Here is a 144,179-nt window from a genome sequence, read left to right as displayed (position 1 = left end):
CGTAAGAAAAGTAAAATAGTTAAACTAAAAAAAAGCACTCTTCTGTATATTGTACAACTTTGTAATTACATTTAAACCTGATTTTAGAATTCGTAATTTGTAAATCAACTATCCATAATTACCCCACAAAATTCGCTAATCAAAACACTTTCTAAATTTTTTTGCTAAGATGCTTAATTATTTAAATAATTAACAGATTTTTAAAGTTATATATATATATATATATATATTAAATTTTTCTATTTATTATATTATACCAATAAAGTCTTTAACATGTCAAAATTTCTATGACTATTTTTATCTTTCAAATTTAAAATTTAAAATTTTTACTATTTTATTATTATTTTATTTTTTAACATATATTTTATTGTAAAAATAATAAAATTTAGTATTATTATGTAATAGTTGTAATAATTATTATACTTATTATAGTATTTATTTTAATAATATAAAATTTTTATATTTAAACAAGTCATAGATTTTTACCATATTTATTATTACCATTTAAAATCACATTTAATTTTTTTAGAAATATTTATAATTAACTTTTTATGAATATGCCACATGTTTCAATAGAAAATAACATGGCACGGCTTCATAAAATTCTGCCATGTAAAATCTCATGGAAAAATTTGACATTTTTTATCATATCATAATACATATAAAAGTGCGAAAGAAGAGGGGGGACAGACAAAATTTACTAAAACATCTTGACTAAATATTTAATTAATTGTATTAATAAGTAATATTAATAATTCATGGAATATATATCTAATTTTAGAAGTCAAACTCTATTAGAAGTTTCAATATCAATTATATTATATATATAATTATCTTTTTTAATTGTTTTATACTGCTAATTTCTCTTATAAACTTTTAATATTAATAATTCATTAATTATATATCTAATTCTAGAAGTCCAACTCTATTAGAAGTTTAATATCAATTATATTAATATCTATAATTATCTTTTTTTAATTATTTTATATTTCTGGTTTCTTTTATAAACTTTTGGACAAATATTAGAGCATGATTTTAGTAATCTTAGGTAATATTTATGGATTTACATTTTGAACGTTCATTACTTTCTTTTTTAATTTCATATTCCCACGTATGAAACTAAAAAAAATAATTAATTTACACATAACTAATTAATTAGGGATGCTAAAAATTAGTTTGGCAAGTCATCTTAGTGGGGTGCTTAAATTGTTTATGTAGGGTAAAATTTTTTTTTAATTAGATAACTGATATTTTTGAATTAAATTTTTTAAAATTATGCATAGCTATATATAGAAATAAAACAAGTATAATTGACAAGTTCAATATCTATAAATTATGTATAATCTACATGAATAAAAAAATTAATAATTAATATGATATATGAAAGTATAAAGAGGGATTAGGAAAGGGATAAATAAATTCAGTAAAATTTTTGTGCCAATATTTTTATAATAATGAGTTAATTCAGTAATTGTGGATCGTGGTTTCAGGCGTGCATCTAAGTGTCTCTAGCGACTATGGTACTATAAGACTTTTCAACCTAATAGGAACATGCTAACTAATCATAAAGACTAGTGCATATATGGGAATGGCCACCCAGATAATTTTCCGGGACACTTTTACTAATTTGAGTAACATATTAGATTCCATAAGGAAGCTTTGCCACATCCATAAATAAATTCATAGGCCAACTTTCTTATTTGTGTATTTTAGCCTTTAATTTTATTATTTAACAAACTATTCTCTATAAATGCAGTATAATATCTCTACACATCAAGCACTACAACATATGAAGTCCACCTAAGTCTACCCATTTTAGGTTTAGCCCAATTCTCAATTATATTGTTATCCTAAATTAACTATTCAATTACGCACAAAAAAGACTACATAGTCTAGTCAAATTACAAATTATGCTTTAATTACCAGGTTTTTAACCTAAATGAGCTACATCTTACATGCTAAGACTTGATTTAGTGATCCTCTTGTAGGTGAATTGATTAATTAATTAAATATGGCAAAGTCCACTAAGTCTAATTGGATTTTAATTTAAGTTCAAACTTTACTAATATGTCAATCTAATAGACTACAACTTCCATGCCAAAGTCCAAGTTTTAAGACCTAAGTCTAGATATCCAATTTTAGTTAACAATCATAGAGCAGTTATTTGCCATTATTAAAATAAAGTAAAAAAATAAAATAAATAAAGCAGTATATCTAACTATTACAATCATTCTTACAACTAATAAAACTTTAAGAAAAATGACTAAACTAAGTTACAATATACAGAAATTGCATAAAAATCCGAAAATAGAGACCAAATTGGTGTAGAGCCAATTGACTTAGTGCAGAGCCGTATCAGCACTGCACAACGCTGATCAGCTCTAGGACTTGGTAACGACTAGTTTTGTATCTTTTCTCCATCCTCCTTTGTCCAGAAGCCAATTTAATATGCACAAGAGATAAAAACATAATTAAAACTCAAAAAATGAAGTAAGAATTATAAATAAATCAAATTAAGTTAAAAATTATAAAAAATAATACAAACCTTAGAAAATAAAAAAACTGATAGAAGGCAAATAAAACTTCACATGGCAGATCCTAAATTTCATTCATGCAACCCTAGAAATTCATATGATCATATAATCAAAAGAATAAATCTAACATATCATCTTAATTATTCCAATCATTAGATTCAAAATTCAATAGAAAATATATTATCAGATTCAAAACCCAAAATGTTCTTATTATCATATTCACAGCCCAGCATGCATAAGCATTACAGAAACATATAAAACTATTGAGAATCCTAGATTTGATCACATAAATCATATAAAACATTTGAAGTCAATCCTAAAATATTTCTAAAACATAAAATGAAAGAATCAATTTTGTGAAGATAGGAATGCTGATGATATTGGATTTGGAATCCTTCAGGTTGTCACTGTTGAATATTGATTTTTAAGTTTCTAGAGATGATGAGGTGGTGAAATGAAAGATTGGTTGAGAATCTAGTGCTACTTAGATTTGGAAAATCTTAATATCATTCAAAAAATAAAGTTTCCATATCTTAATTCTTACTTAGTGACTTTTTTTTTTATTCTTTAAAACTCATTATGCTTTTTGAACGTCTGTCAATTCACCTAGATTGCTAGTAATCTGTGCTTAATGATGTAGCTAGTGCTAGACCTAGGATATTATATTCTATTTATAGTAGTAGGATTAGGAAACCCTAGACAAGCAGATAAATACTTAATTATTTAAATCAAAAATTGAATTGATTATCTTTTTTTTATCATATTAATGGATTATAAATATAATCCCATATATCCCGTGGATCTATTCAAATCAAATAGTATTAACGGTAATTGGTCAAGTAAATATTTTTAATTTTTTTAATAAATAAAAATATTTATAGAATTAGAAAATCTTTAACTAAAATTTTAAGTCTATTAGTTCTTTCATCTCATTTTGATACTTTTTTATCGATCTCAAAATATATTTTATCTTTTAATTATTAATGTAATAGCTAATTATCAAATATATGTTTCATTAGTTATCCCAAATGATAGTAACAAAGTATGTATTGGAGTATGATTTATTTAATTCAAACAAATGTGTAATAAGAATATTTTAGAAAAAAATTGATATAAAATTAATGATATTGACTTAAAATTTATATTTAATAATTTATGTGTAAATAAGAGTGGCCTATCAAATGGAGATAAAGGAAACATTATTTTATTAATTGTTTATTTTAATAGATTTGTTATTTGCTAATGTTAGTCTAAGTGCATTATCATATGGTTTAATACCTTATTTAGATATTAACAAATTGAAAATTTGATCTAATGATCTTCCAAGTGTTAATGTTGTAGAATAATTCAAGTATAGTTACTTTAAAATCACGACCGCACCAAGATGGCGCGTCCACGAAAGGCAACATTTTCATGAAATAAATTTCAAGTCTATAAAAGCTCAAATTATGACTGCACCACAATAGGTGCGACCACGAAAAGCAGAAATCTCAAGGCAGAATAAAATGGCTTGAAAAAGCTCAGAATCGCGACCGCACCATAAGTGGGAGCTCTGTTTGAAGTAACCATTAAAAATCACCAACGGTAATATTGGAGAGCCGCTAATGCCATGTCACTACATCAGATAGCCATTGAGGCATTTTAAGATTCGCGACCCCGAAGCAAGAACTGTGACCGCAATTTCACAGTCTGACAAGTGTATTTAATGCACCGTCTTAAAACAAACTGTGGAAGATTTTGGGATACTTATGTAACATCATTTTAATATTTTTAGGCGATAAAAACCACATTAAATAGCCATTAATAATTGATCAATAACCTCCCAAAGTCTATACTAGTGTGCATTCAATATTTCTCATTCTTGCAATCAATTTCTTAAGTCTTGGTTGTTGTAAGAGCTTGAATGCTCTTGTAAGGTTTGAGTATTAGCCTAAATACTTGGATAAGGTTTAAGGATTGGCCAAGGAAAAATTCTTATAAAGGTTGTGTATTAGCCATTAAAACACAAAGTGTAAAGTTTAGTGTGAGCCCTAAAACACCAAGTTGGGAGTGAGCTTGAAAAACTCCATTTTGTAAAGATTGATAGTATAGTGAATTTTCAATTGTGAATTAGAGAGTGAACATGGAGTTTGTTAACACTTGAACCTTTATAACTCCTTATGTCTTATTCTCTATACTCTTTTAATTTTTCTCAAACTAAATTTTTTATTTTCCAACATTCTCTATTCACCAATTCAACCCCCTTCTTGGGTTAAAAAGGCAAACAAGTGGTATCAGAGCAATGTACTATTCATCAAGCTTAAGTGCAATAGTGAAATATCAAGATGGCCAATGAATGTATCCACCTCCTTAGACCATACTTCGATGGGTCTAATTATGCCTATTGGAAGTACAAGATGGAAATTTAAATGGACAAGATATGGTGGATATATGAGATTGTATGAGAAAGGAGTGGAAACCCCCAACCAAATAAGAAGATGGCATAGACATCCTTCTTGATAGAGATGAGTGGGTGGATGCTCAAAGAAAGGTAAACAGGAAGAATAAAAGAGCTAATGATCATCTCCTCAGCTCACTCTCTAGAGAGGAATACAAAACATTTCAACATCTTCCAACTGCCTATAAGATATGGAAGACCTTAGAGAACTGCCATGAGGGCACAAGACAAGTTAAATCCAAGAAGATCTAACTATTTGTGAACTCTTCAAACTGAAGCAAAATGAGAGCATCACCGACATGACCAAATGGCTTCTCACCATTATCAATAATCTTCAAAAATTGCGCAAGCACTACGAGCTTGTTGACATCAACAACAAGATTCTAAAGGCTCTTCCACTTAAGGACTATAGTTTGAAAGTGGCAAGTAGAGAAGAAGCCGATGAGGACTTTGGGAAGGTGTCTACAGATGAACTTACTTATGAGATGACTCTTAAGAAAGAGGAAGAGCAAGAAAAGGAGAGGGAGACAAAAAGGAAACCCTTAGCTATCAAAAGCTCCACCAAACCTCGAGAGAGTGAGAGCTCTAATGGATCCGAATCAAGTGAAGATGAAGATGAAGATCTTGCAATAGTTTCGAAGAAGGTCAATAAGATCATGAGGAATAGAAGAAAAAAAAAGAGGCCATTCAAGAAGTCATTCTCAAGCTTCAACAAAACTCAAACCTCAAAAAAGCAAGGAAAAGAAGAGTGATCCCGCTTGTTACATATGTGAGAAGCAAGGGCACATCAAGGCCGATTGCTTCAAGAGCAAAAATAAAAAAAAATTTGAGAAGAAAAAGGAGAAGAAAAGAGCCTTTAAAGCCACATGGAATGACATTTCATCAAGTGAAGATGAAGATGAGGAAGTGGCCAATTTATTCTTCGTGGCACAAAAAGATGCACCAAGTGAGGTATGTTCTACATCTCACTCGTGCGATGACCATCAGTGTGAAAATTATTTGCATTCCATGGATGAAGATGATTTGCTTGAAGTAATGAATTTAAAATATAAAAAATATCGCTTAAAGATGAATGTTTATAAAGAAAAATGCTTCAAATTTTGAACAAGATTTAAATAATCTTTAAAAGAAAATTTCTATATTAACTCTTTCAAATGATCACCTTAAGAAATTTCTGAATAAGCTTTCATTCCAAACTATCTCGCTAAAATCTCTTTCACAGGAGAATGATTTCCTAAAGGTGGAGGTTGAAAAATTGAGAAGCCTCATCTCAAAATTTGGTACATTTAAATATAAATATAGATAGAACTCGTGTTGTTCATATTTTCAAAATTATTTTTAAATTTAATATCTTATATTTTGAGAAGTGAATGAATAATTCTATATATATAATTTCTTAAATATTATTTTTTAGAAATCCTATTAATACAGAAGAGAAATAGAATTTCAATACTAATATGTATCATAATTACCCCTATATTAAGGCCAATTACCTTATGTTATTACAAGCCGATGAGTCAAATTTTTAATGATTTTATTAAATTTTATTTTGTGAAATTTAGTAAAATTATTAAAAATGATATTTAGATTTTGTAGTAATTGTAAATGTTGAAAAAAGTAAGATTTATGAGATACATAATGAATTAGAAAATAATATCTAACATATGTTGATATTTAAAAGTCATACAATATTTGTAAGAGTCATATAACATGTAAAAGATCGTGAATAAATGATAAATTTATATATCTATATTAATTTTTGAGATATAAAAATTGTTTTGATATATTTTAAAATATAAAATTTTATGTGTATTTATTTTTGATAAATGATTTTTTAATTTACGTGTAATTGTATGATTTTTCTATTAATTTATTAATTAATAACTTACATCTTTAATTAAACAATGATTCTAATCATAAAAATAGTATTTTAAGTTCGATATTATATTAACTAATAAATAGGTGTTTTAATTAGACAATAATTTTCATTCTAGAAAATAAAATTTCAAGTAATATTTTTAATATTATATTAACTAATAAGTTAGTTTTTTAATTATATAATAATTTATAATCTTAAAAAATTAATAATACCAACTAAATTTATAATATTAATTTATATAATATTAAGAATCAATTAATAGATATTTTTAACATAATTTCTATATTATTATACTAATAAAGTTCTTTTTGAAACCAATAAAATATTAAAATATTAAGAAATTAAAAATGAGATTTAAAATTATTTAATTCATTAGTATTATTTTAAATATTATATATAATTATAAATGTTAAAATTTTTATTAAATTTTATTTATAAACTCAATTTATATTAATATTTATAATTAAAATATTTATAACAGTTGTGCAGGAGTTAATCATTAAATGCTAAAGAATATGGATATTAAGATATCCAAATTTGGCCGAGTTATCCACTACCTTATTCCCCTCTCTAAATATATGAGAAAGTCTAAAACTCATCTGGTGCATATAAGAAAGACACTTAGTCCAATGAAGCCTGAGCTGCCAAGGAACGGACGTTGATATTGTTTTGAAGAGCTCAAATACATACAAAGAATCACACTCTAAGCATAAGTTATGCCAACCCCTCTCCACGTATCGCTGCTGTAAGCTCCGCAACATAAGCAAAACTGAATGCAAAGCAACCACGAGCAAACCCCCTAGTGTTTTGAAATATATCACCGGCGCCTGACAGGTTAAATGCCCCGCTAGTACAAAATCTTACCACTTATATCCATTTGGTACTAAATCTTTAATTTGTTTCTTTTTGGTACCCCTCCTATTATTTCTGTTAATTTTGCTGGTACCAATGAGAAATCTAGCAGTTATTTGCTGATGTGGCTGCCGGATTTACAAAATGCCACAGACCTGTTGCCATATGTGTTGCTGACTTCTTTATTTTATCCTAATCAACAAATAAATAACCCTATTGAATATCGGCATGAACTGAATTAGCTGCCAAATCCAAATCCCACCCAGCTTTTCTCATCGACTCAATTAAAATCTTAATAAATTTGTGTGTAGCTCTACAATTATCTTTTAACACAGAATCAAAAACAATAGCAGATCGGCGGAATTAGTAATACTTCGAGTATGAGAGGAACTGTTTGTTATGTTGCTCATGAGTATGGAGGCGGTGGTCTCTTATTAGATAAGTCTGATGTTTATAATTTTGGAGTTCTTTTGTTAGTTCTTATTACTGGTAGGCGTCCACTTCAGGTTACTAGTTCTCCAATGTCTGAGTTTCAGCGTGCCAATCTTATACACTGGGCTCGTCATCTTGCCCGTGCAGGAAAGCTTCTTGATTTGGTTAATCAGTCTGTACAGTGTTTGGATCGAGATCAAGCTCTGTTATGCATTATTGTTGCTATTCTCTATTTACAGAAGTCCCCTACTCGCCAGCCTTGTATGAAGAAGGTCGTTGGAATGCTTATTGTTGCTTCCAGCTGATGAGGATGAAGATGATGATGAGCGGTTACTGCTGCGATTGATTAAAACAGAGATGGAGAAGAGCAGTGAACAGCGGTTGCCGCTGCCTATGCCGATCTACAGAGATGAAGAAGAGATTTGATTTTGTTTTAAGAGATTAGGGTTATTTATTTGCTAACTAGGATAAAATAAAGGAGTCAGCAACACATGTGGCAACAGGTCTGTGGTATTTTATAAATCCGCCAGCCACATCATCAAATAACTGTGGGAATCCTCATTGGTACCGGTGGAAGTAACAAAAATAATAGGAGGGGTACCAAAAAGAAACAAATTGAAAGTTTGGTACCAAATGGATATAAGTGGCTAAGGTTTGGCACCAGCGGGGCATTTAACCCGTGCCTAACATACACAGAGCTCTCATGGCAGACCCATATGTGTTTAGTATGGTCTAGCGAGCAGGTGAAGGTCGCCACACCATACTGAGAATAACCGGAGCTTTACCATCTATTCCTTATACATTCAACAATTTCAGTAGGTGCAGCTCCATTGCAGAGTTGAACATGGTGCCATATCTAAAGAAATCACATGACTTTATACTTCTCCATAGCTGCCGCAACAATTGAAAAAGATTCACCTTCTCCCTTTCGAAAATAGCAGCGTCAAAAGTGGACCAAAGAATCCAAACTGTATCGACAAAAGCTGAAACCATAAGGCAGGCACTTGAGAATTGAATATATGCTTCATGACATCGGGTAGAAGATCTGAAAAAGAACCAGATGGCACTAACAGTTGATCAAATAGAGAAGCAAGCGCTTTCCAAACTGAAGATCCCATCGTCCATCCTTAATAAAGCCGAAACATTATCCACCATCTCCTTTTAGCTTTTTGTTTCAACACCAAGCTGACTAGTCACACTAGGATCAATCCATTTATCTGTTCATAAATTTAACAAACTATGCTCCCCAATAAGCTAAGTGGTATTATCATAAAAATATAAAAAGTAGCTTTAATAGAGCTCCAAGTTGATGAATTAAATGGAGTATCTCGAGGGATACTTGACTTATGCAGAAAGCACTTGCATAAGAGGTTAATAAGAAAATCCTTCTTGGAGATATAGCTCCAAGCAAGCTTACTAAGCATGACTGAATTCAAAGTTGCTAAATGCTTCAATCCCAAACCAACTTCTCTTAGCGGCAATAATAAGTACTCCAAGGAATCGTAACCAATATTCTTTTATCAACTGAGCCTATCCATAGGATGTTTCAAATCATTTTCTCCAAATGCCTCATAAGAGACAATGGCCATTTATAAACAACAAATGAGTAAAAGAATGAGCTTGTTAACACAGATTTAATAAAAATTAACCTCCTTACCAATATAATTAATAGAGAAAATATATGATAGTAATATAGATTTGTAAACAAAAAAATATGATAGTAATATAGAGATAAAATTTTTATACAACTAGAATACTAAAAGAGTATATAAAAAAAATTGTTTAAAAAATAATAGAATATATCTTTCTCTTCATCTGTAAAAATATTAATCTAGGAAGGACTCAGAATAGTTCAGGTGTTTGTCTTCATGTTGTGGGTAGTGGTTTTAGGCGCGCACCTAAGTGTATATAGCGACTAACGACACTGTAAGGCTTTTCAACCTAATTGGAAACTTGCTAACTAGTCATTGAGACTAGCGTGCAGATGGGAGTCGCCATCCGGGTATTCACCGGAATACTTTTACTAATGACTGATGTTTCTCAGATTCCATAAGGAAGCTTACGCCATAAAACACAGAGATGGATTCAGAAGCCAACTTTCTTATTTTTGTATATTGGTTTTTAATTTTATTTTTAATAATTGATTCCCTATAAACACAAGTAGTTCATACACAGGTATACCAAAAAACACACATAATTTACCTAGGTCTGGCCCATTTTATTAAAGCCCGACACATACTCGAAGTTATTAACCTAACTTATTAATTAATTATGTACAAGTCCACTTGGTCTAGCCTAATTACAAGTTATACTTTAAATTCCCATCTTTAGGCTTAACGAACTACTTATTATGACAAGGCCCGTTTTATGTGAACCTAATTCTAATAAAGCCCAATCCTAACTAGGACATACTAAAGCCCACTAAGTCTATTTCAGTTTTAGGATTTAAGCCTAATTAATATTGTTTAGCCTATTGAACTACAATGTTCATGTTGTGTCCAATTTTAACCCTAATTCTATGTGGCCTGTTTTAATTAATCAATCACATAATACATATTTAATCATACAGTAAGTAGAAATAAATAAAATAAGATGTATGAAATAAACCTAACTATTACAACTCGCCTACAACTAAAACTGTAAAGAAAAAGACCTAAGAATCTAATATAGTATACAAAATATATTAAAACTCGACAAAAAGCCAAAATTGAGACAAAATGTTGCATAGCCGTCGACATTAGGCATAGAGCCGATCGACTCTAGGGTTTCCAAGTAGATTTTTTGATTCTCAATTATTTTTCACATCCCAGAGCCGATTTTCACATGCACAAAGAGTAAAAATCAATTAGACATGAATGAAATAAAATAAAAATAAAATAGAAATCATAGAAAATAATCGATTAAATTAGAAGCCCTAAAACTAAATGCAAAGTCCTAGAAATTAAAAGAACAGTAAGCAAAGATATTAGATTAATCATACAATTATAATATATATATTTAATTACTGAATCATATTGAAAATATAAATCTAGTCATTAATCTTATACATATGTCTAATTAGATCAAAATCCTAATATTGGTAAAAAAATCTTAGTGTTCTTATTATCAGATTTCAAAACCCAATTAACTATTAATATGCAAATCCATAAGAAACCCTAATCTAATGCTATTAATCATAAAAATAATAACAATAACAATAACCTAATTATGTTTCTAAAAAACCCTAAAAAATATATTAAAAAACTAGTTTAGGATGATGATGGATGCATGTTTGGAGGAACTCTTAGGTTGTCACTATAGTTGATGATTCAACGAGTCTCAAGTGATGAAGATGCAGTTGAATTGAAAACAGGTTGGGAATCTAATGCTGGAGTGATGTTAAGAAAACTTCTATCCATTGAAAAAGGGTTTCTAGAAAAGGAGGTTCTTTCTTGAGTATGCCTTCTTTTCTAATGACTCAGATCTTTTGCCTAATGATGAATGACAAATTTTTCTCTCAAATTAGCTTTTGTTTCTTTTTTTTCCCCTATTCTTGTCTCTATTAACTCTTGTTGTCTCTCTTAGTCTTTTTTCCTCCTTAAAATCCTATATACCTCTTTATATTTATAGAGGTAGGGTTTCAAAGGAAATCCTAAAGGAAAAAATTAATCTCCATTATTTTAAAAAATAAATTGATAAATATTCAAATTTAAATTTTTAATTTTAAATAATTGTCATTAAAAATCCATGATTGTAATAAAAAAAACTTCTAGAATCTGTATCTGGATGTAAAATCGTCAAGAAAAAACGATGTCGAAGTAAAAAAATCTTAATCCACAATATGTAGAGCTGATTGGCTCTACATAAGGAAAGTTTAAGAAAAAACTTATAATTAGGTCCCTGAATTTTTAAAATTTCTTGTTTTGACCTCCAAAATCTATTTTTCTTGACAATTGAGTCTAAATTAATTTTTAAAAAGGTAATTTTGATTGGTTTAACCTCAACCGTAATCTCGGATTCGCCCGTTCTTTGTCTCTCAAGACCAAGAAGGCAGTAAGTTTCATCACAGGATTTCCGTAATTCCTTCAAAATCTAAATCTGGTAAAGGGGTGCTGACACATGTCCAACTGTAAGAAATAAAACATGAATGGGTAATCATATTCTTAATTAAAAATCTATCTTTTTCCTTGTTCTTTTTTCCTTTCTATGTATGTACTTAAATATTTTCATTAGAAGATCATAATGATCCAATGATACCTTCAATCACCATGATTATAAACTACGATAATAAAATCCTAACTAAAACATGTTCTATTACAACCTTTTAAAAATTTATCTATACTTCTGTTATATTATAGATAAAACCTTTCTACAATGATACTTTAAATAAGAATAATCTCTACATAGTTATAAAATATTTCAGTCTTAATTTGGACCAGTTATAAATAATAATAAACTCTGTTTTGTAATCATTTATAAATTTTTTAAGTCCCGTGTTAGGCAAATATTCCTAATATAATAATATTTGTATATATCTTAAAAAAAATATATATTATGCTAAATATTTGGTCTTATTTTATTATTATTTTATCTCTTCAATCTCATTTGTATAATATGATAAGATATTAATATATTTGAAAATGCAGAATAGACGTCCAAGAGGGGGGATGGGGGTTGAATTGGACTTCTCAAGGTTTTCTACCTTAGGTACCTTACTAGTTTATCAACCACTTATAAGATAGTTCTGCAAGAGTTCTATTGTGAGCTTAAAACTCACTGCACAGATATTTAACTAAGCTAGAAAAGCTTCCTGTTAGATACATACAGCAGGAAGCCAACTATTTCAACTGATACCTCAATTGCCGTAACTTGTAAACTCTTGTAGGTTATATGAGTGAGAGGATGCAAGGAGAAAGATATTTGATGTTCCTTTTAAAAAACAATTAGATGTCTAAGCAGTAAATTCTCATATTTAATATGTAATAGAAAACTAACAAAGCATGTATCGGTATCAGATATCTAATGAATTACAAGTTAATAGGGATCAATAAAAAGATTTATCCTAGTTTAGTACTAAGACCTACATTCAGTCCTTAAGGATTGCACCTTAAGATTGTCTCCACTATTTGACTATATTAATGGCTAGAGATCAAGCCTTACAAGGTTCTGATGCTAAGATACCTTATACAGTTTGAAATATCTTCTCATTGACTAACTTACAGAAGTTGTTAGGCTTCTATCAACCTTGCACTTACTTTCTTAGGTGCAAATGGATCTCTCATAGACTTTTAGAGGGAGGCTATGGCACCATGCAAACCACAAGCTTTAACACAAGGTGCTTAGTAACCTTACAAAAGATTTTCTCTTTTGGAAGTAATAAATATAAATAAACATAATTTCTATATGGACTAGATGCAATTTTAATGCAAGAGAAACTGATTTTGAAAGATCATAAACTGATTTATAAAGTAAATGCTATTCTTCCTTATTGATTTAGCAGGTGAAGCCTTTATTTATAGGATAACAAAAAGTACCTATTAGAGAAATTTCTTAAAAAGTTTAGATATATACACAAAGAAATTTTTTTAAAATTTGCTTTAAAGACTTTACAGCTGCTGATTTAGACATATGATAGACTTTATAACTTTTTGTCAATAATTAGTAGGAAGTTGTCAGAAAAAGCCTGTCGCTATGATAGAAAAATAAAGTTAATAGTGTGAGGTTGTTTCTACTTCATCTAATAGAAACTAGCCATTTGGACACGTGAAGAATATTTAAGTATGTGAAAAATGATGTGTCAGACTAGATAACAGATATATACATTAAAGGTATCTAATGGATGTTTAATCTAAAACAGATATCTCAAAAATGTGATATTAAAAAAATAAGAAATTTTACTTTCTAAATCACTTTAAGAGAATCAAAATATATCTTTTCATGATTTAGAATTAGAAGAAGATTTAAAATTTTACGATGTGCAAGTAAATCATTTTGAAAAAGCAACTTAATCTATTTAACAAGATATCTAAGACACACACTTTCCTAAATGGAGATTGATGATACATAGATTCTATTTGGGGCGTCTGTTGTTGCCTTTAATTCAGGTAGATGTTTGATGAGACTTTCAAATTTGCTAGTTATCTTATCATATCCATTATGTACTTGCATTATTAGATGTCCATACACAGTATAAAAACATGCAAAATTTTATTATCATCAAGATCTAGATTATTAGCTTCTTAGGGCTAACAATCTTTCCCGTGTTAATGATTATAAAATACACTATTTGAAAAGTATGATACTCTTCAAATTATTCATAATTTTCACACAGTAGAAGTCTAATTGTGTAGTTAGATGTATGCTCTTGTAAGTTAGGTAGCTGAAGATAAATATATGCATCCAATATCAACATTTAAACACATTTATAAAATTTATGCAAGATAAAACAACTAGTACTACACTAGCAGTGGATTGAAAAAACTTATTCAAATTGTTCTAAGGCATGCTCCTCCTGAGCATATGCCTATTCGTGTTCCTGAATAGAAACTCAGGATAGCTCCCCTTAAGCGTATCCAACAATCCAATATGCATAGATATTTCCCCTTTTTTGTCATCAATAAAAAGAAGGATACTTAGCATTCATAAACAAAGATTATTCAAATTGTCAAAAGTTTTTAAAAGACTTTGAGATAGAAGAAGAGAAGATGGAGTACTAGACGTCAAAGTATGGGCTTAGGCAGATTTATGCTTTCTTTTCCTTCTTAGTGGTCTTAAAGACCTTTGCTGCTCATGGCACCCTTCTCTTCTACTCGTTCCTCTGCAAGCTTGACCATCTCAAGCTTGATCTTCTTTAACCTGTCTCTTTTCATTAGTGGAGCTGACTGGATTCTCGCTTTCAGATGCTTTTCCTTTTCTTTTCTTTTCAATGTGGAAGGAGATGCTTGAAGCAATTGAAGGACTTAAGCGCCTCTCATCATCAAATTTCTCATTGGTGCTGGACGTCTGACTTTTTGTTCCCTCAACTGATTCCTCTTGAGCATCTAACGATTGCTTAATGGGCTCCCCTTTGACCTTTTTAAGTATTTCTTTTCCTACTAAGTCTTGCTCCTCTATTCTAGCCAAAAGTCCTCATTCTAGTCAATCAATTCTTCTTTTCTCTCTTCTTCAGATGCCTCAGCCTTTTCTTCAGATTTTTCCTTCTCACCTGTAGTTTTCTCTTTCTCAGGTTCCTCATTCTCTTTACTGTTGTTATTAGACCTCTCATCCACTAAACTTAGATGTCACTTTGCTCTGGTCTTCCTCTTCCTTATCTCACCTGTTCATATGAGAGTTTCCCATTGTGTTTCAATTATTTCAACCTCATCATTTTTTCTGTACTTACTGTTGTTAATAGTGAGTTTTCCAAAGACATCACTTGATTTAAATTATGTTCCATCTTTAAGAGGAACACCAAAGTGTTTAAACAACAACGTGAGGCACATGCTGTAAGGCATTCCATTAGTTGGGTTCAAATTTGTCGTTACGTTTAATAACAGATAAGGAAGGTTTAATTTCAATTTCTTAGCTATGCCACATGATCTTTAAATCTAGTTTAGTGACATAATCTAAGCTACTCATCCTTGGAATAAAACATTAAGTAATGAACTTGTGCAACATTTTTCCATGAAGACTATACTCAATAAAGAATTCTTTACTAGGGGTTAGTTGATTGGCCCTCGGTTCTTGAATGAGTCCCTTCTTGTCATATCCTGGAACATCTTTATCGCTGGTATGTTCAGTGATTTTTGCTCTTTCTACTGGTAAACCCAGAACATTTCCTAAAGAGTTGGTGTGATTTCCTTTAGCTCGCCATTAATATTCACCCAAACCAGCTCATTTGTCACTTTTGTGATTGATCTGTAGAACTCAAGTGTAAGCTCCTTATAAAATTTCTCTTTGATCTGAATAAATGAAACCCAGCCTTGAAACTTAAACCACTCCTTGAACTTCATAGACTTATCACCAAATATCTTCCAATCAAAAATCCTAGGTTGCACCATCTTATAGTTGTCTATATGGATGGAGATCTCAGGAGCTTAGGATTTCTTTCATGTTTTGGTTTGTCTCGTTGAGGTAGTGGACGTGCTAGAGTCTTTTGCTTTTCTAGCCATGTGTATGAGATGAGTGAAGAAGGAGGGCTTTCCTTGTTTAGCACAGAGAAAGATCGAAGGACTTTGAGATATGTGAGAGCGCGAAGTAGGGATTTTGAAATATAGAGCTTGAAAGAGAGAAATCGAGATAACTAAATATTGAATAGATGAAGGTTGTTTTTTTCTTTTTGAAATGGAGATGGGGATAGGAGTCTCAAATACCCAACAGTTACTCCTATTTCAAATTCAATTCTTGATAACTGTTCCTCTTCTATCATTCATCCACTCTCCCATATTTGTGTTAGTTTCTTTATCTTCCCTAGTCTCATCAAGTCTCTTTCTATGCTTTTTACTCAACCATCAAATCATACTTTCTTTCCTTTTCTTCATGTTTTATAAGCCAAATATAAGGAATCTTTTCTTTATTTGTAAAATAAATTTTCAATATAGATTTTGTGCACATGATGAAAAATAAATTTTTTTGGATTTAATATCTTTAAAATAATTTATGAATAATACTTTAAAATAAATGAACAATAAAGGTAATGTGAGGGGATCACATTAAAATGAGTATTAAAATAAAATGATTATGTATCTAAAAGTATATGACAAGTGGCATAGTTAGATTATCATTAGAGAGCAAATTAGATATAACTTAGCTGAATTGAATACCCATACCTAGGGTTCTAATTTTGCAAAATTGATCTTTACAAGAGGCTTAGTTAAGATCTCTGCCAGTTGCTCATCTGATGGGACAAATTCTAATTAGATGTGTCCCTTTTGAACATGATCTCTGCTTAAATGATGTCTTGCTTCAATATGCTTGGTTCTTAAATGCTATACAAGATTTGTTGAGAGGTTGATAGTGCTGGTGTTGTCATGTCGAATTGGTATCTATTTCAAGCTCACCCTGCATATCCTTAGAATATCGCTTACAAAGAAAATCATTAGTAGAACCAAATACAATATCATCTACATATATTTGAATAATGAGCAAATCATTTGATTTTGATTTTATAAACAAGGTGGTGTCATTTTCTCCTCTAGAAAAGCCCTTTTCTTATAGAAATTCATTTAGCCTTTCACACCAAGCCTTTGGGGCTTGTTTTAAACCATAGAGAGCCTTTGTATGTTTAAAAACATGATTAGGCATCTCATAGTTTTCAAAACCAGGTGGTTATTCAATATAGACTTCTTGATTTAGATATACATTTAGGAATACGCTTCTTAAATCCATTTGGTAAAGTTTAAAGCCTTTAAAACACGCGACAGTACATAAAAGTCTAATAGCTTCAAGTCTAGCTTTAGGAGCAAAAGTCTCATCAAAACTAATACCTTTTTCTTAGTTGTACCTCTAGGCGACTAAACTAGCTTTATTTCTAATACATTACCTTGCTCGTCTAATTTATTTCTGAATACCCACTTAGCTCTAGTGACTGATTGCTTCTTTGGTTTAGATATCAACTCTGAAACCTGATTTTGTTCAAACTGATCTAGCTCTTCTTGCATAGCATATATCCAATTTTCATCAATTCGAGTCTCATCACAAGACTTTGGTTCAATTTGTGAAACAAATGCCATATTTTTATGTAGGCGTCTATATTCTGCTCTAGTCATTCTTCCATGTGATGGACTATATAATATATTATCACTGGATGATATCGATGATACCTCCAAGCTCTTAGAAGATTTGATGTTTGTTGAATAGAGATGTCTGCAGGAGCTGAATTGGACATCTTAGTTTTATCGTTAGATGTCTCCCATCATTGTAGGCATCATCTCTTTCTTCTACATTTTCTTCCTGGACATTTGCTCCTTTTCACCATCTTTTCTTTCTTCCTCATCTAAATCTGCATCTTTATAATTTCTTCCTATAACATGTTAGATTCATAAAAAAGATAACATGCATTTGTCAATAATTAGAGTATAATTATTGAATACTCTATATGCTTTGCTTGATATTGAATACTTAGGAAATATTTCCTTGTTTGATTTTGAGTCAAACTTTTTGAGGTAATCATTCTTGTTATTCAGTATGTGTTAAAGACTTGATAGGCTATTTGTGTAGCTACAATCTAAGGCAGTGAACCTATCGATATAGTCTAGCACTAATGGCGAGTATCAAGGTCGTATCCCCTAGGGAATGGGTGAACCTAAAGCTACTACTGTACTAAGTGTTATCTAACCTTAAGCAATTGGTGAAAGGTCAACTTAAACTGTAAACTAGAAATGATGAAATGCAAAAGTAAAATGCCAAACAAATTATAAAGATAATGAAGCAAACACAGGAAGACAGCAAACCCAAAGAGGACCTATTTGCGATGGAATTACTAAAGGTGATTATCTTGATCACCAAATTGATTACCCGTGCCTGAATCATAGAATGAACTCGGATCCTCTCTCAAGCTCACCGATTTCCTAACTTTGAAAACTAAACGTTGGAATCTCTGCCTAACAATTAATCTCAGAACAACATTAAGATTTGATTCAAGTTTATTAAGAGTTGTTAATTCTTAATCTAACTAGCCAATTAACCTTATCTCTAAGTGTTATTAACCAGTTCTTGCTCAATTAAGTTCCAATTATTTAACGAATTTCTGAATACCAATTAAACAATCCAAGCAACATTCAACTCAACGTCTCAAGTAAAATGAAACAAACTTTTATTACTGTAAAGCAAGAAGGATTACAAATTGGAAATTTAATAATCAAACAAATAAAAAACAATCCATCAACAATAAGAACACTAATGAGTTCGTTAGCTCTAGCTAGTCATACACACACAAAAATAACTAGAAGAAAAGAAAAATAGAAATGAAGTTGGAACATGTACACCCTTCTCTCGAATCAAAGTGGACAACGCCAAAATTAGATTGAATGGTTCAGAATCCGTCTCCTCGATCTCTCAAAACAAGCTTGAATCTCCTGAAATCCATCCTTCAATATATGAAAATGGTCTCTCAAGGTCAGTCAAAAAGTCTAGAAAGCAGAAGGTCATGCGCGCGTAAGAATCTCGGAATCAGAATGCCGAACCCTTTTCTCAAAAACTAAACTCATACATATAGGAAATGTGTGCACAGGCTGTGGCCATGGGCCATGTAACTTGCACAGGCGTCCACTGGCTTCAAAAAGCGTCGTACTCCTGGAGAAATGACTATGTTGCCCTCGCTTGAGCATGGGCCGTGCTCGAGAATGAAATCCACTCAGCAGTCTTGTTTAGGCCTTGAAGTCCTTCGGTTTTGTCTCCAGAGATGATGCTGAGAGTCCAAATAACCTAAAAACATAAATAGATACCCAATGTGTGAATCTAGCATAAAAATGACTCCAATACATGCATAAACATGAATAAATGAAGTATAAATACATGTATAGAATGCAACACATCAAAATTACCCCACAATTAAACTTTTGCTTGTCCTCAAGCAATCAATAATCCAATCCAAAAGCAAACATAATAATGTTCATCCAAAATCATGCAAATAGTCAGCTCTCAACAATACCCAAACATCACAAAATAATTTCATTAGTAAATTAAGTCAAGAAGCTTTAGCAAATAGAAAATGCTGTAAGTACAAAATGATAAACAATCCAAACTAAAAATTTGAGAATCAATGCCTCGCATGGGGTCACTCAAAACACTCAAGTGTATGAAGGTGTAAATCAATCCCTCATTGCAAGTATACAAGATCCTGTTTACCATAAGCTTGCTCATAAATTCGATCTCCACCACTGCGAACAATCAATAACCATGATCAAAGAGTCTTAAGCAAGGTTGTAATAAGGCTTAGGTAAGGGTAGGAAGAATATGGTGAAGTAGGCTAAAGTTGCTGGAAAGTTATGCAAGTAAATAATGAATTCCCTAGGATCAAATGCTAAACAAATGGAAGAAAAATATTCACTAAGTTCTCAATAATGAGGAATGATGCTCAACTAAAGATCAAAAGCAAAGAATAAAGAATAAAGAATCATTTTTATTATTTATTTATTTTTATTTTTATTTTTTTATATATATGGTAACAACTAAAAGAATGTTGTAGTAATCAAAATAATGATACTATTTTGGATTGAAGAGAGTATCCAAAAAGTTAAGAACTTAGTGAAAATGAACAAATGAACTGATGCAGTTTGATCCTGAAAAAGAAAAAGCAAATACTTACACATCTCCCAGCAACATGGGTAAAGAGAATGGAAAATGATCAGAAAGGTAAAATGAGTGTAACAAGTGTAATAATGAAAGAAAAAGGCTTAAGGCTAAAAAATGGTTAACTAGGGGAATATAAGGTCAGGCTTTTGGCAAAATAGTGTAAATCCTAGTTGCCCAAATCATTTCATGGTAATCAAAAGTTCATGTAGTCTTAACAAGCATCACAGAACAAGTTCTAGAAACAAAAATCAAGCATACCGCACACTTAACAAGAAAATAAATAGCAAAAGTATAATGGATGCTCACAATTGGTTCAAATCTTATCATTTGAGTATGGCTAAATTGCAAAGGATTCTCAAAAATTTCGTTTAAATCATCAATCAAATCATAAAGCAGCAGCATTAATGAAGTTCTAAACTAAAGCAAAATAAATCGAGAAACCAAAGAGAAACACCGGTTTAACCCGGTCGAGCTGATGCTATAGATACCATCAATTGCTTTCCTTTTACAAAATAACAGAAGAACAAAATAACGTCGACTCATAAACCAAATCATCAACTACTCAAATTGAACAAAGCTTAAAATAGAGTATCTATAATAAAATAACTACCCAAACATTAAAATATGCACTCCACTACTATAAGGTTCACAATGAAGCTCGGTACCTGAAAATAACGAGGTTACCCACCCACACTTGAAGAAAACACTGTCCTCAGTGTGAAATAGGGGGGTACCCCATACTTGAGTAGCAAAATAAGCAAAAAGTAATGTTCAAGAAAATAAAGAACTAACATCTATCATGAAAATAAAGAAATAAAAGTCATAAATCAAAAATAGTATGAACAACTAAGTCAAATGGAATAAAGCATAAGAAAGAGGTAACCCTCTATATACTACCTTGATCATCATGTCTGAACTCCGGAGTAAAAATGGGAACATCCTCTAACTGGGGCGATGGTGCTGGTGCAGATGTGGATGGGACATCTGTAGCAAGAATAGCTGGAACTGGAGCAACCTAGGCTGTGCTAACTGTAGGGTGACTAGTGTCCATCATCGAAGCATCTCTAAACGTCTCCCAAAGGCTATTAATATCAAACGGTGATTTTGAATCCTGAGATGTATGGAAAGTCTGATCTCCTACATGAGATGCTAACAACTGGGACATCTGGTGGGTAATATCCTACAAAGAATGACGAAAAGAAGTAAACTCCTCTCTAGTCTCCTGGCGAAAAGCTGCCAAGTCATCCCTATGCAGTTGTAACTCATGTGCCTGAGTCTAAAGCTGCTGTCGTTGAGCCCGGGAAACATCTTTGAATTCTGTTTGAAACTGCTGAAATGCCTCCCAATGCTGAGGTATCTGGGTAGCCATATGCTCCATCTTGCTAGCAATGGGAGGAGGTGCTATAGAAGAAGAAGCTCTTGCAGTCAGCCTGAAAAACACTAAAGGACCTGGTAACTCTGTCGGCTTAAGGGTCGGTCTGGTAGGTGGCATCGGAGGCTCCTCAGTGTCCTCTTCATCCTCCTCAGCATAATCATCATCTTGCTGTGCTGCAGGCTGCCCTCCTAACTGTTCAGCTGCCATAGGACTAGTCAAATGATACTCAACTCCTGTTAATGTTTGTATTCGGGTCACTATCCTCATATTGTACATCTGCTAGATGCCAGTGGCTAACATAGTCCCTATGTCTGTCATCCCTGCAATCACTGGTAGAGTCACAAGGCCAAGGTTTCTTGCTAACTTTGTCACATAAGGCCCAAAATAAATGTGTGCCTTCCTTGCCGCTCGCTGAATACCATCCATTAAAGTAGCTATCACAGACCCCAAATCTAGTTGAGATCGATGATGTATGTGCCATAAAAGAGCTACTTCCACCTGGTTGAGACATGCCTAACTCTTTGCTCTACCTGAGATAGTGTGAGCCAAGATGTTATGGCGGTATCTCAAACTATCTCAAGCACAAGAGGCCTTGGTCTTACTAGAGATAAATGGCCACCTGACCGCTCGAATATCCTCCCAGTAACTATCATAGTCTGTCCCAAGGTGGCGGATAGCCTCTGTATACTTATCTGACTGTGTCTCCTCAACTGTCCAAATGCCTAAAGCTACTCTGAACTCAGCAATTGACATGGCAAAAGAGTGGCCAGTCAGTTGGAATGTGATGGTGCCTAGGGCAGTGTAATCCTGGAGATGCGACTGGAGCCAGAAAGTGCTGAAGAACTCTTGAGTAATCTCCTTGTATGTGGTCTCTTTGATTTCAAAAAATCTGCGCCATGGAAGTGTCTCTAAAAGGGAAGACACCTCATCAAACAATCTGACATCTCTCAATGCCTGCCAGTCCACACATCTCCTTGTACCCAGTGTCTTGCTCCTGACTATTCTGAATCTGTCTATTTGCAAAGTGTTGGTGAAGGTCAGAAATCTATGTCTGGGTGGTGCTGGTAGTCGCAGTCGAGCTCTAGGTTGATCTGCAACTCTAGGTGCTGGAGGTGCCTGTGAAAGTGGCTGCTGATCATGCTGCTCAGAGGATGACGTGTCTGTTCTTGCCCTTTTTCTTATAGTGCGAGAGGGGTTGTGTCAGCATTGTTGATCCTCTGCTATTTTACCTGATAGAAATTAAAGTTTAGCATCGAGCATTCATAATCATTCAATGCAAGTAAATGAATTAAGCAACAAATAGATTGAGACGAAATCTCGACAGCTTAACGGGTAAGGTTGGGTGCCAGAAAACTTGGGGTAAGATACCCAAGCCTCTAAAACCTGCAAGGGATAGAAAATAGGATGCCCAATGACATTGGCAGCAACAATTCACAGCAAAAGAATATCAATAAACCAGCAGCATACAACATACAGAATATTAATAGTCCCTATAGTTCATAAATTTAAACCCAGCAATAAACCCTATAATCCAACATGCAGAAAAATGAAATCAAAAGTAGAATCAAGCTAAGTAAAATCTATACTAAGAATTTCAGAATTCAAAAATGGAGTAAAAAGCAAAAGCGAAAGAATGATAATAAAATTAAAACTAAAAATACCTAGATAAAATTGAAATAAAATGCAAAGGAAAAAAACAAAGAATCAATGAAATAGAACAGAAAAAAAGAACAGATTTAAAAAGATAAAAACACAATTAAAAATGAAAGGAATATGGGAAAAAGACTTACTTAGATCGTGATAGCAATGAAAATAAAGAAAGAAAAATCCTGATTCAGAGAGATAAGGAGATAATGGAAAGCCAAAAAGAGCAAAAATGGAAGAATGACCGAAAGGGCGTGTAGCGCATATGTGGGTGCACGGGTTGTGCAAGTTGCACGGGCCGTGCCCCCGATCGTGCACCAACATTTTCTCGCGCGTCGATCCTATTTCTAGCTCTGAAACTCTCCGAAAACCTATAGAAAATGAAATACGCGATCCAAGGCATCCCAAATATGCAAAATCAACCCAAAAATAACCAACAAAGGAAAAAGTTATGAATCAAACTGAATAAACTAACACTAAACAGTTAAAGAAAATGAAAATGAATAGAGTAAAAATCAACTAAGTAAATAGAAATGCTTCTTTTTGTTCTCGAGTCGTATAGCTGGACTCTGAAATGGATCATCCTTGTAAATACAGAACCATGTCAACTCGCTGCTCAATCTCCAACGAGTTTCCATGATACAATTTGAGCCTATGTCCATTAACCTTAAAATAACCCTTCTCAGGATGATAAAGCTCGACTGTGCCATGTGGGAAAATCAGCTAATGCACCACTAATAGGCAAATCACCAATAATGCAGGGAACAGTAAAATTCCCCGGATCTCTCATTTTGAGTGGCAGCTTGTTCTGAAGAATAGCTGAACACTTCTCATTCAGAGTCACTAGTCCCAAATCCTCTAGCTTCCTTTGTTACTCAAAATTTCCTTTAAGAACTTGGCATACTTCGGCATCTACGAAATAGCTTCAACAAAAGGTAGGTTAATACGTAGTTGTCTAAACAAGTCAAGAAACTTACCAAACTGCTTATTAACCTTATCCTGCTTAAGTTGAGCAGTGTAGGGGACTGGTGGCTGGTACTCTCTTATAGGGCTCTTCTGCCTGTCTTCCACCTTCTCTACTTCTATCGCCTCAGGCTCTAGCTCCTTCCTAGCTGGCTTATCCTGCATGGAAACATCATCATCATCAGCTAATGGTAAAGAGCTAGATAACTGCTTACTTGATCACAAGATGATAGCCTTGCAATGCTCCCTCGGGTTTGACTTTGTAGTGCTAGAGAGCGCTCCTTGTTGGCTCTCAAACAACATCTTAAAAATCTGCCCAATTTGACTTTTCAAGTTCTGAATAGATGCCTGTTGATTTCTAAGAGCACTGTCGGTCTGCTGGAACCTCGTCTCAGTAGATGTGACAAACTTTATCATCAGCTCCTCTAAGTTAGATTTCTTCTTGGTTGGTGGAGGAAGCTGTGATGGTCTAGCTTCATGTGGTGGTCACGATCTCTGAAGCCCTGGTGGAGCTTGGGAGTTGTTATTTCTCCAACTAAAATTTGGATGATTACGCCACCTTGGGTTGTAAGTGTTACTATACAAGTTCCCTTGCTGCCTCGGGCCATTGCCTATATAATCTACCTGCTCAAAGTCAGTGGATAAAACAGAAGAGGAAGAAGGAATAAAAGTACTAGCAAATAAACCTCTAATATTACAGTTCGTACTGAAATGCATGCCACCGCAAAACTCACAGCTGCTCTGAGCTGCATGTGCTGCCATCTGGAGCTGGTCGATCTTCTTAGCCAATAGCTCCACCTGAGCTACTAAGGCTGTTGTAGAATCTAACTGATTGACCACTCCCTGCCTCACTGGTCGGTTCCTAGAAGACTACCACTGGTAATTGTTCATGGCCATCTCCTCTACCCAGTTCTGAGCCTGCTCGGGCATCTTATGGTTCAGCATCCCTCCTGCTGTTGCGTCAACCATCTATCTAGCAGCAAGGTTTAAACCACTGTAAAATGTTTAAACCTGCATCAAGACTGGTAGACCGTGGTGTAGACAGCATCTCAACAAGTCCTCACTTTAGCACCAAAGAACAACCTCTCCTAGGCATCATACATGCTATCGTCTTCCATCTGCACAAAAGAAGAAATGTCATTCCTCATTTTAGTAGTCTTAGCTGGAGGAGAGTACTTGTAAAGAAATTTCTCAGCCAAAGAATTCCAAGTAGTGATGGTGTTTGGTGGAAGGGACTGCATCCATCTCTTTGCTCTATCCCTCAAAGAAAATGGAAACGACCTCACCCGAATGACATCATCAGTAGTTCCATTTATCTTGAAGGTATCACATATCTCCAAGAAATTAGCAATGTGAGCGTTAGGATTCTCGCTCGGCAACCCTCAAAACTGAACACTATTCTAAACCATCTGAATCAGTTCGGCTTGATTTCAAAGTTATTAGCTGCCACTTGCGGTCTAAGCATACTCGTCTATGTCCTAACCAATGATGGTCTAGCAAACTCGTACATCGTTCTGTTGGCGTCTGCTGTAACATTTCCATTTTGATTCTCCATCCCTACTAGTCTATCAACAAGTATCTCAGCCTTAATCTCCTCCTCTACCGATTGCATACGCTTTCTCAAAAGTCAGAGGGATCGCTCTAGATCAGACAAAGGCTCTACAAGATTAGAGCTAGAGCTTCTAGTCATAAACTACCTAAAATGGAAATCATAACCAACAAGGAATGAATAAATGAAATACAAATAAAAAGAATAAAATATACAGAAAATAAAGAATGAAAGAATAATGGCTAAATTAACACAGGTATAATTCACTTTAGTTCACCATTACAAAGTTACCCGGCAATGGTGCTAAAGACTTGATAAGCTATTTGTGTAGCTACAATCTAAGGCAGTGAACCTATCGATATAGTCTAGCACTAATGGCGAGTATCAAGGTCGTAGCCCCTAGGGAATGGGTGAACCTAAAGCTACTACTATACTAAGTGTTATCTAACCTTAAGCAATTGGTGAAAGGTCAACTTAAACTGTAAACTAGAAATGATGAAATGCAAAAGTAAAATGCTAAACAAACTGTAAAGATAATCAACCAAACATAGGAAGACAACAAACCCAAAGAGGACCTATTTGCGATGGAATTACTAAAGGTGATTATCTTGATTACCAAATTGATTACCCGTGCCTGAATCATAGAATGAACTTGGATCCTCTCTCGAGCTCACCGATTTCCTAACTCTGAAAACTAAATGCTGGAATCTCTGTCTAACAATTAATCTCAGAACAACATCAAGATTTGATTCAAGTATTAAGAGTTGTTAATTCTTAATCCAGCTACCCAATTAACCTTATCTCTAAGTGTTATTAACCAATTCTTACTTAATCAAGTTCCAATTATTTAATAAATTTCTCAATACCAATTAAACAATCCAAGCAACATTCAACTCAGCGTCTTAAGTAAAATGAAACAAACTTTTATTATTAAGAAGTAAGAAGGATTACAAATTGGAAATCTAATAATCAAACAAATAAAAAACAATCCATCAACAATAGGAACCCCAATGAGTTTGTCAGCTCTAGCTAGTCATACACACAAAAAACATAACTAGAAGAAAAGAAAAATAGAAATGAAGTTGGAACATGTACACCCTTCTCTCGAATCAAAGTGGACAACGCCAAAATTAGACTGAATGCTTCAGAATCCGTCTTCTTGATCTCTCAAAACAAGCTTGAATCTCCTCAAATCCGTCCTTCAATATGTGAAAATGGTCTTCCAAAGTCAGTCAAGAAGTCTGGAAAGTGGAAGGTCGTACAAGAGGTTTTTCAAACCAGAAAAGATTTTTTTTCTATCAATATTTCTAACTTCGAATTTTCTTGATTCCCAAGAATCTCGGAATCAGAATGCCGAACCCTTTTCTCGAAAACTGAACTCATATATATAGGAAATCTGTGCACGAGCCGTGCTAGGTTGCAAGTTGCAGCGTCGTGCCATGGCCCGTGCTTGATGCACAGGCCGTGCACTGGCTTCAAAAAGTGCGATACTCCTGGAGAAATGACCATGTTGCCCTCGCTTGAGCATGGGTCGTGCTAGACCATAAAATCCACTCGGCAGTCCTGTTTTGGCCCTGAAGTCCTTCGGTTTTTCTTCAGAAATGATATTGAGAGTCCAAATAACTTGAAAACACAAATAGATACCCAGTGTGGTGAATCTAGCATAAAAATGACTCCAATACATGCATAAACATGAATAAATGAAGAATAAAAACATGTATAGAATGCAACACATCAAGTATATTTATTGAATACTCTATATGCTTTGCTTGATATTGAATACTTAGGAGATATTTCCTTGTTTGATTTTGAGTCAAACATTTTGAGGTAATCATTCTTGTTATTCAGTATATGTCACGACCCGATCTGTTGGTCCGTGACTGGCACTAGGGAAAGGGTAGGCGTAAGGCTACCGAATCCCGTAGTAAGCCTGACCATTCACTAACTTAATCAAATTGAAACTCGAACTCAATCCAAGGCACTGATTCATAATTAACCTTAACATCAAATTCTATATATTTAATTCAGTTTGTCAGCATAATTAGGTAAGACCTGAATTTACATAAAATTACAAACTGATAAGTCTACAATTTCTACTGCGAAGATTCTAGAGTCTTAAAAGTTAACATACTAATGAATTCAGTTATATCTAACCCGAGGATGAAGAAGTTGGGATGCTAGAGAAAAGAACTCAGAAAACTAACCACACTTGAAAATAATGAAATTGAGACTATCGGTCTCTAGAGTGAGTTAAAATCATATATCCCAAAATGAATATAAATACTTTAATAAAACATTTATTTAATTAAAATAATATACGTGTCATGCTATGCTTCTGTAGAATATGATAAATTTTATTTCATACTATGGGACAGAGTACCTCAATAGAACCCTAGCCCCAATACTAACAGTCTCAACTTTCTCATTCCAATAGAACTGGAGCCCAGAGAGCGAAGCTAGACTAAGGTCCTTAAATCAGTCCGGTCACCTAATTATCACTAACAGTCTTAGCCTTTCGGCTCTCTTACTCCAATAAGACTGGCACCTAGAGAGCGAAGCTTGACCAAGGTCCTTTACTCCGATAAAAACACTCTACTCAGCCTAGAGAGCAATGCTCGACTAGGACAAGTCCTAAATTTACCTTTTAAAATTTACCCTTTTTACTATCTGTCTCAGATTTCTATCAGTGTGCACACGGTCTTAATGCAGCCCATCAGGTGGTATGTTCTACTGTCGTCCCATCCTGAGTCAACACGCAATCAATAAAATCATAATGCAGAAAATGAAACATATATAAATAGTGAATAAATAATAATTAAAATATTAAATCATGTAATCAGAACTATCTCGTAAAATCTTGGCTTGACACATTTAAACAGACATATGACTTTAACTCACAGTTTTGAAGACCTCCTAGCTCTGCTCCGATGCCTCGGGTGGAGGGAGCTGAACTGACGAATTATCTAATCACGGAAAACAATTCAATCAATAACATTAAGACATTTGACAATTAACCCTAGGCCTAGACTCCTAGGATATAATGGTCTAAAAAATTTTCAACTTGGGTAAATTCTACTGAAAATCCGGCAGAACCTTCCCTAAACACGGATGTCTACCCCCTGTATTACGGGTCCAGGATCTGCCAGAAAACACTTCAAATATTCCATTAATTTAGTTAACAAGAGTCGGGCAACCACAATATATTATTTTTTTCGACTCCGCCACACAACACAAATCACGATAACTAGTAGACGGTCCGACAATTATTTTAACTAATAACCCTCACATAATTTTTTCTAATATTCAACACAACAATTAAACACATAATTTTCATTAATGAACTCTAAAATCCACGAGCTAGAGAATCACCGAGACGCTTGATCATTCGGTCGACCCGCCTCTAGTTGCGGGAGTCCGATCGATAATCCGAGCGCCCCTCCGAACTCGAGACAACACGCTGATGATGATCCCAGCTTCTGATCTTCTAATCTGACCCCCGATCATCCGGAGGGATATACAGATGATCTCGGTCGTCGATTTTCAAACGGAGTCCAATCGCCGCAAAACCGGTGCCATTGGAAAGCTTGAGCTGAGGAGAGTCCGGATATGCCCCCCGATCATCCATCCCTCGCCGGAACTCGCTGAAAAAGCTCAAAATTCTAGCTACCCCTAAACTTTTCACCTCACCGGATCTTGCAATTTCGGCGGCCTCAAGGGGTGACGATGGTCGGAAAAGGGAGCCCCGAAGTTAGTGATCATTTTGAGTCTAGAATCATCGACAATGATTGTCTGAAACACTATGAACGGCGGTAAGAAACGACTACCATTTCTGGCCATTTTACACGCGTGCTGTTCGCGTGAACTGCACCTCCGACGTCGAAGCCACCCTAGGCTGAGCCTCTAGCGCCCGTCCACCATTGAAGCCGACGTCTTCTTCTTCTTCCTCTTCTCTTTCTTCTTCTTCTCTTTCTTTTCTTTATCGGCATTTAGTCCCTGAACTTTTATTCTTTACCATTTAGTCCCTCAACTTGTTAATTACTAACAATTTCGCCCTGCAGAAATTGTTGATTAACCTTAAACGTTTCTTTAGTTTTTTAATTAAGCCCCTAACTATTTAATTTGGGCCAAATTAGAATTATTGAAAATATATAATTACTTATTTACCCTTGCTTTTAAATGTGAAAAAACCAAAATACCCTTACCGACACACTTAATTACGAAAACACCAACCATACAAATTTTCATTAAAATCCCATATTAATAAAATTATATTTTTAGTCCTTATTTTAACATTAATTATCAATTTAATCCTAACCCTTAATTAACTTAATTAATCAATTTTGCTAACTATTTTTCAATCAAAATTAACATTATCTAGTAATTAAAATTTTCCATTTCCTCAATAATTCTTTTATAAAAATATTATTTACTAATTCTTCCATAATTTTTAAATATAATATTTAATTCATATTTTCATATTGGGAGAAAATTAAGTGACAAAAATAATTTATTTTCTAAAGAATTTACTTAATTATTTCTTAAAAAATCAATTAATTAAATATAGAAAATAACTCCCTTATTTTTATCTAGCATTGAAATTCTATTTTAAGTCATCCCAATTAAATTAAATAAAAATTAAGTAAAATTAATTTAAATAAAAACTATTTATTAATTATTACTAATATTATTATTATTAAAAGAAAAATTCTGGGTATTATAGTATGAAACATTTGTAACCAAATACATGAAAATATGACATATTTGGCTTTCTTCCTCTCCGCAACTCTTAAGGTGTCTTATCCAAAATTGGTCTAATTGGGACTCTATTTAGTATGTACTAGGCTGTGTTTGTTGCCTTTGCCTAGAAGTATTTTGGTAGGTTTCTCTCATGCAACATGGTTCTGCCTATTTCAGCTAAGGTTCTATTCTTATGTTCTACCACACCGTTTTATTTTGGGGGTTCTTGGGGCTGAGAAGTTATGATATATCCCATGGTCTTTGTAATATGCATCAAACATTTCATCTCAAATTTCCTCCCATGATCACTTTTAATAGATATGATGGAATAACCTTTTTCATTATGAACTCTTTTGCAGAAATGTATAAATGTAGAGTAGGTATCTACTTTTGATACAATAAACAAAACCCATGTGAACCTTGAATAGTCGTTTACTCTCACAAATGCATATTTACTACCATGTAGACTTTGGGGAGTTATGGGCCAAACAAGTCACAATGCAACAGTTACAAATGTCTAGATGTGGACATAATGGATTTTGACTTAAAGGTAGACTTTGTTTGCTTGCCCTTTTGACATGCATCATACATATAATCTTTTTCATAATTTAGCTTGGGTAGACCTCTAACAAGATCTATTTTACTTAGTTTTGAAATCAAATGCATGTTGACATGTCCTAGACGCCTATGCCACAACCAATTACTATCCTTAAAATTAATTAGGCATCTAGCTTTGACACTACAAAAATTTAGATTGAACACATATACGTTACCCAATGTGAGGACCAATGAATAAGGTCTAATTATTAATAGTTGACTGCACCTCACAGTGAGATGCCTCAAATATGGCTCGTTTGTTCTTTTCACATAGCTGACTAACAAGTGAAACATCGTCAATTTGAGGATTTGATTTGATAACTCCTTTTCCTATAATCCTTCCTTTACTTTTGTCTTTATATTTCACATATCCATCACTAGTTTTATCTAGCTTTGAGAACTTGGATGAGTTCCTTGTCACGTGTCTCGAACACCTGCTGTCGATATACTAGTCTTCTGTTTTCTTCATACTGCTTAGACATACCTGCAGATAACCATTTAGATTTAGGTCCCTGATGTGCGTAAAATACACACATCTAAATGGGTTTTTAAGATTGATTTTATGGACATTTGGATGTGAATTTGTCCCAACACTCACCCTATGCATCTGTTTGTGTGCATTAGGTCCAAAAGAAGTCAAATGATGATAAAGGGAAGAATTGGAGCATAATTGGATGCCGAAGCTGCCGAAACAAGCTAAGTATGAGTAAGAGCAAGCTGAATATGGCCGTGTTGGTTTCAACACTGGCCGTGTTCTCAACACGTTCACCAACACGGCCGTGTTGGTGATTCAAACATCAAAGAAACATAAGTTTTAAGGAGCACGGCCACAGAGAGTAACACGGGCATCAACACCAGCCCGTGTTGGTAACACCGCCATAAACACGGCCGTGTTGGAGGCGACAGGGGGAATTAGTTAAAAGAAAGAAGAGGGAAAAAAAAGGAGGAGGCTAGGGTTAGAACGTCCCAAACCCTAATATTTCTCTCTCTAAGGGTTTTTCGAGCTAAAACCAAGAGAAAAGGAGACTTGGATCAAGGTTTCAATCGGATTCCCTTCGAAGATTGAAGATTGGGCAAGGTTCGTCGATTGGTTTTCAAATCCAGCAAGAGAAACAAGGATCGATTCAAGATTGAGCAAGAGGAATTGGGGCTGTTTACTCTCATCCAAGGGAGTAATCGGGTTTTCTCTACCTTTTTACTCATTGTTGTAATTGAATTCTTGTGTATTTTGATAATGAACATGATTACCTAGATTGATTAAATCCATTGGGATTTCTTTACTATGTTGGCTTAGTATTATATTGTTGGATTGTTTGGATTAGTTTTGTATTCTTCTTGCCTTCAGTATTAATAAGATTATGCATTATTCATGAGACGTTGTGAATTGTGATGTTTAGATTGCTTTGTGAGATTAAGAAATCTGTTTGGCAATTGGAATTTTGAATAGCAAGAACTGGTTAATAATCGCTTAGAGATAAGGATAATTAACTAGCCGGATTAAGAACTAACAAAGCTTAATAGAGGCGGATTAAAGCTTAATGCTAATTTAAGAATCAGTCATTAGGAAGAGATTCTAACTTTAGGTTATTGGGTTTAGGAATTCGGTTATCTCGAGAAAGAAACCGAATTCGGTTAAGAATTCATCCACGGGTAGCATAATTAGACTCACCGATCCTTTATCTTTTGTTTGATTGCCAACTAGTTTAGATTCCCTTTGGGTTTGTCTTCTTGTCTTGATTATTTCATTAATCAATTACTCTTGCATCTTCCTTAGAACTTAGTTTATAGCTATTAGTTAGTTTAGAAATTATTTATCGCTAATTTTAGGTTAATATAACAAAGAACAAAGGAGTAACTCTGGGCTTTCACTTTCCCGAGGAATACGACCTTGATACTCGCCATTAGTGCTAGACTGCATCGATAGGTACACTGCCTTAGATTGTAGCTAACACGAGTAGCACACATCAAGTTTTTGGCGCCGTTGCCGGGGAATTATTTGGAAACTAGAGTGAAATTTGCTATTTGTTAATTTAGCCATTTTTTTCTTTCTTATTATTTTATGATTTTTATTTTTATTTGTTTATTTATTTTATTTTATTTGTACATATTTATTTAGTTTAATTTATGATTCAGATAATGAATGATAAGGAGGTTCAATGCTAAATTCAAACTCTTTGTATGACGCATTGGAAAATGGGATTAGGAACCAAGAGAGTGCTAAAAATTAGGATACCCGTGCATCTTTAGAAGCTCGAGTGGAATCATTTTGCAGGGCTACCGATCAACTCTCCACTCCTATCCTTTCATCTCAAGTTTTTTATGAATTTTGTTGTGGTTTACATTTGAGTAATGATTGTCCATTGTGCAGTGATTTTACTCATTCTTATAACTGTGAACAGGTGAATTATACGGGCAATTGGCCAAATGACTCTTATGGAAGCACCTATAATCAAGAGTGGAGCACTTATTCACCCTTTGGATGGAGCTTAGATGGCCAAGAACCACCAGAATTTCAGCAGCCTAATCTTGCACCATCAACTCAAGGTGAAGAGTTAGTGTCAGAGGAGCTGATGACGAGGTTTATTGCAAGTCTTGAGGATAGATTCCAACAAACAGAGAGGATACTTGAAGATTAACAAGCCTCGATTAACAACATAGAGCATCAAGTAGGCTTAATCTTCAAGTTACTAGCTGAAGAGCAATTGGGAACTCCATCAAACGCTACTGAATCCGATGAGTATTTGAGCGCCATCACTTTGCGTTCAGGTGAGAATTTTTCTGGTTTATCTACTATGTTTGACGATGATGCTTCTGTGCAGGACGATTTCTTGAACATGGAAATGGAACCAGAAAAGGAAGAGGCGAACATAATTCCTTTGAAAGACTATCAACAGGAATGTACAGTTGATGATGCTGAGTTGCAGTTAGAGGAATTGTTGGTAGAGTTTCCACAAGTCCCTTCGATGATGGAAGATGAGCACGAGTTATCTAATGAAGAAGTCTTGGAGGAGCTCGAGTGTCTTCTAGCAAGTGAACCAAGCCAAGGACTGAAGAAAACCATCGACACTCTTGAAGAAATTGCCCAACCATCGATCCTTCCAATTGTTGAAACTCCAGCTTTCAAATTGGAAGAGCCCCTACAGCATCATGACTACATTCAATTATACGAGGAGCGAGTTTTTCCCATCATACTGGCAACTTGCTTGACAGTCCGGAAGAGGAAGTCGACAATTATCCCTTTAAGCGGATACTTGAAGCCATTTGCTTGGAAGAAGGATGGATGGTCGTCAATCCCCATCGTTTGCCTTTCACCATGAGTCCAGCTAAGAAGACTCATCACATAAAAAAGAAGCACTTTTGGGAGGCACCACAAATTTTATTTTATTTTTTCATTTTCAATTTTTTTTACCCTTTCATTTTGAAACATTTTATTAGTTTTAGTTTTCATATTTTATTTAATTTTTATTTCAGTTTCGATTTTAATTCCTTATTTTATTATTTGCAGCCACTCCTCTACCACATACTAGCAAGTGCCCTGATATCCCTAATGATGCACATCTTTTCACTCCAGAGCTATAGTCAAGGCAGTATTAGTTCTTTTCCCTTTTGCATTTCTTATATTTTGTACACTCAGGACAATGTGTCCTTCAAGTGTAGGGTGGGTGATATTTATCCCATCTCAGTTTTTTGTTTATTCTTTGTGCAATTTTTTTGTAAAATTTTGAAATTTTTTCACTTTGTTTTGATGCTTTTACTATTGACTTGCTTTTAAAATCTTGTTTATGTCCATGTGATCGGGCAAAACCGACAATGTTGAGTTTTGCGGAAGAATGTAAGATAATTAGTTTGAGTTTTGCACTAAGTTGTTGGTTTATTTAATTCTGTTTTGATGATTTTTGTTTGGAACCTACTCAAAAGCATACTTGTGAGAAATTGAGCCTAAATTGTAAGCATACACTTTATATGCTTGTATTTATTTCTTGTTGAGAGTGCCAATTACTGTCTTTACTTTTAGAACTTGCTCGGTAATGTTTATGAGGGCCACAAGGAGAGTTTAACACTTTGGTATGATAGAGGCACTTAGGTTTTTCATTCTAGCCAAATAGCCTTCATTCGTTTATTGATTCTGTAGATAACCCTTTCTTTCACCATTTTTTATCATATTCCATTATCACTTAGTTTTATTCTGCTTTAGGATATGATTTTGCACATGAGTTGTTTTTATTGGGAATTTTTATCTTGGGAATAGCTTTGGAATCTTGTAGCAAACCTTACTTGATCCAAAAGAAATTCACTCTATTATGTGAATGTTCTTCCCTTATGAAAAAAAAGAAGAAAAAAAAGAAAAAAAAAAGAGAAAGAAGAAAAATATATAAAAAGAACAATAAGAGGGAAAGGTGACGAAAAGAAAGAAAGTAAGTGAGCTAAACATTTTGACTTGATTCCTATTTTCCACCTTGGACTACTATCCATCGTTTACCACTTGTGATTATTGTGACTTGTGTGCATGTCATATATTTCATTGCAGAACACCATAGGTTCAACTCTTACCAAATTTACCTACCCCTACCTAATCCCCATTACAACCCTTATAAAGACCTCTTGACATGGTTGTTGACTCTCTATAAGTGGTAGGAGTAGGATTTAAGAGCAAGCATATAGTAAGTAAGGCAGTAGTTGATGCATTGAGCGATTAGACACTACCCTTTAAACACTTTGAGTGATTTAGAGTGAATCTGGTGAGGAGTTGGTTCTAAACAATTTCGTTGAGACAGTATTGTGTGAATTATTGGCATCTTGGTTGTGATACTTGAATTGATTGCTTCGTTTCTTTTTGTTTGACTTATGCTTGTTAGGGATATGTGTAGGAGCTCTCTAGCTTGTCTGCCAGTTTAAGTATTGTTCCTTAGTGGTTTATTTTCCTTATTTTACTTTTGATTGCTTGAGGACAAGCAATGAGCTAAGTGTGGGGTTATTTGATTTGCGTAAAATACACACATCTAAATGGATTTTTAAGATTGATTTTATGGACATTTGGATGTGAATTTGTCCTAACACTCACCCTATGCGTTTGTTTGTGTGCATTAGGTCTAAAAGAAGTCAAATGATGATAAAGGGAAGAATTGGAGCATAATTGGACGCCGAAGCTGCCGAAACAAGCTAAGTATGAGTAAGAGCAAGCTGAACATGGCCATGTTGGTTTCAACACTGGCCGTGTTCCCAACACGTTCACCAACACGGCCGTGTTGGTGATTCAAACATCAAAGAAACATAAGTTTTAGGGAGCACGGCCACAGAGAGTAACACGGGTATCAACACCAGCCCGTGTTGGTAACACCGCCATAAACACGGCCGTGTTGGAGGCGACAGGGGAAATTAGTTAAAAGAAAGAAGAGAGAAAAAAAAGGAGGAGGCTAGGGTTAGAACGTCCCAAACCCTAATATTTCTCTCTCTAAGGGTTTTCCGAGCTAAAACCAAGAGAAAAGGAGACTTGGATTAAGGTTTCAATCGGATTCCCTTCGAAGATTGAAGATTGGGCAAGGTTCGTCGATTGGTTATCAAATCGAGCAAGAGAAACAAGGATCGATTCAAGATTGAGCAAGAGGAATTGGGGCTGTTTACTCTCATCCAAGGGAGTAATTGGGTTTTCTCTACCTTTTTACTCATTGTTGTAATTGAATTCTTGTGTATTTTGATAATGAACATGATTAGCTAGATTGATTAAATCCATTGGGATTTCTTTACTATGTTGGCTTAGTATTATATTGTTGGATTGTTTGGATTAGTTTTGTATTCTTCCTGCCTTCAGTATTAATAAGATAATGCATTATTCATGAGACGTTGTGAATTGTAATGTTTAGATTGCTTTGTGAGATTGAGAAATCCGTTTGGCAATTGAATTTTGAATAGCAAGAACTGGTTAATAATCGCTTAGAGATAAGGATAATTAACTAGCCGGATTAAGAATTAACAAAGCTTAATAGAGGCGGATTAAAGCTTAATGCTAATTTAAGAATCAATCGTTAGGAAGAGATTCCAACTTTAGGTTATTGGGTTTAGGAATTCAGTTATCTCGAGAGAGAAACTGAATTCGGTTAAGAATTCATCCACGGGTAGCATAATTAGACTCACCGATCCTTTATCTTTTGTTTGATTGCCAACTAGTTTAGATTCCCTTTGGGTTTGTCTTCTTGTCTTGATTATTTCATTCATCAATTACTGTTGCATCTTCCTTAGAACTTAGTTTGTAGCTATTAGTTAGTTTAGAAATTATTTATCGCTAATTTTAGGTTAATATAACAAAAAACAAAGGAGTAACTCTGGGCTTTCACTTTCCCGAGGAATACGACCTTGATACTCGCCATTAGTGCTAGACTGCATCGATAGGTACACTGCCTTAGATTGTAGCTAACACGAGTAGCACACATCAGTCCCCAATCTATGTAGGGTCCTGATTTGTTAGCAGGTTTTAGCTTTGTACCCTTTGGTACCCAAAACAGAAACTTCCTAGAGCATGTTATTAATAGAGGCCCATTATGATGACAACGAGTACAATGCTTTTGGATGTCTGTCTTACTGGCAGAAATGGTCTAGAAGATTTAGATGAAGAAGCAATAGATTCATACAAAGGTTTCTCAATCATTTTTTATTTGTGACCCTTATTAAGCCATTTTGCTTTTTCAAAACCCTTAGAAATTGAGTAGGATACAAAATTTCCCTTCCTTCGATCAATATTAGACTTCTGTTTCTCCATGAATTTTAAGAAAGTTTCTCTTTCACCCTTTAGCTTAGTCATGAGAGAAGTATCTAAGCTCAAAAACTCTTGTAACTTGTCATTCTCGTTAGCTATTCATTCATTTCTATGAATGAGACAACTATTTTGAGTTAAAGAATAAGATTGATCATTACTTAATTTTTTTTCATGACATGAACATGCAAGGAATTATTTAATCTAAGAGTGACGAAATTTTAGAAATGTAATTTTGTGAATTTATCAGTAGACAATTGTACTTCCTCTTAAGCTTTCTATATTCTCTGAAAGATTCATTGAATATATTTTTCTAATTATCTGAATAAAAAAGAGATAGTTGACTGTCTAGTGAAGATTGGTCATCTATATCTGCCATGAGACATAGGTTGTATTTCTCTTCTTTATTAAACATTTCATCATCGCTTGATAGATCATCACTATCACTCCATGTGGCTAAGACTTTCTTCTATTTCTGTTTATTCATTTTCTTCTTGAGTTTAAAACAATTAGGCTTTATGTGACTAGGCTTGTTGCATCCATAACAAATGACATCAGAAGTCTCCTTCTTTTCAGTGTCTAGTTTAGCAAAGTTAGACTTCTGAAAAGCTCTTATGTTCCTTGGACTACCTCTTTTGAAGAACCTTTTCATTTTCTAGTGAAAGCCGCCATTTCCTCATTTGATGAATTTGAATCAGTATTCTTTGAGCTTGCTGCCAGTGCTATTCCTTTCATCCTTTTATCTTCTTTAGATGTCTCATCATTCTGCTTATTCAATAGCATTTCGTGAGTCATTAAAGGTCCAATTAATTCATCATGGATATAAATGTCTATATTCTTAGACTCCATTAATACGATCACTTTAGCATCCCAAGATTTAGGCAAAGATCTCAATAGGCTTTTCACTTGTTATGGTTTTAAGATATCTTTCCTAATATACTTAAATTGATTTACTCTATTTATAAATCTTGTATTCGTTTTTTGCAATGCTCTCAGTTGTAGTCATTTGAAACATTTTATAATCTCTTGTTAGAAGGTTGATTTTTGATTCCTTCACTTGGTTTGTTCCTTCATAAGTTACTTCTAACTTATCCCATATGTGTTTAGCTATTTTACAGCTAGACACCTGATTATACTCAATGGGTGTTAAAGCATAATGCATGATGCTTATAGCTTTTGCATTACAAGCTATCTGTTGCCAGTTAATGTCTGTATATCCAGATTCCTCTTTAGGAACTCATGATGTATGAACTCTTTATATTAGAACCTTTAGTCCAATTATGATATTGGTCCAGATGACTATTTTAGTAGCCTGAGTGAAATTGATCATTCTATTTTTCCAATAGGAGTAGTGTGTTCTATTTAATAAATAAGGCCTTATAATAGATTGCGCTTCGGGCGGCATTGGTGTATTAGTCTGAGATGTACTAGCAATCTTGGATCTTTACTCAAGGATATTAAGCCTTATATTATAAAGACTTATTATGCTATCAAATGAAAGTGCAAAATAGACATCCAAGAGGAAGGGGGGGGGGGGGGGGTGAATTGGACTTCTCAAAATTTTATAGCTTAGGTACTGATGCGCGCTATGCACATGGCAAAGTGCATTGGTCATTTCAAGTAATATAGAAATGAGTACAAGTTATCATTCCATTAGAGACCAATTGTGAATACTATTTCAAACTTTGACTAATGTCTAGCAAACAAATTGTTGTTTGAATTATTGGAATTAAAAGTAACTAATTAAAAATAAGAGTTAAGGCAAATAAGAAGATTGATTAAAGGGAAAGTCTATTTAGGTGTTGAATTTTCCTAACCATTTATACATTTCATGAATCAAATAATAATTAAATCAAACCTAAGAGTTGATTGATATTCCTATAATTTAGGTAAAATTTCAAGTGATTAAACCCCTAATTCCTAAGAGGAGAGCAAAAAATCTCTTCTCTAGCCAACTCACTTAGGTTATGCATTAAGTTTAGGGAATTATCATGCGAAAGAATCATGTAGATCTATGTCTAATATCCCAATCAATTCTTTATTTCTAAGAGTGAATAAATTACAAAAGATTATCTTTAAATAATTATATGAAAGCAATATACAATTGATGTGTGCTAAGTCAAGCAAGACTATGACCTAAGGCAGTGTACCTATCAGTGGAGTATAGCTAACGGCGAGTACCAAGTGTCGTATTCCCCAAAGAACGTGTGAACCTAAATCTACTCAATCTTCTCTGTTATCTAATCACAAAACATAAATGGTGTTGATGAATAATTTCTAAAATAAATAATAGCTACTCTAATTGTTGTCGAACTAGGTATACTAGGGAATGATTAATTCAAGTAAAAGAATAACCCTTTGGGAATTCTTGTCTCTAAGGAATGGAAACTAACGGTGGAATTGATTGATTGAATCCAATTTCCGTGGGAAAATCTCTACACAATTAACGCCTTTCTCAAGGACACTAACATCTTAACTTAGATTAATTAGGTTGAAATCTCTTCCCAACTCTAATTACCCAAATTAGCATTATGTACCATTTAACACTATTGAGAGTTGTTAATTCTCAATCCGGTAGAACGAAAACCCTATCTCTAGGTGAATTCAATTCTAGGTTGCAAAGGACAATCTAAACCTAAACGTCTTTCTCAAGATCATTCAAATTTCAAAAATCATTCAACAAGATATGAAGAACAAATCAATAAATACTTCCATTGCAAACCAATATTGACAATCAATACATTCAATTCAAAATTTAAGTACAAAAATCCCTAGATAAAGAATCCCAATGGGTTAATAAGCTTAGGTAATCATGTTCATAATCACAACCAATAAGAATTCAATTACAAAAAAAAAGAGTAAAGGTAGAGGAACCCGAATACACTCTTGGATGAGAGTGAATAGCTCCAATTCCTCGTGCCCAATTTTGGATCGATTCTTGTTCCTCTTACTCGGATTGAAACCAATCGACAATCCTCACCAATCTTTGATCTTTGAAGAGAATCCAAGTGAAACCTTGATCCAAGTCTCCTTTTCTCTTAGTTTCAACTCAGAAAACCCTTAGACAAGGAAAAAAATGAGTTTTGGACGTTCTAACCCTAGCTGCCTTCCTTTTTTTCCTCTCTTCGTTCTTTTAATTAATACCCCAACACGTACTGTCCCCGCCGTGTTAAGGACACGGGCTGGTGTTCTTGGCCGTGTTATTCTCTGTGGCCGTGCTCCATAAGATCTACTTCTTCTTTGATGACCAACACGGACGTGTTGGGTCCCATGTTGCTAATACGGCCTGTGTTTATGATCGTGCTGAGAACACGGCCAGTGTTGAGACCAACACGGCCATGTTCAGCTTTCTCATGCTCGTACTTAGCTCGTTTCGGCAGCTTTGACGTCCAATTATGCTCCAATTCTTTCCTTTTTCATTCTTTGACTTCTTTTGGACCTAATGCACACAAACATACGCATAGGGTGAGTGTTGGTACCGATTCACATCCAAATATCCATAAAATCGATCTTAAAACCCCATTTAGATGTGTGTATTTTACGCACATCACCAATCAATACATCGACTTATCTTTTTAAACAGACAATAAGCAACCAAAGAAATAAGACAACTTAAAAGATCATCTAATTGCATAAAATTGATTCATTCTATACAACATTGGTGGGGTACATCAACAGCTAAATAACAAAAGAATTAGTTCCTACATATTGAAATAAAGAGAAGAATAAGGAGAAGAAGATCTGAAACTATTCATGGATGAAACCTATGAAAACCTTCCACTTTGATTCTTTAAACCTTGACGGTAATCTGTAAGTTTTGATGTTTCTTCCTTCAATATCTTGACCAAAAACCTAAAAATCTCTATAACATGATTCTCTAAGCTATTCTCTATTTAAAGTTATATAATAGTCAGATCCCTGAAAAATAGAACATAAAATTCTTAGATAGTAAAGTTAAAACAACTTCACACGAATGGGACATGGGCAAACATATGGGGGTGTGGCAAAAGATCAATTTCACAACGTGGATTGAAAACTAGGTCACACAGGGGTGTAAGCTCCCCGCGTAAGTCTGTTGAGTTTTTGCCTATTTCAAATTCACTTTCTTATTCTGGACGGGGGTCTAGCTTCCTGTGTCATCCCGTGTGAACACTACAACTTGACTTTTATATATGCTCTTTGCTCGATTCTTATGCTTTCCGACTCCTTTTTACTCCTCGACATGAATTATCCTCATATTGCCTAAAAGAACTAAAAAAATGAACAAATAAATAAAACTCAATCGGAGATGTAAATTAATATAAAATAAAGCTCAATATTAAGTACTTTTAGCACCTATCAAACTCTCCCAAACTAGAACAGTTGCTTATCCTCAAGCAAATAGAATAGAACTAAGAATAAGAAATGAAAAATCTTTCTCTAATAGATAGATATCAAACAATTTAGATGCTAATCATTCGCATCACCATAACCTAGAATTATTAGCCAAGAATCGATCCTCAAACAAGATACAAAAACTAGAATGAGCTCATGATAGGAAGTATAGAAAATCAATAAGTTGAAGTATAAAGTTATAGGAATGAGTATTCCTTCTAAACAACTCAAAGCTTTAAAGAAATAGAAATAAAGATTTTCCCCCTAAGCACAAAACAAATTCCTATAAAACTTAATTACTTATTTTTTCAGAGATTTAAACATGTTTAAAGTTGTCATTCTAGTCTTGTGGTGTGAGCATAGACATTAGTGATGCCGACCCTCGGTTACTCAACTAGACTTACTGTTTTGAACAACTATTCATATCCTCAGGCTCCCTTAAATCTTGTATTGTTTTGGATATTTGAGAATAGCGGAACATAGAAAAAACCACTTAGGGGTATTATATGTGACTACTTCAACAAAATCAAGAGAAATTCGAAAAATCTAATATTCATAAACATAACTAAAGTTTCAAGAAAGAAAACTATGTGGCAACTATTAATAAAAAACCCTAGCATGGATGCCAAATTTGATTTATAAGACAAAGCTAATTTAACTAGACATGATTCAAAAAGCAACAAAAATAATCATTATTTTGAACCCATAAATTCGAGAGAGAGAAAATCATAACAAGTAATTAATTCAATTTAATAAACTTATGAAGGAAATTAGTTACTCATAGATAAAAGAATTAATATACCCTTCCCCCACACTTAATTGACAAATTGGTCCTAATGTGTTTGGTATACATCACATAAAATAAAAAGAAAGAAGGAGATTGCCCTGAATACACTGATTTCCTTTTGAGTCTGATGTGCATAAAATACACACATCTAAATGGGTTTTTAAGATTGATTTTATGGACATTTGGATGTGAATTTGTCCCAACACTCACCCTATGCGTCTGTTTGTGTGCATTAGGTCCAAAAGAAGTCAAATGATGATAAATGGAAGAATTGGAGCATAATTGAAGCAGTCCTAGCCAAACAAGCTAAGTACGAGTAAGAGCAAGGCCGAACATGGCCGTGTTGGTTTCAACACCGCCGTGTTTCCCACACGCTTCACCAACACGGTACGTGTTGGTGATTCAAACATCAAAGAAACATAAGTTTTAGGGAGCACGGCCACAAAGAGTACACACGGGCATCTAAAACCAAAGGTTGGTGTGTTGGTAACGATGCGTATTGGAGGGCATATTGTGGGAATTAGTTAAAAGAAAGAAGAGAGAAAAAAAAGGAGGAGGCTAGGGTTAGAACATCCCAAACCCTAATATTTCTCTCTCTAAGGGTTTTCCGAGCTGAAACCAAGAGAAAAGGAGACTTGGATCAAGGTTTCAATCGGATTCCCTTCGAAGATTGAAGATTGGGCAAGGTTCGTCGATTGGTTATCAAATCGAGCAAGAGAAACAAGGATCGATTCAAGATTGAGCAAGAGGAATTGGGGCTGTTTACTCTCATCCAAGGGAGTAATCGGGTTTTCTCTACCTTTTTACTCATTGTTGTAATTGAATTCTTGTGTATTTTGATAATGAACATGATTAGCTAGATTGATTAAATCCATTGGGATTTCTTTACTATGTTGGCTTAGTATTATATTGTTGGATTGTTTGAATTAGTTTTGTATTCTTCCCGCCTTCAGTATTAATAAGATAATGCATTATTCATGAGACGTTGTGAATTGTGATGTTTAGATTGCTTTGTGAGATTGAGAAATCCGTTTGGCAATTGGAATTTTGAATAGCAAGAACTAGTTAATAATCAGTTAGAGATAAGGATAATTAACTAGCCGGATTAAGAATTAACAAAGCTTAATAGAGGTGAATTAAAGCTTAATGCTAATTTAAGAATCAATCTTTAGGAAGAGATTCCAACTTTAGGTTATTGGGTTTAGGAATTCGGTTATCTCGAGAGAGAAACCGAATTCGGTTTAGAATTCATCCACGAGTAGCATAATTAGACTCACCGATCCTTTATTTTTTGTCTGATTGCCAACTAGTTTAGATTCCCTTTGGGTTTGTCTTCTTATCTTGATTATTTCATTCATCAATTACTCTTGCATCTTTCTTAGAACTTAGTTTGTAGCTATTAGTTAGTTTAGAAATTATTTATCGCTAATTTTAGGTTAATATAACAAAGAACAAAGGAGTAACTCTGGGTTTCACTTTCCCGAGGAATACGACCTTGATACTCGCCATTAGTGCTAAACTGCATCGATAGGTACACTGCCTTAAATTGTAGCTAACACGAGTAGCACACATCAGAGTCCATAATCCATAGCACTTCATGTCATATTTGTTTATATATAAAAAAGCTAAGAGACAAAAGTAAAGGTTATAGCGATTTACAGTCATCCAATAATAAAAGAAAACAAAAACACCAAATATAAAAAACCACAAACATCCTAATTAAGTATAATGTGTATATAATCTCTATTTTGGAAGAGTCTTAATGTTGACCTAAGAGTCAATTGATCTCTTTTTTGATCTTAATACCCAAATTGATTATTGCTAACTTCATGTTTGAGTGTCTATATAATAGTGTATCAAAAGAGTTCAAAGTGGCCAAAGCTTCCCTAAGCTTTCAAGAAAGGATTGTAAAAAGTTCTAAAAAGCGCGAGAGCGCCTTGAAAGTGCAAGGGCACTTTTCATGTGGTTAAAATTATCAAGCCGTGGAAAAATCCATTTCACAACTTTCCAATAATGAATTGACACCTGATACTCAACTGTTCAACACCTCAAGGTGTGTGCAGATGCTCAAATTTGAGGCATAAGAATCAAAGTGGCAAATGGTTTCGCAATAGGGAGAGCGATGGGAGTTTTCACATTTAATGCGATGTCAGTAATTGTTATAACCTCAACCATAAAGTCAAAGCCACATGTCTGGAGCCGTTGAGGCTCAAATGAGTCTTTTCAAAAACGCGAGGGCACTAGAGAAGCGCAAGGGTGCTTTTCATGCCTAGAGGCAACTTTTTGCCATGTCACCAAACTTGCATTTAATAAGTTTGGTTCCTTTTGTAACGTCTCTGAGAGATAGGTATGAGCATAATTACCCCTCATACAGACTTAAAGAATTATGTGTGTGATTGTGTTATGTCCAAACCCTTACAAATTTATTTTCAACTTTTCTATACTTAATTTTCTTCTTTGTATAGTGTATTAAGTTGAAACTCATTGTTCAACTAAAACTCTAATGTGTTGTTGTGTGAGCCTAGGTATTATAAACACAAGGGGTTGGTAGTTGAACCATTCAATACTCAAGAGTTAAAGGATTTAGTGAGAGATTGATCGCTAAGGGAATAGGTTTAGCATTAGCCTAGAAACACCAAATTGTTGGGTGAACTTTAAAAATCCAAAGGTTGTGATTTTGAAGATTATAATGGAATCTCAAGTATGATCTTGAGAAGTGGATGTAGGGAGAATTGTTCTCGAACCACTATAAACCTTTGTGTCAATTTCTCTAACCCTAACTCTCTTCCAAACTCCTTTAATCTTCTTGAAATTGTGTGTTTTTATTACCTCAACATATTTTCCGCAAATTGAAGTTACCGATTCAACCCCCTTTCTTAATTCCAAAGGACAACAAGTGGTATCTGAGATAGATTAATCTTATGAAGCTTCGTCGCAAGTATAAAGACTAATGGCAACTAATGAAGGAGCTCAACATCTCAAGCCATTCTTTGATGGGTCCAACTATGCCTTTTGGAAATTTCGTATGAAAATCTACTTGGATTCATATGGCACTGAAGTGTGGGACTATGTGATGAATGAATGGTAGGCTCCCATCGAAGTCAAAAATTATGAACAAAAAAATCTCCTTAGATAAGAATGGGTGGATCCCCACAAGAATAAGCAAGCAATGGTCGTTCTTGTGAATATGGAAGAGAGCATATTGCACAATGGTTCATCAAATTTGGACTACTTTGGAGAACTATCATGAGGGCATCAAGCAAGTTAAATCAAGAAAGATCTAAATGTACATCACTAAGTATGAAATGTTCAAGATGAAGCTAAAGGAATTCATCATCGACATGACAAATAGGCTTCTCACAATCATCAACAACATGAAGAAACTTGGAAAGTATTATGAACTAGTGGATATCAAAAATAAGATCCTTAGGGGTCCTCCTTTGGATAAATATAGTGTTAGAGTGACTAGTACTGAAGAAGCAAATGAACACCTTGAAAAGATTCCTATGAATGTTCTCATAGGAATACTTCTGACCCGTGAGATGTCTCTCGTCAATGATGAATTTGATAGAGATGGTAGAAGAAGAAAGCACTAGCACTCAAGGCTAGCACAATAGCTCAAGAAGGAAAGCATATCCCAAGCGATGGTGAAGATCAGGAAGAAGCTCAAAGTAAGATTGATGATATGGCCCTCTTCATCAAACATGTCAAGAGAATTCTTGAGGCTAAGAGGAGAAGAAGTAACAAGCCTTTCACAAGCAAGAATCCCTTCTCAAAATCAAGATCAAATAAGGAGAAGAAAGATGAAGTCACTTGCTATACGTGTGGTAAGCAAGGACACATTAAGCCAGATTGTCCCAAATACTTGAAGAGGAAGAAGGGAGACAAAGAAAAGAAAATGGGCTTGAAAGCTACTTGGAGTGACGCGTCATCATCCTTTAATAATGAGAATGAAAGAGAAAAGAAGACCAATCTTTGCTTCATGGCCAACTTAGAAGATTCATATGAGGTATGCTCCAATTCTCATTCATGCAATTCTTTTCCTTCTTGTTCATCTTCTCATTCTTTTGGTGATGATTTGTTGGATGATGAGGATGAGCTTTTACAAAATATGCTTCCAAAGCTAACTTGTTATAAAAACAAGTGCTCAAGCTTGGAAGAAGATCTTGAGAGGTCAAAGAAAGAAATTGTTTCTTTAAAAACTTCCAATGAGGATCTAATGAAATCATTGGATGAAATTTCAAATGTAAAGCTTTTTAAAGAAAATAATTCTTTAAAAGATGAATTTGAGAAGCTTAGGAATTCAATTTCAAGATTTGACAAAGGGAAAGAGTCTCTTGATATACTAATTGTATCTCAAAGACCTCTCACGGCGAGAGATGGAGTTAGGTTCAATGGAGCTTCATCTTCCACACCTCAAACATCAAACACCACATTCTTTGTTAAGGCCACTCAACCTCTAACCGTTGAAAGAAACTCTAATAGAGTCTCAAAGGATAAAGTACACTAAAACTTCTATCTAAAAGAAAGGGAGAGGTACACATGCTCTAAAGGCTAAGCCGAAAGGAACAAGACATGCATTCAAGTGTAGAAAATCAAAACTTAACGAGTCTTGCTCATGCATGTGTAATGATATGAATCATGTCAGGTCCAAACCTTAAATAAAAGTGGCTAAGAAGACCAAATCTAACTCTCACATAATCCCAAGGTCACTTGTCACTAGTGCATGAGAGTTGAACATATCAATGTTAATGCCAAATAAGGAAGATGCATCTATTCATATATGGATTTTCCAAAGCTAACTCCAAAGTACTCAACTTTGTCTGGATACCTAAAATTAAGTGATTTAATCTTCTTTTATAGGTATGTCTTAAGTCAACAAGCACAAATCTTGAGCATATTTATGGTAGATGTTCAAGGCACATGTCGGGTGACAAAAGCCTCTTTGTAAATGTCAAGAACTATAATGGAGGCAAAGTCACATTTGGAAATGATGCTAAGGGTAAGATAATTAGCATCGGCTCCATTGGTAAGGATGGTAAATATTTTATTGATGATGTTTTCTTAGTTGCTGGATTGAAAGATAATTTGTTAAGTATAAGTCAACTGTGTGACAAAGGCAATAAAGTTACTTTTAACTCCAATGGATGCCTTGTTAATGCCCTAGTGAATGATAATAGGAAAAAGAAAGAAGTAGCAACACATACACAATTGACCTACATAAAGTTGCTAATCAATCTTTCAAGTGCCTTCTGTCTATTAGTATGAATCTTGTCTATGGCATAGAAGACTTGGTCACGTAAGTATGGAGCTTCTACACAAATTAGCATATTGTGATTGTAGATGACTACTGTAGATTTATTTGGGTTAATTTTCCTTGCTCATAAGAATGAAGCCTTTAACATTTTTAAATCATTTGCAAAATGTTTCCAAAATAAAAAAGGATATTTGATTTCCTCCATAAGAAGCGATCATGGAAAAGAATTTGAAAATGATCTTTCTGAAAACCTTTGTGAAGAATTTAGAATTTCACATATTTTTTCATCTCCTAGGACACCACAACAAAATGGCATTATGGAAAGGAAAATATAACACTAATGGAAATTCCTAGAACAATGCTCTATGAGTATAAACTCCCTTCTTGCTTTTGGGCGGATGCCTTTAACACTAGTTGTTATGTTGCAAATAGAGTTTTCAAAAAACCTTTATTAAATAAAACTTCTTATGAGCTTTGGATGGAAGAAAGCCTAAGGTTTCATATTCTAGAGTATTTGGATGTAAATGCTACATTTTGAATACCAAGGATAATCTTAGAAAATTTAACTCTAAACCGATATTAGAATCTTTCTAGGCTATTCCACCTCAAGCAAAGCTTATAGAGCTTTTAACAACATACTTTAGTAGTTGAAGAGTTTACGAATGTTGTTTTTTGATGAATCAAGCAAGCTTGATCTTGGGAAAGGTACTTGTGAATATGATCCTGTAGTTACATTTGAGGAGCTTCACATGAACCTTGATGACCCATTAAAAGAGGTTTACAAATCCAAAGAGAGAATCAAGAAGATCAACAAGATCATGAGTACTATGTGATGAATTTAGGCTCTTTAGAGAGAACAAGACCCTTACTAGACCTCAATTCTCCTCCATTCTTGGGTTTCAAGAGAGTGGCCATCTTTCCATCATAGAAAACTTTGTTGAAATGCCCGTTTCTCCTTCCTAATTTTGGAGACAAATATCCACCAAATACACTCACTCCAAAGACTTTCTCTTAAAAGATCTTAAATTCTTGGTTCATTGGATTATGCATAGGATGATAGCCACAAACATCCATACAAGAGACAATGAGGTGGAAAGAGTGTCTCAAAAGGATCTCCTCTTCCTCTATGCCATGATTAGTGGTAAGTGAATTCTCACTTCTAAAATTCTTTCTTCATATCTTCTTTACCTTGGAAACACTAAAAAAGGTGCAATTCTTGTCTCTTCTCACATCACAAAAATTACTAAGCACCTTCAAGTTCTTTCTCCTCTCAACTAAACCTTCCTCACCCCTCCTTTTTCTCGTATCTTTTTAGGTCTCACCTTCTTTGAGTATGCAAAAATCATAAGACTTGGGCCTAAATGGAAAGTTGATAGTGAATTTTTTCTTCTAATTAGAGAATATGTAGATGATAGGAAGAAGAGAAAAAAGGATAATAGAGTATCAAGTGAACCTACTCTCTCTACCTTTCATGGCCAACCTTCTCTTTCCTTTGAGGATAAGGTTCTCAAGCAACCCTCAACAAGCTAGCATAAGTAGTGAAGGCAAAAGAAAGGAGCTTATGGTTATAGAAGAAGAAGATTGATCTCATCTCAATTCTTTTCTTTCTACTCTTTCTTTTTCACATTTATTTTTCCCCTTCATACATTAATCCAACTTTTGATCATACATTTTTTATGTAATATGTTTATTAAGGCATTAGTCTTAGTTTCATAATTATCTCTTTGTGCTCTTTTCTCTTGTTTATTTTTTATTTATTCTTTTTAATTTTGCCAAAAGGGGAGAAGTTGGTATAAATTGATTAAGTAAATTGCAAAGAATGAAAATGGGAAAAGAATGAATAAATTGATTAAGTAAAATTGTAAAGAATTAAGGGAGAGAGAATGCTTATATTAAGGGGAGAGAAAAGTAAAGTCAATAAGGGAAAGCAACAAGGCACAATTCAAATCTTAAATCACCTTTACTTACTTAAAATCTATTCTTTACCTAACCAATTGCACTTATATATGATTAATTTTGTATTTCTAATCAATTTGGTTGTCAAAATAAAAAAAGGGGGAGATTGTTGACCTAAATTCAATTGATCTCTTTTTTGATCTTAACCCCTAAATTGAATATTGCTAACTTCATGTTTGAGTCTCTATATGAAAATGTATTAAAGAATCTCAAATTGCCAAAGCTTCCCTAAACTTTCAAGAAAGGATTGTAAAAAGTCCTAAAACTCCATCTAACAACTTTCTAATGATGAAGTAACATATAGCAATCAATGGTCAACATATCAAGAAGCGCAAGGGTGCTTCTATGTGCAACCAAGACGAGCATGAGGGTGCTTCTGAGTATGACCAAGATGAGCACGAGGACAATTTTCACATTTTAGGTAAAAAACCAAGAGTTGAATTGACATTCCTCTAATTTTAGATAAAAGCCTTTCTCAAGTGATTAAATCCCTAATTCCTAAAAGGAGAGCAAGAAATATCTTCTCTAGCTAACTCACTTAGGTCATGCATTTAAAGCTTGTAGAATTATCATGCGATAACCCTGCCAGGGCTAGGTGATTTGCACCTCTCAAGAACCCTCGCTAGTGTATGGTGGATGGCAGTGTGGGCGCTAAACAAGAAGACGCCCGAGCAAGCTTAACTGATGAGGAAATGGCCATGAACATAACTATCTGGCCAATCGGTGGCCCTCGGAGACCACTGTGAAGACAAGAGTGGTCAACCAAGTGGACTCAGCCTTGGTACCAAGTGGAGCTTCTAGCCAAGAAGATAGACCAACTCTAGATGCTCAACAAACGCTGTCATGAAGTTTTGTGGTGGCCCGCATTACAAGGCGAACTGCATCATGGGAGGTATGTTTGCTTCATCTTCTATTAGTTTTCCATCTAATTCTACTACTATATCTTCCCGATGTTGAACAAAGTTGATTATACTGGGGAATGCCCTACATGTAATAACCCCCTACAAAGAATACATACAACCCTAGATGGCGCAATCACCCCAATTTTAATGGAGGAACAATAATGCCCGTGGTCCGCCAGTTTCCAAAGACTTCATCAAGCAATGACAAGAACCTGGGCCAGGCTCCTCGCACAAGCTCCTCCTCCCCAAGAAAAGAAGTCAAATTTAGAGGAGCTCATGATGAAGTTTCATGACATCTACGGGAAATAAGATTCCAGCAGATCGATAGTGCACTTAGGAATCAAAGCAGTCTTGATTCGAACTTGGAGACTCAAATTGGCCAAATTTCTAAGATGCTTTCGGAAAGACCTTCAGGATCGCCTCCCTAGCACTACAGAGTCAAACCCGAGGGAGCATTGCAAAGCTATCACCTTGGCGCTCGTAAGAATTTGACCGGTTCTTCGCTTTTAGCCGATAAGGATATTACAATCGTGTCGAGCCACTAAGGAAGGACAGACCTGAGATGGTAGAGAATGAGAGAAAGAAAGAAGATGTATTAAAGAGATTCTCGGTATGAGCATCGCCTTTGCATCATATCTGCAAGGTCGTGACAGATATGGACAAGCAAATACAGAAGTTTTCACTTATTTAAGGCCGAAAATTAATCATTTACCTTTTGTTGGAGGCAATTTCATGCCGAAATACGCCAAGTTCTTAAAGGAGATTTTGAGCAATAAGAGGAAGTTGGAGGATCTTGGTCAGTGGTGCTTAATGAGGAGTGTTCAACTATTCTCCAACAAACCGCCACCAAGCGACGAGATCCAGGAGTTTTACTATCCCTTGTATGATTGGTGATTTATCAGTTAGTGGTGCATTGGCTGATTTAGGAGCCAGTACTAACTTAATACCCACTAGTTTATTTGCCAAATTAGGGTTGCATGAGCCAAAGCCTACTAGGATGAGTGTTCAATTAGCGATAGGACCTTAAAATTCCTAGAGGTATTGTTGAAGATGTACTTGTAAAGGTAGATAAATTTATCTTTCCTGTAGATTTTGTGGTAATGGATATAGAGGGTGATAGCACCGCTTCTTATCTCGGTAGGTTTTCCTAGCTACATCGAGGGTCGTTATCGATGTAAGCGATGGAAAGCTTAGAGTTAATGATGAGACCATTACCTTTGACCCGGCCACTTCCATGAGATGATTAACGGACTATGATAATACCAGATGTTCTATCGATGTGATTGCTGATGTGGTTGAGTCCCATTTACAAGAAATTTATGTTCTGTTACCTTGCAAGTAGCATTAGTCGGGATGAGGAAGAGTTGTCCAACGAGCAAGTGTTGGAGCAACTCGCTTTATTGGCTTCGGCCGAGCTTGTCAATCGATCCCTATCTTTTTCTTGACAGTCCGGGGTGCGGAAAGTAAAGACTTCATTCGAGGACCCACCCGCTTTTAGAACCAAGGAGTTAATGAGCCACTTGGTTTATGCCTTCCTGGATGAAGAGAAGCGCTTACCAAGAATCACAGGCATGATCTAACTCCAAGAACAAGCCATGTCATTGGAAGTTCTAAGGAAGTACAAGAAGGCCTTTGCTTTCAATATAGCCGATATCCCGGGCATAAATCCAAGTTTCGCTCTCACAAGATTTCATCAGGACAGCTTGTGCCTTCAAATTTCAAAGACGACTCAATCCGAACATGAAAGAAGTGGTAAAGAAGGAGGTAATTAAACTTCTTGATATATCCCATTTCGATAGCCTCATGGGTTAGTCCTGCGAGTTGTACCCAAGAAAGGAGGCATCACAAAGGTGGTAAGGAATGAGAAGGATGAGGCCGATCCTCGACTCGGACGCAGAATAAAGCCCGAGTTTGCATTGATTATCAGAGGCTTAATGATGCAACTCGGAAGGACCACTTTCCTCTTCCTTTCATTGATCGATGATTGAACGTTTAGCAGTCACATGTATTATTGTTTTCTTTGATGGCTTTTCGTGTTACTTTCTTGATTCCTATTGCACCGAGGACCAAGAGAAGACTACCTTCACCCGCCCTTATGGACGCTTGCATTATAGACTCCGATGCTATTCGTGATCGGTAATGCACCGCACATTTCGTCAGGTGCACGACGGCTATTTCGAGGACATGATTGAGGGAGTCTATGGAGGTATTTATGGATGACTTCTCTATTTTTGGTAATTCTTTCTCTTTTGTTTGGCAAACCTTGAGCGCATGTTAGCTAGATGTATTGAGGCTAACTTGGTACTAAACCGGGAAAAATGTCATTTCAGCGAGAGAGGGGATTGTTTTAGGTATAAGATCTCAGCCGATGGAGGTGGATAGAGCTAATAGAAGTGGTAATATCTAAGCTACCTCCTCCTAGTTCATATACTGCGGGAGTTTTCTGGGCCATGCAGGTTTTAAAGGAGATTTATTAGAGATTTTTCTAAGATTGCTGGGGCCCTCACTCAATTGTTAGTTGGCGATGTACCTTTATTTTTGATGATGCATGCGTGGCGACTTTTGAGTTACTTAAGAAACTTTGACTTGTTCCCAATCATGGTTTCTCCCGATCACGCTTGAACCGATGTGCTGGCGTTAGTGATTATGTATTGAGTCAAGCTGATGTAGGATTGAAAAGAAGTTTCAACCCATTTACTACGCTAGCAAGACCTTGACAGGAGCCCAGGAACACTACACCACCACAGTAGGAAGGAGTTATCAAGGTGGTTTACGCCTTCGACAAGTTTAGATCATACCTCGCTCTCTCCAAAACCATTGTCTTCACTTTAATTTAAGATTGAGGTACTTATTCCTGAAAATGATGCTAAACCGGATTGATTCGGTGGATTCTTTTACAGGGAATTTGACGTCGAGATCAAGGGATAAGAAGGGCGCGGAGAATCCGGCAATGGACCATTTATCGAGATTGGAAAATCCTCACTTAGATGCACTTGATGAGACGACTATAGATTATCGATTTCCGGAAGAACATTTGTATGTCACCGTATACACCGATACTCCCGGTTTTCCCGATTATGCTAACTATTTGTTGCTAGGGTTCTACCACAGATAGGGTATGACGTATCAAGAAAAGAAGAAATTCTTCACTGATTTGATATACTATATTTGGGAAGATCCTTTGCTTGCGACAGCAGATCGTGATTCACCGTCAAGGTATGGCGCAGGAGACTCTCCAAATATTGAAGCAATGCCATGAGGGACCCATCGGAGGTCATCAAGCAAAGAAACCATACCGCGAGGAAGGTGCTAGAGGCAGGATTCTATTGGCTCACGCTCTTCCTTCAAGATGCACGAAATTTGTTGTTCAGGACGGCCATGTAATATCTCTTCTCGTGATGAGATGCCCCAAACCGCAGTGTCGCTGAGATTTTTGATGTCCGGGGAATCGACTTCACGGGACCCCTTCCTCTTCGTATGGTAATAGTACATTCTCGTTGCTGAATATTTCAAGTGGCCTCAAGCTCGTCAGAGCTATCGATGATGTTGTGGTTATCTCGCAGTTCATATTGTTCATGGTAGGTTTGGCATTATTAATGATAGAGGAACACATTTCGCAACACCCAATTAGAGAAAGTACTTAAGCGTGTATGGAGTTACCATCGGTTCTCTACTCCCTATCACCCCTGCATCTAGGCAAGGTGTCGAGGTAACCAATGGTACAAACTATTTTGCAGAGACCGTTAGTACAGGGAAGATCGACTTTAAGTTAGATGATGCATTATGGGCGTTTAGGACATCTATAGGTTTTACGCCTATCGCCTTGTTTATGGAAAGTCATATCATTTGCTCGCTGAAAGCGAGATGTGGCACCTCAGCCTGTAACTTGTAACTTTGATATTGATTCCGAGGTAAGGAGCGACAATGGCAAATTTGAGTGAGCTAGATGAGTGGCACGCCAGCATACGAAAACTCCTCAACTTACAAAGCAAGGACTAAGAAATGGCATGATCAAAGGATTCTGTGAGCCTAAGGAATTTCAGTTGGGATCGAGTGTCGCTTTACAACTCGCCTCGTCTGCTTCCCCGGAAAGCTACAGACTCGCTGGTCCGGACCATTTTAGATCGGACAAGTCTTTCCATATGGAGTGGTAGAGTTGCATCATCCGGAGAAGGGGAACTTCAAAGTGAACGCCATCCGCTAAAGCGATATCATTGTAACTCGTTGGATGTTGAGCAACGAGTTGACTGGCTTTGTATGCACGAAGGTGATCCGAATGAGTCACGCTAAGACTGCAAATAAGCACTTGCATATCCGACTTGGATTATACTTTCATGTTTTTAATTAGTTGTGATTGTTTCATTATTTTCATTTTACTTTATTATAGTTGCTTAAAAAATAATTAGGTTTATTTTAATTTTTCGGACTTATAGAATCAAGAGGACAAACTCTTCGTTTGACCATATCTACTTGTTTAATGATCTAATTACATGCATGTGTGTTAATTATAGGTATAGGGCACAAGTCCAAAGCAAGGCAAGCCCACTTCACCACGGCTCGGTCCATCACTGTATCACCGTGTCATGAGTCATGTAGCACCTACCAGAGTCAAGACCGTGTTGAAGGATAAAGAGTAATGTCACGGCTTCAAGGCAAGACGGGACACAACCTAGCAGCTGCGGTTGAGGAAGCACCTGCAAAGCTCCGTGCTAAGGAGCATCCAAAGAAGTTGGATCAGACGTGCCGAGTCTGTACAGCCGGGATAGCCACTACTACCACCAGGCCGAAACCGTGCCTTATAAGAAGTGAGGCCTCCTAAAATTTTGCTTCCCTTTTGTTTTTCTTAGCTCAAAGGTGTTGTTCTTATACCCCTATCTCACCCTTCTCACTTTCCTAAGCGAACCCGTAAGTCCCTTCATTTGTTGCATTATATTTTTTATTATTATTTTGATTTCACTTCATTTTAGACATATACTTTTGTTAGGACATGCTAGGATATTTTGGTGGCTCTATAATTGTAACTATATGACCTTGGTTAGGTTAATCTACATTAGTTGTTGTGTTTGGGTGTAGTTGGTTATGAAATTGATAAGTGTGGGGTTTTGGTGGAAATAAAATGTGCCTACAAAGCATGCAAAGCATGAATAATGTTTAGACTTAAATTGCAATTCGCCGGTTCATGATAAATTAGATTGATATATACTCAGTTTATTAGTTTATACAAGTTTTGGTTAGTCAAGTATAATCATTATATCGCTGATTCTAGATTATTTCTTTCATTAACTTGAATTTTTACAAAAACTAATAATTCGTTGCATTAGGTGATATGACGGACCGCGATAAATCAGAGAAAGAATCAAACGGCCGCTACCAAGAAGCGATCGCTGCAGAAGGAACGCCTTCCTCCACAAAGACCGTAACTAAAGACCAAAGACTTCCACCTCCACCACCACAAAGAAATAGTCCAACCTCGGAGAGCACTACTGTGAATCCATCCACACTGGCCGTCTTCCATTGTGGACATTCCCTAATGCGCATAAATGAAAGTAGATTCCAAGTCATGAGATGGAAGCAAGTGGATGGCGTCGTTGCATGACTTCACATCCCTGTAGAGAGTGGGATTGGCTCAAGATGTGCACACACTTATTGAGACTCGCCATATGCGAGATTCTTTGACATCATTGAGCCAACCCATCATGGAGCTACGATCGAAGTTCCTCAAAGACCTTCTTCCTGCGCAGTTAATGATCACAAACCGGCATCGACTGATGCAATTTATTTTAGGCTTGGGGAAGGGAGTTCTCGATGTCGGTCCCACAATTTGGAATGCATTTGGGATTATGGATCGAACAAGAAATCTCGGGGGAGGAGTATCGGGGTTGTCTCTACATCCACCCAATTTCATATGACGCCATATGGGATTCATTGGTAATAAGGCCGGGAAACATACTACCCAGCGGTGTCTAAGGCATCTAGCCTACCGGACCATCTCCGCTACATTCATACCCTACTAGCTTACACCATTACAAAGTCGAGGTGGACATGTTGGGGGCCACACAGATCGACAAGTCTTTATTCTCCTGGGCTATGCAACATCGGAAGAAGCTAGACTTGGGATATTTATTGGCTCACAAGTCCGTTCATTTATAGTAGGCGGAGAAGATGCATTGTTGTTTCGGGCCCGTATGTGACTAGGTTAGCTAAGAGACTAGATGTATTGAGACTAATGTCCGCTGAGCTTTCAAATATTGGTGACATGACACCACTAGGGATCGGACAAATGATCAACATGCAGATGATCACGGCCACTAGACATCCACATGGTATTGAATATAGGCTCGTGAGCACAATAGTCGTGAAGCTAGAGGCGGCTGTGGCCCAACATCCCGCTGCTAGATCTCTGATGTTAGGATTCCTAACCCAGCCTAGAGTGTTTATGCCTTCATCCCGGAGCCTCATCCTCTCATTCCAGAGAGCCATCAGCATCCGGGACGTTGCTTGGCCGACCGCTCAGATCGAGTCCGCGATTCACACAGCTAAAGAATGACACCGAGTTTGTGCGGTTTGCAAGAAACGAAGGCACCTTAGCGCTTGAACAAAGACACTTCAATTCCCGAGTGGTTTAGAAAGACAGGCCACCAGACCCGGACTTCATAGTAGTGCGGATTCAAAAGATGCAAGAGGTCGGAGCACAAAATCAACGGCTCATTGATGATATGGAGTTCGATTTCTGCGCATGCTTCATGCTGCACTCGATCCACCCATCACAACCACCGGCCAAAGAACTTCCCGCCCCCCAACTTCCAAAGAGATCCAACCAAATGAGGATACACTGCTAGCGGACTCCCCAGCGGAAAGAAAAATTTGTGATATTTTCCTCCATCCTTTTTCTTTATTTTATTTTATTTATTTTTTTTTATTTTTTTTCTTTCAATTTGTTATCTCCTTTTACTTTCTTGCTTGTAGCTTGTTTACTTTTATGTTATTTCCTTGCACTTGATTGTTTATGTTAAGTAGAACACTATGCCTTTTTAATTAAAAAAAAAAATCAGCGTGATCTTCCATAACCATAATGTGTGAATCATATGCTTCCTCAGTCTAAATCTCTCTAACACTGTGGACAATGTTATACTAAAATGTGGGGTAGGGACCTACCGATGTTGTGCCTATCTTGAGTTTTGTTGTAATTAAGTAGTTGATGACTTTTTTCTCCTTTGAATGGATTCCCTTATAGCTTTTATCGAACCTTGTTCGGAAGAAGGCAATGAATAAATCTCTCAACTACAATCCAGCCAAGTAAAACTGGTATTTTTTCTTAATTCTTCCATATTACTTTATCGTAGATATAGAACACTGTTAATATTGCTACTTATTATTGTGATTGACTGTTTAAACTTTGGGTTGAGAATTCATGCAATTTTAAATCACTCAAATGGTGAGATTTTGAGCCAATTGGTGCATCACTATTATGCTCCCTTTTCTTTCATTAGTGAGCATTTTACAGAATCTCTGTTTCTAGAACTTGCTTTACGATATTTGTTGAGATTACATGAATTGTCAATAATCGTGAGATGATTTGGGCACTTAGGATTTACACAATTTGGCCAAAAAGCCTAACCCTATTTTTCCCTTAAGTGAACCAATTTTGAGCCTTAGCCATTCCTTTCGCGGACAATAATAACAAGTGACACTCATCTTATCACTTCTATTCATTTGACCATTCTTTCTACCATTGTCACTGGAAATTATAAGTTATGCCGCATTTTACTTTGGATCAATTGGCATTCATATATTTCACTAAGTTGCTAGATTTTTCATAGATGCTCCCTTCAATTATTGTATGTGTCAATAACCAACAACTCCTACATAGTACGTTGTAATATATATACATAGTATATATATTTATATATAAAAAGAAACCAAAAAAAAAGAAAAAAAAGTAGAAAGTATTAATTTAGTTCTATTTCAAGCATCATCTTATTTTTAGAGCAACTTAGTGTTCATTTTGGTACAAACACTTGATCCTTCATTACTTTCTTGCATTACTTGCTTAACTTCCAAAGTAACTTGTAGCCTACTTTCCATATTTATACGTACCTTACCTTAATCCCATTACAACTGGCTCAAGACCCTTTGATCATGATTATTGATTATTTCGTAGTAGTGGAGATTGAATCCATAAGCAAGCCTATGGTAAGCACTTTTTTCCGTATTTTGCATCGAGAGCTTGGCGATCTTCTTTCACCTATATACACTTGTGTGTTTTGAGTGATATCTTGTGAGGCATGATTCTCAATTTCTTAATTTAGATGGTTTATCATTTTAACTTTAGCAACTTTATTAAGTTTGCTCTTTCTCTTAAGGATTTAGTGATTTGGGGATTTTGGGAAAAATCATTACGGAGTTTTGAAATTTATTTTGAGCTAACCTCCCACGCAATGATCGATTGAGTTATTTGATATCTTTTGAGGAGTGAGTTGTAAATTGCTTGAGGACAAGCAAAAGTTTAAGCATGGGGTAATTTGATAAGCATCATACTACACATGTTTTCTTGCCCGATTGTTCACATTTTTATGCATGATTATCCTGTTTTATGCTAGAATCACTGTCTTTTGTTTCCCTTTTCATTTCAGGTCATTTCGGGCGGACACCATCGAATCGAGGGAAATACGTGTGATTACTGGAGCAAAATCCATCAAATTGGGTGAGAACAAGCACCCCGAGGGTTGAGCACGGCCCGGACTCCTACCGTGTTGAATTATCAAGAGGCTATCCCCAATTGTGCCATTTCGAAGACGACCACGCCTCCAAAGCTGTGGTGGATCAGCACCGCCTTGAGCCGCATCGGTCCGAAGGAGAGTCAAGACCGGCTGGGTACTACCGTGGTGGCACACCGACCCTACCGTGTCAATCAACTATATAGGCGATTTTGAATTCTAATCAAGGGATGATTTTTGGACTCAATTCCAAGACACACGCCTTAATCAAATATTTCCTATACCTCAATTGTAGACCACGGAGAGATCAATTTTCATCAATTGAAGGGGGATTCCACTTATTCCAACATCGAATTGAAGATCAAGACAAACTTTGGGAGCATTCAAGAGGCAACTAGGGTTTGAGATTTTGAATTTGCAAATTTAGGGTTTCTCATTCAGTCTTGAAAGAGAAGGGTGTACATACCTTTAATTTGTTTTTCCTTATTTTGTTCTTTAATTGCTTTGACTATGAACATGAAAGTTACTAGATCTTTTGAATCCATTAGGGTTCACCTTTGTTGATGGATTATGCTTAATTGTTAGTTTTTATAATTGTCATTCTTGAATCTTCTTGCTATTGGTAATAAAAGTTTGATCTTAATTTGATACGTTGGATTAATTGTTTATTAGGTTGTTTCTTGACATTGAGAAATGCTTGTTACAACTGGATTTTGAATAGTAAGGACTAGTAGTTAACACTTAGAGATGAGGTTGATTTACTCACGGATTAAGAACTAACAACCTCAATAGTCTTAAATCATACTTAATGCTAATTTGTAGTAATCCCGATAGGAAGAGATTCCATTAGGTTAGTGCAGTTTAGGAATCCGAAGTTTCGAGAGGAACCGGGATTCAACCCGGATATGCACGTAAGCAAGATCTGCAATCCATAAAATTCATCTTTAGAATTCCATCACTTAGGCTCCCTTTTGGATTTATTTCTCTCTTTACAATTGTCTTTTAATTGTCCATTGTTGTCCTTCATTTACTTAATTGCACTCATAACCATTAGCCGTATGTTGGAACTTTCACACCCTAATCTGGACTAGATAACACAGTGCAAGTAGTAACTCCAGTCCACCCGACCTGCGTGATGGCGACTTGATACTCACTCAGGCTAGGTTGCACTGTGGAGGTTCACTTAGGTGTAGGTTTGCATAAAGAGCCCATCACAAATCAACAACATCGTGAATGTCTTTGTTTAGCCCTCTCAAGAACCTTGCCATGGTAGCTTCACGATCTTCTATCACATTTGCTCTAATCATAGCCTCTCCATTTCTTCGTGATACTCCTCCACACTCATGGATCCTTGAATTGGGAGTTTGTAATCTTTGATGAAGCTCTCGTAGTAAAGGGTTTGAACAAACCTCTTTCTCATGATTTGCTTCATTTCCTCCAAGACTCTACGGGTCTTTCTCCTTATCTACGTCTTTCCTTGCAAAATTGATCCCACCAAACAATTGCATAATCACTAAACTCTCAAGCGTGCAAGTAAGTTTTACCTTTTTCTCCTCCGAATAATTATGACATTCGAAGATGAGTTCCACTTTCCTCTCCCATTCAAGGTACACATCCGGATCATTTCTTCCTTGGAATGAAGGAATCTTCATTTGATGCTTCCAAGGTTGCGATCAACATCATCATTTGGATGTCTTCTCCTCGCTTGTCTCCTAGGATTGATTCGTTGTCCCAACAAGGTGACTTGATCATCATCCAAATCATCCTCTCCTTCATAGTCCTCTTGGTCAATTGGTGGATGTCTCCTTTGTCTAGGCTCTCCATGTAATTGATTAAGGATGCCATCATGCTTCTCAATTTTTCATCGATCTCCGCCATCATACTAAACATTCTTTCGAATTGTTGTTGCATAGCTTGAATCACATGATCTTTTGACATGATTGTAAAACCTAAAATTTTAACAAAAGAAAATAGAAAGAAACAATCTCACAACACTCAGATTTCACTCAAAATTGATGTATACCACTCGTGTTTACACTCAATTTTGGCTTTTTTTTTTCTAATGATCTTACACTCTTGCCTTTTACCTCTCAAATTTGCCTTTTGATTTCTTAGATGAACTAAGTTTCTCAATCGAACAAAATTTCAAGAATGTAGTAATCAATGATAAAAAAAAATAAAAAAGGTAGGCTAACAAGAAAATAATAAGGTAGGCTTAAAGAAATGAACAATTTGTAACAAATAGGCTAATAGAAATGAATAACAAAGATAGATCATCAAGAACACAAAGAGACAGAATTATAAAGATAGATCTCAATGGAATATGAAGAGTCAAAATTTTTTTTATGTAATCTGAGATCTAACACAAAAATATCAAAGATAACAATTTTTTTCTTTTAGGACGATTTTTTTTTTGATATATGCAAACAAAATCTTGAGATAAGAAGAATAAAGATAAAAATAATAATAATAACAAGAACAATAGATGGCAAAAGGTGCAAAATATAAGACGAACACAAGATATTGAGAAGAGAGTCGGCTATGAGACATAGGTTTCATCACTCCCCAATAGCTACATGAATTAGAAGAAGAGAAGAATCCACAAATTGATATTGAATTAGGAGAGGATGACAACACCCAAAAGGATAAAGATATAAGAAGACTTTGATTTTGAATAAATGAAATAACAAATCAATAACACCACCAAACAGCTTGATTCATTAGGTGAATCCACTTAAACCTTATTCTATCTTAGGCAAGTCACATGCATCACTACTACCAATCAAACAATACTTGGCATACGATTAATCCTCATTAACTCAGACACAGTGGTCTTAACAACCACTCTCACCCATACCCATAGCCATTACTGGTATTAATTACCACATTAACTTGTATGGTGGCTACATGTAACCCTAATTGTTATTAACATGAAAACAAGTTAAATATTATTTCTTGGGCCTCCATGGATGCCTTATTGGGTTGAAGTTCTTGGGCTTTCCAAATGTCCCTAATTAAACCCAATATGGCTTGTTAAAGCTTCTTGGATTTGGACCTTGTGATTGGGCCTTCTTGTACTATTAATGGATCTTGGATCTCTTTAAGCTTTGAACTTGGATTCACATCAGTACATGTCTTAGATATCTTGTTAAATGGATAAAGTGTCCTTTTCAAGATAAAATAAGATATTTTTGCACACTGTAAAATTTCAAGTCTTCTTCTGATTTTAAATCATGAAAAGATATGGTTTAATTTTCAAAGTGATTCTAGAAAACATAAAATCTTATTTCTTCTTAAAATCATGCTTTAAGATATATGCTTTGGATTAAATATTTGTTTGATATATTTATGGTATTTACCTACTATCTGAACTGACACATTAGTTTCCACACACTTACATACTGCTCTCATGTGTCCAAACGACTAGTTTAGATTGGGTAAAGTAAAAGAAATCTCAACTATCAACTTTAATTATATGTCATATTGACAGACTTTTCTGACAGCTTTCTACTGTATGCTGACAGAAAGACACAAAAACTGTTAGATTTCTAAATCAAAAGCTATAAAGAGATTTTAAATAAAAATAAAAATTATTTCTTTATACATATTTAAACCTTGTCTCTAAGAGCTAGTTTTTTTAATTACTCTTTAAATATAAGACTCACCTACCAAAATCAATAAGGAAAGAATTGCATTTACTCTTCAAAATCCTTAAGAGCTTAAAGTTGCATTTATCACTCTTCATCTACTTCTTCTTTCATTCTCGAGTATTTACATTTTGCTTTTCAAAACTAGTTTTCCTTACATTTATCTTGCACTTGATCCACATAGGAATTCTATATTTGTTCATTTGCTTTTCAAAGAAAAATTCTCTTGTTAAGGTTCTCAAGCACCATATAGTAAAGCTTGTAATTTGTAGAGTGACACAACCTCCCTTGTCAAAGTCTGTGAGAGGTCCATTTGCACCTATTGAAGCAAGTGAGAGGCTGGAAAAAGCCTAATAATTTATGTAGGATAGTTAGAGAAGTGATATCTCGAACTACATCAGGTTTCTTAGTACTAGACATTGTAAGGCTTGATCTCTAGCCATTAATAGAGTCAAAATAGTGGAGATAATCTTGGAGTATGATCCTCAAGGACTGGATGTAGGTCTCTATGCCGAACTTGCGGTATTTAATTTGTAAGACATCTATCTTCAAAACCCGATTAGTCGTCTGACTGCTATTAAGTTCAAAAATTGTTGATTCAGACATCTAACTGTTCTTAAGAATATCTACATCTCATCTCTCTCACTTATATAAAGAAACATAGTATATAAGCCGCTGTGGTTAAGGTATAAGTTGAAGTAGTTAGCTTACTGCTATAGGTATCTAACAATCAGCTCTTGAATCTTAGTTAGATATTTGTGCAATGGGCATCAATCTCACAATCAAACTCCTGCTAAGTCTTATCATACATGTAATATTGTTTCATTTAAGCGATATATTTTTTAAGAAGTCCAATTCACCTCCCTCTTGGATGTCTATTTTGCACTTTCATTTGGTATCAGAACATGTCTCTGTTATATAAGGCCTAACATCCTTGAGTGAAGATCCAACATAGCTACCACATCTCAGACTAATTCTCCACTATTTCCTAAAGGGCAATATGTTACAAGGCCTCCCTTATTCAATGAGACTCATTATTCATACTGGAAAAATAGAATGATCAATTTTATTCCAGCCATTAATTAGTTGCCTGGACTAACATCAGGATTGGACCAAAAGTTCTAGTTAAAAGAGTTGATAAAAAATGGGTTCCCAAAGAGGAATCAGAATACACAAAGTTTGATTGGCAATAAATAGCTTGCAATGCGAAAGTTATTAAATATTTTACATGTGCTCGAAAACCCACTGAGTAAAATTAGGTATCTAGCTGTAAGATAGCTAAGCATATTTGTGATAAGTTAGAGATAACTTATAATGGAACAAATCAAATGAAAGAATAAAAAATCAACCTTCTAATAAGAGATTATGAAATGTTCCAACTGAGTGCAACTGAGAGTATTACAGAAATGAATACAAGATTTACAAATATTGTAAATCAATTGAAATCTCTCGAAAAAGAAATCTCGAAACTAGAACAAGTGAAAAACCTCTTGAGATCTTTCCGCAAATCTTGGGATTCCAAAGTGATTGTATAGATGGAGTCTAAAAATTTAGACGTCTATACATATGATCAACTAACTTGACCTTTGATGACTCACGAAATGCTTTTGAATAAACAGGATCGTGAGACATCTAAAGAAGAGAAAAAGAATAAAGGAATAGCATTAGCAATAACCTCAGAAAGTACTGACCTAGACTCATCAGATGAGAAAATGGCAACCTTCAATAGAAAGATGAAGAGATTCTTTAAAAGAGGAAACCCAATGAGCAAAGGAACTTTTCAAAAGTCTAACCCAGGCAAACTAGACTCTAGAAAGAAAGATACTTTTGACGTCATTTGTTATGAATGCAACAAGCCTAGCCACATAAAGCTAAATTGTCCTAAATTCAAGAAGAAAACAAAGAAGGACAAATAGAAGAAAGTGTTGGCAACATGGAGTGATAGTGATGATTCGTCAAGCAAAGATGAGACATCTGAGCCAACTTATGTCTTATGGCGAATGTAGATGTCCAATCTTCATCAAACAGTTAGGTATCTAATTGTGAGTTAGATGATCCTAAAGATGTATCCGATGAACTATTCAAAGAATTACATGTTCAGAATTCTATCACTCTTAAACTAAATAACTTCTTACTTATTGATGCCATGAAAAAGAAATTTCTACAAAGGGATCTTGAAAGAGTTAAGTAGTAATCTATCTTATGCTTTGAATCAAAGAGTGTCTTATTCATACAAATGAACAAATAACTAATAAGAATAAGAAGCTACGGGAGTTGAGCTTAGATACTTCTCTCATGATTAGATTAAAAAGTGAAAGAGAAAGCTTTATAAAAGTCATGGAGGATAAAAAACTAACATTGATCGCTTGGTCAAAGGAAAGGAAGTATTGTATCCTACTTCAAGTTCTATAGGTTGTGAAAAGACAAAGTGGCATGATAAAGGTTAGAAATTAAATACAAATGAGAAATCCTTGCATAAGTCAATTGCCTCTTCATCTAAGTCTGCTAAGACAAACTTTGGTAAAAAGACAGATATCCAAAAGCATTTTACTCATTATCATCATAATAGACATATGTTCAAAACATGCTTTCGAAAATTCTTGTTTTCGGTACCAAAAGGTACAAATCTGAAGCCTACTAACACATCAGGACCTAACTTAGATTGGGTACTTAAAATTGAATAATGATATACAAGTATGTTTAAGCAGCATGAAGAAAATAAATGACTAGTATATTGATAGCGGCTACTTGAGACATACGACAGGGGACTCATCTAAGTTCTCAAAGCTAGATAAACTAGTGGTGGATATGTGAAATATGGAGACAAAAGCAAAGGAAGGATCATTGGAAAATGAATCAATAAATCAAATTCCTAAATTGAAGATGTTTCACTAGTCGAAGGACTGAAGTACAATTTGCTGAGTGTTAGTCAACTATGTGACAAGAACAAGCAAGTTATATTTGAGGCATCTCATTTTGAGGTGCAGTCAACTATTGGCAATTAGACTATATTCGGTCCTTGCATGGTGTCACAGCCTGCAGATTTCTCTTTCTCGCACGAAGGTTTAGAGGCTCAAGAAGCCTCCAGAGTTTGCTACAAAGCAAGGAAGGATTCTAGAACATTCTAGAATCATCTAGAAGAATCTGGAAGAATTTGGAAGTATCTGGAACATTCTAGAATAATCTAGAAGCATGTATAATGTGTAGATAAGTATGGAATTATGTAGAACATTCTAGATACTTAATCTTAGCAGTTAGATCAAATGTATCCTCACCGTCCATTGAGGAGGTGGAGGCCTATATATAGCTTAGAGAATTCAATTGTAATCATGAAGCTTAAACAAGCAAAAGTTCAATAGAAGAGCAAGCAATTTCTCTCTCTAAAATCTTTCTGAGCTTTCTTAAGTTCTCTATTATTCTTCTTGCTATCTTAGCTAGCATTTTGCCTAGCATTCGAAGAGTAAGGCTAACTAGCCATACTTGTCTCTCATGGAAGAGAAAAGCTAAAGCCAGTGCCACGCCTGCATTCTGGTAGAAAAGACCAAGCCCATGACAGTTGGTATCAGAGCAAGCTAAGCATGATCCTTGAAATGGCAAAGACATCGGGAGCAAGTGAGGCTACCAGAGTTACCGAGGAGGTAAGACAACCCCACAGTGAGGTTGTGAAGGACCAACCAAAAGCGTCCAAGCCACCCAGGAAGGAAAGAGGAAGGTCGAGGGACGTTGTGTCTGACATGGATGCCAGGCTAGCCAAGATAGAGCTCATTGTGGCTGAGGGACAAGATACGTTTTGGGATTTAGAGCAACTCATCGAGGAGCTCGAGAATGGGAGAGAAGAGCTTTAAGAAGGGATGCAAGCTGCCTTGAATGAGAGGATGTCCAAGTGTTAAGAACAAGCCAAGACCATGGAGAAAACTCTCATTGCCGAGGTTGTGATGTTGAGGGAAATGCTCGATGGGATGGTTGCTAGGTTGTTGGCAACCGAGGAAAAGCTTATCCTCTATAAGAAGGTAGCTATCCAGGGAGGCGAAAGCATGCCTATGGTAGTTTCTATTCCATCGAAGATAGATGTTCTGAACCCTAAAGCTTATAAAGGCTCAAGGAACGTGAAGGAAATTGATAACTTCCTATGGAGCTTGGAGCAATACTTCAAGGCACTTGGCTTAGTAGAAGAAGCCAAGAAGGTTGATGTTGTCGCACTCTTCCTTAAGGATACCGCAATACTATGGTGGAGAAGGAGGAGTGGTGACATTGAAAAAGGGACATGCACCATTAACTCGTGGGTAGAGTTCAAGGAAGATTTGAAGAAGCAATTCTACCCCGAGAATGCTATTAGAGATGCAAGGGCTAAGTTGTGGCGACTCTCACATACGGGAAGTATCAAGGAGTATGTTAAAGAATTCACCGACATACTCTTTGAGATTCCTAACTATACCGATGAAGAAGCCTTGTTTGCATTCACAGATGGGTTGCATCAGGTTGAGGGTTGAGCACCATGGTGTCCAAGATCCAACAACCTTCTGTTGGCCGAACTCGATAGAGATCAGGAGGCAAGATAAGCACAAGCTCAGCCAAGATAGGAGTGGCAAGGGAAAGAGTGGGGGAGACCGCCACCACAAGAAGGAAGGCTCCTACAGGTTTGGCAAGCCCAGAGAGGGAGGCAACTATGGCAACAAGGATGACAAAGGTGGAGATAAGCCACGTATCAAGTGTTTCTTCTGCGATAGACCGCATAAGGCAAGAGAATGCCCTACGAAGAGCAAGCTCTCTGCATTGGTCAAAGAAAGGGAAGAACACCAACGAGTGCAAGAGGAATTAAAGGTGGGATCGCTACAACTCTTTAGTGCCATCAAAACTAAATTCGAGATGCCTAAGTCTGAAAAGAAAGGTCGATTGTTCATCGAGGCGAAGGTTGGAGGCCGCATGGTAGAAGCATTGTTAGATACCGAGGCTAACAACAACTTCCTCGAGGTAAAAGAGGCAGAAAGACTTGGCATTAAGTATGCGAAGGAGCAAGGGTTGCTCAAGGCTGTCAACTCGGCACCGAGTGCAACATGTGGATTTGCGCGAGACATCAAAGTAAGCCTCGGTGAGTGGTCTAGCCTTTTAGACTTTTCCATTATTATGATGGATGATTATAGGATGGTGCTTGCCATAGAATTCCTTGACAAAGTGAATGCATTCCCTCTTCCATTTGCCAACACCATGTGTATTTTGGAGCAAGGAAATACTTGCATGGTACCGTTGAAAAGAGAAGCTAAGTCAGAAGCCAAGAAAATCTCGGCCATGCAACTATTCAAGGGGTTAGAAAAGGTTCAGCCCACATTCCTTGCGGCACTAAAGGAAGAAGTGGCAATTTTGCCGCAAGATGAAGTGCCAAAGGAGATAACAGGGGTCCTAGAAGAGTCCGGGGACGTAATGCCTGCGGAGTTACCGAAAAAGCTCCTACCAAAGAGAGAGGTGGATCAGAAAATGGAGCTGGTAGAAAGTACGAGGTCGCCTGCAGCAGTCCCTTATAACATGGCAACCCCTGAGTTCGAAGAGTTGCGGAGGCAACCAAAAAAGTTATTGGATGCTGGCCACACTAGGCCATCCAAGGCTCCATGTGAACCATTGGTACTCAAGCAAAAGAAACTAACTTCGAAGCAAGTAAAATGGCAAGCATCCCTTGCGGAGTCCGATTTTGCAATGGAGTACAAGCCGGGGAAGGCAAACTTAGTGGCCGATGCACTAAGTAGCAAGGCAGAGTTAGCTTCCACCATTAATGCTAATTTTCCTTCGTTGGATCAAGATAAGATGAAACAAAATAAGCCTGCCGGTTTGTTAAAGCCACTACCGAAGTCCAAAGGATGGCATGAGAAAGCCGACAGGGCATGTGCTCATCTAACCAAGGCCCCCAAGAGAATGAAGAAGTGGGTGGATGGAAAGAAAAGGCACTCAGAGTTTGAGGGGGGAGGATTAGTGATGGTAAAGCTCCTTCCCCATCAAAGCCAAAGATTTGCCAAGGAACTTTAAGAACTTAATTGAGGCATACAATGGGGATGCGACGAGGGTGTCGCCAGAATGAGTAGGGGAGAATGTCACAGCCTGCAGATTTCTCCTTCGCGCACGAAGGTTCAAAGGCCCAAGAAGCCTCTAGAGTTTGCTACAAAGCAAGGGAGGATTCTAGAACATTCTAGAATCATCTGGAAGAATCTAGAAGCATCTAGAATATTCTAGAATAATTTAGAAGCATGTATAATGTGTAGATAAGTATGGAATTATGTAGAACATTCTAGATACTTAATCTTAGCCGTTAGATCAAATGTATCATCACCGTCCATTGAGGAGGTGGAGGCCTATATATAGCTTAGAGAATTCATTTATAATCATGAAGCTTAAACAAGCAAAAGTTCAATAGAAGAGCAAGCAATTTCTCTCTCTAAAAGCTCTCTAAGCTTTCTTAAGTTCTCTACTGTTCTTCTTGCTATCTTAGCTAGCATTTTGCCTAGCATTCGAAGAGTAAGGCTGACTAGCTTACTTGTGTCTCGGAAAGTAGTTAGTGCCTGCCTGTACAGAAAAGACCAAGCCCGTGACAATGGGTAATGTATATGTTTTCAATCTAAATCCTTAAAGTATCAATGACAGATGTCTTATCACTGTTAATAATAGTAGTTGGTTGTGGCATAGACGTATGAGTCATGTAAATATGCATTTGATTTCAAAACTAGGCCAAAAAGATCTTGTTAGAGGTCTAACCAAGCTAAAGTTTAAAAAGATCGCCTTTGTGATGCATGTTAAAGAAGGAAGTAAATAGAACACTTTTTTAAATCAAAATCTATAGTATCTTTATCTACACCTTTGGAATTACTACATTGTATCCTATTTGGTCCAAAACTCCTTAAAGCTTAAATGGAAATAAATGTGCATTTGTGATAGTAGATGACTATTCACGGTTCATATGGGTCATATTCATTACATCTAAAACAGACACCTACTCTGCATTCATACATTTCTACAAAAGAGTTTAGAATGAAAAAGGATACTATATTACATCCCTTAGAAGTGATTATGGAAGGGAGTTTGAGAATGAGTTCTTTGACTTATATTGCAAAGATCATGAGATATATCACAATTTCTCAGCCCTAAGAATCCCACAATAGAATGGAGTAGTAGAGCGTAAGAATAGAATCTTAGCTAAAATGCTAGATCCATGTTGCATGAGAGAAACCTCCCTAAGTATTTTTAGGCAGAGGCCATAAACACAGCTTGCTATATTCAAAATAGAGTCTTGATTAGACCGATCTTAAATAAGACACATTATAAGCTGTGAAAATGAAGGAAACCAAATCTATCATATTTTCATGCATTTAGTTGAAAATGAAGGAATATTTTTTAGATACTCGATATCAAGTAAAGCATATAGAGTATTCAATAATCGTACATTAATTTTTGAGGAATCCATGCATGTTATTTTTTATGAATCTAACTATGATATAGGAAGAAAATGTAAAGATGTAGATTCAGATGAGGAGGAAAGAAAAGATGGTAACAAGAAAGCAGATATCGAGGAAAAGAAAGTAGAAGAAAAAGATGTCTGCAATGATGAGGAGACATCTGACGATGAAATTAAGGCATCTGATCCAATCATCTATATAGAATAAACATATGATCTTCCTAAAGATAAGAAATATCATAGAGACCATCCAAGTGATAACATATTAGACATTCCATCACATAGAAGAATGACAAGAGTAGAATACAAATGATCACATGGAAATGTGGCTTTCATTTCATAAATAACACTAAAGTCTTACAAAAAAGCCTACACTAATGAGTATTGGATATCTGCTATGCAAGAAGAGCTAGATCAATTTGAGCAAAATCAAGTTTGAAGTTAGTTTCTAGACCTAAGAAATAATCCATCATTGGAACTAAGTGGATATTCAAAAATAAACTAGACGAGCAAGGCAACATTACCATAAACAATGCCAGGTTGGTTGCCCAGGGGTATAACCAAGAGGAAGGTATCGATCTCGATGAAACTTTTGCTCTGTTACTAGACTTGAAGCTATTAGACTTTTGTGTGTTGTTGCTTATTTTAAAAGATTTAAACTCTACTAAATGGACATAAGAAGTACATTTTTAAATGAGAAAGTCTATGTTGAACAACCACTTGGTTTTGAAAATTATGAGATGCCTAATCATGTTTCTAAACTCATTGAAGCACTATATGGATTAAAACAGGCCCCAATTGCATGGTATGAAAGACTAAGTAAATCTTTACTACCTAAAGGCTCCTCTAGAGGAGAAATAGACACCACCTTGTTTGTTAGATCAAAGTCACAAACATTTGCTCATTGATCAAATATATGTAGATGATATAGTTTTTAGGTCAACTAATGATTCTCTTTCTGAGCAATTCTGGAATGACATGCAAGGTGAATTTAAGTTGAGTCTTATAGGTGAGCTTAACTCCTTCACAGGACTACAAATTAAACAAACAGATGAAGAAATCTTCATTTGTCAAGAAAAATATACTAAAGAACTGATTAATAAATTCAGGGTAGAAGGACTCAAGCCAATTGGATCACTTATAAGTCCCTCAACCAAACTTGAGAACAATGAGCACGAAAAATTCATTGACATGAAGTTGTACAGAGGAATGATAGGATCCCTATTATACTTAATCGTAAGCAGACTAGACATCCACTTTAGTGTATGTCTATGTGCAAGGTTTCAAGCAGATTCTAAGGAGTCACATCTAATTGATATGAAAAAAATATTTAGATATCTAATTTGAAGCACCAATTTAGGTATATGGTATCCTAAATGTGAATACTTTGATATTGTTGGATGTAGTGATGTTGACTATGTAGGTAGTAGATTTGACAGAGAAAGCATATCAGGCACCTGCCAATTTTAGGTCACTACTTAATCGCATGGTTCAGCAAGAAACAGACATCTGTTGCGCTATCCACAACAAAGGTAGAATACATCTTAGTAGGAAACTATGTTGCACAAGTTCTATGGATGAAGCAACAATTATAAGATTATGGACTTATGTATAAACGGATACCTATTCAATGTGACAACACCAATGCCATCAATCTCTCAAAGAATCTTGTGCAGTACTCAAGAACCAAGCATATTGAGGTAAGACATCACTTTATAAGAGATCATGCTCATAAAGGAGATATCCAACTAGAGTTCGTCCATCAAATGAGCAATTGGCATATATCTTAACTAAACCTATTGGTGTTTAGCAATTTTGCAAAATCAGAATAGCTCTTAGCATAGGAAATCAATTCAACTAAGTAACATTTGCTCATAAATAATAAATCAGTTTACCCATGTGTTATTATGTTATATTCCAATTGATTTATCTCTAATATTTTGATATAATTTTCATTATATTAATTATTGAGTCCTCTTGGATTATTCTTGGCACATTGTGTGAGGATTTGAAATTTGAAATTTTTGTTGTTGTTCAAAATTAGTTTTGCAAATCAATTCTAAGAATAAAAGCTTTCTTTTACATTACAAAAATATGAACAGATTTTGAACTGATGTTTTAGTAAAAAGAGGAGAAAGGACATGTCAAATAAGTGTGAAGGCTGACAAGGATGTAGGGTGTATAAGTGCACGGAAAAAGAGGTACGATTATCCAGATTCAAATTTAAAAAGGTTTACCCGTTGAATGATTGAAATCTTCATTTTACATATCCAAAACTCAGAAAAGGAAAATCTTAACATCTTTATTTGTATAAACTTTCTCTTTCAAAATCCTATATTTTAAATTTTTTCTCTCTTTCTCAACCCCAAATCTCTCAATACTCTTCCTCTTCGAAAAACTAGAAAATCCCTTCTTTCTCTGTATTCATCTCAACTCAATGGCAAGAAAAGCAAAGGATTCAAGCACCTCCACTACCTCAACCAAACAAATAAAATTAGAAAAGAAATCTCAAGTGCTTGAAATATTTATCCATATAGAAAAGTACAAGATGGTGCAGCCTTGAGTTTTTGACTGAAAGGTTTTTAGGGATAAAGCTATGAAGTTGAAGGAATGGTTCAAGTTTCAAGGCTGGGTTCTGTTTATACAAATCAAAGAGAAATTTCATGAAGATCTCACTTTAGAGTTCTATAGGTCGGTCACAAAAATAACAGATGAGGTATGGGTAAGCATAAACAAGGAGCCAAAAGAAATCACTCCAACCTTGCTAGGAAAAGTTCTAGGCTTGCTGGTGGATGGAGCAATTAATCATTGAGCATACTTCTGACAAGAGTATTCTTGGGTATGATAAAAAGAGATTTATTAAAGAGCTAAGAGCAAATCAACATACAGGTAAGGAATTTTCAATTGATTCATAACTTAATGTTTCATTTCAAGATTGGTAGTTTGGATTATGTTACTAAACTGGATTTGAAAATCATGTGGCACGTAGCCAGGAAGTAGAAATTAAATCTTCCTTACTGTTAAATGTGATGAATAACCTAAATCTTAGAAGTGGTATGCTATATAGTATGTATCTCACCTTTCTGTTTAAGCATTTTGGTTTCCCTATCAAAGAAGGCACAAAATTAAAGTCTAGTAATGTGTTTGGGAAGTTTACCATGAACAATAGTAAATCGAGCCAACAATGAAGTTGAGCTGCTTGAAACAAAATGGGAAAATCTCAAAGGACCAAGAGAGGTAAAGAAGAAAAAGACTAGAGTAAATAGATAGCTAAGAATGTCAAACCTCATATCACGTAGCCGAGATGGACATTTAAAATCAAACACTTACTAATTTTTTTTGTTAAGTTGAATTATAACATATACTTCAAAATATATATATATATATATATATCTTCACAGTTACAAGTCATTTTCTCATTACTTTGGGTCTCTCATTTTCTATTTTTATTGGCATTACTATGTAACAATGTATTTGAAATTCTAATTATGAAAAATAGATAATATTTTTCTAATAGGATATTTCAATTCAATGGCTATAACTAGAAATGTCTTTATTAAACATTATTAAATAAGTTAATATACAAAGTTTGCCTTTAAACATTAACTTTATAATATAGTCTTTTACATGTACATAACTACCGTGGTATGAAATAAGGATGAACATTTATGTACAAGTTACAGTGAGTATGTATATGACTCATCAGATGAGAAATGTTGGCCAACCTTACTCTTGCCTTTAATCACACTTACTAGCTCAACCATCTATTATCAAGTCTTGCTTCCTGAATAAAATTTATGAAATGAGTAGAATTGAGTATAAAAATACTTAGTTAATAGATACACAAGCAGAAAACAATTTAGATAACTGTGTAAGCAGAAGAAGACCATATAATTATACGAAATATATAACGTTGTGAATCAAATTCTTGAGGCAATTAATCTTTCTCAAGCAAGAAAATACCACTACATAATTTATTCTAACACTCAATATAAAATAGCAATACTAATTATCAACATCATATACTTTAAATGGTATAAAAAAGTCTCATAGATTTTAACCATCCTCATAACAATTATCACCAATCAGCCATCATATCAAAAACCCACTCTAGGCGCACTTGATGGCTAACCCTTTCTCTACATTAGCACGGTGCGGCCCTTCTCCCCTCACCGGCCTGCAATCAAGTGCCCCGTTGTCTAATGCGCATTAACAACCATAAACAAATCACATGTGCATATATATCAATCTCGGTAAATTTTAAACACATCACTGTGAGGAGGCATTTCTTGAAAGCAAAATACACTTTCACTTGCTCAAAGGCATTGGATGAACGCTCTTTTTAACATTAAAATGAAACTATATCAGACTGCCCCATAATTGTGAAATATAAGTAATGTGTAATCGATAAATTTAAGGCTATCAATTTTTGTGCTCATCAAGGAAAAGCTAAGATCTTTAATTGACATTATATATTGATTAATTAGGCCAACTAAAAGCTGAAATATTCTTGTTGTTGAAATGTAAAATCATCACATGTAAAATCCAACACAAACAACCTACTTCTAATAATTATACTTTAAATTTGTAAAACCAATTGAATATATTTTGAAATAAGTACCAATCTGAAATTTAATAAGCTTAAAATAACAACTTTAAGTTTTTTTTTTCCAAGTTCAATATTTAGCTTTCAAATTAAAGAAATCAACTTTTCAAGGGCTTGATATCTACTCACCGAAAGTGGCATTTAGTTTTACCCAACCAGCTCCACAAAATATCTACCTTGCACTTCGACTTCTTTTTTTTTGCTTTTTTCAACACCTAATTCATAAATTTCACTTAGAATTCAACAAAATAATAAGTCTCTATGCTCTCTTATCATGCAGCCCCCAAATGATATGCAAACTATGGTTTTAAATTCAATCTTACATTCCCATCTCAACAACTATAATGTCACAGATTTTGGGGCCAATTTTGAAAAATTGTTAGAAATTGCACATGAGGTATTTGAGGCTGATCTTTTGTATACTTCTAGGTATTTTAGTCTATAACATGCAAAAAAAGTTTCACTTAAATTAGATAACTATAGGAGTTAAGCATAATTTAACATGACCAGCTCAAACTATTGTGACAGTATAAGCAATAGACTGTCTGATTCCATAAAGATAGAGATAGAACTAGCACAAATGTAAAATTGTAAAGTCATAAAGGACTGTCTAAAGTTTCCTACGCATTAAGCCACACCTAATTTGGAGTTTTCTAGCTCAAGATATGAAATAAATACACAGACTGAAAAATTAGAAAAATCCAACTCGAGAATGCAGCTCACCAATCCTAACTCAAATCAATCAAAACTCTTATAATACTTATGAAATAAAACCTTAAAGCCTTTATAGATATAGATTATGGCCAACAAAGTGCTTAAATCTTGAAATTCCTCTTGGCAAAGATTAGACTAGGTATTTTAATGAAGAAACTCTCTCAATTCATCTCTTTTCTTTTCTAATGTTAAATGTGTGTGTGTGTACATATATGTATCTGGAGACTTAGGAGTGGAGAGTGGGTGATTCCAGACATATTTTAGGATAGGATTAGTTGTAAAATATCCCCTTAGGTCCTTAATGAATTGTTCATATTACTTATGAATCCTCTAACTTTTATTCTTTCATACTAATTCAATCCACCATCTTTCTTTCATTTCAATTAAGCCCCAATATTATTTATTATTAAACATACTTAAATACTACCTTAATTCAATTAAGATACTATAGGAAAATGCAATATTAAAAGGGCAAATACATACTTAGACTACGGGTGTGACAAAGAATCCGACAACAGGGAGGGAAACAAGGAATCAAAAAAATGAAGAACCCATTAATAAAGAAGGGAAGTCTGTAGAGAAGACCGAGGTATCCAAAGAAGAGAAAAATGATGAGATGATTAACTTGAATGAGGAATTTTTTGCCAGACTAGAGCAACATGACCTAATTGGAAAGGAAATGCTCAAACTGGTCAAAGGGAACTCATACCAATATATGTCTAAGAGGAATCGAAGAAACTAAGAGTCGATGTCCCAAAGATCATGAAAAATCTAATATGAGTCGGTGAAATCATATGACTCAGAAAGGAGCCCTAACTTCACTGAGAAGGAAAGAGAAGAAATAGAAAGAAAGAGCAAGGTTGAGGTAGATGTATGTGTTGTAGATTCAAATGGTCAAAACTTGGTAAGCAACTTAATGAATTTGCTCCTTGCTGCTCTCACTAGTCATCTAAATGCACTGTTAAACCAACAGTACTACATGGAACTTGATCCTAGCTCAGATGTCTATCCCTTGCTAAAGGACACTAAAAATAAGCAAAATAAGTTAAAAAGGATTGTCTCCTCCCTTGAGATGAACCTAAAAGAAGAATTCCAACAGTTAAGTCTATGGTAGCTAAAGACTTCAAGAAAAGTATGGAAAGTCAGGCATCGATGTGGAAGGAGATGTCGGACATCACTGAAGGACTTAGGCATCTTCCATCTCAGACTAGAAAGAAGTCTATAGAGGAAGCTAATGTAGATGGGAAGAAGCAAAAAGGGAAAGCATATGAAGTCGAACATCTAGTCAGCTCAACTGAGGAAGAGAAACATGAGAAGAAAATTAAGCTTGAGATGGTCAAGCCTGGAGAAGATGAGGAAAAAGAGAAGGGTGGCAAGAGCACCAAGGTCTCTAAGACCACCAGACAGAGCAAGAAAGCCTAAATGTGCCTAAGTCTATCCTTCGTAGTTAACTTATTCTTTTCTTCTTCATTTTTAGAACTAAGTTTTTTTAATCCTTTGAAAATCTAAACAATCTTATGCTTATCAATGCTAAGTATCCTTCTTTTTTTTTTGATGACAAAAGGAGAGAAAAAATGTGTTGAAGTGGATAAGCTCAAGAGGAATTATCTAAATTTTCTTTTTTGCAGGAACCACTATAAGCATCTGCTCAAGGGGAGCATGCTTTAAAACAATGAACAATTTGAATATTTTAGTTAATCTATTGTCAGCATGGGCTAGTTGTTATATGTGAATGATTGTGCTATTAGTTTTGGTCATCTTGCATATTATGAATGAGATTGAATATAGGTTATATACATCTTGTTCAAGTATCTATCTTACAAGATGAGAAGTACAACATCTAATCGAGCAGTTAGATTTCTACTATGTGTAAAATTTGCCTATGCTGCTTTACTTTTGCAATAATACTTGATTTCAAATTAGGTTTTTTATCATCATAAGAAAGGGGAGATTGTTAGCCCTAAGAAGCTAATGATCTAATTTCTTTTTTAACAACTAATGATCTAAATTTTGATGGGTAACAAAACTATATACTGTATATATAGATGTCTAACAATGTAGGTTGAACTGGATCACATTATTGGAGTAGAAGAGCTCCATCAGATACCTATTTTAGTTAAGATAAATTAGCAATGCACTCCATAAGAAGTCTATATCAAAAGGCAATCTCCATTAAGAAATGTACGTGTCTTAGATATCTTGTTAAATGGATGAGATGTCTTTTTCAAAATAAAATAAGCCATTTTTGCACATTATAAGATTTCAAATCTTCTTCTGATTTTAAATTATGGAAAGATATAATTTGACTTTCAAAGTGATTCAGAAAACATAAAATCTTATTTCTTTCTAAAATCATACTTTTAAGGTATCTGTTTTGGATCAGATTTTTGTTTGATATCTTTGAGGTTTCCACCTATTATGTGAATTGACACATTAGTTTTTACACACTTACATACTCCTCACAGATGTCCAAACGGCTAGTTCAGATTAGGTGAAGTAAAAGCAATCTCAACTGTCAACTTGAGTTATTTGTCATAGTGATAAACTTTTCTAATAGTGTGTTACTATCTAAATGATAGATAGGGACAAAAAATGTAAGATGTCTAAATCAGCAGTTGTAGAGAGATTTTAAACAAAAACTAAAATGATTTCTTTATACATATTTAAATATTGTTTTTAATGACTAGTTTTTTTAATTGCTCTATAAATATAAGACTCACCTACCAAAATCAATAAAGAAAGAATTGCATTTACTTCAAAATCCTCAAGAGCTAAAAGTTGCATTTATCATTCTTCATCTACTTCTTTTTTCATTCTTGAGTATTTATATTTATTGCTTTTCAAAACCAGTTCTCCTTGCATTTATTTTACACTTAATCTATATAGAAATTCTGTATGTGTTCATTTTTATTTTCAAAGAAAAATTCTCTTGTTAAGGTTGTCAAGCACCATGTAGTAAAGCTTCAAAGTTTGTAGGGTGACACAACCTCCTTTGTCAAAGTCTATGAGAGGTCCATTTGCACCTATTGAAGCAACTGATAGGTTGGCAAAAGCCTAATAATTTCTGTGGAATAGTTAAAGAGGGGATATCTCGAACTATATTAGGTGTTTTAGTACTAGACATTGTAAGATTTAATCTCTAGCTATTAATAGAGTCAAAATAGTGAAGATAATCTTGGAGTATGATCCTTAAGGACTGGATGTAGGTCTTTGTACCGAACTAGAATAAATACTTAGATTAATCTTTATTTAATTTATAAGATATCTATCTTCAAAATCTGATTAGCCGTCAGACTGCTATTAAGTTCAATAATTGTTGATTCAGACATGTAACAGTTCTCAAGAATATTTGCATCTCATCTCTCTCACATATTCAAAGAAATAAATTATATAAGCTACTGCAATTAAGGTATAAGTTGAAGTAACTGGCTTACTGTTGTATGTATCTAACAATCAGCTCATGAAGCTTAGCTAGATATCTATACGATGAGCATCAACCTCATAATCAAACTTCTGCTAAGTTTTGTCATACACATAACATATCATTTGTTTCATTTAAGCCATAAATTTTTTAAGAAGTCCAATTCACCACCACCACCCCCCTTGGACGTTTATTCCACACTTTTATAATTGATTCACAAGATTGTTGGTTGTTGGAAGCTAGCACTTTTCCATCGACGTCTCCTCTCTTTCTCTCTCCTTAAGAATTTAAGAATCAATACTTGAAAACACTTGTATGGGTACAATTAGGGGTTGGATACTTAGGTAGTTAAGTGATCCAAATCAATTTGATTTTTCCATCAAATAACAATTTGAAGCCCCTTAATGCAGACTTTATCGTAATCTCGAGATATGTATTTTTAAATAAGAATGCTAGCAATAATTTCTATTTGTCACTCTCTTAGACAATTGCTCTCTTATTAATCTATGTCATCTAACTTTTCAATCTAATAACTTACTATCTATTTAGTAAGTTAATCTTAAGCTTTCTATTTATTTTTTATTTAGAAATATTACACTCTTATAGTTATATTCTCTTAATAAAAAAAATATATTAAATTATTTAAAATAAAAAATATTATTATTCATAATAGTTAATATTTTTAAACTAAAATCAAAATAGTGAATTTACTAAGAAAGAGAATATAAAGTAACTTTAACTTATTGAATGGATAGCAAGTTATTCAGCTGAAAAGTTAGATGGAGTGGACCAATAAGAGAGCAATTGTCTAAGAGATAAATATAAAAATATATAATTATAGTTTTAGTATAAAAAGCTCAAATCCAAATTATTATTTTAAAATATAATTAGATTTTATAAATAATAAAATATCTAAATAAATATATAAAAAGAGAGAATAAATATACTACCCATTAGCCTATTAACCCATTTAAATAAACATGTTTATTTGTGTTACTCGCAAATTAAGCAGATCAACCCGTTTAAACTTAATTCTTTTCCGTGTCACTAACAAATTACCCAACATATTTAAGTCTTAGCCCCTTAAGGTCAATCTTGAACTAATTAGACTTTTAACCAATATTGAATATTTTAGTCTCTACTATAGTAAGTTGATTAGAATCATCAACATCATGATCAAGTATATCTAACTACGCTTGAAAGTCATTTTGTAAACCTTTTGTTCTTATTCAACTAAATTAGCTTGTGTGTTAATAATAATTGATACAGTCTGAACTAGATCGATAACTGTATAATTAACTTGGAGATCTCTTGGATGTCTGTCATAAGACAAGTTAGAGTACTCATGTATGATGCTTGGAAAACCACTCGATGCTTAAGCTATTATTTGACTAAGGGCTTGGATAAAGTGTGTAAAGGATTGGAATTGCATTACCTGGTGAATGATACTTGATTGAGTATTTATAGTGCTAGCTTGTAGGTGAAGTCAGTGGTGGGCAGTGGTCTCTAAAATAGGTGGAGCGGGGCACATTTGCCTATTTCTTTGTGCGCTATGGATATGTCTATACATTATTTGAGATGGTGATCTAGACATGGATATATGTCATGCCGAGTTCCCTATTTGGTGAGCTAGCAGTGGTTAGCTTAAGAGATCCTTAATTTGCTAGGTATGTATCATATGTCCCCCCCGTAAGGTCCGAGTTAAAGGCTCAGTAAGTCATATAACTAGAATATGAACCGATTGGGTTTTTAGGCAACAACATTTGGTATTGGGTTTTGAAATTTGAAAAGACTAACCATCAATACCTTTTAACATTTTAGACGATAAGTGTGTCTTGCATTAATTGCTCCTCGTGTTATATATACCGCATGTTTTCATATTTACCTACTTTTTTATTTTTTATTTATTTGCTTTCTTACTTGGGCTTTCCTTTATTTCCTTCTACTAGTAATTTCTCTCATATGCTCTGCCATCTTTTTTCTTGTCCTCTATTCTTGCGTTTTACCCATAGCTTCTTGAACAGAAGTTCCTTACTAATGTACTTTGGGTTTCGATATAACAACGTTGATAGGCTCTTTATGCAACCTACACCTAAGGCAGTGAACCTACCGATGCAGCCTAGCACTAGTGAGTATCAAGGTCGTATCCCTGGAGATCGGGTGAACCTAGAGTTACTACTGCTTGCTATGTTATCTAGTCTGAAATAGGGTGTGAAAGTTCTAACATACCAGCTAATGGTTATGAGTGCAATTAAGTAAATGAAGGACAACAATGGACAATTAAAAGACAATTGTAAAGAGAGAAATAAATCCAAAAGGGAGCCTAAGTGATGGAATTCTAAAGATGAATTTTATGGATTGCCGATCTTGCTTACCCGTGCCTAAATCCTAAATTGAATCCCGGTTCCTCTCTCGAGCTTACCGGATTCCTAAACCTGCACTAACCTAATGGAATCTCTTCCTATCAGATTACTACAAATTAGCATTAAGTATGATTTAAGACTATTAAGAGTTGTTAGTTCTTAATCCGGCGAGTAAATCAACCTCATCTCTAAGTGTTAACTACTAGTCCTTACTATTCAAAATCTAGTTGTAACAAGCATTTCTCAATGTCAAGAAACAACCTAATAAACCATTAATCCAACGTCTCAAATTAACTGCATCAAACTTTTATTACTGAATAGCAAGAAGATTGCAAGAATGACAATTAAAAAAAAAGCTAACAATTAAGCATAATCCATCAACAAAGGTGAACCCTAATGGATTCAAAAGATCTAGCTGCTCATGTTCATAGTCAAAGCAATTAAAGAACAAAATAAGGAAAAACAAATTAAAGGTATGTACACCCTTCTCTTTTAAGCTGAATGAGAAACCCTAAATTTGCAAATTCAAAATCTCAAACCCTAGTTGCCTCTTGAATGCTCCCAAAGTTTGTCTTGATCTTCAATTCGATGTTGGAATAAGTGGAATCCCCCCTTCAATTGATGAAAATTGATCTCTCCCGGTCTACAATTGAGGTATAGGAAATATTTGATTAAGTGTGTGTCTTGGAATTGAGTCCAAAAATTGTCCTCCTCAATTAGAATTCAAAATCGCCTATATAGTTGATTCTGTTGTCTTTGAGCCACCAGGCCGTGCCAGTTGATCCACCACGAGGGCCGTCTTTGGAGGCCGTGGTGGCTACGAAGTCGTCAAATGGCACAATTGGGGATAGCCTCTTGATAATTCAGCCGTAAGTGCTCAACCCTCGGGGTGCTTGTTCTCGCCCAATTTGATGGATTTTGCTCCGTAACGTATTTCCCTCGATTGCTGATGGTGTCCTTCAAATGACTCAAACGAAAAGTGGAAACAAAAGATGTGATTCTAGCATGCGGGATAATCATGCATAAAAATGTGAACAATCGGGCATGAAAACATGTGTAGTATGATGCTTATCAAATTACCCCATACTTAAACTTTTGCTTGTCCTCAAGCAATTTACAACTCACTCCTCAAAAGATATCAAATAACTCAATCAGCTGCATTGCAGGAGGTTAGCTCAAAACAAATTTCAAAACTCCGTAATGATTTTTCCCAAAATCCCCAAATCACTAAATCCTTAAGAGAAAGAGCAAACTTAATAAAGTTGCTAAAGTTAAAGTGATAAACCATCTAAATTAAGAAATTGAGAATCATGCCTCACAAGATATCACTCAAAACACACAAGTGTATATAGGTGAAAGAAGATCGCCAAGCTCTCAACGCAAAAATACAGAAAAAGTGCTTACCATAGGCTTGCTTATGGATTCAATCTCCACTACTACGAAATAATCAATAATCATGATCAAAGGGTCTTGAGCCATGTTGTAATGGGGTTAAGGTAAGGTACGTATAAATATGGAAAGTAGGCTACAAGTTGCTAGAAGTTAAGCAAGTAATGCAAGAAAGTAATGAAGGATCAAGTGCTATACCACATGTTTTCATATTTACCTACTTTTGGCTTTTTTTATTTATTTATGCTCTACTTCTGTCGGGCTTTCCTTCCGTTTTCTAGTAATTTCTCTATGTGCTCTTGCCATCTTTTTCGTGTCTGTTCTATTCTTGCGTTTTACCCATAGCTTCTTGAACAGAAGTTCCTTACTAATGTACTTTGGGTTTCGATATAACAACGTCAAGGCTCTTTGCTTATTTGCTTAGGAAATAGTAAGTTCTTCTTTTCTTTTCAAATTGTCGATTGATCACTAAAATCTTTACCTGCATGTGCACATGGCAATTGCAGTATAGGATTATAAAATCAAGATCGAATGCACGAGGATAACTCAACTGTAATATAACAGTCTAAGAAAGTGTATGAAACAATTATGAAGCTTATAGTGAAATTATTGAAAACTTAAAGAAATAGATTTTAGAATATTAGAGATATGAGTTTCATCTAATGGAACTAATCATGAATATCAATTCTAGAATTTATTCTCGGATGCAATTGTTTCAAAAATATGTCAAGTTTTTTTAAGCTATTAACTTGTATCTAATTAAGCAATCGTCGATTCTCAAGGACAAATTTCTAACTAAACTAATTAAACAATAATTCTTGCATCATAATAAATAAATATATTTCTTTACATAATTCATTATGTCTATTTTTATAGATCTAGATATGTATTTCTCATTTTCATCATACAAATCCCAAAATAAAAATACTATGGTGGCTAATCAAAGCATTCATAATAATCTTAAGAAGAATAAATAAAAAATAAACAAACTCTATATTGAATCTATAATCAAATCCAATTGATTACATCCTTCTATCTAGATTGAGAATTTAGTTATTCATGGATATGAAACAATAAATACAAGGAAAACTAAAAGAAATATAATTAAGAAAGAGTTAAAGCAAATACTACTTTGAATCGTGAAAGTTAGATGGCTTCCTTGGATCTTGTAGCCAAATCTTAAATCTTCCTTCAAAATTATGTATCTCTCTCTAAAAACTGTCTAACCTTATCCTTCTTACTAGAAATACCTCTACTAATATTTATATAGCCTTACACTAATAAAAGTACATAAAAACCATAAAATACAAAAAATAAAACTTAAAATCAGAGTGCTAAATTTGCGCCCCCCTGCGACCTCACGGGAGTCCCACGCTCGCGGTAGTAGATTTCTTCTTCATGCGACCTAGTGGTAAGAGCTGCAACCTCGCGGGTAGTCTATCTTTGTTGATGTGTTTCCAATATACTCTTTCTGTTTCTAAGCCCTTTTAATCGTTCTTACTTATTTAATAAAATCCAAAATTTCTTTCTTTTCCTAAAATTATTTGAAATTACAAATAACTCAACCAAGTAAATAAATTCATAAATCTCATTCAAATCACCATAGAATTAACATAATTAACCATATAAAGCACTAATTTATTATGCCTTAAATGAGTATATCATCAATTCCTTGTGGTTTTTATTCGTTTCATTTTTTATGTAGAAAATTATAAGGATGGGTTCTGAGATCGCCTTTAGTGACAGCGAGGAGAAATTGAGTAATTCATCTGAGCGTAAAGGATAAACTTGACTAACATGATACTTAGGGAGTAAGCCTAGTGTTGATCACTTTAGTTTGCAAAGCGGTCAGCAGATTTTTACAAATCTTCCTGAGTTTGTGAAAAATTAGAAAAGACAGTTTTTATTATGACCCATGAGTCTAGGTAGGGAGAGGTACCTAACACATGGGTTTCTTTGCCAACTGTCCTAATAGATGCCGCTATTCTAAAAAGGAGGAAACGATTAGGGTTCACTTTCTAGAGTTAGAACCTTTAGACCTTAGGGATCTCCTAAGCGTTCATTACTTCAAAAAACCCTACAAGAGACAAAATCGGAAAAAGAAATTCATGGTTAGGGGAAGAATTTTTGGGCAATCTTCATATTTTCAGAAACTCAAGAGTATTAATTTTAATTATGCTAGAGATGTGTGTTTTCCGTACTTTGTATTAATTTCCTTTCTCTTTATATTTTTCAGAGATGGTGAACATGAGGAAGCTGATAGAGCAATGGAAGAAGAAAAATCAAAGAAAATAATCATACTCCGTTGATGCCGCCAAGAATGTGACTAAGGCAAGCCACTCCAAGGCTGGTGACGCAACCAATGTAGCTCGCTCTCCCCCTTTGTCTTAACCGGAGCAGGAGAGTGGGCAAAAACAATATGAAAAAAGAGCAAGTTGTCTCTTTCGAGCATCTTGCTAAGATGAGAAAATCTTATATTGCTACTAACGAGGTTGTAGATGAGCTCGGCTATTTTCAGAATAGTCTCCTGAAGGTGTTTGGAGAGGAGGCCTCTGTTCATACACCAAAGGTTACATTCGAGGTGCTATACAACTGCAGCCTTCGAACCAAGAGAGGCTTTAGAATATGCCTGATGGTGATCAGCTGGGAGGCTCGTATGCCATTACGCTTGAGGTATACAGACCTCTTATACATTTATACTTTGTTCCCTTTAGCAAAATCTAATTATGCAACATTAGTTCAGGTGGCCTACCAATTCATGGAGCTAAAGAGGAGACAACAAGACAAGTTAAAAGCCTGGGATCAAGAGCTCACCTCGTTCAAAAAGGTAGAGCAGATCAGAAGTCTAAAGTAGACAACATTCTCAATGCTTATGAGCAAAAAAAGATGCTAACTCGGCATCATGCTGCCTTGGATGAGAAGGATTAGAGGATCTCTAGCCTCAAAGCTAATCTTGTGGCTAAGTGGGCTAAGCTAGAGCAAGAGAAGTAAGGGCAAGCTGATGACGCTGTGAAGATGGCGTGGTCCCTTGTGGGATATCAAACGAAGCTTATTTGCGAGCTCTCTTGTAAATATTTGATTTGTGACTTCTTGTGCATCAACGACATTTACCCTAATGACGATGATGTTGAGCCTTAGCTCTTATTTTCGATCCTTCGGGTCCTACTCCTGCTAATCTTGAAAATGCACTTTCTATAGATGATTATTTAGCTAATCTTGCAACTGACACTGCTACTTAAACAAAGTAGTACTTCTTCTATTATACTACTTTTTTTAATTTTATTTGGTTTAATGAAACTTTTCTTTCCATACTCTTATGATTTTCATTGCCTTATCAACGAGTTATCTCCCAACTTGTTGTTAGAGAACCTTAAGTAGATCGACTTTTTAGCAAAGCTATACTTAAACTGGTTATAATTACAATTTGCTCAATTGACTCTACATTACAACCATTGATTGTAGCAAGCTCTATTTGGAGCGTTTTATTAAATCGTCGAGTTATGCTGAATTCTTTAAAATTGGTTTGTCAATTATGCTCAAGTAATTTAATATTGTTTTATGAACCGATCTTAAGCATTTTATGTTAGGTGAGTTGTACTCAAGCGCTTCCTGATTGCATTAATAGGATATGCTCAAGCATATATTTAAAATTTGGTGAGCTATGCTCGAGCTCTGAATGATTTGGCGAGCCATGCTCGAGCTTTTAATAATTTGTTAGGATATGCTCATGCTACCTATTATAATATGGCAGACTATGCTCAAGCTACCTATTATAATATGGTGAGCTATGCTTAAGCACTTTTTTTATAATACGGGGAGCTGTGCTCAAGCACTTTTTATTATAATTTGATGAGCCATGTTCAAGTACTTCTTAATTTATGTAAATGCTATAAATTATAGAATCCTAGGGCCCTTAGTTGCCCTTAGGTGGAGATCTCATTACTGATCATTATATATACATTCGGGTGTGAGCTTTGCTCAAGCCTTTATAGAATTAAAAAGACTAAAAGGATAACAATTGGGCGAGCTATGCTCAAGCCATTTAGGGAATGTAATTAGCTAGTGGCAGTGCCCTTTTTAAGGATAGTATTTCTTCATATTGTCCAAGTTCCACGTTCTGGGTAGGGTCTTTCCATGCATGTCTTATAGCTTGTAAGCTCCAAATTTTAATACTTTTGAAATCTTGGATGGTCCCTCCAAGTTAGGCTATAATTTTCCATTGCCTGCATTATTCTTAACTATCTCAGTCTTTCGGAGTACTAGCTTGCCTTCTTTGAATAGTCATTCGTTGACTTTCAGATTGTGATACTTTGAGATCTTCTATTTGTAGGTTGTCATCCATTCATTTGCTTGCTCTCTAAGTTCCTCAATAAGATTGAGATTTGCTCGTAGCTCTACTTTGTTTGTGCTTGACGTGGCATGATGAGTCGTATAGCTTAAAAATTGAGCTTTATGGGAATAATAGTGTAGGAATGTAAGATCAGATTTGGTCAAGTAGTAGTTAGAGATATGTGTAGATACGGGTTTGAATAGAAATGAGTTTGAATAGGTTAAGAAGTAGTTAGTTTGTTATAGTATTTGTAGCTAACAGAAATGTATTTATATCACAACAAGCTGTAGAAGAGTTTTTGAATAAAGAAAATAACTTCTCTTCATATCTAATTTAGGGTTTACGGCTTTACATGGTATTAGAGCCACCCGGAAAAATTCCTAAATCAAATTACGTATTTCTCATCTGAAAATGAGTTCCGAAACACCTCAACCTATTATCATACAACATGAGAATGTCAATTTTCCTACAAGCGTGATTATTAATGAAACCAATTATCATCTATGGTCTCAGTTAATGGAGATGCGCATTGGAGCACGTAACAAGATTGGTTTTCTCACTGGTAGCGAGACGAAACCAGATTTGAATGATCCAAAGTTGGCTGGATGGATTACAGATAACTAAAAGGTGAAAAGCTGGCTCATAGACTCTATGACTCCATTTTTAATGTAGAGATTCATTCGTCTTGGAACAACGAAAGAAGTTTGGGAGGCAGTGTCGAAAACGTTCTACGATGGCTCGGATGAAACGCGATTGTTTGAACTTAATCAAAAATCATTTACTCTCAAGCAGGATGGTAGACCCCTCGCCACATTATTCTGAACTCATATTAATCTTTCAAGAGATTGATCAGAGGTCTATGTCGCATGAGGGCACTGTTGATGGAGTAGTAGAATTGCACTCGGCTATGTCCAAGCTTAGGGTTCACATCTTTCTTAGTGGTCTGGATCATGAGTTTGATCATGTGCGTGCAAAGATTTTACGAAAGGAGCCCGAGCTTGACCTAGAAAGCTCGTATGCATATGTTCGTCATGAATTGTAGCAGAGAAAGACTATGGGAGGATCTTCTCCCATTACCGAAAGCATAGCACTGGCTGTTCATCAGAAGGGAGGATCATCAAATGCATCAAGGAACCGAAAAGGTGGAAAAACTAACAATAATTTTACTTGTGAACATTGTGGTGAGACAGGTCACTACAAACAATGATGTTATGAGCTGATTAGATATCCTGAATGGTAGGATTTCACAAAGAAGCCACGAAAGAAGGCTATGGGAATGCCAAATGCTACTGCGGTTGATAGCTCAAGCTTAGACTTTGCACCTAATGTTCCTACTGCCCACGTAGCTCATTCAGGAGGCAGTAAAGGTACAGCTCTATCAATTTTCCCTCGGAATAATGCTTGGATAATAGACACAGGTGCGTCTGATCACATGGTTGGAGATTCCAATAAAATTCAATCACCTCACCTTCCGTCTCAAAGTTTTGTTTCCACAGCTAATGGCAGTGAATGCCAAGTTATTGGTGAAGGTTCTATTCGGTTTTCTGAAAATCTTACTCTTGATTTTGCCCTTGTTGTTCCTTCCCTAAAATGTAATCTATTATCTGTCAGCCAAATAACCTCCTACTTGAATTGTACCGTAACCTTCTCGTCTTTTTCTTGTATATTTTAGGATATTCTGACTCGGAGGACGCTTGGTTATGGTGTTAGACGAAGCAAGCTATATTATTTGGAGTTAGATGAAACTGAAGGACAGCGTGTAGGGCAAATATGTTTAGTGAATAATGAATCTAAGAAGCGAGAGGATATTTAGTTATGGCATTGTAGACTTGGCCATTTATCTTTTACTTATCTTAGGAAGTTAAAACCTGAGTAGTTTTTGAATGTGGATGTATCTGAATTTCGCTGTGATATTTGTGAGCTTACTAAGAGTCACCGTGTCCCTTATGTTCCTAGTATGAATAAGAGTAATGAACCATTTTCTGTTGTTCATTCTGATGTTTGGGGACCCTCTAGGGTTCCTACTCTCTCGAATGCAAAATTTTTTATTACTTTTATCGATGAATGTACACGTATGACTTGGATTGCTTTACTACGTAACAAAAGTGATGTTTGTACAGCTTTTTATGATTTCTATCAAATGGTGACAACACAGTATCAAAGGAAAATTCTTGTGTGGCAAACAGACAATGCACTTGAATTTTTGGATACGAACCTTGGGAAATTTTTGACTCAGCATGGCATTAGACATCAAACATCATGCATGTACACTCCTCAACAAAATGGCTTGGCTAAGAGGAGAAATCGACAAATTATGGAGATTGTTTGCGCTTCGTTGTTTGGAATGAATATGCCGAGATTTTATTGGGGGGAAGCAGTCAAGTCAGCTGTGTATTTGATGAACAGGATGCCCTCACGTGTTTTAGGGTTCCAGACTCCACTACAGAAACTGAATTATGTATGTCAGACTCATCATTTGCCTGACCTAGAGCCGCGTGTGTTTGGTTGTGTTGTACTTGTCCATGTCCCTAAAGTGTTACATTAAGCTTGATCCATGTGCAAAGAAATGTGTTTTTGTAGGGTATGCTGACTCTCAGAAAGGATATAGGTGCTATGATCCTAGTGAGAAGAAATTAGTGGTGAGTATGGATGTGTCTTTCAGGGAAACTGAACCGTATTACCTTAATTCAGATCTTGATTCTTCTCGTAAGGGGGAGAAAGGAGTAGAGGATATGACTCTTTCCAAGCAGTTTAATCGTAGTGTAGGGGATAATTATTTACCTGATGTAATTGATGAAGAATTAAGGTTTGTAGTAAATGATCCGATTGGTATAGGCAATGATTCGGGTGAGCTTGCGACAGTTTCATAACACCATATCAAGCCCGCGTTTATCCAATCTGAAATCAATAGTCAGGTACTTGTTCCTTTATCTATTGAAAATGTTCCTACTAATCCTGTTGTAAGACAATCTCAATGATCAAATAAGGGTATTAGTAGGAGATAATATGAACCTGATTTGAATTCTAATGTAAAAGATCCCATCAGTAACTATGTTTCTTCTTCAACTAAGTCTTTAATAGAACCATGTGCACTTGTTATTAATTAGTTATCCAGCATTTCTATTCCGAGTGACGTATAGGAAGCTTTGAAAGATCCTAGGTGGAAAGCAGCAATGAATGAGGAGTTGAAAGCCTTACAAAAGAATAATACTTGGGAACTGGTTTCGTTACACGATGATAGACGAACAGTTGGATGCAAATGGGTGTTCACCGTCAAGTTTAACATGGATGGGAGTATTGATAGATATAAAGCGAGATTGGTAGCGAAAGGTTATTCTTAGAGATACGGTGTAGATTATCAAGAAACATTTGCACCGGTGGCAAAGCTAGATACAATTCAAATTCTGGTTTTTTTGGCAGTGAATAGGGGCTGGTGTCTGAAACAATTTGATGTCAAGAATGCATTTCTTAACGGCGATCTGGAAGAAGAAGTTTACATGGATGTTCCACTAGGAGTTGATCTTGAAATGACGAGTAAGAATGGGGTTTGTAAGCTGAAGAAGGCATTGTATGGACTTAAACAGTCTCCGAGGGCTTGGTTTGGAAGGCTCACGGTTTCTATGAGGCATTTGGGTACAAATAAAGTAATGCTGATCATACTTTGTTCATTAAACACAAGAATGGTAAAATTGCTATTCTAATTGTGTATGTAGATGACATGGTTGTCACTGGAGATGATGATGAAGAAATCAAGCTACTTCAAGAAAAGCTGTCTACTGAGTTTGTTATGAAAGACCTTGGATCTCTGAAGTATATTTTGGGCATAGAAGTGATGCGAACAGGAGAAGGTGTGTCTCTTTCTCAAAGAAAGTATGTGACCGACCTGTTGACAGAAACAGGAATGCTTGTGTGCAAACCAGCAGAAACACCAATGGAGTTCAACCACAAACTTGGAATTTATCCTGACCAAGTAGCTACTGATAAAGGAAGATATCAAAGACTAGTTGGAAGACTGATTTATTTGTCACACACAAGACCCGATATTGCCTATGCGGTTAGTGTGGTGAGCCAATTTATGCATCAACCAAGTATTGCACACATGGAAGCTATTTTTCGAATTCTACGATATCTAAAGGGATCTCTTGGAAAGGGGTTATACTTCTCTAAGAACAATTGCTCGGATGTGATAGGATACACTGACTCTGATTGGGCTGGGGATCAGACTACACGAAGATCTACCTCAGCATATCTTACATTTGTCGAAGAAAACCTGGTAACCTGGAGAAGTAAGAAACAAAAGGTAGTGTCAAGGTCAAGCGCTGAAGCTGAATTTCGTGGTGTAGCGAATGGAATATGTGAGCTAATTTGGATTTCACATGTTTTGGATGATTTGAAGATCGAATGGAAGAAACCAATGGACCTATTCTATGACAGTAGAGCAGCCATCGATATTGCACATAATCTGGTTCAGCATGATCGTACTAAACATTTGGAAATTGACAGGCACTTCATCAAAGAGAAAGTTGATCAACAAATGATAAAACTATTGTTTCTAAAATTGGAAAACCAGCTTGCTGATGTCCTAACTAAGCCAGTCACTGGTAAAGTGTTTCGCAATCATATAGGCAAGTTGGGCATGTCTGAATCTTGTGCTCCAACTTGAGGGGGAGTGTAGGAATGTAAGATCAGATTTGGTCAAGTAGTAGTTAGAGATATGTGTAGATACGGGTTTGAATAGATATGAGTTTGAATAGGTTAAGAAGTAGTTAGTTTGTTATAGTATTTGTAGCTAACAGAAAGTATATCTCTAGTATATAAATGTATTTGTATCACAACAAGCTGTAGAGGAGTTTTTGAATAAAGAAAATAACTTCTCTTCATATCTGATTTAGGGTTTACGGTTACAAATAGCTTTTAATCCATATGTTAAGGAGAAAGGGGTTTCTCTTGTGGGTTCTCGTGGCTTGGTTTTGTTGCTCTATAGAACTCGATAAAGTTCTTATGCCCGTCTTCCTTTGTGTTGGTTGAGCTTCTTCTTTAGTACTTGCAAGATTATTCTATTGGCGACCTCAGCTTGTCTATTTATCTATGGATGTGCTAATGAAGTAAAGTGAAGGCTTATGTGTCTCTCTTTATAAAAAGCTTTGAATTTGGCTGAGTCGAACTGTATTTGTTATCCATGATCAAGGTTCTGAACCTGCATGAGATAGATTTAAAGAAAAACTTAGCGATATTCTTCTCAATGATCTTCACCAAGGGTTCTACTTCTATCCACTTTGTGAAATGATCAAAGGCCACAACTAAAAATCTGGATTATCCTGGTCTAGGGGGGAAGGGGCCAAGGATATCCATTCCCCATTGCATGAATGGCCAAGCGCATCCTATGTTGGTGATTTCCCTATTCTGCTTTCTCTGCATATCGGCATGCTCTTAGCACTTACGACAGTGGCGAACTAGGTTGGTCATATCCTTTTTATCTTTGGCCAGTAATATCCCTACAACAAAGTTCTCCTTGTGAAGTTGACACTTGCTTTATGGGCTCCACAGTCTCATTTATGAATTTCCATGAGGATTTTTAATCCTTCCTCTTTGGAAAAGCATTTCAGCCAAGGATGAGTGAAAGATGGCCTATATAGCTCTCCTAATGATTCATTCCATGTGTACTACAGCTTTGGCTACCAGCTTTCTCGCCTCATTTTTATCTTCTGGAACTTGTCCTTTCGATAAATACTGGATGATAGGCTCCATCCAGGTATCTTGGCTGTCAATCACAGCTATCTACTCTTTATTAATTATTGGCGATTCTCAACTTGTAAGTGTCACAAGGCTTCTGTTCTCCCTGCAGCTATTGCTTTGGCAATCTCATTCGCCCTCTCATTTTATGTTCTCGATTTTGCTTAGGAGTCCAGCTTCCTCTATCGTTTCCTCCCATGATTAGCTTTTGTCTGGATATCTTCATGTACTTCTTGGTATCCTAGTTCTTTAGCAACGAATTCTCCATTTACTTGGTTCACTACTAACTACAAATCACTATTGATATCAAGTTATCTAAGGAGATTTCCTGTGTTAGAGCCAATCTTGTTAGGAGAGCTCCTTACTTGGCTGTATTGTTAGAGATTAGGAAGTCCATTTAACAGTATACTCCAGACTTATCTTGTGGAGCACTCTTAGGACAATTCCCAATCCGGATCCTTTCCTGATAAACTTTCTCTTTTGTGCTCCACTCTACCGATGTTAGCTCGACTACAAAATTAGCTAGGATCTGGCTCTCTGTGGCTCTTCAAGGTTCATATTGAATCCCTAAGCTTCCGATCTTGACAGCCTATTCCAATATGCATCCTCTCGTCTCTACTTTCTGAAGGATTTTTCTAAGTGGTAGGTCTGTGCGGACTACCACTTGGTGAGCTTCACATTAATGCCTCAAATTCTGGAAGGCCATTAATAGTGCCAAGGCATGTTTCTCAAGTTTCGGATACTGTAGCTCACCATCATGGAGGACTCTACTGACGTAATAGATATGCATTTACTCGCCTTCTTCCTCTTTGACCAAAACTGCAGTGATGGTCTCAAGGGTACTTGCCAAATACATTTATCAAGTTTTCTCCGGGATAAGTCTACTCAAAAGTGGAGAGGAGGATAAGAACTTTTTGAGCTCTATGAAAGCCTCCTAGCAATCCTTTGTTCACCCAAACTTTTTTAAGTTCTTCAAGGTTTTAAAGAACTATAAGCACCTATTTCTCGATCATGACATGAATCATCCCAAGGCTGTGACTCTTTCATTGAGCTTTTGCACTTCGTTAATGTTTTTTTGGAGGATTAATTTGGAGAATTGCCTTAATCTTGTCTAGATTCGCCTCAATGCCTCTCTAAGATACTATGTATCCCAAGAAGTTATCGGGTTGTACCAGAAAACACATTTTTTTCAAGTTTAATTTCATATTGTAAGGATCAAGATATTCAAGACTTCTTTTACGTCCTTTAGGCGATCTTCTGCTCGCTTGCTCTTCACTATCATATCATCAATGTACATTTCCATGTTTTTGCCAATGTGGATTTCAATATATGATTTACCAACTGCTAATATATTGCGCTGACATTTTTTAGCCCAAAAGGCATCTTTTGATAGCAATATGTGCCTTGATCAATAACAAAAAAAGTTTTCTCCTCGTCCCCTTCGTGCATGGCAAATTGGTGGTAACCTGCCTTTGCATCAAAAAATGTGTAGAGTGCATGGCTGGCAGTAGAGTCAACCAGCTAGTCTATGTTAGGTAGGCGATAGTTTTATGTGGGACATGCTTTGTTCAGATTACTGAAGTCTACGCACATTCTAAAGGATCCATTTGGCTTTTCGACCAGCACCATGTTGGCAAGCCATTCTGGGTAGTATACCTCTCTGATTACTTTAGCATCTAATAGTTTTCGAACTTCTTCTGTAATGGTAAGTTATTTCTCTAGGGAATGCTTCCTCTTCTTCTAAACAAATGGCTTTACAAATGGGTTAATGGAGAGCGTATGGGTGATGACTTCCTTACTGACTCCTGTGGGGTTAATTGCACCGCTGGTACCAAACCTTCGCACTTTTTTCCAAATGGTACCAAACCTTCAATTTGTTTCTTTTTGGTACCACTCCTATTATTTCTGTATCTTCTGCCAGTACCAAAGAGGAATCCGACACTTATTTGATGATGTGGCTGCCGGATTTTGAATTGATAACACATCACTTGCCACATCTGTTGCTGACTCAACAACTTAATTCCTAGTCAGCAATTAACTAATTACTTTAAATTTGAGCTAAAAAATTGAGAGAAATTGTCACCCAATTCAATTTCTACCTCTAAGCTAACCCAAAAGTAACCGTTGGTACGAAACCTCCAAAATCAACGCAAACCGCTCGACTTCCACCTCCATTGTGAAGAATCTCTGAATCTTTCATTTCTCGTCTCTGACCTTCTTCTTCGTACCTGGACTTTGTGACATTGTAGAACAATGACACTCGACTGGTGAGTAAGGGAGAAAGCCGAAGATCCACCACTATACTTGATGAGCATAGTTTTACACATATTTGCTTGCGTATTATTGCGTATGTTCTTAGCAATTATTGTGCTTTTATTCCCAGATCACCCGTGTTTTATGTTCTTTTGCATTTCAGGAACATTTATAGGACCATCATCGGTGTTTAAGCAATTATAGATCAATACGTGCGGAAACGGACGAGAATTCATCAAGATCGGACAAGAGCCCGCGTTGCACATTGAGCACGGCTGAGTCAAGGCCGTGGCCGACCATCACACGGACTCGGCCGTGACCAACCATCAAACTTGGTCTTCAAAATAATGGTTTGAGCACGGTTTCCGTAGCCACCACGGCCTCAAGACGCGACGTGGTGGCCGACGGGAGCAACACGGTCATGGTGAAACCCTAGTTGGTGAGATCCACAGTTTCAGCACACCCTTGACCACGACCGTGCTGAGTTAAATATATAAGAAAATTGAATTTTTTCTTAGAAAGGAGAGAGAGAGAGGAAAAAAGAGTGACATAGAGCCCTGGCGGCTGGTTCAGTTTCTGCACAGTATTGAGTGGGAGAGAGAGTTGCGGGGAGCAAGAATCCCGGAATCGCAAGGTTCTGAGTGCAAAACCGTAGTGGAAGCAATTCAAGAGGCAGTTTGGGAGATTAATCAAAGTGTAGATCCAGATTTGGAGTTGTTCATCCAATTCGAGAGAAAAGGGTGTACATGTTTTATTTTCATTATTCTTTCATTGTAATTGATTTCCTAGATTGTTTTAAACATGAACATGTTTAGCTAAATTGATTAAATCCATTGGGATTTCTTTGCTATGTTGGTTTGATATTATATTGTTGGATTGTTTGAGTTGGTTTTGTATTCTTCTTGTTTTCAGTGTTAATAAGATTATGCATTATTCATGAGACGTTGTGAATTGTGATGTTTAGATTGCTTTATGAGATTGAGAAATCCATTTGGCAATTGGAACTTTCAATAACAAGAACTGGTTAATAATCGCTTAGAGATAAGGATAATTAACTAGCCGGATTAAGAATTAACAAAGCTTAATAGAGACGGATTAAAGCTTAATGCTAATTTAAGAATCAATCGTTAGGAAGAGATTCCAACTTTAGGTTATTAGGTTTAGGAATTCGGTTATCTCGAGAGAAACCGAATCTGATTAAAATAGATCGCCCACAGGGTAGCATAATTAGACTCACCGATCCTTTATCTTTTGTTTTGATTGCCAACTAGTTTAGATTCCCTTTGGGTTTGTCTTCTTGTCTTGATTATTTCACTTATCAATTACTCCTGCATCTCCCTTAGAACTTAGCTCGTAGTTAATAGTTAGTTTAGAATTTATTCATCATCCATTTTAGGTTAATATAACAAAGAACAAAGAAGTAACTCTGGGCTTTCGCTTTCCCGAGGAATACGACCTTGATACTCGCCATTAGTGCTAGACTGCATCGATAGGTACACTGCCTTAGATTGTAGCTAACACGATTAGCACCCATCAATACTGTAAGTAGAAGCGGACCGATAGTGATTCTGTAGTTATTGAAAGCTATTTTGCATCTTTCATTGAGTAATGCATGCTGCATTTATTTGGAAGTTAACAATGCAGGGGCTAGGTTTTCCCTAATTCCTTTTTTAAAAATGCAAAGAATGTTGATGTGGTTGTTTCACATTTGTTTAATTAATTTATTTTGCAGTGCCTAATTTCGAATACTTCACTTTGTATTGGCATGATTATGGAGTTGATGTTAGAGGTGAACCTAAGCTATGGGATATAGGAGCTGTGGATTTTTGTAGTTTAGATAAGATATCCAAGATAGAAATTGATTCAATGGCTAGAGAGCTAGGTCTGAATCCTGAAACAAAGCTGATTATGTGGAAGGATCCTACAAAGAGTATAAGTGATGGGTTGAGAAGCCTTGAAACTGATAAGGATGCCTTAGAAATGGCAATGGCTGTGGAGGGTTCTCAATTAATGCATATATTTAGTAGGGATAAGTGGGAAACAAAAGAAAAAGGTAGGGAACAAGTCGGGAAGGCGGTTTCGGGAGCGGCCGTGAAAAATAAGGATGATAGCAGCTGTAAGGATAGTGATGCAGATTCAGAGGACAATGAGTTTGTGGACTCTGATTATGACTGAGGATGAAGATCTTTGATGATGATGCCATGTTTGATGAGTTTGTTGATAAGGAGCTTGAGAGGGACAAACCATCTGGTTCTACAAGTGCTAGGCAACCTGCTGAGGAGTTGTTTGAAGAAACAGATGCAACAGTTTATGGTCCATCAGATGAGCTGGTGTCATGCTCCTCATCTGAACACAGTGATGCAGAATCAAGGAAGCAGAGATGGCCTGTGTTTAATGAGGAGACTGACATGGCAAATCCCTGGTTCAAGATTGGAATGCTCTTCAGTTCCTTCAAACAATTCAAGGATGCTGTGAAGAGCTCATCAATCAAAAGCAGAAAAGGAAAAGGAATCAAATGCTGCAACTACTGCTGCACATAATATAAATGACCAACCTGATAATGTAGCTCCTACAGACACAGCTCCTTTAGGGACAGCTTCAACATTTGATAATTTGTCACCGCTAATACCATTATCACAGGTAAGTAATATGTCACTTATAATATTTATTCAGTAATGTCAACTGTTTGCTAACTTGAGACTTTATTATACAGTTATTCAATGTAACACCATCAACAAAAGAATCAGAAAAACCTCCAGTTCACTCTACTACATCACCTTCAAAACCTACTAGCAAGAAGAGTAAAAGCATTAATGATTTGTTGAGTGAGCTGCCACCAGATCTAGCCATTGGAAGACTTTCAGAAACACAGAAAGGAGGGACTGAAGCTAAGGGAAAAAAGACTTTCAAACCCCTAGGGTTGTTGAGCAAAGATCTTGGGGCTGAAGGAGTTACCACAAGAACAAAACAAGACAAAGGAAAACAGAAGATTGATGGAAGTGTTTCAACAAAGAAGAGAGATTAGGTGCCTCCAGGAAATGCAAAGAATAAAGGAATTACAATTGGAAACCCTAAAAAATAACATTTATTTTGGTTGTTGTGTTGTTAATATGTTAATATATGTGTGGACCTAACATGTGGTCCTTTGACAGAATTTCAATTTTTGTAATGGCTTTTGACAGCCTTGGGTGTAGGATTCATGTGGACATAATTTCCACATCCATTCACTTTTTGTTTAAACATTTCATTAAAGTAATCAACAGAGTACAATTATTTTCACTCAATTTGTCTGTTGCGAGGATTGCTCTATATAGGACATGTCTGTGCATATTTATAATAACAGTAACATTCATATGAAGCAATATTAATCAACTACTGTAAAATCCAAATACTCATTTATCATTTCATTCATTCATCAGTAAATTACATAACTAACAGTAGTTGTAAATACTACTACTGAATCCATAATACATCTTTAAGTAAAGCTATATCTTAAAAATAACAATCCATAACAGCCAAGCTTAGACAGGTCCATTCTGCACTTCATGCTCCTTCTTTCTTCTTTCATTTTCTGCAGCTTTGAATTTAGCAAATTAATCCATTCTTGTACTAATTCAGCAGCTCAGTTGTAAGGTCAGATTCACCACTGTTCATTTTTAAGTTAATAAAATGATAAATGAAGAATAACAACTCAAAACATATCAATGTAAGCTAAGACAGCATCCCCAAAACTTACTATAACAGAGCATAACCAAACTTGCGCCCGGATTTCCTTTCTGTTCAAGAGACGAAGCTTCACTTTCAGTTCGACAGACAAAGTCACCATGCACATATAGATCCAACACTAAACACACTGTAATCCAATACGACACGATAAAGAACAAGGAAGCTACATAATCGATTATTACAGAAAGTAAATCGATCGATATAATAAAAACTAGGTTTCATAATTTGAGAATTTTCCTGTTTTAGTGTTTTTTATTTGGGGTTTAGGATTATAAATTGGGAATAAAACTAGATGTGGCAAGGAATTAAGTTAAAGTAATTAGTTAATTGCTGACTAGGAATTAAGTTGTTGAGTCAGCAACAGATGTGGCAAGTGATGTGTTATCAATTCAAAGTCCGGCAGCCACATCAACAAATAAGTGTCGGATTCCTCTTTGGTACTGGCGGAAGATACAGAAATAATAGGAGTGGTACCAAAAAGAAACAAATTGAAGGTTTGGTACCATTTGGAAAAAAGTGTGAAGGTTTGGTACTAGCGGTGCAATTAACCCGACTCCTGTGAGCTCTTTGGTATCCCAAGCGTAAGCTTCTTTTCTTCTTTTTAGTACAACAATGAGGTCTTCCTTAACATGCTCGGAAATTCATTTTCCAACTCGAGTCTTTTTCCCACGAGCTATTTCTACTAGCTCGACATCTTCATCTGGTCTAGCCTTGTCTTCCTTTTTTGCGAGATTTGTCTCTACTTAGAGCATTGGGAACACCCCTTTTAAGATGGTGTAATACACCTCCTTTCCCACCTTCTGATTTCCTTTTACTATTCCCTCTCCTCCAGACGTGGGGATCTTCATGGTTAATTACCTGATGCAGGTGTAAACGGAAGTATCATGTAGGAGAGGTCTCCTAATGATGGCACTATAGGCGAATGCCATGTCTACGATTATGAATTCAGCTCTGACTTCTTTCACGAGCTCTACATCTAGGAAGATGGATCCTTCGACTGAGATTATTTTTCCTCCAAGACCTATGAAGGGGTGGATACTAAAGTTAATTGGTTGCATCTAAGCCCATGCTATGAAAAACAAGCATAGTAATCATATTAACCGAGCTTCCATCAACGACGAGGAGCCTCTTGACCAAGAAATTGTTAATGTAGTCTTTACTAATAAGCCATCATTATAGGAGTTTGAGATTTCTTGACCATTGGCTTCTGAAAACTTCACATGTAATACATAGAATTTTTCTTTTAATAATAATAATAATATTAATAATAATTAATAAATAAATTTTTATTTAAATTAATTTAATTTAATTTTTATTTGATTTAATTGGGATGATTTAAAATAGAATTTCATGCTAGATAAAAATAAAGGAGTTATTTTCTATATCTAATTAGTTGATTTTTTTTAAGAAATTAATTAAGTAAATTCTTTGGAAAATAAGTTATTTTTATCACTTAATTTTCCCCCAATATGAAAATACGAGTTAAATATTATATTTGAAAATTATGGAAGAATTAGTAAATAATATTTTGTTAAAAGAATTAGTGGGGAAATGGAAAATTTTAGTTAGCAAATGGTGCTCATTTTAATTGGAAAATAGTTAGCAAAATTGATTAATTAAGTTAATTAAGGGTTAGGATTAAATTGATAATTAATTTTGAAATAAGGACTAAAAATATAATTTTATTAATATGGAGTTTTAATGAAAATTTATATGGCCAATATTTTTGTAATTAAGTGTGTCGGTAAGGGTATTTTGATAATTTCACATTTAAAAGCAAGGGTAAATAAGTAATTCTATATTTTCAATAATTCTAATTTGGCCCAAATTAAATAGTTAGGAGCTTAATTGAAAAGCTAAAGAAAATTTTAAAGGTTAATCGGAAATTTTTGCAGGGCAAATTTGTTAGTAATTAAGAAGTTGAGGGACTAAATGGTAAAGAAGAAAAGTTTAAGGACTAAATGCCAATAAAGAAAAAAAGTAGAAGAAGAAGACGTCCGCTTTAATAGTGGAAGGGCGCTGGAGGCTCGGCCGTCAACGGCGAGCACGCTAGGGGCGACGACGGCAGGCGGTGTAAAATGGCCAGAAATGGCAGCTATTTCTTGCTGCCATTCATGGCGTTTCCGACAACCATTGCCGATGATTCTGGACTCAAAATGATCAGCAACTTCTGGGCTTCCTTTTACGACCATCGTCACCCCTTGAGGCCGCCGGAATTGCAAGATCGGGCGAGGTGAAAGGTATAGGGGCAGCTAGAATTTTGGGCTTTTCCAGCGAGTTCCAGTGAGGGATGGATGATCGAAGGGCATATCTGGACTCTCCTCAGCTCAAGCTTTCTAATGGCACTAGTTTCGGGGCGATAAGACTTCGTTTAAAATCGATGGCCGAAATCGTCCCTAAATCTCTCCGGATGATCGGGGTCGGATCGGAAGCTGGGATCGTCATCAGCGCGTTGTCTCAAGTCCGTAGGCGCGCTTGGATCGTCGATCGAACTTCGGCGGTTGGAGGCGAGTCGACCGAGTGATCAAGCGTCTCGGTAATTCTCTAGCCTGTGGATTTTAGAGTTTATTAATGAAAATTATGTGTTTAATTGTTGTGTTGAATATTAAAAAAAATTATATGAGGTTTATTAGTTTCAATAATTGTCGAACCGTCTGCCAGTTATCGTGATTTGTGTTATGTGGCGGAGTCGGGAAAATTAATGTAGTGTGGTGGCCTGACTCCCGTTAAATAAATTGTTGGAATATTTGAAGTGTTTTCTGGCAGGTCCTTGACCCAAAATACGGGGGGGTAGAAGTATGTGTTTAGGGGACGTTCTGCTGGATTTTCGGTAGAATTTACCCGAGTCGAAAATTTTTAGACAGTCAGTCCTAGGAGTCTAGGCCTAGGGTTAATTATCAAATGTTTTACTATTATTGAATAAATTGTTTTTTGTGGTTAGATAATCCGTCAGTTCGGCTCGCTCTACCCGAAACATCGGAGCAGAGCTAGGAGGTCATCAAAGTTGTGAGTTAAAATCATATATCTGTTTACATGAGTCATGCCAAGATTTTACAAAATAGTTCTGATTAAATGATTTACAATTTAATTATTTATTTAATCACTATTTATATATGTTTCATTTTCTGCATTATGATTTTGTGCTTTCGTGTTGACTCGAGATGAGACGGCAGTAGAATATGCCACCTGATGGGTTGTATCAGGACCGCGTGCGCACCGGTATGAGTCTGAGACAAATAATAAAAGGGTAAAAGGGTAAATTTAAAAAGGTAAATTTAGGACTTGCCTTAGTCAAGTTTAACTCTCTCGGCTGAGTAGAGTGTGTTTGCCGGAGTAAAGGTCCCTAGTCGAGCATTGCTCTCTAGGCACTGGCTTATTTGGAAACTTAAGTGACCAGACTGGACTTAAGGAACCTGGTCGAGCTTTCCTCTCTAGGCGCTAGTCTTATTGGAGTAAGAGTGCCGAAAGGCTAAGACTGTTAGTGATAATTAAGTGACCGGACTGGATTTAAGGACCCTGGTCGAGCTTTGCTCTCTAGGCGGCAGTTCTGTTGGAATAAGAGAGTTGAGACTGCTAGTATTGGGGCTAGGGTTCTATTAAGGTACTCCGTCCCGTAGTATGTAATAAATATTATTGTATTTTACAGAAGCATAGCATGACACGTATTTTATTTTAATTAAACAGATGTTTATTGAAGTATTTATATTCGTTTTGGGACATATGATTTTAACTCACTCTCGAGACTGACAATCTCAATTTCACTGTCACGACCCCACCCGTGGGCCCGTGACCGGCACTAGGGAATGGGTAGGCTTAAGGCCACCGAAACCCGTAGTAAGCCTGACACTCACTGATTTAAACAAATCTCATCTCAAATTAATATTATTAAAACCACAAATTATCTTAATAGTTACACTTTACAAAATTTAACCCACCGATGCCTTGGGAAGAACTAGGCGAGACCCGAAGCTCAGAAAATTTACAACTGATACATCTACTAATTACTACTGCGGAGAATCTAAGATTTACCAATTTACATACCAAATCAAATACATCACCCGATGATGAAGGAGTCGGGTTACTGAATAAGAGTCGCAGGAGAACTAACAGTCACGAATCTAAAAAACAGTAAAAATGAGACTGTCAGTCTCGAGAGTGAATTAAAATCATATATCTAAAACAGTTTCCAACATTTCAATATCACATTCATTTAATTTTAAAAATAATTAATAAATCACGCGAACCATACGTGTCATGTTAAAACATATGTGTCATGCCATGCTTAAACAAAATTTATTCCACATGCAACGGGACGGAGTACTTCAGTATAACCCTAATCCCAACTCTAACATCTCGATTTATTTCAACACTTATGTCTCAACTAACCTCAACTCTAACATCTCAAACCTCTCATTCCAACAGGACTGGCACCCAGAGAGCAAAGCTCGACCAGGGACCTTACCTCCGATCGGTCACTTAACTCTCGGCCTTAGCCTTTCGGCTCTCTTATCCAATAAGATTGGAGCCCAGAGAGCATAGCTCGACCAGGGACCTTACCTCCAGTCTGGTCACTTAAATTTCCAAATAAGCCGGCGCCCAGAGAGCAATGCTCGACCAGGGACCTTTACTCCCAAGAACTACACTCTACTAAGCCCAGAGAGCGATGCTCGACCAGGCAGTCCTAATCTTTCTTTCTCAAAATTTTTACCTCTTTACCCTTTTCCTATCTCTCTCATATTATATTGGAACACTCATCCAACTCCTATGTTCTAGTCCCATCCCGAGTCATCATGCAATATTAAAATTGGTGATAAAGGAAAAACATATTTAAATAGTAATTAAAAGCATCATGAAAATAATGATAATAATTAAATGAAAAATTAAAATTGCAAATGAATAATCACAGTAACAAATCAAATTTTATGCATGTCACGTGCATAAGCGATATATGACTTTAACTCACAGAATTGGGCGACCTCCTAGCTCGCCTCCCGGTGCCTCGATTGGAGCGAGCCAATGCATGATGATCATCTAATCACGGAAAATAATTTATCAAAACGCTGAAATAATCGATCATTAATCCTAGGTCTAGACTCCTAGAACTGACTGTCTAAGAATCTCGACTCGGGAGAATTCTACCGAAAATCCGGCAGAACCTCCCCTACAACACGAACATTACCCCGTAAAACGGGTCCAGGGACTGCCGGAAAAACACTCCAAATATCCAACAATTTAAACAACGGAGTCGGGTCCCCAAACTTCACTATTTCCGACTCCGCCACACAAAGACAAAATACGAGGCAGTCAAACTGACAGACAATTATTTTTGACTCACAATATCATCAAATACACAATATAATCCAATAGACACAATTAAACCAAGAATTTCTAAAATTAACGGGCCAAAGAAAATTACCGAGACGCTCGGTCGCTTGGTCGACTTCGCCTCCCGTGGGAGTCCGATCGACGATCTGGAACACACCATCGGACTCACAACGACGGCTACCGATGACGATCCTCGCCTCGATTTTTCGATCGACACCCGATCATCCGGAGAGATTTGCGACGATCTCGACCGTCGATTTGTAAACGATTTCACGGAAAAACCGGAAAACACTACCGCCACCACTTCGCGAACTCTCAAGGGGCGATCGCCCCGAGATCGGCCGGAACGGCCAGCGCCGCCATACGCCACGCGATTCCGCGCACGCCCACGCTCGCCAACAAGACGCTGCATTCCGTCGGTAGGCGCCCCCGCCCGGCTTGCCGCCGACGCCTGCAGTCTCTCTCTCTCTCTTCCGTACACAAGACTCTCTCTCTCTCTCTCTTCCCGGCGCCGCACTCTCTTTCTTTCTTCTTCCCCGATTTTCTTTCCTTTCAATATCGATATTAGGCCCCCGAACTTTTTCTTATTGCAATTTGGTCCCTCAACTTCTTAATTACTTACAATTTCATCCTGCAGAATTCCAATTTGACCCCCAAACTTCTTTTTAGCCTTTCAATTAAGCCCCTAGCTATTTAATTTGGGCCAAATCCGAATTATTGAAAATACACAATTACAAAAATACCCCTGACTGACATATTTATTTACAAAAATACCTAGCTCACAAATTTCCATTAAAACCCCATAAAAATAACATTATACTTTCAATCCTTATTCCCAAAATAAATTTCCAATTTAGTCCTAACACAATTAAATTAAATAATCAATTTCCAACTTAAAATTTAATACTACTAATCAATTATAATACCAATTTTTCCAAAATTCTTTTATAAACATCCTTTACAATTCTACCATAATTTTCCAATATATAATTTTACTTATATAAATATGCATGTGGAAAAAAAATTTGAATAACCAAAATATAATCATTTCTCAAATAGTTTACTTAATTAACTCCTTAAAAATCAAACTAATTGGATATGGAAAATAACTCATTTATTTATCTAACATGAACATTCAAAATTTGTATTTAAATCATTCCAATTAAACCGAATAAAAATAAAGCTAAAATTAACTTAAATAAAAACTCATTATTAAATATATAAAAATTCCGGGTCTTACATTCACTATTTTTCAGGTGTGGTTAGTTTTCTGCAGTTCTTTTTATCTAGCAGCCCGACTCTTTCATCCTTGGGTTAGATGTAACTAATTTCATTGGTATGTTGACTTTTAAAATTCTAGATTATCCACAGTAGAAATTTTAGATTTATCAGTTTGAAATTTTATGTAAATTCAGGTCTTGCCTAATTATGCTGGCAGACCGAATTAAATATGTAGGATTTGATGGTTAAGGTTAATTGTGAATCAGTGCTTTGGATTGAGTCTAAATTTCAGTTTGATTGAGCTAGTGAATAGTAAGGCTTACTTTAAAACGGGATTCGGTGACCTTAAGCCTACCCAGTCCTTAGTGCCGGTCACGGACCCACAAATCGGGTCGTAACATCACAGGGTTGAAGGTTTTACTGGGTTCTCTTCCAATTGTGATAGAGTACATTCTCTTGATCGCCTGCTTCCTTTTGGTGGCATTATCTCCTCTAGTGCTTCCTCTAAAAAACCCCATTTATGACACCTGCTATTTTCTTTCTCTGCTTCTTGGGCTCGGTATTATCCTTAATCAAGTATGGCGCTCGGGTGTCTTTTTCTCTATCATCATTCTTTCACAAATCTACTCAAGACACCTTATTGGATTAGCTTTTTGATGCGGTTCAGTTGACAGCATTGGCATTCCTGAACAAATTTGATAAATTCCGGTAGTGGCAGTTTTGTAATTTTGAGAAGCTTTCTGAAGTCGGATTCGAGCGTTTTCAGAGGCTATTTTGGGTGGAAACGGGCCTCCGGTTCAAACTCACGACCTTTGGCCGTGTTATCCATTGCTTTTCGGAAAAATTCCTTCATTTTGGGCCTTAAATCTTATTTTTTGTATTTTTGGGCTTTTTGACTTATTTTTGGTGTTTTAGGGTTTTTTCTCTAAAGACTATTTATTGTGCTTTAGAGCATTGTGAAGGCTGGTTGTTTTACCTTGAATTTCAATAAATTCGTATTTTCTTCCAATTTTTCTGGCATTATTGAATCAACAGAATTTTGAGGATTGCATTTTCGGTATTCTTGTGAATCAACGGATTTGTAATTATTTGTATAAGCTTCCGCTACATCACTTTTCAATTTCCTCCTTTAAATGCCAAGGTCCTCTATGTTGTGGCCCCTGTCTTTGTGGAATTGGCAATACTTATTATTATTATATTGTCCTGCTGATTCCTGGCTCATTCTTCGTGGTCATCTGATCTACTCTTTAGAGTCTCATATCCACATAAGGATATGAGATCAGGCATCTGTCGGGGGGTGTGACGGCAATCTATCAGACCTTTCCTGGGCTAGTTACTTCAACTACCGCACTTGTTAGATCTTGTGCCTTTTCCTTGATATTTTCTCTTATCTTTATGTCCCATTTCTTTGGCTTTAATGGCGAACCCCCTCATTCCATTATCAATGCGAATGTGCGTCTCAACAATGGTCATTAAGAAGGAGGTCGTCTTAGAAGGCTTTAATAACAGCTCTTTTTTAGGTCCTCCCTAGATGTGCCTAAGGGCATTACAGTATAAGCGATCTCCATGTTTAGATCCTCAATTTCGATGGCCTCTTTGTTGAAACGCTCTATGAATTTCCATAGGCTTTCGCTCATTTTTTGGGTGACCTTTAGCAGGTCAGTGGAAATCTTCTTAGGCGAAATTAGTGTTATGGACCAAGCTTGGAAACAAGTTTGATAGTTAAGCAAATGTCCTAATACTTTGTGGTGGAAGACTCTGGTACTAGTCTTGAGCGATCTCTTTAAGTGTAGTAGGAAAGAGCTTGCACAAGTCATGGTCTTAATAGGTCTAGATGTTGATGACAACTCGGTATTTATGGATGTGGCTCTTCGGGCAGTAGTTGCCATCATATGACTCCAGATTAGGCGGGTGCTTGGACTTCGGTAGGAACTCGGCGAGTATGAGTTCATCGAAAAGTGGGTAGTTAGTTCGCATGGAGAAATCTATGTCATCTAGATGAATCCTAATTCTATTCATGATATTTATAACTCTTTTTTAGAAGCTTTGATGAAAGGGTCTCTCTTCAAGTTCTCCATCGAACCATGGACCTTCCTCCTCTTCCATATCAACTTTCACAAGTGGCAGGTCAAGGTTAATAGTGTTCTTTTTTAGGTTCCCAGGGTGCATTGGTTGCTTTTCTTTGTCTTTGTTTTCCGATTGTTGGGTACAAGAGGGGTTGAATGGTCAGTGGTAGCATTGGATGATTTTTGGCTGAATGATTGTTTGGTATCATAAAGGAGGGTATTGAACTCAACAAGCTGATGCTGGAAGGATTGCATGGTAACTGGGTTATTCAGTTCCAGAGTTTAGTCTTCTACAATAGGGTCTTCAACATTCTCCACCTTTCCGTTAACAACTCTAATAGGAAAAAGGTTCAAAGAGGGTAAATTTTCGCTTAAGGATGGATCCATTGGAATGCTTAACTGGTTTTCTGAATAAGTGTCCACGCTCACCGTACAATTGATACAGCCTGAATTAGATCGGTAACTATATGACAGACTTGGAGATCTCTTGGATATCTGCAATAAAACAAGTTAGAATTCCCAGATGTGGTAGTTGGAAAACTACTCTGATGCTTAACTTAGTATTTGAGTGAGGGCTTGAATAAAGTGTGTGAAGGATTGGAATTGCATTACCTAGTGAATTATACTTGATTGAGTATATATTTTGCTAGCTTGCAAGTGAAACCGATAGTGGTAAGTGGTCTCTGAAGGAGTGGGGCACTCGCCTATTTCTTCGTGCGTCGTGGGTGTGTCTACGTATTATATGAGATGGCGATCTGAACATGGATATGTATCATGCCAAGTTTCATATCTAGCAATGCCTAGCTTAGATGATTTTCGGTTTGTTAGGTATGTATAAATAATCAAATAAGAGGATAAGAGATTTAGTTCATATAAGTAGAGAAAGAAAATTGGGATGAGAGAGGAATAAATTCATGTTTTCAAACAAGAAATTTTATTACAAATCCTAATCCATAGTCCATATGGATACAAATCTGCGAAGGCAATACTAACATGCTTTGAGCAATAGGATTCCTAAAATATTAAACACAGTGCTCTGGTTCTATACTGTATCAACATCATTTTGCCCTTTCTTTTTTGTTCCCAAACCGCACAAGTTAGGTCTATAACCTTCCTCTAGGATCCTTTCTACCTCCTCAAACTGTAGACCTTTGGTTTCGGGCACAAACCAGTAAATGAACACGAGACTAATGCAAGAGACTCCAGCAAATAGGAGAAATGTGCCACCAGCGCCGAGATGCTCCGTCAGAGTTAAAAATGTGTCACTCACTAAGAGATTGGAAGACCAATTTGATACTGCAGCAATCCCTCCGCCGAGGCCTCTGTACCTTAGTGGGTATATCTCTGAGTTCACAATCCATGGTACTGTGCCCATTCCAGGTGCATAAGTAATGATGTACAGAGCAAGGAGTACGACAGCAAAGAATCCGAATCTACTCGGACAACCCTGCTCAAAGAATACTCGATGTTCTGCCCCGCATGCACCTCTTGTGGCCTTAGTTAAATCCAAGCATGCTCCAGGGAGAAACTAATCATATAGAAATTCACATCATTATAAATAAAATCTAATCAATTTAGCTCTGAATATAGGCAAGTATACACACTAGCAGAAAGTTAATCAAAATTATTTGTGAAAAGAACTTACAGTGCTCGAAGGACTGGAACAGAATCCACAATCTGCCTTCAAGCATGACATGCAATTCCATTTTGATGGATCAAGGGCTGCCCCAAATTTTGGACAAGTAGAATTGGCACCAAAATGTGCAGACTCGATTGAACTAATTTTAGGAGCATGTACAGAAGCTTGCATGAACACGACTGACAATGCAACAAGGAAACCAATGATCCCAATCATAGAAACGATCATCAACCTTCTCCTTCCATATCTGTCAACAAGAACCATACTAATGATGGTGCCTACAGCATTGAGGCCAGAAGTAATTAAAGAAAGTGCCAGGGCCACTGAATTTGAAGCAAATCCAGCAAACTGTACTATGGTTGGAGCATAGTACATTACGGTGTTAATACCCACAAACTGTTGTGCAACTTGGACAGTGATTCCTGCATAGAGTCCCCTACGAACTACGGGGTTTTGAAGTGCACCCCTCAGTTTAGATATCAAGTCCTCGCCAATAGCAACTTCATCAGCCATTTCAGCTTCAACTGATGCAGCTAAAGCCTTCATCTCCTTATCAACCTCATCAGAAGAATATATTTTCTCCAAAATTTCCCTTGCTTTGTCCACTTTATTCTGATTTAAGGGAGAAAAACGATTCATTAATAAGAAGAAATAAAGTTATATTATACGTACATGTTAGTCTTTTAAGTTGAAGTTTTAAGCTGTAACCTGTCTATAGAGAAATCTGGGGGACTCGGGTAATGATATCATTAGAAAAAACTGAACAACCGCCGGGACGGCAGCCACACCAAGCATCCAACGCCATGTTCCATTGGTCTGTTAACACGTTATGCAAACGTATTAAACCTCGTATATTTGATAATGTGAGAATGTTATCATCTGCATATAATAATGGTTATAATACCCTGGTGAAGGCGAGGTTGATCAGGTAAGCCAGAAATTGCCCAGTAGTAATTAGCAATCCATTTGTGCTGACAAGAGCACCTCGAATTCTCGCAGGCGATGCTTCCGAAATGTAAAGAGGAGATGTCATGGATGCCATTCCAACTCCCAGACCAACAAGAATTCTTCCCACAATTAAAATCCCAGGAGCAGGAGCCCCAGCCATGACAAGTGCACCAAAGAAGAACACAACATCAGCCAACATAATTGATATTTTCCTTCCAAACCTATCATTAATATATCCACCAAATGCAGCTCCAATTATAGCTCCTGCGACTGCCATACTCACAATTGCTTCCTGCTCATGAACAATAATGAAATTTCAAGAATAACTGGTACCAAATACATAAGAAAATTCGGCTTCCATTTCTTAAAAATGGTTACTATCTAAAGTAGCAGAAACTAACCTGTAATCGTGTACTTTTGGCAACAGATTCAAAGTCGTCCCGGATGTAAAGCAGGGCGCCAGAAATAACACCTAAAGTAACAGTAATTCATTTTAGCAAAACAACATCAGAAGATAGAAAGATAGGTTTTCTCTGAAACTTGAAAATAACCTGTATCATAACCAAACAGAAATCCTCCAATGCCGGCTGAGAGTGCAAGCCGCATGATATAAGGAGTTCGACATGCCATCTTCCAGCATTCTGTGAACTCTGTCTTGTCGGGCTTCGCAATGGCTCCTTCAACCATTTTGGAGTACTTACTAGGACCGGTCCACAAAATAAATTATGATATAATATCTGCAGGAAAAAAATCCATGCATAGGACTTGTCACAGCTTTGCAATTGTAATCATCAAGGTACTAATTCTGAAAAATATATCAAATCAAATTATTTAAAAAAATGGCCACAACAAAATCTGCTGTTAGAACAAAGAAAAAGAAGATCCAACAAAATGTTATTCCTTCTTTACACCAGGGAAGACAATAAGACTCATCCTGTGAACTATGTCTACATAGTGCAGGAGTTGGTTTTAAATTGAAATTGTCATTGTTTATTTATTTAGAATACATTCTCAGTTGCTTTGGATTTTTATAATTAAATAGTTTTAGACATAGTTTTGAGACCCAACCTGGTCATTGACCCGGGGAACATAGAGGATCAAAAGTTAGAGGTCCAATTGGAACTAAATCAGGATGAACGGTGACTAAAAATATATATATATATAAATATTTATATATGCTGATCTGTAAAGTATCCCTAGTTTAAAGCGACTTTAAGCAATATAATTTCTAACATTATCTAATAATCAAATACAACAAAATATAGAATTCAAATCTTCGTAACAAAATCTTTACACCTAAATCTAATACAAATTTACATAAATATTTATATCAAAAGACAATGATATAATAATAATAATAATAAATTATTCAACATAATACTATAAAAAAATAAACAACCTGCTTATTATTTTATGGTCGAGTTTTACCGTTATCACTTTTATCACTTAATGCAAATGGAATAATAGGAGAAGTTTTGCTTTTAGTATCAAAACATCCGCATGAAGCAATAAAATACATCGTTTTAATTATTTCTTCTAAAACAAAAAATTAGAGCTACTAAATTCCTGTCATATGTGACTGTCGACCAAATTAGATCAATGTGTTCTTAACAAATATAATAAAAGAATGATTTAAAAAATTATCCGATCTGAATATAGGACTAATTTTCAATTCAAACGTCACACTAAATCTGATTTGACAATCATAATTTTAGAGAGTTCTGAAAGAAAATATGATATGAGAATTAAAAATATAATAAATTATAATCAGTAAATTGATATAAAACTGAAATCCCTTTAGATAAAACCAGTTTTTAAATAAAACAAAACCTAAGTAGAGTTGAAAAGTTATCCGTCATCTCCTACAGTATTAGTTAATGCACTTTTTGTAACAAAAATAATTTGTTTCATTTTTCGGTTTGCTTAAAAAAGAAAAAGGAAAAAGTTGTCATTTAACAATGACTTTTCTCATGTATAGCATTTAAACTATGAGGTGATTAACCTTTAATTTTAATATTTTACACTTAGATAATGAAATGTTGATCGGGCGCATACCTTAAACATTCAGAAAGAAATATGCAAATCATAATTAGCTCAAATTCTTGCATAATTATTTTAGGACATATGACAATTGAGTATTCAATCTTTGACATTGAAGTTCTTAATGAATTAATGGAAAAAGAAGAAATAATAGGAAAGAAAATGCACTATAATATATATATATAAAAAGCAGAAAGTGAAGAAGACAAGATGAATAAAGAATTATAGAGAAAGTAATACGAATAAAAATATAACTGTAATAGCTACTGCTGTATATTCTTGCCAAGAAAATGAACTTACCCAGCTGATGGGCTCCTTATACTCCACAATATTTGTGTTCCTAATCCCTAATTCTTTATATGGATTGAGATGAAAATAGTGACTTATCAAAAGCTCTCAAAATTCTTCTCAAACTGGGAAGATGGGATATTGCCATTTAAATTAGATTTTAATTCCTTCTTATAGAGAAAGACAGGTTTCTTATTTTAGGACCATGGCAATTTTGTAGGAATTATTCTACTTTTTCTCCTTTTGTTTTCTTTTGGTTTCAAGAAGTTTCAATCAACAAATAGCAATGTGGGGTTTGTTCCCTTTTCTTTAGTTTCATGTGATACCTCTTATCCACCCATCAATTTTTCTTTTTGTTTTGTTTATTTTATTTGTCTCCAAACTGCCTTCAGTTTCGCTTGTCCTCACAAAATGATGAGGATTGACAGCAATTTTGCTTATATTTGAAATCTGCTACTAACAAATGGGACAATAATATTATCTAAACTGATGTTTTTCCATTCATTTTGTAACTACTTGCCATGCAAGACAAAATGATTTCATGATAGCTTCTATTTTGTAAAGGACAGAATGTAAGTATTACCTTAAATAAAATGGGATAAAATGCAAGAATATAAAAAGTTTATAAGGAAATAGGCAGGGAAAAAAATTTATACGTAATTTATTAATTCATCTATGTAGAAATTTAAATTTTGTATAATTCTTAAATGCATAATTTGATTCTGAATTGCGCATATCTTACTAATCGATATGTATATAGTTAGTTCACGTATCAACTAAAACTTAGTTTAAATGCAAAACAAGTTCATATGCAATATTAATTTGAACTATGCAACTAGATATTATCATCAATTCATATGGCCTTGTGAAAAAAGTAAGTGTTAATGATATAAATAGTTACTGAATTTTGTATTTAGTTTTACTTTAGTCATAGAATTTTAATTTGGTTTGTTTCAGTCATCCAATTTTAATTTTGTTTCAATTTAGTGATTTCACAAATAAAAAATTGACTCATAGCAAAAACAATCAATAAAAAATATAATTAAGTAAAAAAACTTAACATGTCAATTTTCTATTGGTAAGGTGATTAAATTACAATCAAAACTAGAGTTAAATGATTGAAATGAAACAAATTAAAATTGTGACCAAAATAAAACTAAATATAAATTTTATTGACCAGTTATATTATTATTCCGAAAAAGTAATAAAATACCATTTTAACAATAGCCAGAAAACTAATAATTTATAGGAAATTTTTTATCTAAAATAAAAAAGTAACACGTATTATGAATATTTTATATTTTAGTATTGGATAATTAAAATTGACTCATAGCAAAAACAATCAATAAAAAATATAATTAAGTAAAAAAACATAACATGTCAATTTTCTATTGGTAAGGTGATTAAATTACAATCAAAACTAGAGTTAAATGATTGAAATAAAACAAATTAAAATTGTGACCAAAATAAAACTAAATAAAAATTTTATTGACCAGTTATATTATTATTCCGAAAAAGTAATGAAATACCATTTTAACAGTAGCCAGAAAACTAATAATTTATAGGAAATTTTTTATCTAAAATAAAAAAGTAACACGTATTTTGAATGTTTTATATTTTAGTATTGGATAATTAACATATATTTTATTAAAACTAATAAATATATGTCAATCATCCATTAGTTTAATGTTTTATTATTATTATTATTATTATTATTGGTGTTGTTTGAACTCTAAAGCAACAGTACACAAAAATGTATTTAGCAATACCGATAATTTCAGGACAAGAAACTAGAGAAGTGCAATACGTGCTCGGCCTGGCATTCACCTCTTATATCCTTGGTTGATACTTGAGTTGAGGCCAAGCATGCTCCAGGATGGTACCCCAGCTACACCAGGCACCCAACGCCAATTTCGTGGTGCCTGAGAGACAAAACATGTTTGCCTCAAAAACTTATTACCCTCCAATGATCATAAAACCACTGTGCTAATTCTGACAGGTGAGGCTTATGGTATGTAAAGAGGTGAGTCATGGATACCATTGCGATTCCCAGACCAATAAGAAGTCTCCCAAGGATAATAACACAAGGAGTCTGAGCAGAAGCCATCAGTTCAGTACTGCACCAATCAAGAACACAACAGGAAGACCCATTACGTTATTTTCCTTCCAACCCTTGAAATATCCGCCAAAAGCAGCACCAACAATAGCGCCTCCTCACACGCATACTCACAATGACTTCCTGCAAGCCATGGAATTTGGACATAAGATCACCACACATTTCTATTGTAGCTGTCGAATAGCACAAGCCTTATAATATACGGAGTCTTCCATGAAACTTTCCAACATTCAACGTAATCAGTCTGTCCTGCCCTTGCAAACCCTCCTTCAGCCATTGTCTCGTTTCAGTATCATTGGCAGAAAATAAATTATCATCCTCAGGATTTATGTTTTTCTAGAGAACACAAGATATACAGGTAGAACCTGCATTGAATCAGTTAAAGAAACAAGAAACAGAAGTTCAGATAACACTTGTATAGAACTTCATGCATTTTTGTAAGATACAAGAACAAACATCATTTTTGTGTTTTTCCTCAAGGTTGGTTATTCCCCTATTATCAATAAAAGGAAAATACAAGCTTATTAAAAGAAAAAAAGAAAAAAACAGAATCGAGGGATCATTTGTTACATTGAAAACAGAAGCAAATACCAGGATATTTTCCGAGGACAACAAATTAGATAAAAGAAAATGTTCTCTGGCATATAATGCTATTTAATTATGTTCCATGGCGAGAGCATACGGGTCAGGGCTTTGAACTTCTTCCAAGAAGTTCCAAGTTTGAATCCTGCTAGAATTTAGGAAAAAAATAACACGAAAAAGGGACAACTACTTCCTGCCGCTCTCTACAAAATATAATATTCGAAAACGAAAAGAAATAATCTTATACCGGCTTCCACCTTAAAAATTAAACAAAAACTAAAAGGAAAATAAAATAAAATAAAGAAAGAAAGATCACCTACACATTACCTGAAGAATTCCAAAAAATGTTCATAAGCATCAGTAGAGATCTTACTATGGATTTCTAATCAATATGTTATAAGTTCTTAGGTCCTTTGTCATGCGGGTGTTGCAAGAGGGCAGGCTGTTGGTTTCCTTTCTCTTGTCAAATCATGAAGGCTTTTAGTAAAATTTTCATAATTCTTTAAGACTGAATGGATGAATTTTGCAGAAGATTGCATGCAGACAATATGCACCTCCTAACTATTGATTGTATTACTGATTCCAGCACAAATAAGGTTTCCATCTATTGCCATTTTTGCAGTACCAAAAATGGGTAATAGATTAAAGACCATTGAACTAAATTTAGACAGCATAGATATAATTATAATGTGAGGTTTCACATTTTTTTCTGCAACTATGTTGGCTTTAACCTTAGATTCCAAGTAGTGGCTACGTATACTATAATCCATATTATCCCATCCTCGGAAATGCGAAGTTGCTCAATAATGTGACACAAAAATCTACCCAGCAGATTAGCAGTTCATATGTTATGCAATGGAGAAAATTTAAGCCATGGCTTTTTCCTTTTTAAGTTTTTTTAGCCACACTAAATCTATATGACGTTATAGATGAGAGAATGAAATATATATATATATATATATATATAAGTATTTTATTTTTAATATTGAATAATTAAATATATATTTAATTATTTAAAATTAATAAATATATATTTATTATTTATTAATTTAATATCAGATTAAAAAAGAAATAAAAAATGATTGCAGTTTGGTATAGAAAGTGCATCTTACCTTTTCTTTCTTCTTCTTTTTATTACGTTCATGCATTGGTACATTAACCGGTGATCAGGCCACCAACATTTATGGGTCAACTTATGTGAATTTGTTCTGTACAAAAACTAACTTCTTTGGATTTTTGCTTCAAATGGGCTTTTCATATTCTACATTCATGGTACATTAACAAATTAACAGATGACCGATGGGTAATAAAATATTATATTTTCTGTAATTTAATTTATATGTATTTTGTCTTATATAAAAGTAAGAGAAAGAATAAATAAGAAAAAAAGTAAAATTAGTATAATATTACTATTGGGTCAATAATTTTATTTAATCAATTTAAATACCTATTTCTTCTATTTGTAAATAGTCTTGTTGTCTTCACATATACATATGAGGAAAAGAATTCACTGTCAAAATCAATTTGGTGTACACAATTACAAATTTATCTTTGCAATTACAAATCAATTTGAGTACGATACTTCTGTACTTTATCTTGCTTTCATTATTACGAGTGACATGTCTCACCAAATTCATGGCTACCTTTTCTCTCTTTTTCATAATCTCTTAATTTTTTAAAATCAAGCTTCTACCACTAAAATTTTGTTACATCCTCAACACCTTTATATATATTATTTTAAAGTTTATATTACAACATACTATTCTTGTGTGCCATTTTACACATATTTTTAATTAAATGTTAATAAATTTTAAATGAATAATTAATATTAATTGAAAAAAAATTAGGTTTAATTAGGCATTTATTTAAATTAAAAATTCATTCTATTTTTCTATCTTTTTATTCATTTAAAATTTTTCTGTTTGAAATTAATAATTTTTTTTCATTTTTATAAAAAAAATTAATAAGAAAACCTAAATGATCAAGAAAAACTGTGTTCATATGGGCGTGCTTATGCCCATGTTGCATGTTGAAAGAAGAATCAGAAAGCGTGACTTGACATACTGCCATGCCAAAAGCTGCATTCACTTCGACTCCTTAAAAAGTACGACGCACGAGTGTCACACGAGCATGCCTGAAATTGTAATTACTTCTATCTAAATTGAAGAAATTACGAAACTCAGCATGGAGTTACACATGGTCATGTGCAAAGTTGTGTTGTAAAGTAAAGAATGTCACATGGTCATGCTAAAAGCCGTATCTAGCAAGAAAAGATTTTCTTTTAAGAGGAAACTCGGGAATTCAATTCAAGTTAGATTTTCCTTCAGTTGGGATATCTAAAAGGGGGATAAAAAGATATTTCTATTCATTCTTATCATTGAGAGAAATTCTTTTGAAAACATATTCAAGGAGATCTAAGAAGATTTTGTGCAAGATTCAAAAATTTAAATTCATTATTTCTTCTTCTTAGGGTTTGAATTTGAGTAGCTAGTCTATTATGTGTTTAGATCCTTGTTTCCTTTTAATGAATTAATTTTTAGTCAATTTCATAAGTTTTTTTTTAATTGTTCTTGTATTTGATTTTAGGCCTGATTAAATACATGTTCTTGTATAAATTAGAAACAATAAAAGTTGCATGATTTATCAGCTCATAGACTTGTAACACTTAGAAACCTTGATCATGAAAATAGACGAATACTTCGATGAGTAATTAATTTCTAAGAAATTTAATGAACCCCAGTTAATTGACATGACTATATATGAAAATAGATTATAATTAACTTTGGTATTCTTAAATGAACTCAAAAGAGACTCTAGATAAGTTGAGTGATTTATCCTTGACTGAGTTAATGAATTGAATTTGAAAAGATCTTGTAATCCGAGTAATAATTAGTGAAACAAATTCGGGCTTTAATTAATTTTTAAATTTTTAAAAAGAATTATTTTAGCTTTAAGTCCTCTTTTCTTGTTAGTTAATTTATTTATTTCATTACAATTATTCAATTCTTTCATATTGTAGAAATATAATTAGAGACGGTACTTGGTATCAATTTTCTTGTGAGAAGGATACTTATATTCACTATTTACTACTTGTTGTAAACCGTGCATTTGCAGAATTTGCCTAACAACTATCCAAGTATTAAATGTAATATTTTTATACATGTATATATGTTAAATTATTATACATAATATTATAATATAAAAATACATCAAAATTATTTCCATTAACATACTTCCAAACAAATTATAAATTTTATGTGATCATAAATAAGAAAGAAAATAATTAATTCAACTCAATGCTAGAAATTTTTATCACTTATTATTATTATATTATAAATCTAATACTTTAACTTTTTTTAAGCAAAAGGTATGGATAACTCCTCAAACTTTTGGTCGAGTCTCAATTAAGCTCTTAAATTTTAAGTTGGAATAATTAAGCCCTTAAACTAAATAATACGAAACAATTAAGCTCCTCTATGCAACTTCGTTACTTTTGGTGATAACTATTTTGCCAAAGGTATGAATAACTCCTAAACTTTTGATTAAATCTCAATTAAGCCCTTAAAAAATTATTATTTCAACAAAAGAAAAAAGATAAAACCCTCTCATTTTCACACCTAGGTTTTATCTTAACTCTTTCATTTTTCACATCTAGGTTTTATATTTTTTTGTTGAAATAATTATTTAATTTTTGTATTATGTTTTAGAAATACAAAAAAATAAAAATAATTTATAATCTTAGTATCTTTAGGCTATTACTTGTCATTTTATGTGGGCTATTATCAATAAATAATTATTTGTAGTAGTAATAGAGTTGCATAAAGGGGTTTAATTATTTTGTATTATTTAGTTGGAGGGCTTAATTGTTCTAATTTAAAGTTTAAGAGTTTAATTAATGTTTATTCAAAAATTTAGAGGGTTATCTATATCCTTTACCAAAATAGTTAACAATAGCAGTAACATAGTTACATAAAAAACCTAATTGTTCCATATTATGTAGTTTAAGGATTTAATTTTTTTCAACTTAAAGTTTAAGAACTTAATTGAGATTTGGCTAAAAGTTTAAGGGTGTATATTCATACCTTTTACTTTTTTTTTTAAAATAATTGGTATAGATTTCTATAGAATTGTTTTAGTTAAATTTTGCATTTTATATAGGCATTCTACTCTTTTTATTGGTTTACCTCTGTTTTTATTTTCATAAATATTTATTAAATAAGTTTAATTTTTTTATAAATGAAAAGTCTGTATCTTTCGTTCTTTCGTTCGTTATATTATAAATTATATCTCATTATGTTTTTTTAGAGATAAATGGATTTCAATGAGTTTTTATTTTAAATAAATGAAAAGTCTTACTAAACTATTAGTAGTGATAGATATGGATTGAAATTTAGGATATCTGACTTTTTTCTTAAATTAGGATATATGACTTTAAATTGTTAATTCTAATTTCCTAAATAAAATATATATATATGTGATATTTACTGTAGACTATAAGATTAAAAAATAAATTTTAAATCGTAAATTCTCAAAATATATATATTATTTATTGTAGATTCTAAATATTATTGGAGAGTATTTCTTCCTCCAAATTTTATAGCATTCCAACAAAACTTCAATTTGTTGCTTGTATGAATAAGAAATCTTAGCATTTTGTCTTGACAATTAAAAAAGTAGCCTGATATCATGTGTAAACAAAAAAATTGTAACATATTATGCAGGTTAACAGGCTACAAATTAAATGGCTGTGATTGTTTGTGTCAAATGGACGGCTGAGATTATCTACTGTAATAAATGGCTATGATTGTTTTAAAATAATAATAATAATAATAATAATAATAATAATAAAATTATTATTATTATTATTATTATTATTATTATTAACTGATCAAAGGATGGTTAACTGTTACCTATCAACAATAAGCTCCTGATTGACCTGAGCGCCAATAATCTTGCAAAGTGTTAGCAAAATATAAGATAATATTGTCTAATCGCTCACTTTGACAAGTCAATAAAGAGATTTTAAATATAGAAAAGAATTGAATTGTGAATAAATTGTTTTAGAATTATGTATTTGTTTATGCCTTTATATAGACTTTTTAGGCAACTTCCTATTCTAACTATCTTCTTTATATATATATATCATATTTTTAGGATATTTACTTATTCTATCAGAATATCTTTATTTGAGCTAAAATATGATTATTCTTCAATAAGACATATAATTCTAATAATATTATGATTGAGTCAAAACTCGTTTTACTCGGCACTTTGTGCTCAACATAGTCTTCTCAGTATATTTTGGTTGGTTATCATTAGTTTCTTGCTAGTGAGACAGTATTTATATTGGGTACTTAACTTATTGAATGTCCTTGATATTGAAAAGATTGATCAGCGAGCTAGGGAGGATGTTGTTCGTCAAAATGCTTTCTTTAGAATCCATTCACCACTTTGAATAAACTGGTCTTTTGCTCTCCTTTGAGTTTTGAGCTTGTTTGCCATATTTGGAAGAACAAATATTATGCTTTTTAATGATATTCATTATATTTCTATTCTCCATGAAATTGTTTATTTTTTTCTCTCTAATGAGCTTATGTACTAATGCATTAGCTTGTTTATTTATGTTTTGTGATCAACTTGTTTATTTTTACCTTTTGTTAGCTAGATGATTTATCATTAGGCTAGAGTCTCTAATTTTGATCTTGACACTCAAATTGAGTCTTTGATCTAATGAACTTTCAAGTGTCGTTTGTATAGCATAGATCAAGGTTCAAAATCTAAGTCTACCTAAAAATCACGACAGCAACCTCCAAGACGCAACCGCAAAAAGCTTAAGTTTATGGGTTCAGATGATTTCTCCATTCCAAATTATAGATATTGTTATAGGAGTTGTTTTATTGCCTCAAAGCATTACCAACATAAGGAACATGCTTTGGCTTTGCAAATGTATTGCCATTCTGACAATCTTGGTTTTGATGTCCACTCTCATACCAATCACAGCCTATAACTTGGGCTTGTCTTCCAAATGAAGACATAATCAAAGCATCCATCTTCTTACTCAAGCTTCTAATTATGCAATCACAACTACCATAGGGTCTACTACATGAATTCTACTACCTTTTGCTCTTTGTTATCATAGAAATCCGGAAACTAGAGTTATATAAAGCCTGATGATGAAAAGGTTTAAACGGTTATGAGTCAAAAGAGAAAAAGGGACCGTGGCCCCTAAATCCTTAGAGGCATTACTCGTAAGAAAAGGAAATAAAATTTTGAAGACCCTTAGTCCTAAGCCTGAGCTCGCACGAGTCTAGGTGACCTTGCGCGGGTTCACCCTAAACCTATGCTAGTCCACCTAGACCCTGTGCGGATCACTAGCCTCTCACATGTCTAAAGTGAGCTTGTACGTGTCTAGGGTAAGCCTGCGCGAGTCCACCTAGCCCTCGCCTTAGGGAAGGACAGAGCGAGGACATGCTCTGACCTCGCGGGCATTCAGTTTTGGCAGAAGTCAACTCTGAATGACGTGTCAATCATTCATTAGAGGATCTTTTGGGTGGGAAATTCCTCTCCAATCAGCTTTTGACACATGTTAAGGTCTCACTATAAATATTTGACTTCCTCCAATGAGTAAGGGGTTGGTTGGTTGATTTGGTTGTTGAGGATAACTAAAAAACCATTTATTTAGAAAAAAATAAGAGTGCACTTTTTTTATTTGACTTTGTTCTCTTTCCTAAGGTTTTAAAAATGCCATAATCATTTTCCTCTATTTTCTTCAAAGCCGATTTCTTTTTGAATTAAGTTGCAAAGGTAGCCACTTGAAAGCTCACATTTACTCTTATTTTTGTTTCTGGCACATTCTTTTCCATATTTATGCATTTATTTTATTTATTTTTTAATTTTGTATTTTTTTATTCCCATTTATTACTACATTTTGATCCACACACATTTTGCACCTTTTTTGTAATTTTGTTTTAAATTATTTTTCTAAGTTTATTGACCTCGCATCAATGGAGCTTATTCTCGCTCGAGGTCAGGGAGCCCAAGGCCTAAACACGATGTCACTTGGCTTATAACGCTGTGTTTGGCATGTTCTATGTCTTAGTACCCTAAGCTCGTGCTAGGACACCCTTTGCTTCCGTTGGTCCAAGAGCCATTTGAACCCAGACGACAGCTTTTGAGCCAAAGCGACATCATAGCTCATTGTATTAACCTAGAGACTGACCTTGCACGAGTGGATTTTGTACACGCCGGTTCAGTCTCTCTCCTCTAGAATAACAGATTAATGAGTGAAACAATGCCGTAAGTCCTAAAGGGATTGTCCTTGTGCGGATGGAGCTTGTACACACACGAGGTTAGCCCCAATGATGAGCACATAAATTTATTTTAAATTATTTTGATACTTAGCCTACATTTTTATGTTGCTTCCATTTTATTTTAATTTTGGTGTGCCATCCTCATTATTATGCCTCTCCTTGCATTCATTTAATTAATTAATTATTATTTATGTTTAAATAATAATTCAAGGTGCAGAGATACTCGATTTTAAAAATCCACCCCCAAGAGGAATGATTATTTATTTTACTTGTTAATTTGTATAAAGACCCTTGGCATATTTAGGCCTCATATTAATTCTGATTTCTTTATTCCCTTTATAGTTCCTATTCTCCTTCTCATTTTATATGTATGTTTAATTTATGCCTAGGACATCACCTTGCATACAATAATGGATAAAATGGGACTTAACAATTGTTTGAATCATCTCACAGGCAAAGTGGATGCCCTCTGATGGTAGCCACATCAGAACCTGAAAGTCTAGGGGAGAATGAGACCGAGCCATGGACGATGAAGGAAAGCAAGTATTCTATGAAAGCTTGAAAGTCTCTATTATGTTTTCATATACTAATTTGTGGTTATTGTAAATATCACTAACTTCTCTTGTTTTAACTTGACACGCATTGCATGAACATGCATTCGCATTCGCATTCGCATACATGACATACATGCATTTAACCCTTTACTTACAACTATTTATCTTCTTGATGCCAATAGATGCCCCATAGATTTTGAGACCCAAATGGAGCTCATGAGCCTCAATAATGAGGTTAGCATGCTCAAGTAATAGGTCAGATCCCTATTTCGGACCATTGAGCACTTGATGGACGAGCTTGACAAAGTCACCAACCTCCTCGAGGAAGAATGAGGAGAAGCCATTGCTGCTGCTGCCAGGGCTTCAAAAGAGAAGGCTAGGAGGAAAAGGTAGAGAACCTAACGGAGGAAAAGGTCGCAGTCGAGGACCAAACCTAGTGCTTCTAGCAAGAAGAAGAAGAAGAAGTATGCACGACCGCTTGTGTCCTACTCCAATATCCTTAGAGAGCTCCGAGACTGGGGACTACTGCCACTAAACCTGCTCCAACTAGGAGGGTGCTCATATGCAGGGACTACAAGGTTGTGGACACTTTTGGGCATGCAACCGATGACTGCATCCGCCTCAAGGACATCCGGTCCCTTTGGAAAAGAAGCTGATCACCCATGACTATATCTTTGAGAGGGAGGCGCTAGAGTACTCTAATTAGGCAGCTTTGATGGGTTTTCTTTTGGTAATCATTCTATTAGAACTAAGCTTCTAATGATTTTATAATAAATAACTTTATAGTCTCCTAATTATGAATGTTGATAGCAATGCAAGTACATATCTTCTAATAAAGAGTATCCTTTTTTCCATTATTCTAGCAATCATTAGGTCAAGAAGATAGCATACATGTATACATGCATTCAAGTTTCTACATGCACGAATTTCTAACCCGTTATGTGAATGCAACCATTCCACCATTGCTTGGGTTAGGTGAGGACGCAAACTAGTCAGAGAAATGGCTAAAATTTAAGAACAACAATAAAATGTATAAGCCTTGCAATGAGGTAACTATCATAAGAAGTCAAGTGCAGAACCTAATGGAAATAGTCAAGCAAAAAATAGAGTTATTGAAGCTATTATTACCTACACTAAATTTAGAGAATGCTACAAGTAGTGGACAATAATAGGAGCGATGCCGATTACTTTGGATTTTGTGTACCAAAGAAAGAGAAGCGATCTATAAATAACTTATATGAATTTTTAAATGGCAATATTGAGATCCCAACTACAAGACCAGATAGTTCCACGTCAGCCCCTGCACTGGAATCAATAGATCCCAAGTTTGCAGAAATGGCTAAACAATTAAAAAGGAGGGAGAAGATGACGAAGTTAAAAGGGTAGGAAACAATTAAAGATATAGATGATCATGTGGCTATAACGTCAAAAGGAAAGGTGAACTTGCTAGACCTACATAAATTTGACAGGACAAGGGACACCCATGCCTTCTTGAACTCTTACTAGGTATGGATGTCAACGTGTTATAACTTGACGAAGCAACAGATAATCAAGTACTTTAGGTTGTACTTAACCAGGGCCGCTACTAGATGGTATTGGTAGTTAGGGGATAAGGTGAGAGATGATTGGAATAATATAGTAGCCAAGTTCATCGGGTAGTATAAGTATAATACTGAGGTAGAAGTCAGTACTAGGGATTTAGAGTCTAATCGGCAACTACAGAACTTAACAACCTTATATTTCATTCTCTGATTTAAGACGAAAGTAACAAAAATGATAATTAGGCTGACCAAAGGGGACGAAGTCGGATTTACCATTAAGGGCTTGCTACCTATTATATATGAGAGATGGCTGCTTATCCGGTCAAGAATTTGAAGGACCTGTGGAATGTGCAGTAAATGTAGAAGAGGCAGAGCTAAAAAAGAATGCCTATAAGAGGATTAGTAGGAATGCTTTGAGTTCTAATGAGGTGAAAATGTCGGCAATAGGGTATAATGCTAGGCTCAGCCGCGTAGGTTCTACAATTCTTCATTGCCCTTATCCTAAATCATCGTAAAATTATAAGGGCATAAGCTACTGAAGTCACCATTCATCAGATTAAGAACAATACATTTGGGGGAAGACACATGGTCTTACTAGCATTATCATCAGATGAACGGTCACAAGACAAACATCTACAAAAGCCTTTGTTATGAAATTTAGAGGTTATACATGATGGTAAGATCACAAACCTAGAAATGGGAAGGCGTGTTAACCCGCTGCCAAACTATAGCAATGCTCGTCCACCAACTTACCTAATCATAATGATAAGTTCTGGTCTCTTGGAAGACTGTGTTTCAAAACTGCTGAGTTATTGCCAGAAACCATTGAGATGTGAGATAGAGAACTAGAGAGTGGGAGAAAGTAAACTACCACTATATAAGTGATGACGAGCGAATCGTCATCATTCACCTCTGAGACAGCTTCAACACTCAGTCTTCCATGACTACGAGTCTTGATGTCTGGGGAGTGAGTAGAGAGAAGAAAATTCATTAGAGAAAATAGGACCCCTAAACATCTAAAGGGAATTCGAGGTTGTAAAGAACTGATTTAGAACCCACTACCACTATTATTAAGGTCTATGAAGAGTCAAAAAGGCAGGCTTACTGGACCTTTAAGGCCTTAGTGAAAGTAGGGCCCATAGAATCAATCACGAAATTTATTATCCTAGATATTCCAGTCTCATTCGAAATCCTTTTAGGAATGCTATGGTTTCTTGGGCAACATCCCCTCTACTTTGCACCAAATGATTAAATTTCTCCATAAAGGCAAGGTTGTAATGGTCAAGGCCACTAAAGGTGGGATCAAGGTAGTATAAGCCATCACAGAGCAGGTTCTAATAGGTTTCAAGTGGCAATGCTAGAGTTTAAAGAAGAGGAAGCAGAGGAAGAGAGGGCTGAGAAGAGCATAACAAAGATATTACTAGCACAAGGCTAGGCCAAGGACCTTACAACCATGAGAATGATGAGGAAGATAGGACATACCTTTAGATTCAGCGTAGGTAAAGGTAGCGGTGGAGCAAGCTCCTTGGATGACTTGTGCATCGAAGGAAATTCTAGCTCTATCGATCTAAAAGAAAAGGAACCTCAGGCCAAAAAGTTAAGGAAAGAGAAGTCCTCTACTAGAAGGTTCATTCAGTTTATGAATGAAGGGGCCCTATCGCAGTACGATAAAAAACTTGAGCTTTGGGTTGACAATAAGGGGAAGTCCCATATAGGATTCGAGATATTTATTGATGAGTTTCGCACTATGAGGGTTGAGAAGATTCAACAGCTTCACAAAAAGAAGCTCGCTATGGAAGCTAGGATAAAGACCACCATCAAGAAGAAGAAATAGAGAAATGAAGACCCAATGCTAACAACTAAGGATCAGGTTGATGTAGCTGCTTTTATTAAAAATTCAATATCAAATGTATTTTTTTGGCACGTGTTTGTCCCGAACTTATTTAACAATGCTGATGAATTAGCTGCAAAATTTGATGATATACACATTAATTTTGCTTACTTGTATGGTGTTTTGATAATAATTTACATTTTGATGATCATTTCATATGCATATTTGACATTAATTTCATGCCATGCCATTTATTAAATTTAGGCACAATTGATTCTCCTCGAGAAATCTTGTTGGAAGCTAATCTAATTCCCGAATAAAAGGAGAGAATAATAAAAACATTAATAAAAGGACAGAAATTCTTTATCTGGTCGTATGAAGACATGCCAAGGGTGAATAAGGAAATAGCTGAGCATAAGATTCCTACCTATTTGGATGTCAAGCCCGTTAAGCAAAAACTCCGAACACTCCATCTGAAATGGGCTTAATTGGTCAAAGAAGAGATTTATAAGCAGATGGGGGCTAAGTTCTTGGAAGAGGTAAAGTACCCGACGTGGCTAGCCAATGTAGTCTCGGTCCTTAAAAAGGATGGAAAGTTAGGGTTTGCATGAACTATCAAGACATTAATAAAGCTTCACCCAAGGATGACTTTCCTCTGCAGCACATAGATGTATTAGTGGATAGTGCAACATCTCACACTATGTACTCCTTCACAGATGTTTCTCGGGGTATAATCATTGATAATGTCGGTTGTGGATAAGCTTAAGGAGGCTTTCATAACAAAATGGGGAGTGTTCTACTACAGAGTCATGTTATTTGGGTTAAAGAACGTCAGGGAAACTTATTAGTGAATGGCCGCCTTAATGTTCCACGATATGATGCACAAGGAGGTGGAAGTATATATAGATGATATGATGGTCAAGACTAAGACCTGTGAAGGATATATGGGGGCCTTGGATTGGTTCTTAGAGAGAGTGGAGTAGAACAACCTCCGGCTTAACCCCAAGAAGTGCATCTCTAGAGTTACCTCAGTAAGACTACTAGGATTCTTAGTAAGTGAGAGAGGCATTGAGGTGGACCCAGATAAGATAAAGGCCCTCCGAGAATGCCCACGCCCAAAATAAAGAAATAAGTCTAGGAAAGTTGCAATATATTAATAGGTTCATCGTAAAGCTCAAATCGATCTGCTCGCCTATTTACAAGCTACTGAAGAAGGGTAAGAAGGTGGTTTGGGATGAACAGTATTAAGTGGCCTTTAAGAGGATCAAGGAATATTTGATGCCCTTCCAATGTTGCGACCGCTTCAACTTTGGGAGGAATATCATTCTATATGTGGTGGTGGAAGGAGAACCTCTAGGGACTATGTTGGCATATTAGAAGAGATGACTGAGCATGTCATATACTACATTAGTAAGAAGTTACTAACCTATGAGACTAAGTACAACGAGGCAAAGAAGACATGCCTCACAGTAGCATGATCTTCAAAGAAGCTGTGACACTACTTTTAATTTGCCACATATAGACGGTTTTAAGGCACGACACAATGAGGTATTTGCTATGCCCTCTTCGGTTTAAAAGTTGTAAAAATGGATGATCATGCTAACAAAGTTCGAGATTGAATATCTGACTAAGAAAGCAATGTAAAGCTAGGTAGGAGTAGAATTCTTAGCATAAAATTTGATCACCGAAAGTGAGCCTTGCGACTTTGAATTCCTAAACGAAGGGTTGGTGGCCATTTCAGTGGTCAATTAGAGGTTATATTTTGATGGAGCTGTCAATTGAAAAGGAGCAGGAATAGATATAGTGCTAACAGCCTTTATGGGCAAGGTGATTTTGCTATCCAAAAAGTTGAGTTTCTAGGTCACAAGCAATATGGCATAATATAAAACATGTGCCTTTGGTCTGAAGACCTTAATAGCCATGGGAATCCGTGAAATAGAAGTTCTCGGGGACTCAATGTTGGTAGTATCACAGGTCACCAAAGAGTGGGACTTAAAGGAAGAAAGTTTAGGCCTTACCATGAGCATGTGTAGGAGGCAACCAAACAGTTTAAGAAATGCCAGTTCATGCATAATGGAAAGGAACAGAACTAGATGGCGGATGCCTTGGCAGGATTGGCTTCATTTTGGGAAAATTTTAGTAAATCTAGATTCAAAACCATTAGTAATCGCATAGCCATATGAGCCATGCTACACAAAGAAGGAAGGATGGGTTAAAAGCACCGTGGATGATGGCTAGCCATGATATCTTAACATACAATGGTATTTGGAAGGGGGCTGTACCCCGAGGAGGTCGCAAGAAAAGATAAGGTTATTCTTCAAAAGTTATCTCTACACTTCCTTAGCCATCAGGGCATGATTTACAAAAAAGGGCCAAATGGAGTGCACTTGTGGTGCGTGGATGAGGACGAAGCACATAAAGTAATGGAGGAAGTTCATGATGAAATATGTGAAATACATATGGGCAGTCCTTATTTGGCTAAAAATATCATAAGATGAGGCTTCTTCTGGTTGAACAATGGAAGAGGATTGCATTCAGTTCATCAAGATATGTCACTAATGCTAGATCCACACTAACCAGACTCACTTGCCACCATATGAACTACATGCTATGTCTTCTTTGTGGCCCTTCTCAGCTTGAGGGATAGATATTATCAGAGAGATAAGGCATGCAGCCAATAATGGACAACGATATATAGTGGTTACCATCGACTGTTTCTCAAAATGGATTGAAGCTGAGTCATTCATGCGACTTAGAGCCAAACAGATGGCCAAATTTATTAAGAAGAATATAATCCGCCGATATGGGGTCCCTCGCCATATGGTTTCTGATAATGGCATCCGATTCCAGATAGAGTTTAAGGCACTAATGATGAAGTACAAGATTGAACATCACAAGTCCTTGCCTTACAGGCCGCATGCTAATGGGGTTGTAGAAGTAGCCAACAAGAACATAAAGAAAATACTGGCCAAAATAGTACAGACCTATAGGGACTCAGTGGAACAGCTCCCTTATGCCCTCTAGGGTCTTAAAACGACCATTTTCACCTTGACTGGGGCAATGTTGTACTCCTTAGTCTATGGGATAGAAGTAGTCTTACTTGTGAAGGTAGAGTTGAAATCACTAAAGGTTGTAATGGAAGCCCAAATACTAGAAGAGGAATGGAATCATGGTAGGTATGAATATCTAGCCTTGGTAGAGGAAAAGAGAATGAAGTCCATGTACCATATGCAGCTATACTATAAGAGGGTTGCTAGAGCATTCAACAACGGGGTAAAGGACCGACCATAAAAAGAAGGGGATTTGGTTCTGAAAGAGGTTAAGGCAACTGGTTCTGATGTCAAGGCAAGTTCCGACCAAACTAGAAAGGGCCATTCATCATCTCCATTACGTGAATCGATCATGGAGTGATAACTAGCAACCTTTATTCCTACTTTTACGTCTTGCCTTTGCTACTTGAGAGAATGCCTCTATCTTTCCCTGTAGCACATACACAAATGGAATTTTTATTTGTACGATACAAAATGAATTTAATTACTTTGATAGAATTCTTTTAATATGAAAAGTCTCTTCTTTTTTGGCTCCAACTTTGTGTAACCGGTTCAATTCATTAATTCATCTATCTATTGGATTAGTAGCTCAAGCCCTTTCCTCACGCAACATTAGAGGGCCTAATTAGAAGGCCTAGTCTTTCTCACTCAAGTATGCAACTGAAATGGATGTCCTAAAAACTTCTTGATCTTGGTGAATTGTAATAAAAAAATATTTTTTTATCAATTATTTGATACTTAGTAGTCTTAGTATTTTTTTATGTTCGCTTTCGGAGGGTTTACTAATCCTTTTCGTTGAAATCTGAAAAAGTTTTTTTATAGAATTCCTTTTGATTGATTTTATTATTTCGATACATGGTAGGATGTCCGGAATAAGGGGGGACATACTATACATAATCACTCCCTTGGTTGGAGGCTGTGTCGCCCTACCTTTCGATCAATACACAGTTGAGTAGGCCGCACTGGTCATGCCTTAATTTGGTGGAATCAGATTAAGGTTGAAAACCCATAAAGGGTGACTCACTAGATGAAAAACCCACAAAGGGCCATCTAGGCAAAAGTAAGAGTCTTAAGGAGAGAAAATAGCCTCAAAAAGCCCAAAAGGGTCGACGGGCAATGAGAATCGGATTTTAGCTCCTGTAAATAATTAGTTAGGCTTAAAGTTGAGTCAACAACATTTCAAAGGATGATGAGATGTATACGTAATGATTATCAAATTGTATAATTAGCAAAAGATAAAAATAAAATGCAAGCAAGTTAGAATCATTTATTATTAAAACTAACTCAATGTCTTTCTGATTATTGATTAGTTCTTTTGATGCATTAGGAAGGAACAAGACATACTAAAGGCAATGGCTAATGACCCACTGGCGGTACTTATCACCGATAGAGAAGTCATTCTAAAAGTTGATATCCTAATGAAGAAGGCGGTAGGGCTAGGTGCTTGCGATCTTCTCAACTAGTATGGCAAACATTAGGGTAGTACCAAACTCAATCAAGATATGAGGAATCCTCTAGGGAAAGCCATACTAGAGGGTTAGGCATGCAGGGTAGTATAAAGAGCAGTAATAGAGGCCAAGCAAGACCATATAATGAGTATAGGTCTGTAAGGTCACGTGGGGAAGCTGAAACTATAAGAACACCAAGCATATGCCCGTATCTTGAACATTTCCTAGAAACCCCCGCCACTAACTATAAGAATTGGCGGGTCTAGAGCACGTGTAGCTAAGAAAGTGTTGGGGATCATACTGCCTTGGCAGGATACCCGACCTAGCAAAAATTCTCAACCTCTTTTATAGCCACACCTTCACAAAAGAAAACAACAAAAATGGATATAAAATAAAAAAAAAAAAAGAAAAAGAAAAAAGTTCTACTAAGTTGAAAACCCAAAAATGGGCAGCTTAAGTAAAAGTTAAGGCCATCCTACTAAGTTAAAAACCACCAATAAGGTGACTTAAGCAACAATTAAGGCATAATCCGCTCGTTGAACTAAAAACTTGAGAGGGCAGCTCCAAAAGAAAATTAGAGCAATAAATAAGGAAGAAGAGGAAAAAATAGAAGGTGTGGTGCTATTTTGTAAGACGATCAGACTACCGCTGAGCCAGTTGCTCTACGCTCTTCTAACCCAGTCGAGCCTAGTCAGTATACCTGCTAAGATAAGGGAGATAACGATGGAAGAAGCGCAATTTGTAGGAGAAGTGAAACCAGCTTCAAATCGCCTCTCGAATGAACAAGAATTGGGCCATCAGGCAAAATTTGCAAAATCCAAAACCAAGTGGGAGAGGTGGGGGGAAACTGATCAAAGAGAATGGTGAAGGATGAGAGGTCGAGATGGGTCCTCTGATGTGGCTCCTCACCACGGCATTCCCAAGTCAAAGAAGCTAGATGCCTCGTGCAGTACAGGGATGCAATATAATAACAAAGTACGAGTTATCGTTCCACTAGAGATTAATTGTGAATACTATTTTCAAACCTTAACTAATATTTAGTAATCAAATGGTTGTTTGGAATATTGAAACTAAAGATTAACTAAATTAAAACAAGAATTAAAATAAATCAAAAGATTGGATGAGGGAAAATTCTAGGGATGCATTAAGGTGTTGAATCCCCCTTACTATTTATGCATTTCAAAAAACAATTAGAAATTAAATCAAATCAAAGAGTTGAATTGACATTCCTCTAATTTAGGTAAAAATCTTTCTCAAGTGATTAAACCCCTAGTTCTTAAGAGAAGAGCAAGGAATCTCTTATCTATCTAACTCATTTAGGTCATGCAATAAGTTTAGAGAATTATCATGTCAAAGAATCGTGTAGATCTATCTTTAGAATTCCAATCAATTCTTTATTTCTAAGAATGAATAATTTATAAAAAGCTATCTCTAGTCAATTTTATGAAAACAATATCCAATTAACAAATCGACTTATTAATTAAAACAAATAATAAACAGTTACAGAAATAAGACAACTTAGAAGATGATTTAATTACATAAATAAATGATTCAATCCATACAAAATAAATTAGGGTTCATCAATGTCCAAGTTGTAGTAGAATTAGTTCCTACACATTGAAATAAAAAGAAAAGATAAAGGGAAAGAAAATCTCAAACTATTCATGGTTAAAAAGCTAGGAAAATTCTCCACTTTGATTCTTTAAACCTTGAAGACAATCCGTATGTTTTGATATTTTTTCCTTCAAAGTCTTGATAAAAAACCTTAAGACTCTCTAAAACTAATGTTCTAAGCTATTGTCTCTCTAAATATTATGTAAAAGTCGAATACCCCCAAAATAAAACATAAAAATTGTTAAATAGTTAAGTAAAGGCAGCACCACATGAGGGCAACACATGAGTGTACACAGGGGTATAGCATGAATTGAGTTACAAATCACAGATTCTTGACTAGGTCACACGGGCAGGGTACATGGGGGTGTAAGATGCCCGTGTGAGATCCCAAAATTTCTGCCTTCTTCTGCCTATTCTACATATGACTCATAGGAGTAGGCCACACAGGGGTGTAGACTTTCTGTGTGAGTCTATTGAGTTGCTGCCATCTTTATATTGAAATTCTCATTTGGCATGTGGGTGTAGACTTCCCGTGTGGTCACTATAACTTGTCTTTTTCTCGTGTTGTTCACCTATTTCTTATGCTTTCTTATTTTTTTTATTCTTCAACCTGTATTATCCTTAAATTGCCTAAAAGGACTAAAAAACTACTAAACAAATATATAAAACTCAATTGGAGGTGTAAATAAATAAAAATAAGGCATAATAGTAAGTGCTTTTAGCACTTATCAATATTTCTCGTCATATGTCATCTTTTTTGAGAATTTGTATTATTTTTTCTCTCCTCCTTCGACTCCTAACTCCTCTTTCCATACTCAAGTAATTTTATGCCTTTATCTTTTGATAATAATTCTGCAAATGGTTCAAACACTGATTTTTCAGGTTCAACAATGAAAATACTACAAATGCCTTAATCCAATCATAATTCTGAAGGTCCACAATCTTTACCAAGACCAACCACACCTTCACCTTCTTCAACTCAACAACGTCGTTTTACCCATTCTAATCGTGGATAGCCTCCAAATCGGTATGGTTACTCTCCTAAACTATATGGTCATTCTATTACTTATCTTAGTACTCTCGAGTCGATTTCTATACCCTCTACCTATAAGCAAGCAATAGATAATGCATGTTGGAAAAGTGCCATGAAAGATGAAATTTTTGCTCTTGAGATAAACCATACTTAGAACTTAGTTCCTGCACTACCTGATGTCTCTAGAATTGGTAGTACATGGGTTTGTACTATTAAACTTAAACCTGATGGTTTCTTAATAGGTGTAAGGCTAGATTACTGGGTTAAAAGTATACACAAGAGTACGGTGTTGATTATGAAGAGACATTCTCTCCAACTGCGAAGATGACCATAGTCAAAACTTTATTAACGATTGCTTTCGCAAAAAAGTGGCCTTTGCATCAGTTGGATGTCAAAGAAATGCATTCTTATATGGTGACCTAAAATAAACTGTGTATAAGAAGCCTCCACCCAGATAACAACTCCTTAATCCAATTTTTTAGTATTCAAACTCTACATCTCTTTATGCTGATAACATCAGTGTTATTCGCATAGCCACTAATCCTGTTCACCATGAACATATAAAACATATTAAGGTTGCTTGTCATTATATTTGTGAACTTGTGCAAGGTCAAACTCTCCATCTTCATCACATGCCTTCTCAAGATCAAATTGCATATTTGCTCACCAAATCCATGACATCCACTCGACATACTAGTTGACAAATTGATGTTGGTTGACACCTAATATCAATTTGAGGGGAGGTGTAAGTTGTAATACAGCTCTAATGCAATATGTTTAGGCTATAATATAGCCTAAATTTTTCTTAAATTGTAACATCATAAGGATCCTCTCAATCACATAATTTCCTTGTGTACTTTCTATATATTATTTCTTATTGTATATATAAATGGAATTGTAGATGATATAATTTCATATCAACATTCTTTACATTCCGAAGCATTTGCCTTTCCTATGATTATGACCTAGACAGTCTACCCTTGAAGCCGACTTTGATTTTACATAAAATTCCTAGGTGGAATAGCCTTTCCATGGTATAATTTCTCCCTTTTACTAGTTGAAATTTTCATAAAGGATTAACATTTTTCCATAATTTTTTTTGAAGCATTAGTTTGAATCAGGAGACCTACTAATACTCTTTAACCTTTAAGGAAAGTATTTTCAGCCAGACCTAATATATAGAAAATACTTTTCAATTTATTTCTTAATTTAGAAATAAAAAAAACCATAAAAAACATGATTGAATTTATAATTATTGTAAAATCATTGGTAAATCCATTAGTAATTATAGAAAAATAGTTAATAATTCATAATAATTAATAAGATTTAGCAATAAAAATGATTTTGTTGCTTAGTGTTGTTTTTATTATAGGGTTAGCATATATACTTATATAAAACAATTTAAGTACTCAATATTTATTTTGTTAAAAAAAAGAATACTCAATATTTGTAATATTTTAAGTGGTGCAGTCAGCCAATTCAAGTATGCTAAGCATAAGATAAAGGTACCTAACAAAGAGAGCTTCACTTACGAATACATTATAACTAAAGTATGTTTTGATGGATAAATTGTGTAAATTCAATTACGAGCAATTTGTGCCTACTCCAGATGGAGGTTGCACTTGCAAACGCATCAAGTATTGCATAAATGGTGAAATTGAATGCAAGAAGAAGAAGTCAAGGTCGGAAAAGGAAGTTCTAAGGGAATATTTAGGCCTATTGAAGCCCATCTCTTAGCAAATCATAATGCCTATACCACATATATTCATTGAGTTTTCCTTTATTTTTTGTGCTTCTTTCTTGTGTTTAATCAAAACTTGCCTTTAAGTGCTTTAAGTGTTATTGCACTAGATTAAATAATATGGCTAAATATGGGTGGACACTTTAAGAGACCAATGAGGGATGATGTAAACCCAAAGCCTAAAGGCCAAAGTAGCATTCAAGTCAAGAAAATCAAGTTTTAAGCCCAAATGATCCATTGTTCATCAAAGGAGGTCTAATTACTAAAGCTAAAGCTAAAAGAATGAAGGAGGCCTTAAATTTAGGCCAAACCAACTTCATACACATTAGAGTAAGTCAAAAGTTCAAGTTTTAATAATATAATTTAAGGGTTGGGCCTTATGAAAAGCTACTTTGAGTTAAAATATTCACAAAGACAAAGGGGAACGAATATCATTAAAGAGGAAATAAAAAAAGGCGCCATATTATATCTTGCTGCCTTAGTAGTGTGCCACCTTGAAGAGGAAACTAGGGCAGCCAGATATCTTAGTTAATTAGGAATATTTGTTGATTGATTAAGTCAAGTTTTCCTTGTTTAAGTTTGACTAGGTTAAATAAACTTTACATTTTGTTATTTTGGAAGTCTTTCACTATTTCCTTTTACAATAGGCTCTTATTATTCCCTAAATAAGTTTAGTTCCTTATTCATTTCGAATTAGGGTTATGTTTCTCTAAATGACTTCTTCAAACCTTCCTCCCACACCTCTAGAAGGCAAGAATCACTAGCTTCTTGATCATCGTCATATGATCCCTACCTACTCGGCACAATATCCTCAATTCGGATGTCAGCCAAAGGAGGCCTCCAGTAACGGACTTTAAAAATAAAATTTTTTCCGAGAGCTGCCTTAGTAGGTCTTCACATTCATACTAAGGAAGTTGCTCCAATTGCCATTTCCCATAGTCTATTAAGTCTTGAATTTCATGCTTAAGCCGGTTGCATTGATTTATCATATGCTTGAAAACCTGGTGATACTCACTATATTGGCCATTGCGAGGGTTAGTACCACTTCTTAGTGCTTAGGGCTTAAGTTTTTTGCTCCTTATTAGATGTTGGAACACCACAGATAATGGTGCCCCTAGTTCAGTGAAGGTTCTTTGTGGGCTTTTTGGCTCCGGCTCTAGCTCTAGCTTTGATTAGAATATGTCTCGAAAAGAGTTCATAACTTTCTCTTCACTAAAGTCAAGAGTGACCATGGACACTTGGTTTGGGGTGGTGTATTGTTGTAGTTTAGTATGGGGTTTCTTCTAGTGTCGGTTGGTCTGGGTCGATTAGTTTTCCAATGTCAATGATGTCTTGAATTTCATGCTTGAGCCGGATGCAGTTGTCTATATGGTAGCCGGGTGCTTGGTGGATATTGCAATAGGTGTTGGGTTTGTAACCAAGTGCATCGGGGTTAGGTGGGTTTTTAGGGTGGTAGGTTATAGAAGTTGTTATTGATAATTATTTAAATTTAAAAAGATTTAGTTTTAATATTTATCAAATTAAACATCTAATAAATCAAAAAAATTATTATTTTAATTATTGATACTATCTGATTTTTTAGGATTTTCTAAATTCTACTTCTATAAATAGAAAGTTGTGCTTTAGGTTTAGGGTTAGTTATTATTAGTAATTGTTAGAGCTGTAATTAGTAACGGTTAGTAGATTTTAGAGGTAGTAACTAAGAATTCATTTTAGGAAACCTTTTCTCATAGAACGATAATAGGCTTTTCAAAATCCTTTTCACAAACCAAACACCAAAACAAACCTTAAAAACACGGGATTCATATCTAATTTTTTATTTCACCTCCTCATCATCACTAAAGACTCGAGGATTAGCATAATACAAGGACAAATCCAGCATCACTAACATCCTCTACTCCTTTCTTTAATTATATGTTATTAGAAACATGTTAGGATTAATTTTAAATGTTTTATGTTTTTAGATCTAGGGTTCTTAATAATCTAATATGCTTATATAATATTAATGCATGTTGGATTTTGAATATGATAATATATTATTCATTAGGTTTTGAATTTGATGAATCCAATAAGTAGGTCAGCATGTTAGATTTATTTTCCCTTTATGATAATTCATATGTTTGTATGATTAAATCAGATTTCAATGTCACATTATTACTTTTAGGAATCTACCATAAAAACTTTTGTGTTCTATAATTTTATCTTTTTTATTATTTTATATGTTCTGGCTTTGTTTTATTCAATTTTTATGCCTTTCATTTCGTGTTTTTCACATACTAATCATGTATGATGTGTTTTATGCATGTAAATCAACTTCTAGAGGGGGGGAGCTAAAACCTTTGCAAAACCGACCTGAGCAAGGGCCTAGAGCCGATCGGCTCAGTACTAAGCCGATCAGCTCAGTGACATCATCAATCGACTGTTCTTTGGATTTTTGCCCTAATTTCAGACTTTTTGACCTTTTTGGCAACTTTATGTACTTTGTATCCTAGATTAGGTTTTTTTTAAGTGTATTAGTTGTAATAGTTAGATTTACTTTCCTTTTTATTTTATTTTGGATGTATGGCAAATATTTGATTATATGACTATCAATAAAAATAGACATATAGACATAGGCTTTAATATTGGACCTTGGCATGAAAATTGTAGTCCATTAGGTTAATGAGATGGTAAACTGGGCTTAAGTTAAAATTCATATAGACTTAGTAGGCCTTTGCCAAGTTTTTAATTAATTAATGAACACACTTAGAATACGATCACTTAATTGGGCCTTGGCATATAAAAGGTAGTTCATTGTTTACATTCTTGTGCACAATTATCTCGTTTTATGCTAGAATCATCTGTCTTTTGGTTCCTTTCACGTTTCAAGTCATTATCGAAGGACATTGTCAATAATCGAGGGAAATACGCGCAATTATGGACTAGAATCCATCAAATTGAGCAAGGACTAGCATTCTGAGGTTGAGCACGGCGGCCTTGGTGTCTTTGAATTATCAAGCCCCAAAGTGCCATTTTAGCTAGGCACACCGGAAGAGGTTAACGAATCGTGTAGGTTCAAGACGGCCTGGACTCGTCTTCGTCGGCCGACAAGACAGCTTGACCACGGCCGTGCTGAAGGGACTATATAGGCAAAAACGATTTGGTGAATTAGGGTTCGATTATCTAACTTGATTTCCAATATACGAACTTAAATCATTTGTTTCCAGACCTCAATTGTCGACTTTGGGAGATCAATTTCATCAATTGAAAGCAGGATTACACTTGTTTCAACATCAATTTGAAGATCAAGGCAAGATTTGGGAGCATTCAAGAGGCAATTTAGGGTTTGCTATTCTGAATTGGAAAATTAGGTTTTCTCATCCAACCTATTGAAGAAGGGTGTAAATGCCTTTAATTTACTTTTCTAATTTTATTCCTTATTTTTGTTATGCTTATTAGTATGAGTAGCTAAATTGTTGAACCCAATTGGGGTTCCTATGTTGTTGGATTGATCTTAATGTTATGAGATTTTGATTGTCAATTCTCGATTCTTCTTGTAGTTATTATTAATGAGAAGTCACTTTATTCATGAGACGTTGTGAATTATGCAATTTAGATTGCTTTATGCAATTGAGAGATTCGTTTAGTGATCAAAAAATTGAATAGCAAGAACTGGTTAATAATCACTTAGAGATAAAAGTAATTGACTAGCCGGATTAAGAATTAACAAAGCTTAATAGAGGTAGGTTAAACCTTAATGCTAATCGGATAATCGATCGTTAGGAAGAGATTCCAACTTTAGGTTATTAGGTTTAAGAATTCGGTTATCTCAAGAGGGAGACCGAATTCAGTTAAGACTTCGTCCACGGGTAATTGCAATTAATAATCAATTAATCTCTACATTCACTAAAATCCAATTAACTTAGGTCCCCCAGGGTTTGCTTTTCCTTCGAGAGTTTTCCTAAATCCTTTCAGATAATTTGACATTTAATTACTTGTTTGTTCATAATTAATCATAGAACAACACTTCATTGATTTCTTTAGGTTAGATAACATAAGATGCTACAGTAGGTCTAGGTTCACCCTTTCCCGAGAATATGACCTTGATACTCACCATTTGTGCTAGTCTGCATCGATAGCTTCACTACCTTAAATTGTAGCTAGGGGAAGTCTACTTTTTGTGTGAACTAGAACGAACTTGTGTTTTTATTAATTTAGCCATATTTATTTTTCTGTCTTTATTTTGCTTTATTTTATTCTTTCATTATTTTAATTACTTTTGTTTTTCGGTCGCTACATTCCACTTGTAGGTAGTTTATGACTAGGAGCTCAAACTCTGATCTTATAGAGCCTCTATCTGATCCAGAACGATCCCTCAGACTTTTAAGGAAGCGTTTGCAATTAGAAGGGGAGGAGATTGAGGTTGAGGTACCTGTAGATAGACCAGAAGGGATGGAGAATCACAATGGAAATGCCGCAGCAGATGCCAACAAAATGATGTATGAGTTTGCTAGACCATCATTAGATGGGACACAAACGAGTATACTCAGACCGGCGGTGGCAGCTAATAATTTCGAGATAAAGCCAAATGTGATCTAGATGGTACAACAGAGTGTACAGTCTGGGGGGCTGCCAAGCGAGGATCCCAATGCCCATATAGCCAACTTTTTGGAGATATGCGACACTTTCAAGATAAATGGAACTACCGATGATGCCATCCGGCTGAGATTATTTTCATTTTCTTTAAGGGATAGAGTAAAGAGATGGCTGTAGTCTCTTCCACCACACGCTATTACAATCTGGAAATCTTTGGCTGGAAAATTTCTTTACAAGTACTTCCCTCCAGCTAAAATTGCTAAATTGAGAAATGACATTTCTTCTTTTGTGTAGATGGACAATGAGAGCATGTACGACGCCTGGGAGAGGTATAAAGACTTGTTGAGATGCTGTCCACACCACGGTCTACCAGCATGGATGCAGGTTCAGACCTTTTACAACGGTTTGAACCTTGCTACGAGGAAAATGGTGGACGCCGCAGCGGGTGGAGCTTTAAACAGCAAGACGCCGGAGCAGGTGCAGAACCTGATAGAGGAGATGGCTATGAACAACTACCAGTGGCAATCCTCTAGGAGTCGGCTGGTCTAACAAGGAACAGTCAACCAATTAGACTCCACAACAACCTTGGCAGCTCAAGTGGAGCTTCTGACCAAGAAAATAGACTAACTTCAGATGTCGGTTCAAGCAGCCCAAATGAGCTACGAGTTTTGCAGTGGCCCATATTACGGTGCAAACTGTAATGCAGGAGGTATGTTTGCTAGTTCCTCTACTTCATCTAATGTTTCTGCTGACCATGAATAGGTTAATTACATGCGGAATGCACCCGGACAGCAGAACAACCCTTATAGCAGCACATACAATCCTAGGTGGAGAAACCACCATAATTTTAGTTAGCACAACAATAATGCCCAGGGTCCACCAGGTTTTGAGCGCATGAAGAAGCTAGACCATCAGAGCTTCCTCCACCAGCCGAGAAGAAATCCAACTTGGAGGAGCTGATGATGAAGTTTATTATGTCGGCTGAGACAAGGTTCCAGCAGACCGACAATGCTCTTAAAAATCAGCAAGCATCCATTCAGAACTTGGAAAATCAGATTGGGCATATTTCTAAGATGTTGTCCAAAAGGCAACAAGGAGCACTCCTTAGCATCACTTTGCATTCAGATAAGTTAGTTTCAGCTCCTTCTAAGCTTGTTGTTGATGATGCTACTATTGATGTGCAGATCGAGGGGAGCAGTAAGGTTAAGGAACCTGAGAGGCAAAAGTTGCAACCAATCCCAGTCAGGGAGTATCAACCCAAAATTCCTTATCCTGCTAGACTGAAGCAAGTAGAAGCACAAGAGCAGTTCAGTAAGCTTTTACATATTTTTAGACAACTACATATTAACTTGCCTTTTGTTGATGTATTGAAGCAAATGCTGAAGTATGCCAAATTCTTGAAGGACATACTTAGCAACAAAAGCAAGCTAGAAGAGGTAGCATTTGTAAGGCTCAATGAAGAGTGCTCAACAGTGTTTCAGAGTGATTTACTAGAGAAACGTCACGATCCAGGGAGTTTTACTATTCCTTGCACTTTGGGTAACTTGTGTGTTGATGAGGCATTAGCTGATTTAAGCGCTTGCATAAATATAATGCCCACCAGTATGTTTAATGAGCTAGGTTTAGGGGAAGCAAAACCCACTAGGATGTGTATTCAATTAGTTGATTATTCTGTGAAGCTTTCTAGGGAGATTGTAGAGAATGTGCTAATCAAGGTAGATAAATTTATATTTCCTGTGGACTTTATGGTAATGGATATGGATAATAAGCATGGTGTGCCTTTGATTTTAGGGAGACCTTTCCTTGCCACAGCTAGAGCCAAAATAGATGTATTCGAGGGAAATTTAGAGCTTAATGTAGGGGATGACTGTGTTACTTTCAATTTACCCCCATTCGAGAGTCCTCCCGCCAATCAGGTTCACACCATTTGTGCTATTAATGAGATTGGTTTTGCATGTGATAAACCACCACAGGATATACTAATAGATTCTGCTCTGCATGCTTCTTTGCATGTTGATGTGTGTCACTCTTTTAAAGAAAATAACTTGCATCAACTTGAAACCTCGCGTTATGATGCACCCAAGAAGGGTAGTTGCAAGTTTGTTTATGATAAGTCATCTAAACAGGATTGGAAATGGATGACTGGACATCCCAACTCGGCATGGAGAGCACCTCCTTGGCCACCTACTGCGCCCATTGGACCGCCTCCTTGCGGTTATATGCCTCAGGCCCCAGCTTACAATGCGCCCACCTTCTCAATTTGCCAACGGGTCACGGATGCTGCTGCAGAGTCCACCTAAGGACTCGACCAAAAAGAAGCGCTTTTTGGGAGGCACCCCAAAACTTTAATTTTATGCTTTTATTAACATTTTTGTTTTATCAGTTGTTGCATGCTTGATGGTAGTTAGAACACTTACTTAATAAGTAAACATAGTTGTATGAATCTAGGGTTTGACTAATTTAAGTCGGAATTTTAGTAACTGGTCAAGACGGACTTCCCCGTTTGATTTATTTACTCGATTTGCGGCCTAAATGTATGCGTATATGTGTCAAATGCAGGTAGGGAGTTCGGCGACTGGAGATGGCGAAGGAAAGCCCAAAATCAACCCTTTCACCACGATTTCCATAGCCATCACGGGCCATCATGGCAAGAACACTGGTCGCTTTGGTCAAGACGCCTGCGTCCCCAACCATGCCAAATGGTGCATCATTGAAGCTTAAGGGCTCAGCACGGGCCGAGTCCTGGTCGTGCTGATCAGCATGGCCTTGCCTTAACCCGTGCTGACCCCCATGCCTATAAAAAGGGGAGCTTTCAAAAAATTTACTACCCCCTTTCTAAGCTCCAAGGTGTTGTTTTCTTCCATTTCTCTCATCCTTCCTACCTTTCTCAGCAATTCCAAGTAAGTCTCTTCACTTTTTGCTTTTATTTGTTTTAATTTGGTTTTTCTTTTATGCATATACTTTATTTAGGACGTGCTAGTATGTTTTGGTAGTTTTACGTTATTACACTGCTTCAATATGACCTCAGTTAGATTTAATTTATATTAGTTGTTATGTTTGCTGTGAATTCGATTATGAAATGGTAAGTGTGGGGTTGGGCGGCAATAAAGTTTGTCTATGGCATTTTATTATGAAGAATTGTTAGCATAGAGTTGCATTAGTTGGTGCATGATAAAGTAGGTTGGAATGTATGTGTTAATTGGTTTATGCAGGAGATTAAGGCTTTAGTCTTTTGTTAAGTCTAAAGTTTTCTGTTAGTCAAATTATAGTCGTTATGCTATTTAATTTTTGATAGAATTTCTGATTAACTTGATTTCTTATTCGAATAACTAATGATTCATTGCATTAGGTAATATGACGGACCGCGATCAATCCTGAAGAAAGCAACCGAAACGCGTCGCTACCAGCAAGCGATCGCGTGGCGAAGGAACATCTTCCTCCACTTCACCAGCACCAGCACCAGCACCAAAACTAGCACCAACACCAGCACCTCCACCTCCACCGCAATAGCAACTAGTCCGAGCCCAAAGAGCACCAGCTCCGAATCCACCTGCACCTGGTCGTCATCCACTATGGACATTCCCTAATGCAGATAACGAAAGTCGATTCTAAGTCATGAGATGGAAGCAAGTGATGGAGGGTCGTTGC

The 144,179-nt window shown here is 35.4% G+C and overlaps 2 protein-coding genes, 1 long non-coding RNA gene and 1 other non-coding gene across 4 annotated transcripts; 2 read left to right on the top strand and 2 right to left on the bottom strand.

Annotated features, from left to right (window-relative positions):
• Positions 1–5,270: 5,270 nt before the first annotated feature.
• On the top strand, positions 5,271–8,560 carry LOC107261983 (receptor-like serine/threonine-protein kinase At2g45590). The gene is made up of 4 exons (XM_048380022.1): positions 5,271–5,615; positions 5,749–5,922; positions 8,056–8,317; positions 8,436–8,560. Exons 1-4 carry the CDS (start codon positions 5,271–5,273, stop codon positions 8,558–8,560), a joined length of 906 nt encoding a protein of 301 aa, XP_048235979.1.
• Positions 8,561–73,242: 64,682 nt separating this feature from the next.
• Positions 73,243–86,874, top strand: LOC125371327. Its single transcript, XR_007217624.1, has 3 exons — positions 73,243–73,963; positions 85,804–86,240; positions 86,311–86,874. It is a non-coding gene; the product is annotated as an uncharacterized LOC125371327 (long non-coding RNA).
• Positions 86,875–109,111: 22,237 nt separating this feature from the next.
• On the bottom strand, positions 109,112–113,703 carry LOC8277269 (inositol transporter 4). Its single transcript, XM_015724811.3, has 7 exons — positions 113,149–113,703; positions 111,360–111,545; positions 111,210–111,280; positions 110,765–111,100; positions 110,569–110,676; positions 109,867–110,472; positions 109,112–109,749 (listed from the first exon to the last, which is right to left on the bottom strand). The coding sequence occupies exons 2-7, from the start codon at positions 111,493–111,495 to the stop codon at positions 109,264–109,266; spliced, it is 1,743 nt and encodes a 580-aa protein (XP_015580297.2). The 5' UTR covers positions 111,496–111,545; positions 113,149–113,703; the 3' UTR covers positions 109,112–109,263.
• A 27,089-nt stretch (positions 113,704–140,792) lies between these two features.
• On the bottom strand, positions 140,793–140,899 carry LOC112536327. Its single transcript, XR_003080367.1, has one exon. It is a non-coding gene; the product is annotated as a small nucleolar RNA R71 (small nucleolar RNA).
• Between the last annotated feature and the right edge of the window lie 3,280 nt (positions 140,900–144,179).

The sequence above is a fragment of the Ricinus communis genome, chromosome 10 (genome assembly GCF_019578655.1).
Source record: "Ricinus communis isolate WT05 ecotype wild-type chromosome 10, ASM1957865v1, whole genome shotgun sequence".
Classification (NCBI taxonomy): domain Eukaryota; kingdom Viridiplantae; phylum Streptophyta; class Magnoliopsida; order Malpighiales; family Euphorbiaceae; genus Ricinus; species Ricinus communis.
The sequence above is the reverse complement of the archived record's forward strand: the minus strand, read 5'-3'. Positions and strand labels throughout refer to the sequence as shown.

What these genes read in the sequence shown, in the direction of transcription:
- LOC107261983 (XM_048380022.1), top strand. Translation starts at nt 5,271, where the DNA reads ATGACCAAATGGCTTCTCACCATTATCAATAATCTTCAAAAATTGCGC. An exon ending in TTGCAATAGTTTCGAAGAAG is followed by an intron (nt 5,616 to 5,748) that starts GTCAATAAGATC and finishes ATATGTGAGAAG; the next exon opens with CAAGGGCACATCAAGGCCGA. An exon ending in GGTTAATCAGTCTGTACAGT is followed by an intron (nt 8,318 to 8,435) that starts GTTTGGATCGAG and finishes TGTTGCTTCCAG; the next exon opens with CTGATGAGGATGAAGATGAT.
- LOC8277269 (XM_015724811.3), bottom strand. Translation starts at nt 111,495, where the DNA reads ATGGTTGAAGGAGCCATTGCGAAGCCCGACAAGACAGAGTTCACAGAA. An exon ending in TCAACCTCGCCTTCACCAGG is followed by an intron (nt 110,677 to 110,764) that starts GTATTATAACCA and finishes ACGTGTTAACAG; the next exon opens with ACCAATGGAACATGGCGTTG. An exon ending in CCAGATTTCTCTATAGACAG is followed by an intron (nt 110,473 to 110,568) that starts GTTACAGCTTAA and finishes CCCTTAAATCAG; the next exon opens with AATAAAGTGGACAAAGCAAG.